Raw genomic sequence first — 125793 nt, forward strand, 5'->3', positions numbered from 1 at the left:
GACAACTTGCGCCATGTCAGTTTGTAATGATGCTGAAGTTACCTGCGGTGTCAACCCCCCTCCTTCCTGCAACCAATCAACGCGCCCCTCATTTGCATTATTATAATGACCGTCCACGACAGCCAAAACATCGCATCAGATCTCGCGAGACAATAATGCCTTTAGAAATAAGGGTCTGAGGGGCTCTGTGTTGATTTTTTTTTCCACTTTTCTTTTTTAGAAGTGCCTGAAAGACTATAATAGAGCATTGGGTACCAAAGTTAAAACATTATGACTCCTTTAAAAAAATTACAAAAATGGAAATAATTATTTTGAATATGTTTCAATATGCAAAAATAATTTGAACTTCATAAATAAATCTTTAAAATAAACAGATATACTGAAAAAAGGGGTAAAAACAATGTAAACAACAAGACACTAAGTAATCTGGCAAGTATGTATGTTTTGGGAATCATATTTACTCAACTAAAGACAGAGTAGTGCTTTAAGATTTTCCTCTTTTTTTATGAATATGACAGTGGTCAATTAGATATAGTGCAGCATAGTTTGAAATGGCTGCATCCAATAATTGTCTCTGCCTATTACTAATAACAGAAAGACAAACACTATAATACTTCATCCGGTAACACTTTAGAATAATGGTCTGTCATTAATAAGTAACTGCAGGAAGTAATGCAGGACAAATACTGCATGAACACTTACCATTGATACTACCATTAACTAATATGGAAACAAGTAATAGCACATTTAGTACTGAGATAGTTCCTTAATAGGTCATCAATAATTACTGAATGAGATTAGACTCATTAAGAACTACTATGACAAATTATAAAGAATCACTAATTAATTACTAATTAACGCGTTGAACAATCGTCTTTTTTACTCTGAACATGGTCATAACGTTCATCACAAATTCCTCAAGTATTACCAAGCCACTCTGCAGGAAGTAGCCTAATAGTTATTAGAACTTGACCATTATTTTAAAGTGCGCTCTCAGCTCTGTCGCTTTCGACACTTTATGGACAAACAGACAAATATAGGTCAATATATATCAGCCTCAGCGATACATCAGTCGACCACTAAATAATATGACCAAGAAACTTTTAAATGCTGCTTTGGTTTAAACAAAAATTAGGCTACACAATAACATCTCTCATATAGTCAATGAAAGTCAATTAACTACTCAAGCACATCTCACAGCTGATTAGATTCTCAATAGGAAGAACACCTAAGTATCAACTAATTATCTGTCCGGTTTTACAATTCTGTACAGTTGCTTTGAGAATATGAGTGAAGGCCGATGTGGTTTCACATCAGTAATTCAACAAAGATCAAAGTTTTAGCTCAAGGAGGGTGAAGATCAAGATTCTCTTTCTCTGAATAATGAAGGGAGACATGTGGAGAGAAAAACACCCTAAAAGACCTGCTCTTCTCCTCCTCCATCCTGCAGTGTCATACTAATGAGACTATAGCAATAAAAAGATGAGTAGACAATAAAAAAAAGAAAAATAGGGAGAGAGCAAGGGTGAAAAACACAAGCAATATCATGACACCTTTGATTACAAGTGCAGTTTTACTTTTCTACAGTTTGATAACTCTAATACAATACTTGTTTCCATTAATATGGAAATGGAAGAAAGCGAGGGTTTTCTGCGATCAGACGAGCAGAATGACAAACAGCTAAAGATAATAGATGCTGGCGTTCAAGATAATAGATGCTGGCAGAGTTATCTACAGGAAGGGTGACTTTGAGTTATTAATAATACTCAACTCAAGTGGACCTGTTGACCTCAAGTTGGCCATCAACTCACACTGTTTGTGTATGCGTGTTGTTGTTTTGTCTCGTTCTTGTAAAAATTAGAGTCATGTCAACTTCTAAACAATATTTTATGGTAATGTGCTGCATTTAATTACGTTTTTAATGTTTTTAATTATAATCCATTATCTGTGATCTAGATAGTGTTCCTGAAGTAATGGTACATCAGTATGTAAATTGTGATTTTTTCAATTAAAAATTAATTTGTTTAAAATGATACACTCACATGAAATGAAAATAAGCATCCATAATCCGTGGTCATAAAAAGATAAAGGTCCAAACCTCACGGCGGCCCCTTGTTGAAATATTGTTATATAAATACGTTTAAAAATAATTATTTTAAGTTGTGTCCCATGGTGTGCTAAAACATAAATTAATAAATAAATAAATGCATTAGGTGTAAAATGCAGATAATAATTACATTAATTATAAGCAATTGTAACTTCTCTCCCATGGTGTGCTAAATAAAATAAAAACATGTTTTAATTAATGTTAAAAATGCACTGATAATTATTATACTTAAAATGTTAATATTTATTAAACTTATATTTTGTTATTAATTTAATCTTTGTGTGCTAAATCAAAATGACACCACTATATTGCTGAAAAAAGATAAAGAAAAAAAAAGGTGCATGGCCTGGATGTGCCTGTGTCAGTGATATTTGAAGTATCAGTGGCAGGAAAGTCACAAAATGATGACAGTCATTGCACATACAGTATCGACTAAAAACACACACAACATGCAATTTACACCCAGCAAGAGACAAGCAACACTTGCAACAACAGTCATTACTGCAATCTCTCAGTGTTTGGACACATTTTTGTGAATGGAAGTGTTTGAGTGTTCAGATGATACTGAGATGAAATGGATCGAAGTCAAAGACTGACCCTCTATCAATCCAATACACACACAACAGTGGCATGCAGGCCAGCACAAAGAAACACATTCTATCAGGCAATACAAACATATTCAGAACTGCAATATGTCTTTAAAATAAATGTAAAGACACTATATACGTGCACACACACACACATAAATGCATAAAAAATTCCTTCCCATTGCACATTATACAACATAAAGATTCAACACAAAGCGTGCACATTTGACAGGCAAAAAAGCTCAAAGAGGGAGCTCGTCCACAAAAAGAGATGTCATGTCGATGGCCAATGGCTGAAAGTTGTGGATTACCCTTTGAAACTTCCCAAGAGTGTGTATGAGTGAGTGTGGCTTACAACTGTGGTTTAAGTCTTAAAAGATCTACTGAAAGAGTAGGGAGTTTGCTATGGGATATAGCTAATGCTATTTCATGCTTCTTTATTCGGTTTCCTAATAACCTCTCGGTGGGTCTGTCAGGCTTTGAGGGGGGAACCGAGGTCATCGCTCCTGTTCACTCACCTGTACCTGAACCAAAACAATAAAACACTACTTTTTTTTTTTCTTTTTTTTAAAGAAAATAGGATTTCAGGGCGATGCTATGCAGTTGCTATGGTGGCTGCTACATGGCAAGTCAAAAAGTATAGTCTCAAAGACAAAGTCCTTCCTACAATGTAAGTCAATGGGATTTATAATACAAAAACTGTATGAAAAGATATAAAAGATCATATTTTCAAAGAAAGAATCAGTTAATTGCATGGTTATTTTACAGAAAAAAACATCTGTGAGGTTTACATTAAAAACAAGAAAAAACTACTTGCCAAAGGGACAGGAAAAAAAAGAATATTTAATACAAACAAAACCCTCCTATCTCCTGCAGTTTTCTTCTCAAATAAATTTAGCGTTTTAAAGATTTTAAGATATATTTAATGGAAAAACAAAAACACTGACTGAATTAAATATATACATTATTTTCAGTAATGATACATGGTAATGTCATTTACCTAGGAGTAGCATGTACACACCACAATTCTGCTATAATCAAGTACAAATCTGGTATTACTATCTGATACAACCACTGTGCTATAATACATCCACTCTGGTTTAAGAGCATTTGTAAAGTCTGTGAGGGTCAGGTAAGTTTGTGGTGACTGATAGTTCTTGTGGTCTCAGCTCAGGGCAGATTACCCTCTGTGTATGATTGGTCTCATTACGGGCTGCTGATTCATGAGAACATTTTCCTCTTCATACTATTCAGCAGACATGCACTATAACTTTGACTTAGAATGTTCAATAAACATGATAGAAGGTGAAAATACCCAGCAGAGAAAATGGATGTTTGGAACTGAATCCCATCCAGAAAGCTAATGAAGCTGTCTGTACAAGCAGATGGTACGTTTAATTTGGGTGATGATGTTGGACAAGAAGTAACATCTGGAGGTGAGTCGTAGTTTGGACTTTATACACACTTTCCAATTTGCCACCCAAGAAGGAGCTAAAGGGGTAAAAGTGGTCAAACTGCCGGCCGTTCAGACACAGCTTGTCAGTTTGCTTCAGGCAGAGTGAAGAGGGTCAGAAAACAAGCTTTTATAGCATACAAAATTATTCAAAGACAGCACAGAAGTCGGCTCTACCCTGAAAGGGTATATTCAGTCTGAAAGATAATTTATTATGGTGAATAGAAAAAAAGTATCACATTTTGGGCCATTGGGCTGCATGGTTTTTCTGATAAAACTTGAGATTGCTATTAGAGCTGCACGATTCAAACACCCATATCTTATTGCCCACAACTTTACAGTCTTTCAACCATGCCAGAAGTACTGGGATAAAAGGTTATAGTTCGGAAGCACTGTAGCGATCAAAATAGAGCAGATCACCTTTCAAAATAATGATTGTATCGATTACATCCTTACACCACTAGGTGGTGGCAAGTGACCATTAACAAAATATTTGCCATTGAATCATTCATTCAAAAGATAAGTTCAAAACGCTGATTTGTCAAGTAATGAAGTTTTTATGAATCATTGAATTCATTCAAATCTTTTTTTTTTTTTTATAATTCATTCAAATTAATCAGACATTTTTAAATAGACTGTAGCAATAAACATTTTGTTAGAACTTCAAGTAAATTACATGTTGTTTTGTTTCGTTGTCTGTTCAGAATATTGGGAGAATCGTGATCTCCATCTGAAAAGCAGTAGTAGTATATGAAATGCATGAAGATGAAGAATTAGATGCAAACAGTCTTTAACAGTCCACAGGTAAAATAAACTCAAGGCAGGCAAGGTAAACGAGACCGGACAAAACACAAGGACTGAGGATACGTTTACACGACAACGATATGCTTAAAACGGAGAAGTTTTTCCTTTGAGAAGTCTTACCATTGTCAATACGATCCCCATTCACACAGATCCGCGAAAACAACTAAAAACCCTGTATTCTGCTGCCAGGCCATTAGATGACGATGAAACACTATAGACTGAACAAGTAATACGCACATGCATGATGTCATTAGCCGCTTTCCGACCGGAGGAACCTTTTCACAGTTCCTAGAACTATTGGCTAAAGTACCCGGATGTCGGCGTGTTCGCACCGCAGGAACTAGAAACGATTTTAGTTCTAGGAACTCCATTTGGAGGAACTAATTTAGGTCCTACTTCAGAGTAGGGTCTAAACCAGCACTGTAGGAACTACCCGTGACATTAGTGTACGCTGATTGACCGAACGCACGCGGAAGACCAGCACCCGCCATTTTTAAAACAGCTAGAATGTAAACACACAGATTATAACCTATATATTTACTCCATAAACTAACTATACAAACATGGAAAACAGTGATAGATGGGTCTCTTAAACCTTTATGCTGAAGAGAAAATCCAACGCAACTTTGAGGGGACCAAGCCAAACATGATGTTTATCTGCCCAGCTAGCAACACTGGACATCAACCACACGGCATAGGCTAATAACCTTTTTTCATATACTGTCTACTTTCTATAACAGTTCTATCAAATAAGATATTAAACAGTACTGCTAGACAGATCGCTAACTAATAAACACAGAGAATGCGAGCATTGTTTGCTCTGGCGTTCTCAGCGCCGCCAAAATAAAGGTCCGTCGCGCCGTCAAAATAAAAGTCACCGTGCTTGCGTCACTCCCTTACCCCTCCTACCAGTTCCTATGGCCACTTGGCCAGTGCGAACGCAAACAGCAAAACCGAGTTTGGGGGAGAGTAGTTCTTAGAACTGTTAAGAAGTGGACAGTTCCTAGAACTAAGTTCCTAGAACTACTTGGTCGGAAAGCGGCTATTGTCTTCAGAGATTCGCGTTTTTCTTGTTTACACGGAGACCGCTTTCAAAAACTTGCACTTTGAAACTCAGGAACTTTTCAGGCACCCAAAACGCTGTTGTCGTGTAAATGAACGGCCAAAACGCATAAAAAGTTTTATGTTTTTAGTTGAAAACGGTGTCTATAAACAGCCCCTTAAATACACAGATCAAACAGCTGAACAGAATGATGAAATCAAATCAGTAACTATGGTGACAAACTAAGGCGGAAAAATGGCAAACAAATTCCAAACATACAGTAATAATCATGCCAAATGTATATACAATAATAATAATACTTCATTATTATTATTGAATTATTGAATTAGTTAAAAAATTACCATTTTTTAAATAAAGTATTCAAGAAAAAAAATAGATCATTATAATAAATTAATAATAATAATCATCATCATAATTGTATTTTACAGCATAACTGTAAAATTGCAATACTGATATTTATGGCCGTTTTAATCTGTTTTGATTTTGAAGAAGTTAACCATCAAACTTTTATTTTTGTCTAAAAACCACAGGGAGGCCTTAAATCTTCTTTTGTTTTTTTAAGAGCTATTCATTACAAGTTTGGGAAAACGGCTGGCCCATGTTATGTTCCCAAATGCACGTTATTAACGACTCGCGTGCAGCACATGCAGAGATGAGTTTGTGTGGAGCCACATTTACTGCAAACTCTGGCACAGAAAATACCAGATCATGGGCTGCCTGTGTGTAAAAGAAACACACTGCACATATTTAATTAAATTGAAGCCTCTGCGATTTGATGATCACACTAAGGCATATCGCGATTTGGTTTTTTTTATTTTTTTATTAATCGTGCAGCCCTAATTTGACTTTTAATGTTTTGCTTTGCAATCACTGTAATTATATTTGTTGGAAGCAAAGAGAAGTACACTAAATAAGCACACTTGATCCTGAGTGATTCAAGTGACTCAAGCATAACCACACACAACCTTGCATATAAGAATGCATGGTCTCTCTCTCTCGTGGACACACACACACACACACACACACATATTAATCCCAGCACTGCTGCACACCACAGTCAGATCTATAAAATTATCCAAGCTAAGCAGGAAGAACTGAAGTTAGCTGAAATAGCTCTCAACCCAAATGACTCTTTAAACATTAACAAGAGTGTGCTGTTGGGCTTTGTTGCATAACCCCGCTCTGAGCGCCAGAACCAGCCAATTACAACCAGAGATTAGACTAATGGATCTACGCCACAATATGTAGTGCTCATAGCACTGTGGGGAAAATCACGTCACTCTCCCAAAACAAATAATATCAGTAAGGGCCTGAAGCGTAGCTGCATGGAATCGTGTACTTGCATATAATCATACAACAACGGGATTCATTAAAGATAGAATTTCAGGTAGGCCTACAATTAAATTGATGGAATACTGCTTGACTTTATTAACTATAAATTCTGGTTATAGAAATACTGATCCCCCATGATGCATTGCTTAATTAGTTTGGTTTCAGTGACTTTTAAGCAGTCAATCTAATAATCAGCTAAAACTACTAACCAACAGCGATGCAGTCCAGGCAGGTTTCTGCGGTTATCCTAATGACACCATCAAGAGGCCTGCCGTCAAGTTTGCCAAGAGCTATAGACTGTAACGAAGAACTCGTTATTTTTGATCACATAATTTATTTATCCAAAATAAAGATGGAGTCACAAATGCACACAATTATAAAATAAAAATTCATGTTCAAATGACCAAATGATATCTGGGACATTTCTAGCAATACCGATGACCAACAAACTTCCCTAGACTAAATTTAGCGGTAACACTTAAGAATACTGTTTAGTGGTTTTTTTGATGGCCGGTGCCGATATCTTAGAGAGCAGGGTGGCCAATGGGCGATATAAAGCCGATATATATATATATATATACACACACACACACTTTATATTTATTTTAATCAATATTTAATAAATTAGAAATAAATTACAAAACAAATCCTTAAAATAAACTTGCTTATACTAGATGGCAACTTCTTGAATCTGCAATCCTATTACAGTATTTTTCACAAATAAAGTAATTGTTTAAAAATATATAAATGTGTGAATAAAAAGGAAGTAACCACTGTAACAGGGCACTCATTAATCTGGTAATTTCATGCGCACTGGTAATCATATATTTTAAAATAAAGACAAGGTAAAGCTAATTTTACATACAGCACACAGTGAAAACGATATGAATATGACACAGTGGGCAACTGACACACCTGAACAGGGGCACGTTCAAGTTCAAAACGGTGCAAAACGTTTTGCTACGGTTTCCGGGTTGAACGTCATGTTTCCTGGAAACGGCGTGCACCGGTGTGCAACGGGGTTTGAGATACGTTTTCTCTTGTTTGGTGGGTGTGTCAGAACTGCAGTCCAATCAGCAGCAACATGTACTGTATATAAAGCTCGCGGAATTAAAGTGAACTCACACAATGGGTTCAAGGAAAGTAATTTACAAATGTGTTCGATGCATCTCGGTATACGCAACAACTGAGGATATTAGAAGACATGTTTGTCGTAAGTTTTATTGTAAAAATATAGTATATCCACATAATGATTTAGTTGTTTATATTTTTAGCTTAATTGCAAGTGTATGACATTTGGTATAGAAATAAACAATGGTAATTAAGTGCTTTTCCTAAAAATGAGAAAGAAAATACAGGGTATTAAAACAGTATGAACTACAAATAAAGTCCGTATGTGAGGCTAAATAGATGTGTTTTAGTCTGAATTAGGTAAGATATATGTTTCCATTTCAGTTTCCACAAATCCCTTCACTCGATTGGGATGTTCTCTTTTGTTCTGGGCGGCAAGTGCAGTAACTGTAACATCGGGCGTATTTTGTAGTATTAAACACATATTTATACCGGCTTCATCAGGCTCAGAAAATTCTTCACAAAGAACACAAAGAATGGCCTTCTCAGCTGCCATAGTTGCAACTCTTGCGTCATCAGAACAGTGTGTTCAACGCATCACCGTTTCTGTTTAAAAAACGTTGTGCAACGTTTTGTCAGGGCTGAACGCAGCCCAGAACTAACTCAATCACTTAGTAACCATAGAAACAAACAGGTGGGGGATGAGGAAGATAGAACCAATTAACAAATTAGAAGAACAACAAAGAAACTTAAATATGAACAGAACAGACACACACACTCTGGTATAAAATAAATGAGTCATTATTATAGTAATTCATTTAGTGGGTTAATGTTTAAATGTTTTTGCAATAAGTCTCTTATGCTCACTAAAGCTGCATTAATTTGATCAAATATACATTAAAAGGGTAATTTTATGAAATATCATTACAATTTAAAATAACTGCTTTCTGAGTTAATATATTGTCAAATGTAATATATTCCTGTGATGCAAAGCTGAATTTTCAGCATCATTACTCCAGTCTTCAGTGTCACATGATCCTTCAAAAAAAAAATTCTAATATGTTGATTTGCTGCTCTAGAAACATTTCTTATTACCAATGCTGAAACCGGTTGTTGCTGCTTAATATTTTTGTGGAAACCGAGATTTTTTTTTTTTTTGCTAAATAAAAAGTTCAAAAGGACAAAATTCATTTGAAAATAAAAAATGTTGACATTATAAATGTCTTTACTGCCAATCAATTTAACGTGTCCTTGCTGAAGTACTAATTTCTTTATAAAAAAAGAAAGAAAAAAGTACAAACCCCAAACTTCTGACCACTCCCCGTCTTCCACTGGTCAAAGAAACCGACACAAGCGCACACCATTAGTTGAGCTAATTGAGCTAATGTCAGGATATATTGATAGCAGCACAGTCACTTTTGGGCAAATGGCTTACTCAGTTTTCTCTGCATTTTAAATAATATATGATAATATGATAAGGATATGATAATATATTTTAAATTACATCACCCAGTCAAGTTTTGCATTAACTACCATATTTATCATTTAAATGTTTAATCATCATCCAGCCAATAGAGACGTCCAACAGAATTTTGAGAATGAACCACAAACCTTGTACAGTGAACTCACCAATGCTCGATGATCGAGACCGAATTTCTTTCCTCAATCTCCCTTCTCTATTTTTAATCTGTTGGTGATAAAGTCTGTCCCTTCTATTCCTCAGAGAAGCAATGAATGTCAGATACAGAGAGAGACATAGAGAGTGTTTAGGGCTTATCACACTTTTCCTTCAAAAATAAGTGTTTTCTCTGGCATTTTGGTGGAGAAAGAACTATTTCCTGATGTTCTCAGAGAGCGAGATTGGGTTCTGTGATGTAAACCCATCTGTTACAATGCCACGCGAGGATTGCAGACAGGAAGTTCATTTTTCTGCATACCACCACACCCTCTCGTATAAGTGAAGGAAGGAGCAACAGAGAGAATGTGTGCATGTGTGAGCCTCAAAGGACAAATCTAGACAGATTGGTCTTTTCCCTTGGACACACACCCCCAACTGAGAAACGTGAGTCAAGCAAGACTAAACTGTGATAACATGGAAAACTCCTCTCTCTCTCTCTCTCTCACACACTCACACACTCAGCATTCCCTAATGAAACATAATTAACACGGCAATGCACAGAAAAAGTGTTGTTGGGCAAATCTCGCTTTTCATGATGATAGGTGTTCTAAAAACAGTAAGCAGGGCATGTGCTAAGGTGTTCTGGGTGCTTGCTATAGATACAGTTGTAATCGAAATGATTCAAACCCAATTGCAAATCATGCTTATTGGCAAAATTCACAGACTTTCAGCTGTTTGCAAGGAACAAATCAAACAAAAGTAATTGAAATAGCTCAACACAACAAATGTTTCAAGAGGTTTCCCCAAATACAACTTAAAATGCAACGTTTAATGAGTTCGATTTGTTGTTGGATTTGTTCATTGCAAACAACTGAAAGACTTACCTGATTTGCACAACTGTACTTGCTTACTGGCCCAAGTCAAAAAGTGTCAACAGCCAAGACTCAGCTTTATTTATATTGCTAGGAAAATGTGATTTTTTTTTAGACTGACTGTTTAAATTGTACGTTAAATATGGTCTGATTTTTTTCTGTTCAGACTGCACTTACCGGTATTTTTGCTTGCACGTCTCCACTGGTTTTCATAGTGACAATGCAGATTAGCATAGATTCACCATGCATGATACTTTAGTGATGGATGTTTCACCACTGATTATGTTTTTTTCATGAGGCCATCTGAACACATTTATCACACACAACATAAAAAATAAAGAAAAGGGTAGCATATGCAATATTTGTTGCTGCAATCACTGAGGAAATGTTTCAAAGTATTTTTTAAATATTTATAACCTTTTTTAATATTTAACTGTGTAATTTTTGTACCTTTTTACATAAATGTTGTTATATGCAAAGTAACATACATGCACAGTTATGCATATAAATAAAAAAACTGAATCATACACCATTATCAAAAAATAAATAAATAAATAAATAAATATATCTATATATGTGTGTGTGTGTGTGTGTGTGTGTGTGTGTAGCCTACATATAAGATTATACAAAATTAATGATTTATTATTATTATATTACAATGTAACAATGTATTTGTTTTAAATATGAACATATCAAGAATTAATTAATTTTAAGGTCATACCATTTTAAATGAAGTATTCTTCACCTAACCAATTAATTTCAAAGATCGACATTGTCTTGTCACAAAACCTGACATAACCTGTTGCACGAGTAAAAAACACATTAACTCCAATCTGGTCACTGAGACTAAGATGTTTTATATTCTCTTTTCATATTCTACTAGTCTCTATGGCTCAGGTCCCTCCTTCATTAAATCTATAGAATGTAAAAAAGTTAAAATTGCTTAGAAAAGTAATTGCAAACTTCTTAAGAATCTGCATGATTAGGCATCATAATTTTATGCAGCACATACAATAATAATCACCTCTAAAAATAGGCCTATTATAAATGTGTGTGCCCACAGACAAGGACACAGGCACAAACTAAAATGTTCCATCAAAGTACAGACCTACTGCTCAGCACAAACCACTTAATATAACAGGCCCAAGTACAGAGCCTTGGGGGTTACCCGCTGAAGTACTACAGTAATAACACACACTGACCTTGAAGTCTGTCTGCTTTTTTATTAATCAGTTATGACTTTATTTCCCATGTCTGCAGGAGTCACACGCACCCACCCAAACTGCAATATCAGATGGAGCCCAAGTGTAATTGAAACGGACTAATTGCTAATATTTAAAGACATTTATTTAAATAAGTTCACCATCGGAGCGATTGGTATTCCCTACGTTAGTATGTTCAGCACTGATTCCTGTCAAAGTCTTGATATCTACATCTTTAAAAGGTCAGAGTTGTCATTTTTGTCACATGGCCCTAAGAGTACCGCCTAGGCTATTCTTCACCCCTATCATACCTGCTGCAGACCCTGTTCAGAGATTTCCTCTCTCTTGCTCTCGTCTCAGAGCTGGTGTGACATTTTATCACTGCTGTGTCAATGTGCCACTTCACGTCTTGCACATAGCATTTTTGTCCCCCCTCCAAATCGCATGCTGACATTTCGTCATTTCTGGGTCACCCCGAGCGTCACTCCAGTATCAAAGGAGTGCTGTTTGCTTGTTCATGTAGCAGAGTAACAGGCTCAAACAGTGTCCAACAATAAACCACCCCAATCATGTGTCACTCTAACTGAGGTGAGAGAATTAGCATGTGGTTGGTACGCAGCCACGTTTCTGTAGGCCAGCTTGTCACTCCATGTGTACATTTCATTTAGTGTGCACCTTAGAGGGTGTCTCCCCTGTCAGCTTTAAATATCATGTGTTTGATGTGTCATTGAAGGCTATGAGACTCAAGCAGTCCTGTGCGGTTCAAATTAATCTTGACTGGCATGAAATGAGGGACTATAATGGTGAGATGCAGTTTCTCAAATTAATTGGCAAATGAAATTGGACATAATGCTGTACAAACGGTGGACATTTCCACTAAGGTTTGGAGGTTAAATATGAGTTATTCCACCTTCATTTCACCATCGTCTGTCCCTCCCATCCCGTATCAGCTGATTAATGGTTAGATATACTAAATGTGACCCTGGATCACAAAACCAGTCATGAGTCGCATGGGTATATTTGTGGCAATAGCCAAAAATAAATTGTATGGGGCAAAAAACATTTCTTTTTGTGAGTGAATGCAGCACAATGGTGAACATAAGTGAACAACTTTAAAAGCGATTTTTCTCAATGTTTACATTTTTTTGCACCCTCAGATTCCAGATTTTCAAATAGTTGTATCTCGGTCAAATATTGTCCTATCCTAACAAACCATATATCAATGGAAAGCTTATTTTTTCTGCTTTCAGATTATGTATAAATCTCAATTTCAAAAAATTGACCCATGTGACTGGTTTTGTGGTCCAGGGTCACAAATATGGTTTAGAGGGGCGTGGTTACAGAGAACTACTAGAGTGTGATGATGTGCACCTGAATTTAATAGTACTTTGTCAACACTGCCATAAAAGTAATTACTTAGACTTGCTAATGTAATTTTTACTGATTGCTATTTGATCCTGAAAAAGCCAAGTGCCTGAGATGCATTTGAGATGGATAGCATTTAAACCACCACAGGTATTAGCATCATCACAGACAAGGAAGTAGACTATGTTTGCATAGCACCAAAATAGTACATCAGTTTCGCAGAAACCTAGCCTAGAAATCTAGACGCACCCTAGCGGCAGCAAAATTTATTTTACAGGCAGGGTAGTCTAGCAACTCTCCGTTGACTTTCAAGCTGGAAAAACCAAAATTAGGTCAGGCCAATCACGTCGTGTATAGAGTAGGCGGGGCGGGCTTAACATAATGACGACAGAGTTGCGACGGTTCCCTGCTACTTGAAAACAAAGAATGGCGGCTGCTGCTGGAGAACAGTCTTTCGAAACGTTTGATATGTTTGTTTAATCAACTTTGCTGTTGATCGTTGAGCTGACACAACCGTTAAAACAGTACAACCCATTAAACAAAGTGTAGTGATCTCTCTTACAGCCTCGTTTTCATTTGTAAAAAAAAAGCCTAAGATGGTGTTTATAATAGATACAAGTACTAAATACATAAAAACAATAACAAATACCATAAAAATTTGATACAGTGTTACTTTTTTCTTTGAATAGAAAGTTATTAAAAGCATCTATTTGAAATCGAAACCATTTGTAACATTATAAATGTTTCAATTTTGATAAATTTAATGCATCCTTGCTGAATAAAACTATTTTATGTTTAAAAAAGCTAAACAGCATAAATAGGGAGTCCTACAACGAGCATTATAATGGGAGTAGGCCTAATCCATTTATGTTGTTCATTTTACGCAACTGTAAACTGCACTGCGAACTGGTCATTTGCGACCCTTGCTTTAAACCCTTCAAATTTGGATTTGATACATTTAAAGGCTTGAGACGTCAACCACCAATCTTCACTATATCTGACAAATCTCTGATACTCCACAACAATTTCTTTTCACCCTCTAACCATCTCATTTTCAATATTTAGGTCACATTTCCTCTGTAAAACAATACACTTATGATATCACAGCAGGATTGTATCTCTCTTTCTGCACACTGCCTTCCTTGCTCTCAAGCACTTGTTCTCTCCACATGCCTCAGCCATTCCAAAGAGCAGCTAACAGCCAGACACAGCCGAAAGGAGGCACTCAATACGTCCTGAATTATTCAACAGCTTTATCTGCTGTCCCACAACAGACAGACAGACACAGAGAGAGAGCGAGAGCGAGAGAGAGAGAGAGAGAGAGAGGGAGGGAGAGAGAGAGAGAGAGAGAGAGAGAGAGAGAGAGAGAGAGAGAGAGAGAGAGAGAGAGAGAGAGAGAGAGAGAGAGAGAGAGAGAAAGAGAGAGAGAGAGAAAGAGAGAGAAAGAGAGAGAAAGAGAGAGAGAGAGGGGGGGCGGGGGTGGATTCTCCCTCTCTCTCTCTCTCTCTCTCTCTCTCTCTCTCTTTATATTTCTTTCTCCCTTGCGTCATTGTTCAAATATTTATGGACAGTTAAATGAGCTTAACACTAGTTTTTTGATAAATGGTGATTGATAGATTTCTATGTTACACAAACAACACACTGTATACTTTTGTTATATTGCTATTTGGTTTGGCCAGTTTTCAGTTCTTTTGGCAAAGTCAATTGATTAGGAGTGATAAAGGTGGACGTACCGTGTCCTGACTGGCAAACTCAGCAATCCACTCAGTGTGACTGAAGCCCTGAATATACTCACCTGTCTCTCTGTACACATCTCTCTCTCGAGGCTGCGTTTACACTTGGCATTAACATGCAACCTGTATCCGGATGCTGTCCACAAACACATGGAAAAGACAAGTGTAAAGGCGCTTCTGATCGGAATGTTATCAGTGTATAATAATTAATACAGTGTAAACTTTTTTTCTTGATATACCCCGAAAGAATGGAAGTGAAATGTGACAACATGCCCCATAGGTGGGGTGCATTGTAACATGACCATATGAAATATTAACTATAATATCAACTAAAATATTTTCTCAATAAAATATAATTATTCACTTTTTCATATAAAATAATAGCAATTTTTAATAATTAAAAATCAAATTATTTTTGAGTTTGACAACGAACACACCGGAAAACACAGCTATACAATATAGTTCAAAACATAATAATATGTTATTGATATTGACCAAAAAAATATTGCACCATTGACCAACTGAAACCTATGGGATGAATATAGTATCAAAATGATTAACACCTGCAAACACTATAATCCATGAACTTGATAAATGTTGCAGATATGTTTTACAATCTACAACCAAATGCCATTCAACTTGCGTGTGCAAAATTCCAAATTGAATGAATGTGTAGCAATTTGTACAAATAGAGAAATTTTTGTTAATACAAATGTTTTCTTTTGTATTAGTGTATAATTTGCGCATGTAACAAAGAAGATGTGCGTTTGTGGATCAGGTGACACGCGTGCATTCATTTACGTCTTTTCTGAGTCAATCTCATTTGATTCATTTGGATTTTTAGACTTTCTTTTCGTGATTTTTAAGCATTTCACAACCCACACACAAACAACTACAAATTAATAGGCCTGGTGCTAATTATTAATGTGTGCACAACTACCCAATTATTTGACAAATTCACAAATGTGCATCACTATATTTAAACTAATACAATACAACTTGTGTGTGCAAAATCCAGAAATGCATGAATGTGTAGCATTTTGTACAAATAGAGACATAGTTGTTAATACAAAACCTCGATTTTGTATTAATGTAGGTCAGAATATGTGCATGCAACAAGTAAGATGTGTGTTTGTGGATCAGGTGACGCGTGCATTCATTGAATCGTTTTTGAGTCAATACTAGATCGTTAAAATAGGGCCCTTAGTCTTTATTCACCTTTTTCTAATGTTTTCTCAATAGAATTCATAAAAGTATAGAATAGAATAGCATAGTTCTAAAAGGGGCTCATTGTAATGCAGTGTTATAACGTGCCCCACCTGCACAACTGGGATTTAAACCCTGCTAGTGTCTTCTGCTAGTTAGTTAGCAAAGCATTAATTGACCCTATCAACTGTTAAATAACATTGAAGATTCAAATAATATCAGATTTGTCTAATTTAAAATAAATACCAAAAATAGAGATGAAAAAAAATAATAAGAAATTTACTTTTGCTATGGTTAAATAAATGTTCAGTGATATTTTCCAAAGATTTCAGAATTTTGGTGCAATTTTTTCTCTATATAGTGTTGATATGGCAACTTGAAAATTACACTAAGTTTCGTCATGTGTGGAAGTATTTAAAACAAGGGTGTTACAACTAGCCCCGCGTTAGGTTGTACCCCGCTCTCCCCTACATCGCAAATATAGGCTACTGAAATGTTTGCCTTCGCACCCAAAAGTTGCAGAACCATTCATTTTCTGTAAAGAATGCGCATTTTCCCCACCACAGCTGGCAACGTTCTCGGACCCATACGTTTCTATGTACCGTTTCCATTAGCCTACGGCATCTATCCACATTATTAGTACTTGCAGCCTCTTCATCCTCCTCATTTTGCGAGATTTGTAAAATGCCCCCCGACTGAAAACTTCAGGTCGACTTTTTTTTTTTTTTGCGGGAATGCGAGATCCGATCTGTTATCCAGATACAGAAGCCACTTAATGTGGACAGGTGTAAACGCACCGTGTCCTGACTGTCTTATGATCCGAACTGCTTGATCGCATGTTAATGCCAAGTGTAAACACAGCCTTTACAGATCATATAAGTGAATCTATATATCTATATCTATATCTATTGCTCTCGCTCTCTCTCTCTCCCTCCTGTTTAAAAAAAATACATTAATAAATATATAGATTTGTTTATTAAAAACGCACATGAAGGCCTGGTTTCGAAGACAAGGCTTAGATTAAGACAGAATTAGGTCATTTAGCTTTTGTGCCTTTTATAAATAAAAATATTTCTGGTGTGCATCTTGAGACAAAACAATGGCACTGACATTTTTAAAGATATTAAAATTCAGTTTTCAGTATTCAGTTAAAACAGCTCAAACATGCATTTTAGTCTGTGATTAGGCTTAAGTCTTGTCTGTGAAACCTGGGGTTAAAGTATTAGATATCAATTAAATACATTATTATTTATATATTATTATAAATGTCAGGAATCTTTGATATCATTGTTCTTCAGAGACCTTTTCTTTTAAAGATTATAAAATGGGACCATAAAATGAGAATGAGGGTGCCCAGAGACATTATTTGATGCTACAGAACTGCTTATTTCTTGAAATGGGCTCCCGCTGCCAACATCATAAAGATTGTAATTTGAACATAATAAACATAGATCACTGTCTTTATTTAAGTTACAACAGATCGGTTTCAGGATTCATTTCTTTGAGTGCTTCTGCTTTGGTTCCACAAATAGATATAGGCTATACTAGTGTTGTAGTCAAGACCACCTAAACTGAGACCAAGTCAAGACCAGCGTGTGTTGAGACCACGAGGGGTTGAAACCAAGACAAGACCAAGACCAGACCAGCACTCATCAAATTCATCTAAAAGATCCACATTTACTGCCTTAGAAATGTCTTATATTTAATCAATAAATTAAATTAGAACAATAATATAGAGCTGTTACCAGTCGAACGAAAAACCAAAAAAAAGTATTCTTTGCAATGCAGAGGTGGCACAGAAGCTGCATCTGATTTGGTACACTTAATATTAAGTTGTTGTTAAAATTGTATTGAACGGTTGTATAATATCAATATCACGTTAGCAATAGTGCTCATATTCATGAAAACAGCTCTCTTGCTCTTATGACATTGCTTAAAGGGGAACTATGCAGTTTTTTTTAGCTTAATTTACCTTAACTGAACAGCTTCGGAGTCATTGGAATGGTTATATGACTTTTTTCGGGTTGAATGGTGGCCGTCTCGCTTTCCCCTACCGCCTGTGAGCAGAAAAAACACCCTTGCAACTTTGGGCCGGTGGGCCGGAAGTATCGCGTGATATCAGGTCTCGCAATGTAACGAATTGCTTTACGGCACTACACACATACATTTACATGCTAGCCTTCCGTGTATCATACATACCTCAGTGGACATGGCTCTGTGCGTTCGCCGGCTTCTTTGAAAACAAATGCACATGACCAGAGGGAGAAGATGGGAGGGGGGAGAGTCGCCAATGAGTTTTTACGACAGTGTTGTTAAATATCTATTCCGAAGCTGTAGGGGGAGCTCTATAGAGAAACCCACGAGCAAAAAGGGAGAAACAGCGAAGAAATTGCCAAAACTGCATAGAACGCTTTAATTATATGTTATAATATAAAAAACAAAGTACTTGAATGAGATCTTTTGCAAGTATATTTTGCATTTTGTGGGCATATGTATTCATTTTGGGCAACTGAATTGACACAATCCGGCACTGTTTTATGAACTGGCACAGCAGTAACAAAAGAAATACCAATGTGACAAATGTAACAATAAAGGTGATTTGATTTGAAAAAAGATATTGATGTATTTGAAGCAAGAAGTTTTACATCCAATCACAGTAATGATCAATCATACAATGCGTGCACTAGCAATTTAGTGATATCCCGCAGTTGTGGTCTTGACCCATCTTAAAATACAAAACATAGGCTAGTCCTCTTAGTCTGAGACAGAGAAAAGACTGAATACAAATGCATTTAAGACTGAGACAAGACCTTGACCTTTAAAAAATGGTCTTTAGACCAGTATAATGACCAATATCCCGGTCAAGTACTACAACACTAACGATTACAGAATATGCCATTCATAACTCAGAGCTCTGAGAGAATAAACAGCATATCAAAGACAGAGAACTGAAACAAAGCATAAAAACTCAAGCAGACATACTCACTAATGAGCATCTGTAGTAAGTCTCAGCACGCCCACAGACGTCTGATGCACACAATAATGCTAAGAGCGATTTAAAACTGCAAGCTTCAAACTGATTGGCTGGGTCTGGGTATACATATTTTAAAAACTGACTAGTTGGTGGTTGCCTGAATGACTACTAATAGGTCTAAAGGTATTCCAGTATAATTAGGCTGTTATGGTTCATCTCTTACTAATTTGATGCGTTAACATAGGGCACAACTGTTTTAAACGTCGATAATAAGAAATGTTTCTTGAGCAACAAATCAGCATATTAGAATGATTTTTGAAGGATCATGTGACACTGAAGACTGGAGTGTGGAGTGATGCTGCTGAAAATTCAGCTTTGCATCACAGGAATGTATTAGCCTATATTTTAAAATGTATTCAAATAGAAGACAAAAAAAAAAAGGTTAAAATAACAGAAAGCTGTTATTTTAAATTGTAATATTTTGAAATATTAAGCTAACATTTTTACTGTATTTTGGTCAAATAAATGCAGCCTTGGTTATACTTCTAAACTTCTTAATAATATTAATGTTTTAAAAATCTTAATTAAAAAAAGAAATTCAAAACTTTTGACCGTCAGTGTACATAGACACTTAAAAAAATAAAGATCCTTTGTTGGCATTGATGGTTCCATAAAGAAACCTTTAACATCCATAGAACCTTTCCACTTCACAAAAGATTCATTATTGCCTTCACACGAATAAAAAATGGTTGTTTAAAGAACTGTTCAATTAAAGGTTCTTTGTGATAGCAACGAAAACCTTTGGATTTGGATTTTCTAAAGTCTCCCTGTAGTCAATAATTGTATCCCTTAAAACTCATCTTTGATCACCAAATCATGTGAAAATAGCTTGAATGTAACTCTACACCCTTGCTTCATTTAGGATGCAGATCAATGAATATGCAAATTAGCCCCACCTCCACTCATTCACACCAGCTCAGAGATCCACTCGGTCAACTTTACTATTCTGCCGTGCAAAGGCAAAAGACCGTAACTTCGTTTTTGGTCGAAAATTAGTTATTTAGGCTATATTTTTGGCACATTCAAGACCTCCTTTATCATGTGGATGAGTATCTTGAATCAATTCCGTTGTTTTTTCGAGAAAATAATGAGTTGTCTTAACAGTAACTTCCAAAAGCCCACGAGAAACCAAGGCAGAACACCGTAACACCAGTTACCGCTCTTTGGCTTTGTTTTGGAACGCTCAAATTGAGTTACGGTACTCTGCCTTTGTTTAGCCGCGCGTCAATATGAAGTTACTATGCCGGTGTTCTATCAAATAATGCTACCTACCAGATTCTACGGTTATCTGCCTTTGTTTTAATGTCCATTAAAATTAAAATGACAGTGTAGCCTGTGTACTTTGTACAGCTGCCATCAGTCCCTCTAACTTCTGATGTCCTCAGAGCTTTGTCCTGCACAAACGCGGTCAGAACATTTAGTATGGTCTGAACCCGCCCCATCGACAAACGTGCGATATCGATCGCGAAGGATTATGCAGAGTTGACAGAAAAACGTTACACATTGCCGTATCAGATGAATACAACCAAGAATTAAAGCCCCGCCTCACTCAGTTCGGGTACTGGACCTGGTTGAAACACTCATGCATCTAGCTGGCAGAGTGCCAAAACTTCACCAGCACCTTCAGCCCCGCCCTAAACGCGGTCGAGCCAACGCTGGACTAATATATCTATGGAGGTATTTTGTCATGTCAAATGTATTAATAATGCCATCAGAATGCAACCAAAGCACAGGATAGCAATAAGTAGATGGCTATAAATAATTGTAAATCATACAAAATAAATGCCATGATCACTAGATTTTATACAGATGTGTTACTATAATGATTTTGTTAATGGTGATCAGCAACCAAATATTGATAATGTGGAAGTTACTGCCTTTTGCCTTGGCATGACTTCTCACTTTTTGCTGACAATACAAAGGCAGAGTACAGTAACTTTAAAATAGTGGTCAAAAGTCAAGTTTGAGCTCAAGATTTTTTTATGTATATAATTTTCATTACTAAAACATCTATTTGCCATCGATTTACAGTGTCCTACCTATAATTAATTTGGCGGGACAACTAAAAATCTTTAAAGTCATTTTTCTCAGTTCCACACTCTCTAGCGACTGTTTAACTCTGGGGGAGTTGTAAAATGAGCTTATTTCCGAAAAAAGTGGAGTATCCCTTTAAGGTCTTTTGCCTTTGTAGGGCAGTATTGTAAACGCTGCACAATGGCAAGTGGAACTGGTTTAATTCAGATATACATGTTTGAACCAACTGATTCAGAAGAAGTGGAAGAGTGAATTATACAGGCTCGTCTACAAAGTCGATGTATCAGAATGGTAATGCTTGTTATGTATAGCTCTCTACAACATCGGACACATAACAGTATTTAAAATAAAATGATTAGCATTTTGCTTGACTATGTTATCAGCTAATAATCTGTTGCTAATGTTACACAAACCATGTTCTCATTCGCCAACTCAGACACACAGCTGCCTTCTAAAAATCAGTATCCTTAGAAACGCTTTGAACAAATTAGAACATCAGGGGAGAAAGGCATTTAGTTCATCATAACATAATAATCCTATACATAAATCACCTGCTATATTGCTAAATGTATATGATTTTTCATATCTACAGAAAAATATACCTGGCTTCTCGAGACTCCCCTGCTTCGCAGAATAGTTAATGATATGCTAAAGCCCACCCGCACGTTGACGTGATTGGTTAGTTTGTGATGCAAGGAACACCGGCGATTTCAAACCGCGTTTTTGAGACTATCTTTGGTTCACTGTAGTTTTAAGGAGAAAATACTCAGCAATGGTGTTGACTTATGTATTTACACATGGTTTGTCTTAAAGCATATTAAAAACACCACATAGACATAAACAACATTAAAAGCTTGATTTTCACCACAAGGGGTCTTTAAGAGACACACAATCTTTTGCAGACACTACTGAGCTATTATTTACATAATGTGCTGCATGACGGTCTATTATTGTGGTATCATCAATTTCAAGTATGCTTGCCCCAAAATGTCACATTTAAAGGAACCGTATGTAAGATTGTGGCCAAAACTGGTACTGCAATCACTTTCAAATTACTGTAGAGCGGTGTATCCCCTCCCCCTCCCCCCGACTCGAGGTTGCCAGATAGGCTGCAGGATCCAGCAGGAACGTAGGCTGACACGTTTGTAGCTGCAGCTGTGGTAAGAGCATAGATGGCAACCCGGATGCCGAAACACTACTGACTTCGTGATTGGTAGATAGGTGGAGGGTGGAGCTTCAGGCCAAAACACAACATGACAACATCAACAACTTCAACTTCACTTTTAAATGACAATATCCTGGCCGGACTACTGTTGTCAGTGATATAAGTATTTGAAATGAACATGATTTCTTAATGTCTAGTGACATATCAGGGCCATTTTATGATTAATTGAAATACATTTCTTACATACATCTGCTTTAAAAAAAATATATATACATATATATTTGTGGTTGGTAATTATATATGCCAGTCAGATTCTTATTAAGTGGGTGCTTTTTGGCCAGACTAAAGCTGCAAAGTGCACCAGATGTTATGCTGATAGTCAACGTGTGACTCTGCGAGACTAATGAGTATCGGTCTGCAGGATAATCTCAAAAGCACTGCTTGTTTCAATCGTCCACATACAACGCAAATGGCTGCTGAAGTACCAGACACGGTCTCATTACAGAAAATTACCATCAGCTGATCTTTGATCTTCACTCTTTACTTCCTGCATTGGTGAAATGTGAAGACTTTTTTTGCAATGGCATATTTATAATACTTGAGGCATCTGAAAGGTCAGATTTGCTCTGCTCACAATTACTTAATGAACTCGTTTACATGAAATCCGAGATCAAACGACGACCTGGAGGGAAAAAAAAGTCAAGTGTCCAAGGTTTGGTTGTGTAATAGGCTATGGTGAGATGAGATAGCATCCTCTCCCTCAGCTGTTCAAGCTGACTTCTACACTGAGGCCAGGGTTTAACACTCCCAAGAATCAATGCAGCATGCCAAATGTATCGGTGGCGACGCAGGTGTGATGTAAGGGCCTGCTCTTCCTCCACCTCCACCTTCGCCAGCAGGAACGCAGCCAGACTCAGTTAAAGTCATCTAACATGTCTGCTGGTCACTGGGGCAAAGATAATTGTCTTTTTGATAAACAAAACCAAAAAAAAAACTGCTTGGGGTGGAAGCAAACAGGCGTGCAAAGGAGAGTATGTGGTTGTGGAGAAGGAGAAAGAAAGAGAGAGAGTGAAAGAAAGAAAGTATTTCAACAAAGGGCAAGAGAGACATTTAGAGCATCTCATGGTTTCAATTCCTCCCCCCCTTCCTTCTCATTCGCTAGCTCTCCACCTGCCTTCATTAATCTAAAACCACACACACTCATGTTGAGCTGAATGTAGGTCATCTCTAGACGGGCATGTAAAATTTAATGGTAAATGAAAACAATCTATCAACGTGCAGATCCCTGTAACATTACAACACAGCCGACCAGGAGGGAAGCGTCAGATAACACACCCCTTAATGCATAAATACTCAAATCATATGTAGTTTTTTATATTTAACAAAAATGTGAGAAGCGCTTGACTGTGCAAAACTCGCTGAGGATTTGAGTAGTTGCCAGGCCATTGCTATATTGCTAAACACAGCTGGGAACATGGCCGTAGCCAGCTATAAGATCACTGGGGTCCGGACCTCTGTATTTTTCCAAGGTGTAGGCCTATATGATAAAGGTTGTGAAATAATTTCCTAATAGAGTTAACCAGGGCCGCGGGAAGAGGTTTTTGGTTGGGGGTGCTGATTTTTTTTTTGTGTGTGTGTGGGGGTGGGGGTGGGGTCGTCACCACTTTTGAATAAGAAACAATCAAGAATAATAAAACTCGTCAAAAAATGTGCACACACTCAAACCACCTGACTGCACATCACATTTTTGACTTTATTGATTCTGCTTTTATTCGTAATGCAATGGACCGGTCAACGGGACATAAATTAATCCTTAAAGGATGGGACTTTATGGGACATTTGCACAAAAAGAATAAATAACTTACCGTAGCCTATTTTATAAGTCGCTCCGGAGTCGCATATCAGTCAAAAAATGCGCCACGAGGAAGAAAAAAACATATAGGCCTATAGCCTAATTCGCACTGGACTAAGTCGCATTTTTTTTTAAAATTTATTTCACAAAAAATGTTACAGACAGTTCTCCGCTACGGATGTGAGCGCTCTAAAGCGGCACTAAAAGAATGTTTTAAAACTTTCACAGAGACCTCAAACTGAAAGCACAAAGCCTGTCTTTAAATTTAATTTCGTTTTGTATTAATTGTATCTTAATTTTAATCGATGTTTCATCAACCAATTGTCTGGATTTAATAAATAAGAAGTAAATATAGGCTATTAGAAAATAGATAATCAGGACACGGAGGCGCTGGCGAACCTGGAGCTCGTCTCATAAATGAACCGAAACTCAGCGTAGGCCTATAAGGTAGCCTATTACCTCACAGACCGAAGACATATAGATAGCTTGAAATGTCTACTTTTAAGCAAAACAATTCAAAACGAAAGAAAACAGACTGCGCTGCTTATGTAATTCGTATGAAATGTGCATTTCTCTCTGGCGCTGCGAAGATCGCGAGTCGTCAACTTCATCTGTCTAGCCGACACTGACATAAAAAATAACTGTTTTATTAGTAAACAATTAAAATGTCTCCTGCTATATTTTACATATTTGCCTGTTCCTTACAAAACACTGACAGTGGGGTTTTTGACTGGGTTTTTTTTTTTTTTTTTGAGCAGCTGCGGACAAATTCTTTCGACACACACACACACAATATTACATAACACTCTAAGCTTATGTTTTAAAAAGATAATTTAACATATAAATAACAATTTTTAAATAGCCCACTTAAAGTGTTTATTACAAATAAATGACTAAATGCTAAAAATTAATACATTTTAATGAACACACATATGCGTTGCATTTACAATTCTGTGAAAACAGGGGGTGCTGCACCACCCCCAGCACCCCCACTTCCCGCGGCCCTGGAGTTAACTCTACTTTAGCACTGCAAGGATATTTTACTGCACCAAGATCTTTTCGTCTGAGCTGCCTCTGTGGTCTATCACCGCTCGTCAATGTCAAAATATTTGAGATGACCAATGAAATCAAAGTAGGCGGGATTTGTTCACAGAAGCTGCTGAGTGCCGCGAATTCCAGCGCAACGCTTCAGTTAAAGGAGCTGTATGTAAGATTGTGGCCAAAACTGGTACTGCAATCACTTTCAAATTACTGTAGAGCGGTGTATCCCCTCCCCCTCCCCCTGACTCGAGGTTGCCAGATAGGCTGCAGGATCCAGCAGGAACGTAGGCTGCTATGTAGCTGTGGTAACTAGAGCAGAGCTGGCAACCCAAATGCTGAAACACTACTGACTTCATGATTGGTAGATAGGTGGAGGGTGGAGCATCAGGCCAAAACACAAGATAACAACATCAACATCAGTTGAGGGCTGCAACTTAACTTTTTAAATGACAATATCCTGGCCGGACTACTGTTGTCAGTGATATAAGTATTTGAAATGAACATGATTTCTTAATGTCTAGTGACATATCAGGGCCATTTTATGATTAATTGAAATACATTTCTTACATACAGCTCCTTTAAAGGTGAACTAAGTAACTTTTTTTACCTTAACTGAACAGCTTCGGAGTCATTGGAATGGTTATATTACTTATTTCGGGTTGAATGGTGGTCGTTTTGCACCCCCCTGGTGCCCGTTAGGGCTGAACGATATATCGTTATCGTATCTATATCTAGATATGAACTTTCAAGATATTACTATCGAAAAAAGCAACGATATAGACGATATAGATTTCCCCTCTCCGCGCTCGCCCTGCATACAACTCTGGCAGTCACAACAAACATCAGTTTTACGAGTGCCCTTGAATGCACCGCTAAAGCCAGCGCGCACACACTACCAGGGACGTGGGAACTATATTGTGAGAGGGGGGGCGGCGTTTCCATGGTGACGCGTCATTGCTTGTCACGTGACACACCGCAGCCGCAACAGCGCTGAATGAATGATGATCTGCTTTTATGTCATTTTTCCTTTTTTATTCAGAATATTCACAAATGTGTTAGCTATGGCATGAAATATCTGATATTCCGATTGTCAAATATATGCAAGTGGAAGTATATTGTTGTTTAAACACCTTTATAACGATCGCGTTAGTTGAGCTGTATGCGCGATGGGCGCCGCCGTGTTAGTTTGTGCCGCAGGCGCAGTTCAGAGAATCGGATCTGTTGGATTTACAACCTCTATGTTTACAACACGTGAATTCATCCACTTCTCCCGAAATACTTAAAAGTAAGTGGCTGGTGAACTGGGAATAGAATAGAGTAAACATTGAAGTTACTTACACAATGTGTATCTGATGAATAAAATGTGTCGAATTATAATGGAAAGGATTATTATTACCTCTTCCATAGACATCAGTGTGTATTTTACAAACTCTAAATGTATTGTTTTTTTAGTACTTACGTAGTCATATCGTATCATATCGTGAGCGGAAAATACGCACTTGCAACTTTGGGGCGGGGGGCCACCGGCCGCCGCGTCAGGAAGTCTCGCGTGATATCAGGTCTCGCGATGTAAACAATTGCTTTACGGCCAAAAGAAATCTGCTAAAATGCTGTCATTATTGCGCTCCCTCACACTGTTCGAACCCGAATGAAGAAGACGTTTTAAAGAATATCCCATCTGCTTTGATGTCGTTGATCTGCTAGCCTCTGGTGTCTGAGAATCACCAACGAGTTTTTACAGTGTTGTCAAATATCTATTCCGAAGCTGTGGGGGGAGCTCTAGAGAGAAACCTGCGAGCAAAAAGCGAGAATACAGCGAAGAAATCCCGAAGTTACTGAGCCCCGCTTTAACAGTTATAAAGTGCGAGATAAGATGTAAGTAGCTAGCTAAACTAAACATTTCATCTTTGACAGCTATTTTAGGATAGAAATGTTAAATGACCGACAAAATTAATCAGGGAAACTAATCAACTTTCGTCTAATTTTGCCATTTTTAATTGAAAATAGGCCTATAATTTATGTGATTCATGTAATGTAATAAACTGTAAATGTGAGGGGACTGGCAACATTAACAAAGCCGTGTTCATCATATTAGGCATAAGATTAATAATGAATGTGTAAATATTGTGAATGAATTTAATCAAATGCTTTCCTGGAAGCCTTCTGTAAATTAACTTGTCTAAGAAAATGATTCATAAAACATATAGCCTAAATATCAGTTGACCCCATGTTTACTTTCTTCACTGACACAGATGAAAATGAAGAGACTATCAGTCAAAGCTTAGCTTTAGGAGGGGAAGAGAGGGGAAGAAAAGGAGACTGAGAGAAAAAGAAAGAGTGATGGAGATGAGGAGAGAGCAGATATTGATAAATAATCTACTGCCCACTGACAAATTGTTATCCAAATGTGTTGGCCTTTTGGCCAAAAGTCTTGAAATGCACGTAGATCAGGGAAAATACTTTTTCTCGGAGGAACCCCCGAACACCCCTAAATAGATCAAATTTGGAACCTCTGTGATTACAAAACCCTGCCTACTGTACGTCCCTGGCTATGTCCGTGGCTGGGCATAATTCAGAACTGAGTGTGGCTTTCTTTCAGTTCAGTTCAGGTCAGTTCTTCTTTCAGAAAGGCTTTCTTTCAGTTCATGAGTGTGAATTTGAATTTTGGTCACACCTCACAGGAAGCTGAATAGGAATTTGAATTGCAATATAATGCAATTGAAAGAAATTTAACACAGGCAATGCATTGTGTTCTGTGTTCTTCCACCCTGGTCCAAAAAAAGTTAATCTATTAAATGATTAAGAAATATACTCTACTGTTCAAAAGTTTGAGGTCAGCAAGACTTATTTTTTCACGAAATTCATAATTTTATTTAGCAAGGATGCATTAAATTGAGACATTTAAAACATTATATTACAAAAGAGATAAATGCTTCTTTTTTTTTTTTTTTTTACTTTCTATTCACCAAAGAATTATGGGTGGGAGGGAAAAATGTTTTCATCATTGACAATAATAAGAAATGTTTCTTGAGCAGCAAATCAACAGAATGATTTCTGATGGGTCATGTGACACTGAGGACTGAAGTAATTATGCTGAAAATTCAGCTTAAAACAGAAAATATATATATATATTTTTTTTTTTTTATCAAACAAATGCACTTTTGTGAGCATAGGAGACTTTTCTTCAAAAACATTCAACATTAAAACATGCTCTGTCAAGTCGAAATTCTAAGTTCATCTTTTTTCTTGGCCATCTTTTTTTTTTTCTAGTTAAATATTACAGGCATATGAATTCATTTAAATTCTACATCCAATTACAATTTATGCTCATCAAAATACAATTCTGCATCCTGTCTGCTACCTCAAATTAAAATCCAGGAACTGCTATCCTGTTCCCAAGATATTCACAGAGTTTTTAGCACATTGCTAAGTAGTAAGGTACTGGCTAAAATCTAAAGTGCCCAACCAGGTCTTTAGATATTCTGGTCTCTAGATATGGCTCAAGTTCTCCTTCAATGTAAATCTAAGGAGTTTTTCACTTGCTTTATGGTGCACAAGCAAAAAGAAAAAAAGAAGTCTGAAGAATAAAAAAAAAGAAACAGCACACCTCCCAACAAGTCACACGGTATCATTCACGTATAGCAAAAACACCAAAGTTATTAGTTTTATACTAAGAATTGTTAACAACTAGACAACTAGGCTTAGATGCCAGTTGAGTTTCTCATGTACAATCAGTGAAAAGATCCTTCAGATGATATAATTTGATTCAGTTTTAATAATGAAGTGCTTCTCAACCTTTCTGACTCAAAGCCCTTAAAGTCCAACACAATATTCAAAGGCCCTCCCCACCAAAAAAACAAACAATATATGATATATTAAATGAATGAATCATGATTCATTTTGTGATTCTAGAAGTTCTTCAATAAAATCATGAGTTATTGAGGGTGGGGACATAATTTAGGGAGAGCGGAGACCATTATGTTAATTAATTTCACAAGTCCACGCATTTTGGGCATTTCCTAATTTAAGCGCATTGATTTTGTAATGTCTGTAATGTCTCCTGTTGAAGTCTGGCGCTCGAGGTAAAGGTGTCTAACACCCACCTCTCGCTTCTGTGTGTGTGTGAACTGTGAAAGCAGAGCAATTCAAATGCAGAGCGTGATAGATTTCCCTCTCTCCCTGAAAATCGTCACTGACTTTCACCTCCTCCAGCTAGTGGAGCAATCTATTTCATCCCCCGTTCATTTAATTGACTGATTGTCACGTTGTATCACAAGCAAAGCAAGCGCAGGGCGATGTAAAGGACAGCGGCTGGACACTGCACCCCTGCTCTCACTGCCTCTAATGAGATATTAATGATCGAACCTATCAATCGCCACAGCTTTAGTGCACCTACTAGACTACAGTGAGCTCCACTCCAGCGCTTATGAAACAGCTACCCACAGTGGCAGAGGGCTGAACTGCAACCTGATGTCCATTTCTAGTCACATACAGATAGAGCGCTGTTTTGTGCTCAAAATACAAAGTTTAGGAGTCACATATGCATCTACACAACAGGAGCATCACTTGCTGACAATGAAAATGTGTTTTAAACAGTGCAGTTAGCTCAACACCACCTGTAAGCTAAATGAAGACGGAGATGATTATGACATGATTATCACCTGCATTTGGTGGGTATGATTTAACATTTAATTTAATAAACTTAATTTATTTCAAAAATATATAGAATTAAAAATTACTAAATTCTTCCGAATATTCAAATTTCTTTTTGCACTCTGAAAAACAAATAAAAAAAGTGCAAGTGTATGCAGAGGGATCAAATACACTAAGACCGTAAATCCATATGATTAACATAAATAAGTGTGTGTGTGTGTGTGTGTGTGTGTGTGTGTGTCGCAAGAAAATCTAAAAGGTCAGATTTTCACAAAAGATGTTCTTTGAAACATTCTCAAATATTGCTGGATGTATTTATGAAATTGCATTCATGTAATTTTGAGTGTGGCTGTCACAAATGCAAAATGGAGACATTGGGCCTACCAAAAATGAAGAAGACATCTTGAAATTAGAATTTACATTTATTTTTCACTCAAACTGTTAGTATGATTAATAATAATAAAAAACTGTAATGACACAATTTGTAGTAAATAAGGCATAGTAAATGTTGCTAAATAAATGCATTTCACTATGTGGTCTCAAACCTTTGGATCCCAATGCATTTCTCAAAACATAAAAAAAAAAAAATGCTGAAACAGTGCGATTTCTCTGATACAGTGAAATAATAGGAATGAGCATACCGTTCTTAATAATTCCATTTGATAAACACGTGATTTTTCTCACTGGTAAAAGCCTTTATTTGCATAAAATTGCCTAATTTTATTAGTTATTTAGATTGTGTTACTGTTTTTTGTAATGCTAATGTTTCTTTCCTCATTAAATTGCATTAAACTGAGGCATAGCTCGGACAAAAAAATGGAAATAATGTTAATATTTACTCACCCTCATGCTGCTGCAGACGCCGCTCATTTTCAGAGATGTTTTAAGAAAGTTGTCGATGTTATTGGTTATGTAGGCCATAAGAAAGTAAACTTTGATATATTCCGATATAAAGTTCGATGGAAAAAAATAAATAAATACCACGTAAACATAAAAAATAACCATAACGTTAATCCATTCCACACGAAACAACCATTCACTGAAAACTTCATGTTGCACTACACCTATCTTTCTGGCTAAAAAACGACATATCCCATCAGCCCCTTCTCACCGGATCACGTGTCAGTGATCATATGACTCACAATGAAAAAACCTGAGAGACTTCCACGAGAAGTGAATAGCAGCGATAAAGCTGCGAAGAAAGGACCCTAAGCTAATAACAAAGCGGGAATTGTCATGATACTTAACGTTTTATAAGTGTATGAATTATAACGCTTTTGTAAGCTGCGTTACAGATGATGGATTTGACGTGTATAATCGCGTTGCTTGCTTTGATCACAGCTCAGTGTGTTCGCGCATCACCGCCGAATTTTGTGCTGCTTTTCGCCGATGATTTGGGTTACGGTGATCTGGGGTGTTTTGGACACCCAAGCTCTCTCACCCCGAATCTAGACAGACTAGCGGCGAAAGGGCTGCGTTTTACCGACTTCTACGTCACGAGTCCCGTGTGCAGCCCCTCCAGGTAAAGCCAAATCCACCTGTTATCCAGCCGATTATCCATATGCTAATACTTTCGTGCGTTCACTTGAACACGAGCTTTTGGCGATTTTTTAATCACCTTCCAGGTATCTGTATATGTATTATAATTATAAAATAAGAAATTATGAATATTAATTATAAATAATTATTGTAAAATTATTAATTGTATTTAGTTTATTAGCCTGCGCAGTTATTTCAGAATGATCTGAACTGGATTCGTTTTTTACTTTCATGCTATAAAAAAAAAACTCTTGATTTATTGTAGAATTGATTAGATATCTTACATGATCGACTTTACATAATCTATAATTGATCGTTCAGTGTCTCGCACAGAAGATGGCGCCAGAATACAGGCTAAAATTCACAGACTTTGGTTAAAAAAAAATCATGACCACACTACCAGTAGGCCTACTCTTTCTGCAGTATTCATGCACAGTATGTGAATTTTTTGTGTGCAAGAAAACCCATGATCTAAATTTGTCAAAATGTATACGCTGCACACACTGCATGATATATGCAGTGTGCTCAACTTGACCTTTAATTTCCCTTATGAAGAATGAATCAATATCAACCTGATTACAATTTATCCTCATTCTGACAACAATTGTGCAGCATATATGCAATAATGTGCAGCATTTTGTCTTACATACTATTTTTTGGCCCAGGGCAGCCTTGCTGACGGGTCGATTCCAGACTCGTTCCGGGATCTATCCGGGTGTGCTCTATCCGGGCTCAAGAGGGGGTCTCCCACTCAACGAGACCACTATCGCAGAGGTCCTGAAGGCTCAGGGTTACACAACAGCCATGATCGGAAAATGGCACCTGGGCGTTGGACTTAATGGCACTTTCCTACCCACCAGACAGGGCTTTGACAATTATCTTGGAATCCCATACTCGCATGACCAGGTAATTCTGTTTTCTTGTATTATTTCCAGTCTCATCTGGAAATTGCATTGCATTATTATAATATATATTTTAATACAAGTGTGTCATGTAATGTTCATTTTGTTGATCTCTCTCATCATGGCATAATGATATTTAAGGTAAATCCCTTTATCTCTGTATCAAAGGGTCCCTGTCAGAATCTCACCTGCTTTCCTCCAGATGTGAAGTGCTATGGCCTCTGTGATCAGGGTGTGGTAACTGTGCCTCTCATGTTTAATGAGAATATCAAGCAGCAGCCCGCAGATTTCTTGCAGCTTGAGAAGGCTTACAGCGAATTTGCGTCTCAGTTCATTAATGATGCCGTCCAAAATAAGAGCCCCTTCTTCTTGTACTATCCTTCACATGTAAGTCAAGAATCTTAATCAAATCATCTTTGTAATGTTTTATGCTCATTGCTTGTATGTCTCTAGAGTCAAGAAACTGTTTACTGAAATTTTTAAATTATCCAATGAAGGCATCCCATGATACCACATTGTTTGTAATTTAATATAAAACTGCAATATAAAACTATTGACTTGAAGTCATCAATTATATAAAATTAAATAAAATACAAATTATTTTGAAGTTTCCTGCAAATTATTAAAATGTATACAAGTTGTTTGGGTTGTAGGGCGACTTGCTTGATTCTGTCTTGCAAAGCTTCATGGGAGTGGCCAGTCACTGATTACCTCTTGGCACATTTCTCTTTTCCATGGTAACAGTGACTTTTCTGATTGGATGGTACAAAGAGATGGAAAGCATTGTGGGTAGTGTAGTTTTTCATTAAGAATTCAGCAATTAAAATGAGATAAATAAATAAATAAAATAGTGGATGTCACACTGATTTTCTAAAGGTTTCCACAGAAGTGTTAACCATCATTTAACAATCTCAGAGCTTATAGCAAGCATTTCTTGAAGGTTTGACACAATATATTTCAAAATAAATGGGATTTTTACTATCTCAACCTTTTCTGCATGGTCTCTTTCTAGCACACACACTACCCTCAGTATGCAGGTGCAGACTATGCAGGTAAGTCACCCCGTGGGCCGTTCGGTGATGCTTTGATGGAGTTTGACGGCACAGTGGGGAAGATTCTGCGAACTCTGGAGAAGACAGGTGTGATCAACAATACTCTCATTTTCTTCACTGGCGACAACGGGTAGGCGTGGTATAAGTGTTTCTTCTTTTATGAGTGTTTCCATGTCCCATGACATCTATATATGTGTGCGCTCCCAGGCCAGAGCTAATGCGGAAGTCGCGTGGGGGAAACGCAGGACTGATGAAATGTGGCAAAGGCACGACTTACGAAGGAGGAATGAGAGAGCCGGCCATCGCATATTGGCCTGGATTGATCCAACCAGGTGCTGAGAGATAAACGGCCCAGCGTATGCATTCAGCTGCAAGAAATATACCACACTTTTTTTAAATGGAGGACATTTATTTGACATATTTTCCCATCATTCAAAGGTGTCACCCGTGCTCTGGCCAGCTCTTTGGACATTCTGCCCACCTTTGCCAAACTGGCTGGGGCTCCATTACCCGAGGTGCAGCTGGACGGGGTGGACATGACAGACATCCTGTTCAATAAAGGACCGGTAAGAGACAAAATTATCAAAATGAAGTTATATACTGTATATATTTTTAACTACTGTTCAAAAGTTTGGGATTGGTACGATTTTTTTGGGTCACGCTTTAGTTTAGGGTCCAATTCTCACTATTAACTACGACTTTTGCCTCAGCAAACTCCTAATTACTGATTATTAATAGTTAGTAAGGTAGTTGTTATGTTTAGGTACTGGGTAGGATTAATGTATGTAGAATATGGTCATGCAGAATAAGGCATAAATATGTGCTTTATAAGTACTAATAAACAGCCAATATCCTAGTAATATATTCATGCTAATAAGCAACTAGTTAATAGGGAGAATTGGACCATAAACTTAAGTGTTACCAATTTAATGCATTTATTTTAACATAAATACAGTAAAACGTACTCGGTTACTAACGTAACCTCGGTTCTCTCTAGAAGAGGGAACGAGTACTGCGTAAGATATCTTACGCTAGGGGAAAATCCTTTTTCCGCGAGATATTGAAGCCAAAAATTATCCTTAATTTTGTAATAATGCAAAACGCGTTGCGGCAGCATGCAGACATAGGCGAGACAGCTCGCGCGCCTATTGGCTGCTCTGCGGCAACTGCAGCAGCCTATCGAGCGAGGCCTGGCGTGACGTCAGACCCAATCAGGGCACTTCGCGCCCGCTGCGTCACGTCCCGCCGAAATGGGCGTGGTCTAGGCCTATAAATACCGCTCGCAGGCAGCTATTATCTGGTTTTTCATCATCGAAGCAACCAGAGCGTGTGCATGCACGGCAAGATACGCAGTACTCGTTCCCTCTTCTAGAGAGAACCGAGGTTACGTTAGTAACCGAGTACGTTCTCTTACGAGAGGTCTCTCGTACTGCGTAAGATATCTTACGCTAGGGGACCCAATGCAAAACGCCGTGCATGCTGAGATCTGACACCAAAGACCCAAGGGCGAAAGCCCGGGGTACATATAGTGCACAATCACTCAGGGAACTCACAGGGAGTCCAGGAAGAGGGAGGGGCGAAGCCGCACTCTTCCACATATGGTAGCGTCGCTGAGACGCGAATTTCATCATACAGACAGGGCGGGGTACGGCCTGAACTGATGGGGGAATGTGGGTCTTACACAGTTTGCCCAGGCACATCTCGTGCTGCTACTTTTTTACTGTCGAACATTGAGCTGTGCTCAGTAGACGCAGCATTCTGAGCTGACGCATCAGGTCAGATAATACTGGTAAACTTAGACCGACAGCAGCCTGGCCTGCAGGGCGGGAACCTCTAGGTTATAAAACCTTATAAATGTAGACGGGGAGGCCCAGCCTGCCGCCATACAAATATCTTGCAAGGCAATCCCACTTGACCAGGCCCACGAAGAGGCCATGCCTCTCGTGGAGTGCGCTCTGACACCCAACGGGCACTGCATGCCCTTGGAGGCGTATGCCAGCGCTATAGCATCAACTATCCATCTGGATAGGCTCTGTTTTGACGCGGCTAGTCCCTTAGAACGTCCGCTAAACGAAACAAAGAGCTGCTCCGTCTGTCTGAAACCCGACGAGCGAGACACATAAGCTCGTAATGCCCTGACTGGGCAGAGGAGGCTCGCGTCTCTTTCCTCATCAGGGACCGGTAGGGCTGACAGGGAAATAACCTGCGCCCTAAACGGTGTGTTGAGGGATTTCGGAACATAACCGTGCTTAGGTTTGAGTATAACTTTTGAGTCATTAGGCCCAAACTCCATGCACGCCGCGCTCACAGAGAGCGCGTGCAGATCCCCTATGCGCTTCACCGAAGCGAGAGCCAGCAAAAACACCGTCTTGAAAGACAGGTGTTTCAAATCGATTGACTGTAAAGGCTCAAATGGCGCACCTTTCATGGCTTCCAGAACCGTAGAAAGGTCCCATACGGGGACTGAGGGAGGTCTGGGAGGATTCAGTCTCTTAGCCCCTCTAAGGAAGCGGATGACTAAATCGTTCCTTCCTATTGACTGACCAAGCGTTGTTTCTGAGAACGCTGCTATAGCCGCCACATAAACTTTGAGCGTGGAGGGGGCCCTGCCCCCATCCAACAGCTCTTGTAGGAAGGAAAGCACCTCCGCCACACCACAGTCTGTGGGTGACACACCACGGGCTGTGCACCAGCCCGAAAACACTGACCATTTCGAGGAATAGAGTCGTCTCGTAGACGGAGCTCTAGCCTGCGTGATCGTGTTTAATACTCCTTCAGGGAGTCCAACATGTACCCGTTGATGGCCCAGACATGAAGGGACCACAGTTCCGGGTGAGGATGCCAGATCGAACCGTGGGCCTGTGAGAGGAGGTCTCTCCTCACTGGTACTGGCCACGGGGCAGTACTTGCTAACTGCATCACGACTGGGAACCAAGGTTGGTTTTTCCAGAACGGTGCCACCAGCAGTACTGAGCATCCTTCTTCCCTGATCCGTTCTATCACCTGAGGCAGGAGAGAGACGGGGGGAAAAGCGTAGAGCGGGCGGCGGGGCCACACATGGGCCAGCGTGCTCCTGCTCTTTGAGAAAAATTCCTGACAGTGAGCGTTTTCTTGAGACGCAAACAGGTCTACTTCCGCTCTGCCGAATTTCTTCCACAGCAGTTGGACTGTCTGTGGGTGTAGAGACCACTCGCCTGCCGGAACATTGTTCCTGGACAGTCTGTCCGGTCCTATGTTCAGGAGCCCTGGCACGTGCACTGCTCTGAGCGAGCGCAGGTTGCACTGAGCCCATACCAGGAGGCTTTCTGCCAGCCTGTACAGGTTCTTGGAACTGAGGCCGCCCTGGCGATTTATGTAGGACACCACAGACATGTTGTCCGAACGGACCAAGACGTGGCGTCCTTTTATCTGGGGACAAAAACGCGTCAGCGCGTTGTCTACTGCCAGCATTTCGAGGCAGTTTATGTGCAGGAGCTTCTCCCGTTCCGACCACTGGCCGAAGAACGGTCTGCCCTCGAGCAGCGCTCCCCATCCCGAGGTGGACGCGTCCGTGGACACCACTTTCACCCTCGAGGAAGTCCCCAGGCTTACACCTAATTGGTACCAGTCGTTCGCTCTCCAAGGTTTCAGAGCTGTGACGCACTTCTGATTGACCCTGAGGCGAAGCGAACCGGATGCCCACGCTCTGCGTGGGACTCGCGCTTTCAGCCAAAACTGCAGCGGGCGCATGCGGAGCAGGCCCAGCTGGAGCACTGACGATGCTGAGGCCATGAGACCTAGCATCTTCTGAAATTTCTTGAGCGGGACAGACGCGCCGCAGCGAAACGCGTTCGCTGTGCGCTGAATGTCTACCGCGCGCTGTGGTGATAGTCGCGCTATCATGGACAGCGAGTCCAATTCTGTGCCCAGGAAAGATATCTTCTGACTGGGTAACAGAGAGCTCTTCGCCCAATTGACACTGAGACCTAAATCCTCGAGGTGATCGAGTAAAATGGTCGTGTTCTATGAGCACTGCGCGAGATTGCGCTAGAATCAGCCAATCGTCCAAATAGTTCAGCACTCGTATGCCTCTCATTCTGAGGGGTGCGAGCGCCGCGTCCATGCACTTCGTAAATGTACGGGGTGCCAGGGACAAACCGAATGGCAGGACTGTGTACTGATATGCCTGGCCCTCGAAGGCGAATCTCAAATATCGCCTGTGACGTGACGCTATCTGTATTTGAAAATACGCGTCTTTCAGATCTATTGACACAAACCAATCTCCTTGGCGAATCTGCACAAGGATTTGTCTGGTCGTGAGCATCCTGAACTGTCGCTTCACAAGCACTTTGTTCAGTTGCCTTAGATCTAGTATGGGTCTGAGACCCCCGTCTTTTTTCGGTACCAGGAAGTATCTGCTGTATAGCCCTCCTTCGCTCTGAACTTGAGAGAGAGGCTCTATGGCCCCTTTGCTCAGTAGTTTCGTCACTTCGGCTCGAAGTAAATGTGCTACTAAATGTGTTTTTACCGTGGTCTCGACGCGCGCCACATAGCGGCGAGGGCGTCGGCGAAACTGCAGCGAATAGCCTCTTTTTATAATGTTCAGCACCCACTTCGAAACCCCGGGCAGCTTTGCCCATGCGTCTGCATGGATAGCTAGGGGTTGAATACGAAGCGCGCTCCGCTCGCTCAGCGATGGAGAGGCTTCGGCGTGCTGCAACACAAGCATCGCGCTCGTGACATTTGAGGCATGGGGCGCGCTGATAACAGCGGGCAGATTGCCCGCGCTCGACTCCTCTGCGGTGGTCAGCCGCGAGGGGGAGGGCTGGGCGGTTCCCGTGGGAACTGTCATGTCTATGTGTGGATGTGGGCGCGGGACAGCGGGCACATCTATCACACCGAAAACATCGTTCGCTTGCGTGAAGCGAGTGCACGTTGGTTTCGTTTTTACAGAAACCATGAGACATGCACAACGCGGTGTTAGTGGGCACTGGGTAGTGGGCACTTTCACCATGTTTGAAGCGCAACCGATCTGAGTCGGTTTTATGTGCGCGAGCCCTGTGTGACAGGCTGTGCTTGTGTGTAGGGATGGGCACTGGGCAGTGGGCATTCTTACTACACATGAAACACCATCGGCCGTGGCCGGGACACCAGAAAATACACTCTTTTGGGGATTTATCTGGGTAGCCGTGAAAACGGCATTTGTGTGCAGGCAAGCGGGTGACAGAACCGACTTGTTGGCTGCAGAAAACACTGGAACAGTCACATTTGCTGGAACTGGACGAGCGAATAGCTTTGGTGTGAGTCTGGCCGCAGCGGGACTTAAACACCGTCGTTTTCCTAGCTGTGCTAGGACGACTTCGGGGCCTCGGGCTTCACCATAATCCTAGGTCGCGGGCCACGTACAGCGGGGCGGCGACCGGATGAGCGGGAGCGCGGTCTCGCGCTTCGGGCCTGGCGGCGCTGTGAAGTGGAGGCAGTGGACGGTGGCTGTGGCTGTGAGCTCTGAGCAGACGGTTTCGCACAGCCTGCTGCAGAGCTGGAGCGCTTCGGGAGGAAGTGCTTCATAGCCTGTGACGCTTTCTGTACCTCTGCGAATCTCTCCGCGAAATCCTTGACGGAGGATCCAAAGAGGCCTGTGGCGGAAAGCGGGGCGTCGAGGAACGCGGTGCGCTCAGACTCGGCCATTTCCGAGAGCGTCAGCCAAAGATGTCTCTCAGTCACGGTGAGAGAGGCCATATTCCGTCCAATGGCTTGCGCTGCAGACTTAGTAGCACGGAGAGCGAGGTCCGTTGCACTCCTTAAGTCCGGCACGCAGATTGCGTCAGGCCCTTCCTCATCCAGCTTACGGAGGAGATCGGCCTGGAAGATCTGAAGCGTTGCCATGGTGTGCAGCGCTGACGCAGCTTGCCCGGCAGCGGAGAAAGCGCGGCGGAGCAGGCTTGACGTCGTGCGGCAAGCTTTAGAGGGTAGGGCCGACTTAGCACGCCGTCCAGCAGAGGGCGGGCATAAGTGGGCTGCTATCGCCTCTTCGACCGGCGGCAGCGAAAGGTATCCTTTGTTCTTGGCATCGTCAACAGCGGAGAATGCCAAAGAAACAGCAGGACGCACTCTAGCCGAATAGGGGGCGTTCCAGGACTTGGCGACTTCTTCGTGTAACTCAGGAAGAAAAGGCGCCAGTCTGGACGCAGGCGAAGCGCGCTCCCCAGGCAGGAAAAATCCATCCAGCCGGTTGTGAGCGGGCTGCTCAGGCGAAGACCACTCGAGGCCGAGGCTCGCCGCGGCCTGTGCGAGTACTCGCGTGAGCTCCGTCTCGATGGACGCTCTCTTGCCTGAAGACATGCGGGCAGGGGGCGCGGGGTCCTCAGAGCCCGCCCAATCCTCACTGCCTGACGCCAGGATAGAGCAGGAATCATCCTCTCCCAGCAGGGCTTCCTCATCCACGATGTCAACGGAAGCGGCGGCAGACGGCGGCCGCTGTCCGTCAGGAAGCGAGGGTGACGAAGCCGGGGAAGCAAGCGGGCGAACCGGCGAGCTTTGGCGGCTGAGGGAGGGTTCCGGGGCCCGCTGGGCACGGCGCTTTTTACGGCGCGACGCCGCGGCGGGCGGGGGAGCAGTCTCGGTGAAGAAGGCTAGGCGAGTCCTCAGAGTCGCCATTGCCATCAGCTCGCAGTGAGGGCAGCCGCCGTCAGCGAGCGCGAGAGCTGCATGTTCCTCACCCAGGCAGGAAACGCAAATCACGTGGCGGTCCCCGTCGCTGAGTGTGGCTCTGCACGAGCCGCAGGAAGGCATCTTTAAAAAGACGCTAGCTCTTTTAGAATGTGTGTCGCGGCGGCGACACACACACACAAAAGTACAGAGTAATAGAAAGGATATAAGCGCCGGAAAGCGCAGCAGGAAGGCAGGAAGGCGGCGCGGCCAGCGACTTCAGTGACTCGTCCCGCTGAAGGTGCTCTCTCTCAGACGGCGCGGCTTCTTCTCCGGCTCCAGCGATGCGTGTGCTTCGCTTGAAGGATGAAAAATCAGATAATAGCTGCCTGCGAGCGGTATTTATAGGCCTAGACCACGCCCATTTCGGCGGGACGTGACGCAGCGGGCGCGAAGTGCCCTGATTGGGTCTGACGTCACGCCAGGCCTCGCTCGATAGGCTGCTGCAGTTGCCGCAGAGCAGCCAATAGGCGCGCGAGCTGTCTCGCCTATGTCTGCATGCTGCCGCAACGCGTTTTGCATTATTACAAAATTAAGGATAATTTTTGGCTTCAATATCTCGCGGAAAAAGGATTTTCCCCTAGCGTAAGATATCTTACGCAGTACGAGAGACCTCTCGTAAGAGAACTGTAATATTGTGAAATATTATTACAATTTAAAATAACTGTTTTCTATTTTAATATATATATTAAAATGTATCTTATTCCTGTAATGGCAAGCCATTACTCCAGTCTTCAGTGTCACATGATCCTTCAGAAATGAATCAAATATGCTGATTTTCTGTTTAAGAAACATTTCTTATTATCATCAATGTTTAAAACAGCTGCTTACATTTTTGGGGGAAATTGTGACTTTGTTTCTCTGGATTCTTTGATTATTTTACCCTGAACGAGCTCTGGCGATGAGACTGGTCATTAAAACCAGTTCTCGAGACCCTTCTTTTATGTTGCACATCTTTTTTTTCTTTTTTTTTTCTTTTTTTTTATGCATTAATATACCCTCAAGCACATTTCACTACCTCGGTAAGGATGTATAAGTGACAAATAGATCTGAAACTGTGTGTACGCCTCCAAAATGGGCCAAAATGTATTGTTAAGCCAACGTTATTTGTGTTTCAGAGTAAAAGACAGACCATGTTTTACTACCCCACTGATCCAAGTAAGAAGTATAGCGTGTTTGCAGTGAGATGGAAACATTTCAAAGCCCATTACTATACACGGGGTACGTTCACCATCTGTTAAGACTCCCTATGTAAACCTCACTTTCTGCCTATTTATTTCTAATACGTCTTTTCCCCCATAACTCAGGCGCATCTCACAGTGAGACCACCCCAGACAACAACTGCTCATTACTGGCCTTCCTCAAGTATCATGATCCTCCTTTACTATTTAACCTGGAGGCAGACCCCTCAGAAAACTATAACCTTGATGGTACTGAATGGGATCCTGTGCTCAAGCAAATTCAGACCATCAAGGAGCAGTTTGAGGCTTCTATGGTGTTTGGTGAAAGTGAGATTGGCAAAGGGCAAGACTCTGCACTCGAGCCCTGCTGCACTCCGAATTGCACCCCTAAACCCGAATGCTGCCACTGCACTTATGCACTTTAATGGAAGCGGCAGCCAGCCGGAACACTGCCGAATCCCAGCACGACCACGAAAATATGATTTTATAATATTGTTTTTTAGGTAATATGTAATGTAATCTGATTTTATAAAATTGGTATTAAAAAAGTATTGTTCAGAAACTGGTATCGAGGTCAAGGTATCGATATCGAAAATTTTGAACGATACCCAGCCCTACTGTCATGACAGTAACTGTAAGTGACTACATGATAGTATGATAGCAGTGACTGGTGTTTTCAAAGGGAATAGGGGAGCTAAATGTTCATGCATGACAGTTATGGAACGTGTTTTTTGTTTTGTTTTTAAGCACAAATGTATGAATGTTTACTCTCCAATTTATCTCATACGGTCTTTTGAGATGAATTTGATATCAGTCTGCTTTTAACACTTAATCTTAATCATTACGTTTTAGAAATAAAAGGAATTAAAAGAACACCGGTCTTGAGATATTCATTCCTCCTTGTCACACATATCCTAACTAGCTGAATGACTTCCCATTTATTTGAATGTATAGATAGAAAAACTAATTTTAATCATTAAAATATATAAATTAAACATCTTTTAAATTACATATCATATCATATTATATTTACACTGCTGAATGGTTTAATTAAACAGTGCAAAGTTAAAGCTATTTTGATCACCTAGAGCAGTGGTTTTCAACCTTTTCATTTCAAAAGCCCTCCCCACCAAAAAACATATTGATATATATAGTAAATATGATATATTACAGATTTTCTCGATTGCTTAAACACTATAACCAGGCTTTTGAACTAAAATTTCAAAACCATAATGCCATTTATCAAAAAGCACACCCATTTCCCTAAACTATAAACACTATTCCCTGTTTAGACACATGAGTCAGATTTGCTGACAGTGAAAATGTGTTTTAAACAGTGCAGTTAGCTCAACACCACCTGTAAGCTAAATGAAGACGGAGATGATTATGACATGATTATCACCTGCATTTGGTGGGTATGATTTAACATTTAATTTAATAAACTTAATTTATTTCAAAAATACATAGAATTAAAAATTACTAAATTCTTCCGAATATTCATATTTCTTTTCACCCTGAAAAAACGAATTAAAAAAGTGCAAGTGTATGCAGAGGGATCAAATACACTAAGACCGTAAATCCATATGATTAACATAAATAAGTGTGTGTGTGTGTGTGTGTGTGTGTGTGTGTGTGTGTGTCGCAAGAAAATCTAAAAGGTCAGATTTTCACAAAAGATTCTCAAATATTGCTGGACGTATTTATGAAATTGCATTCATGTAATTTTGAGTGTGGCTGTCACAAATGCAAAATGGAGACATTGGGTCTACCAAAAATGAAGAAGACATCTTGAAATTAGAATTTACATTTATTTTTCACTCAAACTGTTAGTATGATTAATAATAATAATAAACTGTAATGACACAATCTGTAGTAAATAAGGCATAGTACATTTTGCTAACTAAATGCATTTCACTATGTGGTCTCAAACCTTTGGATCCCAATGCATTTCTCAAACATAAAAAAAAAAAAATGCTGAAACAGTGCGATTTCTCTGATACAGTGAAATAATAGGAATGAGCATACCGTTCTTAATAATTCCATTTGATAAACACGTGATTTTTCTCACTGGTAAAAGCCTTTATTTGCATAAAATTGCCAAATTTTATTAGTTATTTAGATTGTGTTACTGTTTTTTGTAATGCTAATGTTTCTTTCCTCATTAAATTGCATTAAACTGAGGCATAGCTCGGACAAAAAAATGGAAATAATGTTAATATTTACTCACCCTCATGCTGCTGCAGACACCGCTCATTTTCAGAGATATTTTAAGAAAGTTGTCGATGTTATTGGTCATGCAAGTTAGGCCATAGGAAAGTAAACTTTGATATATTCCGATATAAAGTTCGATGGAAAAAAATAAATAAATATCACGTAAACATAAAAAATAACCATAATCCATTCCACACGAAACAACCATTCACTGAAAACTTCATGATGCACTACACCTATCTTTCTGGCTAAAAAACGACATATCCCATCAGCCAGTGGCGGTTCTAGAGGGGGGCCAGGGGGGGCCAGTGCCCCTGTGACAACAAGCTTGGACCCCCTTGTGGCCCCCCTAAATGTGGAGTATGAAATAATTTATTTAAACTATTTTTTGCTATCGTTATTTTTCACATCCGTTATTAGACAGTGGCAACACGGAACACAAATGTAACCCTGGCCTAGAGGGACTGGTTCAATCGGATCTGCAGGGTTTTTTTCTATTCAGAAGTTGGTGGACGTTTTGCGCGAATATTATAGCCGCAGCGCTGCACACTGTGACTCCACGTTGCGACTCCACGTTGCTTTGAGCACATCATTCTGCACCCGCAATGCGCTCTGTTTTGAAGCGTTTCATATTATCATGTTTTTTCCTATATTTTTTATACCTAGCCTGTAGCCTACAATACATTTAAAATAAGCATAATTTAATTGTATATTATATTGTATGCACTAAAGCTGGTGAAAACTTATCTCAGGTCCACAATGTCAGATGACAGATTAAGCTATTTAGGTGTTCTAAGTATTGAGTCAAGGGCAAAGGCCTTAAATCTAGATGAATTTGCTGATCTTTTTGCAAAAAAAAAAAAAAACACAAAAATCGTAGAATACAGGTAATGTGACCGATTCTGAATATGTAATGCAAATGTAAAAAATATAATGGAAATGCAAATACATTGTTGAATGATTGTAAACATGGTATTTTGCCTGTTAATGCCTACAGTGCAGTGCAGAAAATGATATGACAACAATAAGGTCTAAATATAACTGGCCCCAGCTTGGCCCCCCCCCCCAGTTGAAATGGTCTAGAACCGCCACTGCCATCAGCCCCTTCTCACCGGATCACGTGTCAGTGATCATATGACTCACAATGAAAAAACCTGAGAGACTTCCACGAGAAGTGAATAGCAGCGATAAAGCTGCGAAGAAAGGACCCTAAGCTAATAACAAAGCGGGAATTGTCATGATACTTAACGTTTTATAAGTGTATAAATTATAACGCTTTTGTAAGCTGCGTTACAGATGATGGATTTGACGTGTATAATCGCGTTGCTTGCTTTGATCACAGCTCAGTGTGTTCGCGCATCACCGCCGAATTTTGTGCTGCTTTTCGCCGATGATTTGGGTTACGGTGATCTGGGGTGTTTTGGACACCCAAGCTCTCTCACCCCGAATCTAGACAGACTAGCGGCGAAAGGGCTGCGTTTTACCGACTTCTACGTCACGAGTCCCGTGTGCAGCCCCTCCAGGTAAAGCCAAATCCACCTGTTATCCAGCCGATTATCCATATGCTAATACTTTCGTGCGTTCACTTGAACACGAGCTTTTGGCGATTTTTGAATCACCTTCCAGGTATCTGTATATGTATTATAATTATAAAATGAGAAATTATGAATATTAATTATAAATAATTATTGTAAAATTATTAATTATATTTAGTTTATTAGCCTGCGCAGTTATTTCAGAATGATCTGAACTGGATTCGTTTTTTACTTTCATGCTATAAAAAAAAAAACTCTTGATTTATTGTAGAATTGATTAGATATCTTACATGATCGACTTTACATAATCTATAATTGATCGTTCAGTGTCTCACACAGAAGATGGCGCCAGAATACAGGCTAATATTCACAGACTTTGGTTAAAAAAAAAATCATGACCACACTACCAGTAGGCCTACTCTTTCTGCAGTATTCATGCACAGTATGTGAATTTTTTGTGTGCAAGAAAACCCATGATCTAAATTTGTCAAAATGTATACGCTGCACACACTGCATGATATATGCAGTGTGCTCAACTTGACCTTTAATTTCCCTTATGAAGAATGAATCAATATCAACCTGATTACAATTTATCCTCATTCTGACAACAATTGTGCAGCATATATGCAATAATGTGCAGCATTTTGTCTTACATACTATTTTTTGGCCCAGGGCAGCCTTGCTGACGGGTCGATTCCAGACTCGTTCCGGGATCTATCCGGGTGTGCTCTCTCCGGGCTCAAGAGGGGGTCTCCCACTCAACGAGACCACTATCGCAGAGGTCCTGAAGGCTCAGGGTTACACAACAGCCATGATCGGAAAATGGCACCTGGGCGTTGGACTTAATGGCACTTTCCTACCCACCAGACAGGGCTTTGACAATTATCTTGGAATCCCATACTCGCATGACGAGGTAATTCTGTTTTCTTGTATTATTTCCAGTCTCATCTGGAAATTGCATTGCATTATTATAATATATATTTTATTACAAGTGTGTCATCTAATGTTCATTTTGTTGATCTCTCTCATCATGGCATAATGATATTTAAGGTAAATCCCTTTATCTCTGTATCAAAGGGTCCCTGTCAGAATCTCACCTGCTTTCCTCCAGATGTGAAGTGCTATGGCCTCTGTGATCAGGGTGTGGTAACTGTGCCTCTCATGTTTAATGAGAATATCAAGCAGCAGCCCGCAGATTTCTTGCAGCTTGAGAAGGCTTACAGCGAATTTGCGTCTCAGTTCATTAATGATGCCGTCCAAAATAAGAGCCCCTTCTTCTTGTACTATCCTTCACATGTAAGTCAAGAATCTTAATCAAATCATCTTTGTAATGTTTTATGCTCATTGCTTGTATGTCTCTAAAAATACCAATACTCACACCACCAAAATTTTCGATTATTTACTAGACTAAAGGTGTGTTTGAAAAGGTCTAGCTTATTGCATACTATACAATTCATACAGTATAATGATTTTTATTTGAAAAATGTAAACATATTTATTTTTGCAGAAATATTGAATCTGTTATATGGTTATTTTTAATCAATTTAATTTCAACTTTGGGTACAAATGCTTTACGTAAAGAGTCAAGAAACTGTAAATAAAATTATCCAATGAAGGCATCCCATGATACCACATTGTTTGTAATTTAATATTAAACTGCAATATAAAACTATTGACTTGAAGTCATCAATTATATAAAATTAAATAAAATACAAATTATTTTGAAGTTTCCTGCAAATTATTAAAATGTTGTTTGGGTTGTAGGGCGACTTGCTTGATTCTGTCTTGCAAAGCTTCATGGGAGTGGCCAGTCACTGATTACCTCTTGGCACATTTCTCTTTTCCATGGTAACAGTGACTTTTCTGATTGGATGGTACAAAGAGATGGAAAGCATTGTGGGTAGTGTAGTTTTTCATTAAGAATTCAGCAATTAAAATGATATAAATAAATAAATAAAATAGTGGATGTCACACTGATTTTCTAAAGGTTTCCACAGAAGTGTTAACCATCATTTAACAATCTCAGAGATTATAGCAAGCGTTTCTTGAAGGTTTGACACAATATATTTCAAAATAAATGGGATTTTTACTATCTCAACCTTTTCTGCATGGTCTCTTTCTAGCACACACACTACCCTCAGTATGCAGGTGCAGACTATGCAGGTAAGTCACCCCGTGGGCCGTTCGGTGATGCTTTGATGGAGTTTGACGGCACAGTGGGGAAGATTCTGCGAACTCTGGAGAAGACAGGTGTGATCAACAATACTCTCATTTTCTTCACTGGCGACAACGGGTAGGTGTGGTATAAGTGTTTCTTCTTTTATGAGTGTTTCCATGTCCCATGACATCTATATATGTGTGCGCTCCCAGGCCAGAGCTAATGCGGAAGTCGCGTGGGGGAAACGCAGGACTGATGAAATGTGGCAAAGGCACGACTTACGAAGGAGGAATGAGAGAGCCGGCCATCGCATATTGGCCTGGATTGATCCAACCAGGTGCTGAGAGATAAACGGCCCGGCGTATGCATTCAGCTGCAAGAAATATACCACACTTTTTTTAAATGGAGGACATTTATTTGACATATTTTCCCATCATTCAAAGGTGTCACCCGTGCTCTGGCCAGCTCTTTGGACATTCTGCCCACCTTTGCCAAACTGGCTGGGGCTCCATTACCCGAGGTGCAGCTGGACGGGGTGGACATGACAGACATCCTGTTCAATAAAGGACCGGTAAGAGACAAAATTATCAAAATGAAGTTATATACTGTATATATTTTTAACTACTGTTCAAAAGTTTGGGATTGGTACGATTTTTTTGGGTCACGCTTTAGTTTAGGGTCCAATTCTCACTATTAACTACGACTTTTGCCTCAGCAAACTCCTAATTACTGATTATTAATAGTTAGTAAGGTAGTTGTTATGTTTAGGTACTGGGTAGGATTAATGTATGTAGAATATGGTCATGCAGAATAAGGCATAAATATGTGCTTTATAAGTACTAATAAACAGCCAATATCCTAGTAATATATTCATGCTAATAAGCAACTCGTTAATAGGGAGAATTGGACCATAAACTAAAGTGTTACCAATTTAATGCATTTATTTTAACATAAATACAGTAAAACTGTAATATTGTGAAATATTATTACAATTTAAAATAACTGTTTTCTATTTTAATATATATATTAAAATGTATCTTATTCCTGTAATGGCAAGCCATTACTCCAGTCTTCAGTGTCACATGATCCTTCAGAAATGAATCAAATATGCTGATTTTCTGTTTAAGAAACATTTCTTATTATCATCAATGTTTAAAACAGCTGCTTACATTTTTGGGGGAAATTGTGACTTTGTTTCTCTGGATTCTTTGATTATTTTACCCTGAACGAGCTCTGGTGATGAGACTGGTCATTAAAACCAGTTCTCGAGACCTTTCTTTTATGTTGCACATCTTTTTTTTTTTCTTTTTTTTTTCTTTTTTTTTATGCATTAATATACCCTCAAGCACATTTCACTACCTCGGTAAGGATGTATAAGTGACAAATAGATCTGAAACTGTGTGTACGCCTCCAAAATGGGCCAAAATGTATTGTTAAGCCAACGTTATTTGTGTTTCAGAGTAAAAGACAGACCATGTTTTACTACCCCACTGATCCAAGTAAGAAGTATAGTGTGTTTGCAGTGAGATGGAAACATTTCAAAGCCCATTACTATACACGGGGTACGTTCACCATCTGTTAAGACTCCCTATGTAAACCTCACTTTCTTCCTATTTATTTCTAATACGTCTTTTCCCCCATAACTCAGGCGCATCTCACAGTGAGACCACCCCAGACAACAACTGCTCATTACTGGCCTTCCTCAAGTATCATGATCCTCCTTTACTATTTAACCTGGAGGCAGACCCCTCAGAAAACTATAACCTTGATGGTACTGAATGGGATCCTGTGCTCAAGCAAATTCAGACCATCAAGGAGCAGTTTGAGGCTTCTATGGTGTTTGGTGAAAGTGAGATTGGCAAAGGGCAAGACCCTGCACTCGAGCCCTGCTGCACTCCGAATTGCACCCCTAAACCCGAATGCTGCCGCTGCACTTATGCATTTTAATGGAAGCGGCAGCCAGCCGGAACACTGCCGAATCCCAGCACGACCACGAAAATATGATTTTATAATATTATATTATAATTTTATAATATTTTTATTTTTATTAATATTTATTAATATTTTTAGGTAATATGTAATGTAATCTGATTTTATAAAATTGGTATTAAAAAAGTATTGTTCAGAAACTGGTATCGAGGTCAAGGTATCGATATCGAAAATTTTGAACGATACCCAGCCCTACTGTCATGACAGTAACTGTAAGTGACTACATGATAGTATGATAGCAGTGACTGGTGTTTTCAAAGGGAATAGGGGAGCTAAATGTTCATGCATGACAGTTATGGAACGTGTTTTTTGTTTTGTTTTTAAGCACAAATGTATGAATGTTTACTCTCCAATTTATCTCATACGGTCTTTTGAGATGAATTTGATATCAGTCTGCTTTTAACACTTAATCTTAATCATTACGTTTTAGAAATAAAAGGAATTAAAAGAACACCGGTCTTGAGATATTCATTCCTCCTTGTCACACATATCCTAACTAGCTGAATGACTTCCCATTTATTTGAATGTATAGATAGAAAAACTAATTTTAATCATTAAAATATATAAATTAAACATCTTTTAAATTACATATATCATATCATGTTATATTTACACTGCTGAATGGTTTAATTAAACAGTGCAAAGTTAAAACTATTTTGATCACCTAGAGCAGTGGTTTTCAACCTTTTCATTTCAAAAGCCCTCCCCACCAAAAAACATATTGATATATATAGTAAATATGATATATTACAGATTTTCTCGATTGCTTAAACACTATAACCAGGCTTTTGAACTAAAATTTCAAAACCATAATGCCATTTATCAAAAAGCACACCCATTTCCCTAAACTATAAACACTATTCCCTGTTTAGACACATGAGTCAGATTTGTTGAACTGTCACTGCAAAACTCTACACACAAATCCCTTCATTTCTCATTGCCTAGAACATGTTGTCATTTAGAAAGCACTAGCATTCAATATTGTTCGCTCAAGTCAGCACAGCTTCAGCTCAGTTAGCACACAATTACCCAGGTGGAAACACTTAGAGTCAAAATTTAACACACAACAATCACAGATTGTTGCACTGTCACACTGGGCATCCTTTCTCCTTTATAGTCTTGACTCCCAGAATGTTATCTTTCTAGGCAAATGATGGTATTTCAACCATATGTGGAACATTCTTAGACGTGTTCATCATATTGTCTCCTTGAGTGGAGGCCCTCCTGTCACGACCAACACTCTTTACCATTCCAATACAATTCCATATTAGAATAAGGTTTATGTGAGCTCTTTTACTGTCATATGATGGTCACACACATCTTACTGTAAGTAAATATAAAAAAAAAATTAGAGGAGAGAATAAAAAATAAAAAAAGTAAAACAGGGAAAATTTTTTTGTTGTTGTTGTGTGTGTTGTACTGTGTAGTACATGATTGAATAAAAATGTGCCAATGTATCCACTGGTTGTGTCTTTTGTGTTCATCATGTGAAAAGGTTTGTGAGGGGGGGAACCACAAGCAACATAACTAACCAGTTTTGGAAATGTTGTTTTGAATTTATTGCACCAGTGTCTTAGACAATGTTGTAGTGTGTGTGATTTTGAGGGCTTGTGTGTCCTGTCTGAGGGCAAAGTTTGGTTTTTCAGCAAGAGTGAATGGTTTTGAGTGTAGAGCTTAATTTTGACCTGAAAATAGGATGTTTGGGGAATTGGGTGAGACATTATGGATTTGTGTTTACTGTTTTGAGAATACGAGGCATAGTTTCAAGAAATGTGTTTAAGCAATCGAGAAAAACTGTAAATGAATTAATCATGATTGTCAGTTGTCAGCATCAGTCCCACAAGCAGCAAAGTCTCACCTTTGCCAAAAAAAAACTCGGAAACACTTGGTGACATCAAGCATATAGTATTTTATTCATAAGACCAAAACCATGACAAGGCAGTGAGATTTTTTTTGTTTGATTTTTTTTTTTACAAGTTGTCATTTTTAAAGATACAAGATACATAGTTTTGTCATACTGAAGCTGTTTCCGTTATACAGTGAAGGACTGAATTATGTAAGTTTAAGTCCAGAACTTTGCATTTCTTGTAATTGTATTTCAGCTACCCAAGCTTAAGTAGAAATATTAGATGCTCTGCCTGAATGTGTTAGGGGTTTCACAGCCAATTTGTCACTACAAATTGCTAAAGTGAAGGCTAAAATATTTAAGATATTTATTTACTGTATGAACACACAAAATGTAATGTAACAGTCATAACGGAGGATTGGGAGCTCTGACTGAAATAACTGAAATTTGCGCTCATAAATGAGACGAAACTGTTGATTTGACCCATTAAATGCAATGAATGGAGGTTTGGGGCATTTGATGAGTGGTTTTTTTTTTGTGAATGAGGATTTGAACATCTAATTGACACGGCGGATCTGTTGGAACATCAGCGATTGCATGGTGAGCACACATCCAACAACAGATGTATACCAATGTAAAGCAGATAAAGGAAAGATACAAATACTAATTAAAAGCTATTTATATCTTTTCACCCCATCACAGTTGGCTTTTGGTTGTGAGATTGTTATCATCAACATTATTATTTTTATTATTTCTTTTAAATTTACATATTTATCTCAATAACATACTCAACAGAAAGGACACAGCATGGCAACCCTGACTCTAGATTATTTACAGCAATCTAACCAAAAACAAGTCACATTGAAAACGTAAAACTCCTTATGTGACAGCGTCACCGTCACAAATGAATGGATATCCATGAAAACAGATTGCAGGCTGCTGGAAGATACAGTCATGTTTGCAGGGAATGTTGGGCTGTGCTCAAAATAGCATACTATCATACTACTCGTGCTAGTATAAAGCATGTATACTTTGTGCGTGTGCACTTTATCTGTATCAATAGAAAAAAAAATCGGATTACCTACTACATTTGCCAAAATGTGCAATATACGTACAAGACGGCACAAATGACATGATACTAAAAATCCCCCAATGCAGTGTGACAAATGAATATGAAATAGCAGCTGTGATTTTGCTCTCCTTGATTATTTTAACAGACTGATGAATCTTGACTCATCATTACCTGAATTAAACGTGCAATTTAATGAGTAGTAGTATGTTTACGTAGTATGCCAATATTCCATTCTGAACACAGCCCTCCGCTTCTTAATAATAAAACAGGAAGTTACCTGACAGGCTGTGACGGAAAAAAACTGTCTGATGTAAATGTAAATGTGCTGTCATTGCTTCATTTTGACCTATCCATGTCCCGCGCATTTTACCTTGGATCTACCAAGTCATTTTTAATGAAAACTGCACAACAAATTTTCCTGCAATATTAACTGAATGTCTTCACGTCATGATTTTGATTGTGAACTGTTGCATGGCCCTGGATTGCTTTCATCAGATTGAATGAGGTAATTATTGTATGAAGCCAGCAGGGGGATTTGCTCTGTTCAGTCTCAGCAGTGGCGGTCAAGGTCAGGACAAGGGCTTGTTAGAAGTCTGAGAGTCTGTGACTAGCTTGAAACAAAGTGGAGGATTGGTTTCTGATGTCCTGAGCTTATTACATAATCACATGGCATCTACATAAATGAGATACACTTATTCATTGCTGATATATTAGCCGTGGACCACCACTGGACAGAACTTCACCAAGGTATTTTATTCTTTTTCAATCTAATATGAAGCAATATTTGTCCTGAGATGTAAATTATCTGGTTAAACTGATTGGTAAATTATTTCTGAATTCAATGTGTTTCCTAATGAACTGGGACAGTCTTTTTACTCATTTTGCTCTGTGTCTATAAGCATTGCATCTCACGGAAATACCTACCTGCTAACGTTCAAAGCATAAGAGGTGGACTACTGTATATCAGGCTTAAAAGCTAAAAGCGTCAGCCCAACCTGACAATCATACAAGACAGCAGACAGTGGTAGCAGAGAGGCTGTCAGGTTTGAAAGCTAGAGAAATATCATTTGACTGAATGGCCAAAGGACTGTAGCATAGCCAACTAGGTGAATCGCACAAAGTCGGTCAAACATATCTGAGTCATATTTCACCCCAAAATTAAATGAGAAAAAAAAAAAAAAATTATAAAAAGAATGTATATACTGTTATTTATTTTTTGTTATGAACTAAGAAAATTAAGAATTATATTATTGTTTCGTGAAAATGATCACATTCCATAACCACACCCTCCATTACTGTAAAGCAAAAAAAGAAGAAAAATATGATATAGCAATAATTATATTAATTAATAATGTATTAACTAATATTTTAATTTTAAGTATATAATCATTGTAAATTATTTATGAATTATGGTAGTATTTGTAGCACAGTCTCAACTGCATGCTGATTTTATTTAAAAATATAGATTTTTATAACTGAGTTTCTAAGAATCATCAATGACTATAAATGAAAAAATAAAAATAAATCTGAATGCACACCAGTCATTGTGGGTAATCAATTATGATGAAAATAATGCCAAAATGGCAGTGAAAATAATGAAAATGATACACAAACTTAACACTTAAACATCTGGATGCATTCTTGTCATTGTGGATTATCAATTATGATGAAAATAATGAAAATGATAAACAAACTCAACACTAAAACATCTGGAAGCATTACAGTAATTGTAGGTGTTAAATTGTGATGAAAATAATGACACAACGGCAAATTAGTTATTGTGATTTTGGGGTCAAATATGTTGACTTCATACCATTCAACAAACCATCTATAGGTCCGTCAACACCAAACCTGCCTACCTACAATCCGTCCCACTTTTTCATTCGCAGACAAACGGAGCAGGATACTTGCTTACCGTGATGTAATGAAGCATCTGTATTCACCTACAATTGTCCCTAAATGTACAGTATCTACATTGCAATAAAATCAGAAACATACATTAAACCTTCTACTACATTGGAACAGACAATCTGTAGACCTATCAATGTTTACAGGTCACGTCCTACTGCCCTGTCCTTTTTTTAGTACAAACCCAGTACAGCAATGTATTAGAATCGGACAAATACATATATACAAACAATCCTGGTCTTCAGACTCAAACCTTTCATTGCCTTTCGATTTTAGACATTGTTAGATTTCTCCTGTGTGTTTGTGAGCATAACCCTCAAAGCCATGCATTCAAACAAGTGAAGTCATATTTCGCCTTTTCTAAACCAGGACTATATATATAAAAAAAAGAAATTGAACCAATGTTTCCACCCCGAACCATGTCCCTAATTATATAGTAGAAAAGTTAAATAAACAGGCAATCCATCTCAGTGAAGAGAATAAATGAATCGATAAACATTTAAATAAATAGACAGACCACTAAGAGCCTATGTAGAGTATTCAGCTCAGTTCATGTTGAGAGAACAAGAGAAACTGAGGAAGGGAATAAAGAGATGAGGGCCTATGTTACATTTGAGAAGGCTGCCAGGCGCCTCGTAGTGGCCAAGCCCAGGAACAGACATCTGTCAGCAGTTGCCATGGTTACCCTTTTCCTCCTCTACTCAAGGTAGATATCTTCGGTAGGACAGGCGTATTCTAAGTGCTCCTGGTAGTACTCATGGAATGCCCGTCTAAAACAAGCACACAGAGACACAAGTGATCAGAACATAGATTGAGAAATGTAAGTAGCGAAAATCCCACAGTAAGCTGTGGAATTATTGTGAAATGCTGTTGGCAAACCATTATATTTTCGTAATGTGATGTACTGTACATAGCAGGACACTTCTTTTCTAAGTGAGTTATAATTTCAACAGCACTACAGAAAACAAGAAGCTGTGAGTCTGTAGATGTGCTTCACTCTTCTTAATTTAGTTTCTGTTCTTAAACTTTTTCCTCCATTTCTCTGCTCGATGATAAGGTTAAATAATGTATATGTTCATGAGGTCATATTATGTAATGTGGCAGAGCTATCTGGGGCCCATAACTCAGGTGTCCTGTCTGCTCCAAAAGAGAGAAGCTTTAATAATTCACACAGCAGTCTGTTCTGTGCTCTGATAATGGAGCAGAGACCAATCACTCTCATTGACTTCTCTTTTCTCTTTTTTTCTTTTTGGCTCTCTATTCTCGATCTCAAAAGTTCATTGTGAATGCTATAGTGTGACGTTTAAGAGATTTAGACTCACCCCACACACTCGGCTACATGTCTCATGGAGTCCTGAGAGACGAAGACGTGACATGCAAACCTGTTCAGCATCGGGTGCTTGGTGATAAAACCAAAATAACTACAGAAAGACACATAGAGACAGGGGTGAGTGTTATTACACCTGCAATATCTTCCAAGACTTATTTGGGGCTTACTAAAAGTAGTAGAAAGTGTTACGGTGTGTGTGTGACGGAGACAAAGGATGGCAATATCCAAAATCCTTGTCCTTGTGGGGACATTTTTATGTCCCCATGAGGAAAACAGCTTATAAATCATACTAAGGGCCAGATTTACTAACAGCTTGCGCCAGCGTTAAAAAACTACTGTCAGGATTTACCAAAAATTTGCAGTGAAAAATTTGCGCTGAAAAGGCGCGGACACAATTATTTTTGCGGCTGACCTTATTGCATATGTATTTAAATCAATCACGCAAGTTGATTTACTACAGTTTGTGCCATTATTTACCGCCCAAAAAAAGCATGTCTTAAACCAGAAGCTACCTGGTAGATTGCGTTGGTCATTATGGAAATTATCTGACTGCGTCTGTGTTCTTTAATTTGCGCGATTTCAGTAGAACACACACAGAACTTTACACTCCCATCTGCGCTGTTTTGGAATTCCTGTTTAGTAAATCTAAATCTGGCCCTAAGTGATGTTTTTTGAAAATTTGCGAGTTTTCTTTGATGAGTAGTTTTAGGGGTAGGGTTAGTGTAAGGGGACAAAATATACAGTTTGTACAGTATAAAAATCATTATGTCTATGGAAAGTCCCCATAAAACATGAAAACACAACGTGTGTGTGTGTGTATATGTGTGTGTGTTTGTGTTTACCAGTTGTTTTTAGGATGACATCCACAGAAGGAGATGTTTTTCATTTGGAAGAAGTGACTACATCTGTCAAACTATGAAAAGAAAGGAGAAGAGGAATTATATTAAATGTCAAAAACAAATTAATCATAGCTGACTGCTGATTGGGTATAAAGTCCAAGACCATTGTCATATCTGGCAGAGCCACAAAAAAAAAAAAAAAAAAAAGATTGCATGCACGTTTTCTCTCTCTTTTTCTCACAGTCTCTCTCACCTCCCCTGAAAGGTCGTACTCATCATCCAAACTCATGACTAATTTCACACCCTGCATGCTTATTTCTAGCTCACAAATAGATGGGGGATGAAGATGCACCGTCCTCTTCCTTGCCATGGCGATCTGCAAGACAAACACAAACACATTTGTTCAGCTTTGCATAATATGATAAAACATTGTGCATTCATTCATTATCTCACACAAGTAACGCACAAACTGATAAATGTCCTGTTTACGGTACCTTCTGCATGGCAGCACACAGGATGCCGTTGCCTTGGTGATAAGGAACCTCCACCGAACCCAGGAACTGCACTCGGAAGCTTTCCATCCAAGCAGGGTTCCTCTTCATTGCTATGGAAACACACATATACAGACAATGCTGAATCACCAAGTGCTTTAACAAAGAGACCAGATGTGAAGGCCAAAGAAATAGAAAAGAAAAAGAAAGCAGTCACACATTACTTACTAGAAAAACACTTAATTACAAAAAGTCTTTAACATATATATATATATATATATATGTATGTACTCTTTAGAATACAATCATTTTATAAAATATAAAAAAAATAACAATAATGGAAAATAGAAAGAGTAATATTTTTATCAGACTCCTCAAGTATGAGCACAGGGAATAAAAAAATCATGTTTTAAAAACATTGTATTGTTAAAATACTTACTCATCAGGTCTTTTGTTTGGCCAACAACCTCGTGGGCGTAGTACGCTGGGAAAATCCCCCTGGCCCCTGTGCGCATATTGTACCCACGGTACCAGTAATCATCCTCCTCTTCCTCAACGAATAATGGATCATCAACATCTAACTCCAGCTCATCTGCATGTCGTGGGATGAACCTGCAGCGTGGGCATTAAAACTTGCATCTCCATCGCTTGCGATAGACATTCAGTCATAGCAGTCAATTTTAAGTGTTTTGACAGAGACTGAAAAATAAGTGTTCCTTGAGGGTTTGTGTACTTTAAACCAGCCTGGAGCTTTTTGATTAGAACTAGGTGATTTTAGGTTATAGCGTGGGCAGCATTACTCACCTGAAGACTGCTCTGTGAGTCTGATCTCTTTCTTCTCCATTTATAGTGCACGAGAAAAGCCCAAAGGACTCTGTGCCTGAAACACGCATAGTGCACATGCATTATCCCACTGTCTGTGTGTGTGTGTGTGTGTGTGTGTGGTGTATGTGTATGTGTGTGTGTATGGTCCTGGTAAACCCTACGTCATGGGGACAAAATGTCCCCACAAAGTGGCAATATCTGAAATTCTTGTCCTTGTGGGGACATTTTTTGGTCCCCATGAGGAAAACAGCTTATAAATCATACTAAATGAAGTGTTTTGAAAATGTTCTGTGATGGGTAGATTTAGGAGTAGGGTTAGTGTAGGGAGACAGAATATACAGTTTGTACAGTATAAAAAACATCCCCATAACAAGTACCTATAAAACACGAAAACCCCCCAAAAAAGTGTGTGTGTGTGTGTGTGTGTGTGTGTGTCACAGACTTTTGCAAAACCCATTTAGAACCATGTCATAGAAAACCCTTCATCTTCTGATGTCATCTCATTAGGATTATTAAATATCCTTTCTTTTCAGCAAGACAGCCTCCTAAATTATGTAAAATTATCATCTAAATCTCTACTATACTGAACTAAAAGAGCTCAGAATGGCTCTGTGAATGGGAGTGAATTTAATTTGTTAATTTATTTAGGTAATATACAAACATTTATTTAGCTTTTGCCCTTTGTACATATTAAACCATTTACATTAGCTTTGAATGTTTTTTATTGTCACATCAGTTAGCTTTGAATCCAGCAAGAGAAAAAACAATAACATTGGATGCTGCTGGATTCACTTGTTAGGTCCAGCTCTGTCTCTGAGATGGAGGAAAACATGTTACTAGCAAGTGTACCACCACACGCAAATGCAGCCTCAATTTCCCCTTCAATATCAGAGTCCAAACCAGTAGAGCTAGGGTTATCAGTGTCACTGTGACAATTTTTGGCACTAAGTAATCTTTCAAATAAATAAAAATAGGACATTTGATGCTAATTTATTTAACTAAAGGGATGGTTCATCCAAAAAACATAACTTCTGTCATTGTCTACTCACCTTAATGTCGTTCAACCTGTATGATTGACTTTCTTCTGCTTTTTGTTCATACAGTGAAAGTCAATGGGGTTCAAAAAAATCTTAAACACATTTTTCAAAACATTCCCCTTTGTTTACAGGTTTGAAACAAAATGGAGGTTAGTAAATGATGAAAGAATTTTCATTTTTAGGTGAACTATACATTAAGTACATTGTGCAGTGTTAAATTTCACTTACTGGAGGACCGTGACGTGCTGTTGACAAACACATTGAGGAACTTCTTTGAGAAAGGCAAATCTGCCTCAGGGGAGGAGTCTTCTTCAGAGGAACTTAACAGCAAATCGGATCTCATTCCTTCTACTATCTGGCTCTGCCCGTAAATGTCTTCATCTTCATCAACCCCTTCTTCATCACAGATAGTAGAGAGTCCATCACTGTCCTCACTAAGGACAGAGGTACAGCGCTTTAGACTCACCAGCTCTAGCGTTGTGTTTTCATCCACCACTAGGGTGTACTTCATCGAATCATATGCCAAGGAGTCATCAATGGGCCGGTTGGAGGTTGCATTCCTAAACTCTCGTACACTTTCATCAATAGGGGGGGAGCTGTCCAAATAAGTCTCATTTCCAAAGGGTGAAGGTGCCTTGTGAAGATCATCCAGAAAAGGGGAGGTATCTTGCTCATCTTCATTATTATCTGTTGAGTAAGTAAGACTGAAACAGTGATTGGTCTGTGCTGTTGGGAGGTCCAGCGTAAGGCTGTTTTTGACGTCTGTGATTCGCTGCAAAGTGAGCTGATCGACCCATGTCTCCCGACCCTCGTCCTTGTCACTGATTATGCTCTCGCTCAAGCTGGGAGAGTCCAGCTCTTTCATTCTCTCCATCATTAAGTCATTATTTGGCTCCTCCTCTTCCTCTTTCTGCTTGTTTTTCAATGAGTTCTGGGGTGGGAAGTCTTCCGCTTCGTAATTCTTTGTTCTTGTATCGAATCTCGCCATAAAGACAGGTGTAACGGTGCCATATGTAGGGTTGCTCATGTACAGGCAAGAGTCTGTTTTCTTCCTTTCTTTCTGTCCCTCTTCAAATACAGTGCTGGCTTCTTTCTCCTTCTCTTCCTCCACTCTCATCTCTGACCTTTCAGAGGTGACCTCTTGTGACTTTTCTGCAGATTTCTGCTTTTGCAAATTGCAGCCATCTGTCTCAATGAAATCATCTGTTTCTATGTCCGACGAGGGCGAAATGGTGTCGGAGATGGAGGCTGACCGTTTGAAGCACTCCTCTGGGCAGCTGATTGGGTATGAGCCTTCTGATATCATCCTGTTGACCAGATTGCTGAGAAGCCAAGGAGAATCCGAGTTTTCACTGAGCTCGTCCTCGGACTCTGACTCGGACTCCCCCTCGCTGTTACCATCGTAGTCGTCCACAGAGGGCATAAGTTTGGGGCCAACCGGCAAGTAGAAGGAGCGTTTGAAGCTTTCAAGACTGTGGTCAGGCTCAATCTTTAACAACAGCTGCTGAGAGCTGCTATCCTCACAGGGTACGGCAGGGGGAAGAGTCTCGTCTGGATCAGCCTGGTGCTCATAACCCTGTTCGTCATCTACGTTCTGCAGACCCATCAGAGCTTGGCCGTCATCTAGTTGCAACATGTCTGGGCTGGTATCTAGGAATGGTGAAGGGTCTTGTTTAATTGGGTCAGGTTGGCCCAAAAGAAGAGATGCTTTTAGACCTACAATACCACTGTCTTGCTCTGTGTCCAGCTCCTGGTCCAGTTCTTGGTCTGAGGTTGGGGAGCTGGCTTCTTCAATGGAATTGGTGAGGTGCGAGGAACGCCCGCTGCTGGATTCACTTGTTAGGTCCAGCTCTGTCTCTGAGATGGAGGAAATCATGTTACTAGCAAGTGGACCACCACACGCAAATGCAGCCTCAATTTCCCCTTCAATATCAGAGTCCGAACCAGGAGAGCTAAGGTCATCGCTGTGGCGGTCTGACTCAGCATAGCGTTTGGTGTTCATATCAGCAATACCTGGATCTGAAGAAGGAGAAGTTGAGTCATTTGCAGCAGCAGGATGGCCCTGATGCATGTTTCGGGGTTCATCCAAAGCGTCAAGGATGTCTGATCGACTGGACGACACATAGCTGGAAACAGAAATGGACTCTGTTGGTTCAATGCAGGGGAACTCAATGTAAGAAGAGCCCCCAGCTTCCTTGCAGGTGTGATCATAGGTCTCCTTACTCATGAAGTCAATGACAAACTCTTTGTCCAGCTCCTCGTCCGATAGTGGAGTCTCAGCATCATTACCAAGAGGTGCAGTTGAGGACAAACACCTACTGGTGCCATCGTTTTCTAACTCATCGTCAGCAGTCTCAGTGGTCACGGTGTAGGTGTCATTGGTGGGTCGAGAGCGGCAAGGTCGACGTTTGGCATGGCCATTCAGGTCGTGGTCGACCTCGGTGTCGGAGCACTGAGAAGTGCAGTCATCAACCGAGGGGACAAGCTCACTTAAAGTGGATTCCTCAACATCAGCTTTCACCTCAGTTGCCTCAGAGCCACTTGAAGAGTTATGTTGACCAAAGGAGCCTGGTTTAGAAGACAATAAAAAGAGATGGAGGGCAATTGAGATGAGTTGACAAGGACAAGAAAAAGACAAAATGAGAAATGATTTTGGAGGTTCATTTTGCTATTAGCAACAGGATTCTAACCATATTCAAGTCGCTCTCGTCTGTTGCCCTCAAAGTCGTACAGCAGCGGCCTGCCAGGTGACTGATGGAGACCACAATGTCCTGGTGGGTTTGAGGGTGTACCTTTGGCAGAGCCGTTGTTGTCTGGAGCCCCTGGGCATGAGGTGGTCACATGGGAACCGTCCTCAAGGCAAGAGTGGTTCGGAGACAAACAGCCTAAAATATTGAGTCACAATAGGATAGATTTATTGCTACAGAAATATCCAGAATAAATATTAATCGATAGAATCAGTCAGGCAGATTGTAATCCAAAAATGTCATGAATAGGTAAAGCTTTTATAGAGCATACAAACTGAATGTAAGGGACTTTGAGCTTTTGGAAAGGTGCTATATAAATAAAAATAATAATAAAATATCTAAAGAATCACAGATTAAAAAAAAAAAAAAAATCAATATTAATATTTTGCATGAAATATAATTACAAAAATGATGATTATTATTACATCTTTATACATATATTATTATTATTATTATTATTATCTGAGCAATAATCACCCTGTGAAGTCGGGTTTCGAATAGAATCCTGCCAGCTTGACTTTTGTGGTGACACATTGCTGTTGTTGTTTAGGGAGTCCTGATATTAGAACAAAAAAGAGGAGTTTAAATATTGATATACATATATTTATTGATTTATTGATTGTGTAAGGCATGATAGAGGTACCTGTGAAACTGGTGCTGTCAGGTTTAGAGTGGTTGGGCGGCTCTTGAGTGTGCCCAGAGTAGGGGAGGGGGGAGGAGATGCTGATGGTGAGGGAGGGGCATCAGGATCTGCTTCCTCTTCTTCTTCCTCTTCATCTTCATCTTCATCATCGATCATCTCAAACTCTTGGAAGTCATCTTGGAATGAGCATACTGGATGGTGATAATCATTCTTTTCCAAAATTAAGCAGTCCTTTAGAAAGGAGAAAAAAAAAGAAAAAATATATTAAATATAATTTACCTGGAAAATTCTGGTATAGGGTGACTGAATGGACTAGTGAAGACTGATTATACACAAAAAAATAAATATCCACAAATATCAGTCAGCATGAACATTCCAGCTCAGAGCAAATGCTGCTCATGTTTACCAAACACGATTCAACATGGACTTTTTCTCTACCGTTAATTTTGTGTTTCATCCATTAGTTGGCCCATATGTTCATCATGGGCTGGATGAAGACTCGACTGCTAGCCAGGCCATCATTTTTGAAACACGTGTTAAAGATGGTCAGAGGCAAAACAAACTCCATCTTGCAGATATGTTTCATGACACATGCAGCATATATTTCTGACGGTAATAATTAAACTAACAGTGAGTTTATAGGTTTATAAAACAACAAAACAAAAACAACAACTTCAGATTGATTACCACAGGCAATGATTTTGACTTATCCTTCCATTTGTAAAAAATACATTAAAAAAGTCTAATGGAACATTTATCGCTGACAATTTAAAAGCAGAAATGTAAAACTCACATTATTGATAAACCTTGAATACTCCTTTATAGATGTTCACAACCTATTTTACTAAAATGTAGGGAAGGATTAGATTTTATCGTTCAGTAATTTGATTAGTTAGTGACTAAAATGGCTAATCACTCAGTAGGACCACAAATGTGTATTAAGAAAGTAAAAAGGGTCAATTTTTTTGACAAATGTATTAATTTATTTTGTCTTTAAAAAGGGAAAGACTGTGGATGGACTGAACAAAGCTTCTTGTGGGGAAGGGCAGATGGTGATCGATGCTAAATCTCCTCAGGTTTCAGCGCCCTTCCAGGAAAACAAGTCAATGCACTTACATAAGCATAGCGTCTGATATTCACCTCAATTAAGAACACACACACTACAGCTAAAATTCTGTTTGTTGCTTGGCAAATGTGTGTGGGTGATGTCATTAAAAGTCCCACACTGCATTAGATTCACAACCAGCTGGCACTGCAGGGATCTGAATCTATACACCATCTCTATCCAAATCAATACCCCTGACCAGCAGCAGTCAAACACACTATGACCGATAACTACATTTAGGAGAGTGCTGTGTAGATGTAGTTTTAGCTGTACTGCATGAATTAGTCTATAAATGTTCTATGGAAACTCTATCGCTCTAATATTTCCAAGGACGAGGCCTCACCCCTGACCAGTACTGATTTTACATCCCTGCTTAGAGACGGAGTCAGCATTACACCAGCAAAAAGTGTTCTGCTGAGCCAGCCGAACTCACACAGAAGCCATGAATGAATGCAGTGCTCTCGACGCTGACCGCAAAGGCAGAGCGAGAGAGAGATGAAGAGAGAAAAAAATAAAAGGTACAGTGTTAGAAGGTGAAGGAAACACCATGAGAAAATAGAAGCTAAAGAAGAAAACACGCACAAAAGTACACACATCAGCTTTATACTGCAGTGGATGCAGAAAGGAGGAGGGACAGCGATGCCACTGATGTCTCAGACAAGTATCTCTATACTAATGCAGAGACATTAACTACAGCACAGCACTGCATAGTCGAGGGCTGTTGAATAATTCATAATACGACCTATTCATCAGTTCTCAGTCAGTCAGTCAGTCACTGTTGCCTGATTTAGAATAAAAAATAGAACATATGTCCAGTTAATAATATCTTATTTACAATATAAAACATAATATATATTATTTTTATATAAAAAAAAATAAAAATAAAAATTGTTTACTGCCACTGCCCAGGAAAAATAAAAAGTTAGTTCACTGAACATACCTTTTGTTACAACATATCCCAGTATTGGAAATCTACCATAAAATAGACTATTAAAGGGTAAATAATAGTCTTCAAACTTTAAATTTAAATATTGTAGAATAATTTATTAATTTTAGAAAAAGAAATTAAATTAAAATAGAAACACTACCTTTATTATGCAGTTAACTCTTGTCTGAAAACGATATAGCTTTTGAGACAACTTCCAAGTGACTAATATTATATTTAATATAACCTAATATATTGTTAACCCTAAAACTGCCAATGTGATCTGGGTGTAACAGTTTTTGTCGTCTTTTTTGGGGCGTAAGAATGATTTTTTCATCAAATCCTTTTATCATTTATCACAGCCTGGTCTGTCTTGAGTATGCTGGTCACATGATTTGTTTAAAATTTTTGGTGATTACTTAGTCAGCCTGACCTAAATCCAACATGGCTGCCAGTGGTGCAGGACATTCAGAATTTGAGATAAGTATTATATTAAACTTACTTTTCTTTTGAAAAAATAATACTAACACTGCTAACATTAATTATGAACATTGTCTTAAGGTGCTGACAAAGAACATTTATAAAAATGTTGTTCATGTTGTTATTTAGCACGTTTGGAAATATATGTTACACCTGAGTCACATTGCCACTTTTGGGTATAAAAAAGGGATTAACCCTATACTTTTGACTATCTTTGTATTCTGAGGTTGTTGTTTTTTTACAAATTATAAAATTTACAGGTTAAACTGATACAGCCTGTCTGTCTTGAGTATGCTTATATTTTATATTTAATCAAAATGAATTCTAAATGTTTATTTGTTTTTATTTCTGAGAATCTCTTGTTTATTTGTACCCTTGGAAAATGTTAGTGACAATGATTGACTAAGAACTGCTCAACTAAAAATGCAAGAAAAATGGACCAATGAAATTTTTTTTGCTGCAAATAAAAAACAACAACAATATTACAAACCTGTCATCCCCCTTTTTGAGAATATATGTAATATTGCACTATCCAAATTTAAATGGTTGTAATTCAAGAATGCTTTATGAGCTGTACCAAAAATAGCCACTGGGTGTTTTTTGTAACAAATTAATTTATTTTTAGTCTCAATACAGTCTCAGACCTTTCCGACGATATGTGTTTTGTCAAGATTAGAAAAGTTTTTTATTATAAAGTAGTTAAAATAAATTTTGTAATAAGAAACCTGACACCACCCACTAGGTAAGGAACTCGCTAAAATAATTTAAAGTACCATTTTTATGGTAACGCAAGGTCCGATTTCAAAACGGTTTTCACAGGCTGAATCTTGATATGTCAACATTATATGAGTTAAAGTATAGGATATAATTGTTTTAAACATGCAATGGCAGTTACAGTTATAGATTTGGTCCTTTTTTTATACCCTAAACAGGCAATATAATCTGGGAGTCACAACTCATAAAATCCAAAATACATAACATTTTTCATTTTTCTTTTGGATATGATTTACTTAAGTCCAGATGATATAAAAAATGACATGAAATTATTTGTTGCTTATCATTTTCTACTCTTGCCTGTTTAAGGGTTAATAGCCGAAATAAAGGTCATCGCAGTGTTAGCAGCAAACTGCCCACCTGTGCTGTTTTCTGCTCCACCCTATGAGCTGCTAACACAATTATAGTCTTTCATAGGGATTTCATACAGTACAGCTCATTTTATCAGACTGAAATGTGATGAAATGTTACCAGCTACATTAAATATCAACTGTATACATTGATGAGGTAGAAAGCGGATGTGTAACAAATGCACAAACAAATGTACGTAAAACACTGTGTATTCACACATATCCTGTTCTGCAAGAAAAACATCTCACCGTCTTGTCTTTGATCTCCTATTATGAGCAATTTGGACTGACACTAAGATGGCACATCTCATGCTGCTAAGCTAATCCCACACACACACACACACACACACACACACACACATACACACACGGAGTCATCAAACACCCTAACTGCAGATTTAACCCTTAAACATGCACTTGATTTCTACAGAGGTGGGAGACAATAGGAAATCAAAATTGACTGTATTTACTTAGTGTGAACAAATTATTAGTGCCAGTATATATTATTAGCATGCTCTTTCCATAATTATGACCGCCGCTAGCGTAGCTAGCGAAAGCGGTCATATAGGGATTGTCAAAGTTTTTTTTTTTTTTTTTTTTTGTCATCTACTGAATTTTTCGTCAACGATACCAGGGACACCGAAACACCGGGGAACATGAAATTTGGTGGGCATGTAGCCCCACTAGACTTTTACGGAAAAATTTCGTTTGGTCCCCGGGGGCCACTCCCCCCCCGCGCTGGGCCCCCCCAAACCCAAAAAATGCAGTTTTTCCTAAATAACTACCTGAACCGTGGCACCGAGGAAGAAGACATTTTTATGGTATGTTGGTCTTAAGGGCCCACATCAACCTAGCCCATAATCGACTGTCAAAGTTTTTTTTTTTTTTTTTTTTCGTCATCTACTGAATTTTTTCGTCAACGATACCAGGGACACCGAAACACCGGGGAACATGAAATTTGGTGGGCATGTAGCCCCACTAGATTTTTACGGAAAAATTTCGTTTGGTCCCCGGGGGCCACTCCCCCCCCCCAAACCCAAAAAATGCAGTTTTTCCAAAATAACTACCTGAACCGTGGCACCGAGGATGAAGAAATTTTTATGGTATGTTGCTCTTAAGGGCCCACATCAACCTAGCCCATAATCACTCATTTGTGATTTGCGCCCCTCCCATAAAAAATGAAAATGCAATATTATTCTGCTTTAATCGCCCCTATCTTCAGTTGAGATGTTCAGAACTGCACCATATTTCATGTGTATGATTAACTTGACATCCTCTGGGGGTATGCTAAGTTTCGTAGAATTTCATCCATGGGGGGGTATAAAATAAATTCATTTATATGCACATTTAGTGACTGTACACTCATCGGCCTGTAGATGGTGCTGTTGAGCGAAGGGTTGCTGGTTTAGGATGATACTGTCACACACACACATGCAGGAATACAAACAAACGCAAGCATGCACACACACTGACATCCACACGCACAGACACACACACACAAACACACACGCGCACACACATGTACGCACGCATACATACACGCACAGACACACACAGACACACACATACACAAACACACACACATACACACACACACAGACAGACATGCACATACTACTACTTTTTTTAGGTATCAGCCATATACCCGATTTACCAATACGCAATGTGTTATGCTTGGGCAGTATACTAATGAGGTGGGTGGGACATGTTTCATGCCATGTTAGATCACATTCTGAGAGTCTACGCTTTCAGAAAATATATAGTTTATATAGTTGAATCAGTTTTCTCTTCATGGTACAGACCAAAATGTATTATGTGTACACTTTCTTCACCTAAATCCATAAAATCCCATTAATTTCAATGGGACATTTACTTAAGTGTTCTACTAGGTACAGTGGGAATGAGTTTAATTTTGTTTGTTTTTTGTTTAAAAAGCTGTTTGTTGTTACCAATGTAGCATGAAAAAGACTTGCTTGAACACAATAAGTGTGTTTTTGAAACTCATTTTTATAATACATTATGTAGGGAAAACCACTGTTATGAATGTGACATTTTCACATTACGGATGTTAAGTGTCTAAACTAATGACTTTTGATATAAAACTTAAATAGTAATAGCAAATAATTACAAAACTCTAAATTATCCATGATCCACAGGAATACTCCAGACAGTCTTTTAAAATATACAACTTATATACATAAACACGCAATACAGCCAAATTGCTCCACGTCATTTATTTTTGTGGAAAGCCAGTGCAGGCCTGAGCGGCGGTCATATTTTGTACCGCCATGCGCGGTACATCTAGTTAAAATATATGAATCTCCAACTTATAACTTTTTGTTTTTTTTATAAATTTTACATAACAAAGGCCGCACAGCAGGAAACATTAGACAATAAAATTTAATATTTTTAGCATAATAATCACATTCATAATTTCATAATGTGTACTTTTAAAGTATTCACTTTTCACAATAAAATGTATGAATTGCTTTAATCAAAACTTTCTCCTACTCTTACAGCTTTTCTCGATTGCTTAAACACTATAACCAGGCTTTTGAACTAAAATTTCAAAACCATAATGCCATTTATCAAAAAGCATACCCATTTCCCTAAACTATAAACACTATTCCCTGTTTAGACACATGAGTCAGATTTGTTGAACTGTCACTGCAAAACTCTACACACAAATCCCTTCATTTCTCATTGCCTAGACCATGTTGTCATTTAGAAAGCACTAGCATTCAATATTGTTCACTCAAGTCAGCACAGCTTCAGCTCAGTTAGCACACAATTACCCAAGTGGAAACACTAAGAGTCAAAATTTAACACACATCAATCAGAACTTTCAATAGATATATAAAAGGGCCCAAATCAGTTTTGGAACAATGGATCCAGAAAGACATGAAGGAAGAGGGATAAGGAGGAGGAGGAGGAAGGGCAAGAAGACAAGCAGTCTCAGATGAAATTCAAGCCACTCTAGTTGCCCATGTCTTAGTCAATGGTGTGACTGTGAGGAAGGCTGGGCTACGAGTAAGGCCAAATTTGAGTCGCTTCACCGTCGCCTCGAGAACCTTCAAGGAGGTGTGGTGGCAAACAAAATTCTATCACTGAATAAGAGACAAACATTTCCAATAGTCTTTGATGAGGTGTATTTTCTTGCAAGAAAAGGTCAGCAGTCGTACAGTCACACAGAGTGGTTGCAGAGTGTGACAGTGAAGGAAGGGCATCCTTCTCCTTTATAGTCTTGACTCCCAGAATGTTATCTTTCTAGGCCAATGGTGGTATTTCAACCATATGTGGAACATTCTTAGACGTGTTCATCATATTGTCTCCTTGAGTGGAGGCCCTCCTGTCACGACCAACACTCTTTACCATTCCAATACAATTCCATATTATAATATGGTTTGTGTGTGCTCTTTTACTGTCATATGATGGTCACACACATCTTACTGTAAATAAATATTTTACAGTTTTTCTCGATTGTTTACACACATTTTCTGGTACTTGAGACACAATGACCACAACATGTAACTCATTCACCAACCCCCTGAACCAATTCTGCTAAACTACAAGCACAATTCCTGCTTTACACTCAAATTGTACTTCTAAAACACGCTTTTTTCAAAACACTACACACAATTCTCTGCTTTTGGCACAATTTTCATGCAGAAAATCTCTTGTTTTCACAAGGAACACATTGCCATTTAAATATGCACACTGACTCATCACATGGGCAAACACCCGTCACACAGTTTTACAATTAGCAATCAGAGCTTTAGCATAAAAGAGCAACAGGTGAGCTCTTCAATGGAAGCAATGGGTGCCAACATTGGATTTTTTGTTTTTACTGTAACTGTATACAGTCAATTCTTCTGTTGTTTTGTATGTAGACCACTGTATGTACAACTTTGTGTTGGTTGGGATGTACAATGTACATTGCTTTTGTGGGAAAAATAAAATATATTTGTTACCATGTATTTGTGTGTTCTGAGTATAAAAACAATATTCTCAAATATTTTACAACACACTTATGTATGTACTGTCTGTAGTAAGTGTAACACTGAACAAAAAAAAGGCCTAAGTCATTATGATGAATGGAGAAGAAGTGTTTTCCATTCATCATAGTGTTTTACATTGAGCACATCAGTGTTCAACTGGTTCTTATAAATGTCTATTCATATGATGGTTTGTGTGTGTCATTTGAAAACAAAATACCATTTTGAGAAGAAATAACATTGTTTTGAATGTAAAGTTTAATTTTGGAGGAGAATTGAGGGGTTTTGCCCATTGTGTGTGTCTTTTTTTATTTGTGTGTAGAGTTCTGAGAATATGAGGCATGCTTTCAGAAAATGTGTGTAAACAATCGAGAAAAACTGTACAAAATTTAGAGGAGAGAGTAAAAAAAAAAGATTTTAAAAAAAGTGTGTGTGTGTGTTGTACTGTGTAGTACATGAATAACTAAAAATGTGCCAATGTATCCACTGGTTGTGTCTTTTGTGTTCATCATGTGAAAAAGGTTTGTGATGGCGGGAACCACAAGCAACATAACTTACCAGTTTTAGAAATGTTGTTTTGAATTTATTGCACCAGTGTGTAAGACTATGTTGTAGTGTGTGTGATTTTGAGGGCTTGTGTGTCCTGTCTGAGGGCAAAGTTTGGTTTTTCAGCAAGAGTGAATGGTTTTGAGTGTAGAGCTTCATTTTGACCTGAAAATAGGATGTTTGGGGAATTGGGTGAGACATTATGGATTTGTGTTTACTGTTTTGAGAATACGAGGCATAGTTTCAAGAAATGTGTTTAAGCAATCGAGAAAACCTGTAAATCCTTTTTAGTTAACTCTGCATAGGAAGGAAGTAGTGCCCCACATCATTTTAAGCTAAAAGATTCATTAAGAAATGCCAAACTATATGAATTAAATGTGTTGTGAAATTTGCTGTTTTATGTTTTTTCCCCAATATTGCACATACTCAGCTAACATTCATCAACAACATACTGTAATATGTAAAACCCCAGAAACCCAAACCTGTTAAATGTATTCAGAGAGCCAGTGCTCTGTGTGACAGAATGAATAATCCATGAAGGAATCGAGAGCAAGGGTGAGAAAGCTGGAGCAAGAGTGAGAGTGTCTGGAAGGATGGAATTGAGTCTGATATACAGTATCTTTCCCTTGTAACTGCAGGACTTTAATCTGTTATCAGAGATGTAGAAGAACACCAGAAATCATATTTTTAGGGTCTTTAGAGGCTGTTTTAAGGTACTCACTGTGCTTTGAAATAATTACGTGGATATTGTGATCATTCACATCCTGCACATGAGCAATATCCAAAACTGACTGACCAGATCTAGCCATTTTAACAATATCCTCCTTGGTTGCAAAGGACGGCTCCTTCCATCTGGCCATTTTCACTAAAACCCACAAAATAATACATAAAAAAAATGCAATAAAATAGCTTAATATTTGATTAGTGATTTATTGACGGATTTATTAAATGGAACACCTTAACCCCTTGATCACTTGGAATTCGCTATGGAGCTGATTTATTATTTACAGCTTTATTTTCCCCCTTATGAATTGTTTCACGCAGCAGCTTGGGCTGTTGGAGAAAATATAAAAACACAAACGAAAGTGATAACAATACAATTAAGCTGTGTAAAAAACATTAAACTTAAAGCCACAATATGTAAGATTTTTTTAATAATATGTCCAAAAACCACTTATGTACTTACATTCTTCCAAATGTTTCCAACAATGTTTAAATCCAGAGAAATCTGCAAGTTCGGGAAAGTAGGTGGCGGCAACCGCCAAATGTTTTAATTAACGTAACTTTAATAAAAAAATAAAAAACGCAAGTAGCAACTGCAGCATTTAAGCATAATAAGGCTTGGTCCTCTCTTGCCCTTCACTGTCATCTATTTATTTTTTTGGCAGCATTTTTTCCCTTTTTGCCCACTATAGACTGCAGTCAGCTTGCTCTGTTTAGAGCAGAAGAAGCAAAACCTTGAGGACCACACGAGGGAATTTTTAGATCTAGGTTGCCTCACCCACTACCCAAATTACACCAGTCTCAGTGAGTGGTCCAAGCTCACGGGCACGCCTGCCCATGGATGGTCCTCGGGGAAACTTTGCAGCATTCATGGAGTGGGTTCTGGTGAATAATGGATCTCCATTCACCATCTGCCCCGCTGAGGAGGACATCACCAGAGCCTAGTCTACCACCTCCCACACCTCTCACAGACAAGACATCTCCTCCCTGGCTCCTCCCACTGTCATCATCTCCCTGGTTTCTCCCGCCATTATCTCCTCCTTCGTCCTACCCTTTGCAAGCCCCTCATCCGCCTCCAGAGACCTCACCCTCACTTCTTATTTGGACTGATTATTAGGGTATGGGTTGTTTGCTACTTAGTTCCCTTGGTTACTGATTACATTCACCTGTTGTTCAGAGTTACCTTGTTACCGTAGTCCTCAGTTTCCTGTTTATTGTTCTGTGTCGTTTTTACGTGGTTGTTATTTTCTCCCAGTGTTATCTCCTGTGAATTCCTGGATTATTATTTGGATTATTGGGTTTATTATCGAATTAAACACTGTTATTTGTTACATCCTTCTTCGTGCGATTTATGCTGCGTTCCAGGCAGGTTTTTGAGCACGTAAATCACGACTTCAAACCACGACTCACGACTTTGTAGCGTTCCAGGCCAGTCACGCCAAACTACCTGATCAATGCTGTCAAGTTCAGGTTTACGTCACCTTAACATTTCCATGCGGCAATACACTTTCACGACATACTTATTGTTTCAGACACATAACATTGTAATACATAATCGTGTGTGTATTATTATCATTATTATTATATTATTATTAATTTGACTGCAACGTTATATTGTCCTAAAGTGTATTCTCACCGTGTACCGCCTGCAGAAACACTGCATCCGTAGGGGCTGCCATTGTTGTTTTGTATGGTTTCGCGGGCTATGTGACGTCAGAGCTCGTAACTGGGAGTACATCGATCTAGTACGAGTTCACGGGTGGGAAGTCACGGGTTTGACTGCCGTTCCAGTGCACTTTCACGGGTATAAGGTTGGAAAAACACGGGTTGCAGGTTGCCTGGAACGCACCATTACTACAGCCAGAAACATGACAGACCTCAAAAACATTGTGGTCTATGGATCTGCTTGGAGTGTACATATTGGGTGCTTCTCATTTCTTATTTGTGCATCAACTTTTTCTTTTTCTTGCTTCCTTTCCTCGAGTCTCAGCTCCGCCCCCTTAGGATGCGAGGAAAAGATGCAAGAAAAGACAATTAGGACAGAGGAATCTGAGGAAAGCTTATTTGTACATTTGAATATCTTTGATCACTCAAGCATCACTTCAAAGCATCCCAAGCTGAGCTCATGTGTTAAAGTTTGGTTATTTAAGAAATTCATAATAAATGTTAAAATAGCAAGATGCCCTGTTTAAGTATTTGAGATGTATCTGTTATTTAAACTGCAAAGGTAAAACTTTACTTCAAATTATTGTGACATATGTAAAGGGGAAGTTTTTTCTTTGTAAAAGTTAAAGTTTTTTCAACGAGAAAGACTTCCTCATAGGATACACCAGCTTCCTCACACCTAGTTCCTCACCTAATTGTGGTGCAATTAGAGAATTTAGATGTTCTTCAAAATGGCTTTGAATGAAGCCCCGCCCCCCTTAGTTACTGTTGATAACCTGTCAAGCTTTCCAAGCAATTGCTAATAGTGACCAAAAAAGGCTGTGGTTTGACGTGGAAGGCTACATATGAAAAGTGCATTTTTTTTTTTTTTTGATTCATAAACAAACACTTATCACTGTTAATCTTTTTTGCATTTAAATATATATATATATATATATATATATCACATCTCAAACAATACTAATATTAAGTTATTTCAAACAATGGACATTTAATGCATATTCCCAAACCAACAGCCATCGTTCGTATATATAAACCTAGAAGGTTTCTTACGTAACCGCTCTTAGTGGCACATTGGAGGCACAGAGGATGTCTACTGTGATTTTTTAGTCTCTAGTTGCATAGACAAGGGACAGGCCCTTCAAACACAATGCAGTGTTGCTTTCACATAATCCTGCGGGACAGGCATTTGTGCATGTGTGTGTGTGTGTGTGTGTGTGTTGGATTAGAGCTGGCAACTGTGGTAAAAAAGAAAGACTGTAGCCTGATGCACTGCATAGACCAGGCATCTCCAAATAGCGAACCGAAGACTAAATAACTACAGCACCATTTTACTGTTTCTACAGTTTAAAGTGAGCAGCGTGTCAAAACAACAGAGTTATTCACACCACAAGCGCTCAGGGCCATTTATGGTTATGATCATTCGGCACCATATCATCCATTTTTTTCTAGAGCTAAACACGCTTCATTCACTCCTTTCCGCTCTATGTGCAGTGCTTATATCTCGTGCTAAAGACATAAAGCAATACGATACAAGAGCTACAGACAACGCGGTTATTTTCACAACAGTAGCAGAAACAGGGTGAGCAAAATAATAGTTATTTTTATGTCATACATACAGTATATGACTCCGACCGTTCAAACCATGTTTGTGGAAAAAACATGTGTTTTGTTTTTTTTACATTTAGCATTAGGCCTAATCAGCATGTTAAGAGCATTTAATAAACATGTTATAATTGGGAAAATGATTTGTTGATGGTAAAGAAAGACAATTAAAACCTTGACATTTCAAGTTAACTTTGTTTTATGCTCATAATGAGAGCATTTTGATTATTATGTACATTGTTTGTTTTTTAGAAGATACTTATTTTAAGCAAAATATAAAAATGGTCCAGACTTCAAGAGGAAAACCTAAATCCCCATACAGTATATTTTATCAGTCACATGGCATTCTGCCATGAATAGGTATCTAAATGTAAATCTAATAATAGCCTGATAAAATATCTGATCTTACCTTTTAATATTCATATCCAATTGGGCTCTTACCTTTTAATATTCATATCCAATTGGGCTCAACCGATAAAATATTATATATATTATTTATTTTTTAATTCTCAGACACCAATGCTTTGGCTCTGAGGACCCAATATCCTCATCTTTGATTACAATGGTGACTGTTTACAATATATAACTATTCCAAAAAAGGATTGTCCGGTCCTCAGCTGGGAAGGAAATATAGAAACCGGACCTCTTGGAACTTTAATTAAATATCCCTGGCATAGACTCTGCCGCTCACTTTTTAGATCAACCAGTCAATCAATAAAAGACCAGCCCATGGACCATCCAATCATCAGCCAGTTCCAACTAATCAATCTGCCTCCATACTGAACAATCTGAGGTCACTGCATGCTATATGATGCCCATAGACTGCAATTGTGTGGTTCAAATCATTTTGACACACCAAAGGCATGTGAAGTGTTATAATCGAAACTTTACATGCACGTTTGAACATTGAGAACACACAGGCAGAAGAAATTAGGAGCAGGGTAAGGAAGAGGAAATGGTTTTGTTGTAACAGGAATGAGGTGCAGAAAGCTGAGAAGAGAGGTCTGCATAGCAGCAAATTTCACTGGGTCACCACCAGCCCTTCTACTGCAGCCGTGGCACACCGCCACCGCAATAAAACATTTACAAGCCCTCAATTCAGCCAGCACACAAATACACACACATAGCATCAAATACAACTATGGGTATTAACACATAGGCAAAGGCAAAGGCAAAGCCTCTTCATTTGGGTGTTTTAGTCTATAGTGTAGATTCTAATGTTTCCGTTCCATTTGGATGTTAACATCCTGATTTTGAGTTAACGTAGCAAACAGGATACAGAATTATATTTAAATTCTAAGGGAATTTAAAAAATCATTAAGGAATTGAAATTCAAAGAAATTCATTTAACTGTAATTTTTTACTGAAAAAAGCAAAGTTTACCAAAACAGATTTTGAATGTTGGCTTTTAAAAAAAACTTTTAACAAGTGCTAAAGTTTGAAGGTTTTATGCGTATAGACAGAGAGATAGATAAACATATAAACATAAACATCAATCAAAATCAAATCAGCTTAGCACGAGGCAGCCATTAAATTCCACTTCACGTGAAAAATCAACATCGACACTCAGACTTACTGTCATGAGCATACGTGAATATTTATGCTTTCAAACATAGATCCTTTTAAAATGCAAATGAGCTCTTTGACATGCCAACTAGCGAGTGAAGTGATGACACTATTTCCAATGGTGTGATTAGCCACATCCATATATCTATATGTTCTAGCTGCTCTTGCTATGACCATAAAAAGCATGTTGAGCATGATAGAGCTGGATACTAAAAGTGATTCTTCAGGTTTCCTTTACTCATAGGGCAGGAAGCATCACACTTTACTGCAGAACACTAAACTCACTGCAGAAAACACAGCATACAGTGTACAAGTAAATCAGGTAAAGTGCTAATATAAGTCTTGCAGAATGCACAAAGGATCTCAGTTATTTATAAAGAGCTGTGGTTTAACACACAGCTGTGGATTATTGGGAATAGAATAGAATAGAATAGAATAGAATAGAATAGAATAGAATAGAATAGAATAGAATAGAATAGAATAGAATAGAATTGTATGTTTTCCAGAAATAGAATAGAAGAGATTATCTCCTAAAAGTAAAATCAAATAAAATCAAGTAAAGCATGCATTGTGAATGGTTCATACCTTTTCATATGGATCAGAGTCGTAGTTGAGGCCTATGCCACAATCATCTGTGATTTCAGACAAATCTTCATCATCAAACTCCTCCAGACTGATGTCATGAGCCGGCCTGCAGATAGAAACACAAAATAATGAATATGCCAGTTCTCTCACTATTCGAAAGGCTCATTAATTAAATCATGCATTTCTTGAAATCAACAGGTTTGTGTGCGGGTTAGGTTTAGGCATAGGAATTTAGAAAATATCACCTCTGTATAAAAAACTCATCTACAGTATGAGATGTGGTGGCTAATATAGGGAGACCAATGTGTGTGTGTGCAGTGTTGGGGGTAACTCATTACAAGTAACCTGAGTTACGTAATGAGATTACTTTTTCAAGTAACTAGTAAAGTAACGCATTCATTTTAAAATTTACAACAAAATATCAGAATTACTTTTTCAAATAATTAACGCAACTTACTTTCTTTTCTTTCTTTTCTTTACTTTACTAAATTACTTGTCCCCATGTTGAGACAAATCGAAGTGCAGAGCGTTGTGTGTATACATGGTGGTTATTGTATTTCTACTAGACTAAATGTGAGTGTGCATTTACTCATCTCTAAATGAATAAAATCAGTGAAATGCAGAATCAGAATCCTATGCAAACCTACAATAACTAAAATATATTAAATAAGACATACATTTTTATGCATTTAATCTCCTGACGTTCGATTATTCAGTTAAACCATAAGCAAAAATTACTATAGATTTCTTTTGTTTTTATTGTAAAAGTAAGTATGTTAAACTTTTTCTCCTTCATCTTTTTCTTCAGCTATCCAGAATAACAGCAGAGCTGAAATATTTGCTTGACCTGCAGACTGTACATGTGTGAATTTGCATTTCCTGCAGACTGAGGCTTATTATTTCACATTTGGGGTGAAAGGGTCTTCGAATTTACCCAAAAATATAACTTTTTTGTTATAAAAAAACAAGCCCAGCCCAGGTGAAAAAAAAGTAATGCAAAAGTAATGTAACCCATTACTTTTCTAAAAAAGTAACTAATGCAATTATGTGTGCGTGTGTGTGTGTGTGTGTGTGTGTGTGTGTGTGTGTGTGTGTGTGTGTGTGTGTGTGTGTGTGTGTGTGAGTCTGATCTGAAATATGAGCTGCCACGGCTACCTAAGCCTCTTAGGTCACTAGCCTAAGAAATCCACAAGGTCACTCAGACTCTACGGTATATGCACACACACACACACACACACACACACACATTCACATAAACACATACACATAAGCATAACACCAGCTAGGACATGGCTATCACACCTTATTTTCTTTCCTCCACCATCCCCGTTCATTATTTATAAGTGGGTCAGCATGGGTTAGCATGCTGCTAAATAAGGCCAGCCTCTGTTTTGCCACTGCATTGGCTCAGCAAAATGCTATAACCCGGATTCTGGTGTATGCTAGCCGCTAACGCAGGGAAGATTTCATCTTAGCTGAGCTCCACTCGGTTGATAGCAGTGCTGCAATGCAGCTTTTCTCAGTCAGAGCGTCACAATCACACAGATCTGTAATGTATGGAGGATCCAAGACAGAACAAGAAAAAGAGGAGGAGGAGAGAGGCTTGTTTACTGGGTGCACTTGTCTGAAATTTTTTATATTTTTTAAATAGAAATCTGGATTCAGAAGCAATGTTTTAATTGAATAATGCCTAATAATATATATATATATTTTTTTTTTTTACAAATTAATATTGCTACAAAATAACTAATATTGTTGAAAACTCCCAGGCCAGACAGATATGGTTAGAAATGTTTTCATATTTGAATAGATTAATACATGATTTTGATAATGTAATCTATGTAACATGTAAATTGTCATTTAAAAGAGAAGCAGTTCTCTCTAGATTCTTTTGGTATCATATCCCTTGTGTGTAAGGCTATGCTATTCTGTAAAGCAATATCATCTATTCACATCATAAAGAGCTTTATGTGGCCAAACATGAGTTATAATGTCATGAAATAATTCCTGAACGTAGCATTTGCTCAGTTGTGTTGTTTTGGTCTTTTAATGTATTCTGTGAGAATTTCTCTGACTGCTGGCACTCATATCCTTTTACTCACAAGGCTTATTGAATCACATTTGTCAATAATGAGTCATTTTGTTCTAGGTTTCTATTAATGTTCATGCTATTCCTAGCTTTTGTGTCACAGGTCAAAACTACTGAACTCATGACAAACTATGCTGACAAAAATGTTACCAACCATCTTCTAAAACCCATACATCATTTCATTAATAAAGTATACCTCCAAAAAGAATGCTAAAACCATCTGGATTAACCTGTATTTAATATATGAAGTCTTGTCAAACTCTTAATGCCAGAAGTCCTACTATTATGGCACCCAGTCCTCTTTTTTTTTTTACTTTTTGGTTATGGTGTAAAAAAGCAAGCAAAAATGGTAAAATAGTATTCAGGGTTTTGTAGTGTGATGCAGGCTATATGAGTTGCTGTCTAAACCTGCTGAGCTGTGATCATTCAGGGAGTGAAGTGGCTTTTGTAGAAGTGAACACCACCAAGTATTAGGGTCAAATGTACTGGGCTCCAGTCAGCTCTCACACCTATCGCCAAGTGAGTTGTACTTGTTTAGTTACATTTCTGTGGGCTCTCTTTCTGACTATATGATACATATGCAGACATCCCAAGTCTCCCGGAAGTTCCGGGAGTCTCCCGCATATTGATAGCGGCTCCCTGATGCCCGCAAATTAGTTAAAATCTCCCGGAATCTAGAGCGAGCGAGCAAGAGCGCGCATGGGAGACAGAGACCGTGCTCCAAACCGTGTAGTGTGCGCACGGCAGAGAGGGAGAGGGAGCGAGAGACCTTGCGTGTGTGTGCTAGTGTGCGTGTGTGCCTCATGAAGCGCATGTAAGATAGAGAGCATCCTGATTGGCCTGTTTCGGTAAATCAACCAATCAATTGTCAGTGTGGGCGGGCTTTTATCTCTTCTCCCGAACCGAATTAATCAGTTCAGTGTATCTAGAAACAGGAGCGCCATGGCAGAGGGAGAGTGCCCCAAAAAACGAAAGTATAAGACACATTTTACGCCAGACTACACGAAAGTGTACCCCTGTCTTATAAGAGTAAACATAATGACAGTCTTGTATGCTGTATAGTTTGTAACAGTGACTTCAGCACTGCCCATGGCGGGTTAAATGATTGTAAAAGACATTTTGAGGTGAGTTCAACCAGTTTCATTTCATGTGCATATTATTCAGGTCGGCTAGTTGCCAAGGCTACATGAAAACAACAAACTCCTTAGACCTGTTTAAAGGGATACTCCACTTTTTTCGGAAATAAGCTCATTTTACAACTCCCCCAGAGTTAAACAGATGAGTTTTACCGTTTTAGAATCCATTCAGCCGATCTCCGGGTCTGACGGTACCACTTTTAGCATAGCTTAGCACAGATCATTGATTCTGATGAGTCCAGTAGCATTTCTTTCAAAATGACCAAAGAGTTTCAATATTTTTCCTATTTAAAACTTGACTCTTCTGTAGTTAAACCGTGTACTAAGATCGACGGAAAATGAAAAGTTGCGATTTTCTAAGCCTATATGGCTAGGAACTACTCTCATTCCGGCGTAATAATCAAGGAACTGTGTGGCTGTACCATGGGTGCAGCAGGCGTAATGATATGACGCAGCGCCTGAAAATAGTCCCCAGCTCGGTAACTTCTTCCAACGTGACCGGGACTTAGTTTGTCTAACCTATAAGACCTATTTTCAGGCGCTGCGTCATATCATTACGCCTGCTGCACTCATGGAACAGCCGCACAGTTCCTTGATTATTACGCCGGAATGAGAGTAGTTCCTAGCCATATAGGCTTAGAAAATCGCAACTTTTCATTTTCCGTCGATCTTAGTACACGGTTTAACTACAGAAGAGTCAAGTTTTAAATAGGAAAAATATTGAAACTCTTTGGTCATTTTGAAAGAAATGCTACTGGACTCATCAGAATCAATGATCTGTGCTAAGCTATGCTAAAAGTGGTACCGTCAGACCCGGAGTTCGGCTGAATGGATTCTAAAACGGTAAAACTCAACTGTTTAACTCTGGGGGAGTTGTAAAATGAGCATATTTCCGAAAAAAGTGGAGTATCCCTTTAAAGTCCCAATAGAGAGCCTAAGTCCCGCCCCTCTGCTTCCGGCTCATGGGACCTTATTTCGGAAAAAATATGTATGGAAGTCAATGGCGAGAGACAACTTATCTTTTTATTCCGTCTGAACTCTGCCCTGAATTACACATATGATGTTTGTCAATTTAAAAGGTAATTATGAAAGTCAAGAAAGTCGCAGTTTGTCATAAAACAGAAGAGTAACGTTTAGTTTTATGTGAAAATCGCTAAATGAACTACATCTCTCGTCTCCCATTATGTACGTCACAAGATCCGGTGCTCGTATGTGTGTATTCTGGCTCAAAACACTCAGGCATGACGGTGTTACGTTACGATTATAATGTAAGACTATAGAAAAAATGTCAGGCGTTAGCTTCAGTAAAGTTAGCTTCATTCATTGAGAGAAAAGGTATGACGTCCCATGTGCGCCTTCTGGGTTTGTAGTCTTTGTAATTACGTATTTTCACAGTCTTATACCTCAGCAGTTTTACATCAAGCTGCGACTTTCTTGACTTTAAAATGCATCTTTTAAATTGACAAACATCATATGTGTAAATCAGGGCACAATTCAAACGAGATCAAAATATTTGTTGTCTCTCGCCATTGACTACCATTCAATATTTTTCCGAACTAAGGTCCCATGGTGGTCGACCGGAAGGGGAGGGACTTAGGCTCATAAAAGCAGTTTACATAAATAGTACAAGCAGCTTATATAAGTAAAAGTAATCTACATATTTTAACATAATTAACAAGTAATTGCATGGGCCTATAGCTTATAGAAATTATATATTATGCTTTTATCTTTTAGTGACCACAACTCTGTGGTGAACTGTCATGGGGGGGGGGGTATATTAAAATGTTATTCTCTAAAACAAAATTAAATATAAAAAATGTATGTCTATGTCTAATTTAGAGGTACAACATTTTGTCATCTGCACAGTAAAATATTTTGTCATGACATTTTATTTGATTAAAAAAATACATTTCATAAAACTGAATCAACATGACAACATTAAATTATGTCAATCAAGTCAGCAAGATAGACGCAGCCCTAAAAGCTAGCAAATGCACATATTTACTTTTGTGCATGGTTTGTCATAAACAAAAAATTGTATTTAAAAAAAACAACTGTGGAAATCTGTTTGTGACAGTGTCCTGCATGCTGATGCACAGCACAAGGGAAATCAAGTGTAGAATCTCATCATGTGTGCTGACCTGTGGGTCAGATTCCAGATGAACGGACAGGAGACGGGCTGGTGTAATCAGGGATGCCAGGCTATTGTTGACACTGGCACCTCCCAGCAGTAACTGGCAACCCTGACTCTAATAGAGCACAACAGAACCACAACGGAAAGGTAAACTACTACTAACTCTTCCCCACCTCTCAGATAACAAAACGTTTGCTTTTTCTGTGACATCTAGTACACAGCAAACTGCAGCCAAAGGAACTATTTTACATTTTTTTAAATAAATTATGACAGAATAGTATTTCAAGTAGTACGCTACAGTATGTAAAATAAAATAACTAAATAAATATCAATATGATTGAAAGTGGAATTAAAGGGTTTGGTTCACCCAAAAAAAATATATTTTAATGAATTACTTATCCTCAAGTCGTTCCAAACCCGTAAGACTTTCGTTTATCTTCGGAACACAAATTAAGATATTCTTGATGAAATCCAAGAGCTTTCTGAGCCCCCAAAGACTGCAACGTTTCTACCACTTTCAAGGCCCAGAAAGGTAGTAAAGACATTGTTCAAATAGTCCATATGACTACAGTGGCTCAACCTTAAAGGGATAGTTCACTTTGAAATAAAATTTTGGTATGTTTTAGCTTACCTCAAGGGCATCCAAGATGTAGGTGTCTTTTTTTCCGCAGTAGTTTCAATTTGGATATTTTTAGGTCAAACCGTTCTTGTCTGTCAGTCATATAATGCAGGTCGATGGTCACTGTCTCAAAACACAAGCACACGTCCAAATGATCTGACGGCGCGGGCGGGTATAGATATATAAATAGATGTCGCCTTGGCTACTGCAGTTCATTGGAACGAAACCGTAGCCAAGCAACATCTAGTGTATACATCTATACCCGCCCACGGGCGGGTATAGATGTATACACTAGATGTCGCCTTCGCTACTGCAGTTCATTGGAACGAAACCGTAGCCAAGGCGACATCTATGTATATATCTATACCCGCCCGCGCCGTCAGATCATTTGGACGTGTGCTGTTTTCAAGAGATAACAACGATATAAATACTGTTCGTTTTCTCACACAAACCGCTCGTTTCGTGTCTTAGGCCATCAATGTGTACTTATGATGGGGAATTGTTTAATTTGGACGATGGGGAACTGTTTTAATTTGGACTCTGTGCTTGTGTTTTGAGACAGTGACCATCGACCTGCATTATATGACTGACAGACAAGAACGGTTTGACCTAAAAATATCAAAATTGAAACTACTGCGGAAACAAAGACACCTACATCTTGGATGCCCTTGAGGTAAGCTAAAACATATCAAAAATTAATTTCAAAGTGAACTATCCCTTTAATGCAGTGAAGCGACGAAAATACTTTTAGTGCGCAAAAAACAACAACATAAATAACGACTTTATTTAACATTTTCCTTTTTGGGTGAACTATCCCTTTAACTAATTTACTGCAATTGTCAGAGTGTGAAACAAGTATTCAAAAAAATTGCGTTTTAATCTGGATTCATATACAACGTCATATGGTTCAGCATAGCAATCCCCGAGTTTGGAAAAGCTTTAAAAATGTTCAAGATTCTTAATGCTTCCAGAAAAGAAATAATATTTCTCTAACCTCTGTCAACCTGCCATCCTGATCCGAGCGCCATTTACAGGGATTTCAGCGCTGAACATATTTCTACACGAGTCTCTAATGACCTTCCCATGAGATGAAACATGGGAGTGCGGAAATAATCCCACATACACGAGAAAAAAACGTCAAGGATCCAGACAGTGGATTGTGTGCTTTGAGGAAGCGTTTTAATAAGCTTCTGTTTAATCACTGAAATATCAGAGGATTTTAAAAGAACGTCAACCAAAGCATGTGTGTATGTGTGTGTGTTTCGGGTCTAATGCTGGGGACACACTTAACGACTAGCTGAAACATTCTAAGACTGAACTGAACACACTTACAGACTGTTTCCAATGACTGGAGCAGATTTTAAACACCAACTGTGCACACAGACTGAACGCAACTGTCTCTGACTCGGCGTGTTTGGGCATGATCAGTCGTAAGTATCAAATTACATTCATAATCGGCCTTACTGTTGTTAAGTGTGTCTCTGGCTTAATGCCACTTTAATCTGGCAGGCTAAAACCAAATCATACCTTCCACATTTAAATTTGTATGTCTCCAAAAAAAAGGAAAAAAAGAGAGATCTACATCTCCATTTCTGCAGGTCTCTGTCTCTATTCACAGTGCATGCTCAGATCTAAACTGTGGCTTCACTGCAGACAGTACAGGAGCTCCTGGGAGAAGCTGTGCTCTAGATTCAGAACCACTCTGTGATATTAGTTACAGACTCACAGTGATTCATGAATTATGAATGAGTAGAAAATAAAACAGATCTAGCAACAGGGATAGTAATGGGATGCATCTACAAACACATTTAGCTTTGGAAATTAACCTACAGTATCTTTGTTGTAGGTTAATGATGTTCGTTTAAAGTCAGTTTTACCTCATTACAAGTGTTTTATACAAAAATTGTATATAGTAGTCATACTTTTGACACAAATAAGTTTAAAATAATCTATTTATTGGTGCTGAAAAACCGATGAATTGCGATTAATCGTATCTAACATAAAAGATTATATACAGTATGTGTGTGTGTATTGTATATATTATATATATACTGTATATATAACACTCACTAACAGCATAGCAAAGCCATAGCAACCACACAGAACACCCTAATAACTAAAAAAAATATATAATAAGCAAGTACATCATAAATCCATTTTCCAAACCGTGTTTTTTTTGTCTTATCCTGAATCACTAAGGTACACCATGAGTGTTTATATTCAGACTATTTTAGATCGGTCGGGTCGCCACCGCTGCGGAGTAGCCCAGAACTGCATTTCAATGCACAAAAACATTCATAATACTTTAACAACGGCATAAGACACTGAAACCAGCTCAGAGCACATTAGCAACAACATAGCAACGCCCAGGCAACCACCCACAACAACTCAGCATTGTGGCGGCAAGTTTGTATGTTGCATGACTCACATATAGTAATCTTTGCAAAGCATGTGTTCTGTGATGATAAGAAATTTTTTATTGTTAAATCAATTAAGAAGGTGCGAGTGAATAGACAAGGTCATTAACTGTAAATCACGTTGACAAAAAGACAAAAAGATTTCAAATGTTCCATCTCCAGGACCGCAGATGGGATGTTCTTCACATAATTAATCAAAGATGAAACACCTGTTTTCCCAATGAACTAACCTCTCCACAGACAGCCTTAACATTCTAAATGAAGAGATTATTTATGAAGATTCTTCATTGACGTCCATTTAAAAGCGCACGATTGCTCCCCATGATCGGCTGTCTTCCAAAGCCCCACTTTTACTCTAGTCTTCCAGGCAACCAACAGTTGGCCCTTCCAAACCCTTTTATCCTAATTACGAAAGATGGGGCATGTTTCGTGCCCTGGGGATGCACATAAGCTGCCAATCATTGGCTGTTGCCATAGTAGCTGTGCTTTGCAAGGGGTGATGTCACACCATTAACAGAACCCCCACTGAGGCACAAGGCAGGTTAAGTAGGGTGAGGTCATCTCTGCAGCTGTCACCATGACAACACATCCCATCAGAGATGAACTTAATGTGCTGAATCATGCATCTAGGCACTAGCTGATTTGTTTTCAAACAATAGTAACTTCTGGATTGTTGCATGCAATGAAAATGCAATACAATTCAAATACAATAAAGAAAAAGTCTGATTAATGTGGGAAGCTTCTCATGTGAATAAAATAATAATGATAATCAGAAACTACTTTAACAGTGATTCTCAAATTAATTTAGACCACAGATTTTAATATAGAGACTTCCCTTCAAACCGTTATTTTCTCACCTCTAAGACAAAGAGAATGAACTGAGAAATGAGGGACACTAATAAAGCAAAACCTCAGGAAACCCAGCACTTGACTGTATGTGTCTGCATTAATTATGAGGAAAGGAATTAGAGGAAAAGACAGAACAGTAAATGAGGAGAGAGAAGTGTGCAGGGAGAGAGAAGTGTGCAAGATGTAAAGGTTAGATGGGTCATGAGAGATTTTGTAAAAGACTGGATACATTTGTTGGGAAAAGGACAAAAGATAAAACTGCTGAGACATATGTCTATGTTTGGGTGTATATTTACATTTAGAACATGGATCTATAGAATACTTGATTCTGATTGCATTTTTCTATCAAATATTGTAATATACATGAACATAAGCATATACATATACAGTGTTTCTCCAATCTAACATGAATTCAACTTGTTTACTTAACGTCAGTGTATCTGGCCATGCAGTACAACACAGCAGAGTGTCAATTTAAATCCAAATCATACACCATTCAAAGATTTGTTACGCTTCACACAGTTCACAAACTATTTCTAAGGGCATCATGTGACAACAGACCAGAAATCTCTACCAACACACTTCTCTTCTCCTCCTGTAATGAAATTACGTCTCGTGACTCACAGCACTAGCTGAAATTTAGTTAAGGCGAACCTTTCACCACAATTAATATTCTGATTAGACATGCTGATTACACCACAGGCAGGTCACATAATATTCAAAATAATGTGAGAAAGTCATGTGACCATACCTCTTATTAGCATTCTAATCCTGTTTCAAATTCTTTTCTATTCATCAAAGAATCGTGATTTTTTTGATGCAGTACTAAGTGCTGCACTTATAACAGTGACATCATTACTGCCTTTTGTTTTTACCTACTAGATCAGACTTCTCACAACCAACAGTTATATTCTAACTGAAACCAAGCAGATGTTGACAGCAAAACACAGAACATTCATTTCCAAAAGCTGCTACGACGTGCACGCACACAAACATTTTCATAGTATTTCTGTATTCCAAAGGGAGCAGCTGTAGACTTACATAAACAGCTTAAGGAGAGGTTGGTTTTATTGGTGTATACTTCACAGCATTAGTATATTTGTGTTATGTGTGTCTCTTTATGTCCCTATATGCAGTGTCTATCTGAGAAAGCTTAAACCTACCCATCACAGAAAACGTATCACATTTTTAGATTTTCAAAAAACATAATTCTGTATTATTTACGCTATACAGCTGTATATAAGCTGTTATATAAACTGTTTTCCTCAGGGGGACCAAAAAAGGTCACCACAAGGACAAAGATTTCAGATATTGCCATCTTTGTGGCATAACGTAAGGTTTACCTGAAATACACAAACACACAGAGACACAGACAAATAGTATAAGTACACAGAGCTACACGTTCCCTGAGAAATGGGAAATCCTTTCACCTGTGTACTTATGTTCCACATTTTTTCTTTTTTAGTCTATTGTTTAGTCTAATCTGTAAATACTTTGATTCTGTAAATTCTGTTAAAAAAGGTTAGATAATTTTAGATTTTGTTTGGTAATTTAAAAAATATATACATATGCTGCATGTGGTAACATCTAAATTAACTGGTTTTATTCAAGTGAAATACATTTAATATTACTAAAAATCCACTGGACTACATTAGGTTACACCAACAACAAAAGTCATTTTAAGGACAAGATCAAGCAAAAAATCTGCACATGTCCACTGTTGCGTACACTGTGGTATTAAGTAAATGCATGACACAGAAAATCCAACTGAGATACTTTAATAATCAAGGAGAATACACACAACACTTGCACAAATACCAAATAACATAAGACGAGAACTGACAAGGAACTGAACAGAACAGGTAGTATATTTAATCATAGTTAACAAGGGAACTAAATGAACAACAGGTGAATATAATCAGTAAACTAAGGGAACCAACAGCGAAGACTAAACTGAAAGGGTAAACATGAAACCAAGGCTACGTTTACACGTGGCCGGTTATTTTCATAAACGGACATTTCACCCTCTCCGTTTTCAGAAAAGTGTTCATTTACACAAACCCGTGTATATGCCGTCAAGAGCATGCCAAACCTGTAGGTGGCAGTGTAACGAGAAGCTCAAGCCCATGTTAGCCAATCAGATTCTCAAAAATATAGGTCGCACCTTTGACGCAGTGCAAGTTCTGTCGCATACTGTTACGTCGACTGCCTAAAACTCAGTTTTTCTCAGTTTACATGCAAACGTGCAAACAGAGTTTTCCAAAATCTCCACTCTGGCCAGAGTTTTTAGAAAGAATCGGTTTCAGAGGCGAATTCTCCGTTTGCGTGTAAACGAGGGGCACAACCGAAGGGAAATGTCTCCGTTTTTCAAAATAACCATGTACGTGTAAACGGGGCCCAAGACACATGAACAAAACCCGGACATAACTCCCCCCTCCCACAAGGCGTGTAGTCAAGTAATGTCCAACTGTGGAGGGAGGGGGCCTTGGAGGAGGGGCTGGCGAAGAACAGGACACAGAAGCTGGCAGAGAGGAACACCATGGCGGAGTCGAAGGAGGGAGGATCCAGGGTGGAGCCTTGATGGGTCTCATGGATGGGACCTGGTGATCGATTAACTGAGGCAGAGCTGGTGACCTAGGAGACCCCCGCGAAGCCATGAAAACGATGGCCCATGGAAAGTCCACAGCAGAGTCAGAGGGAAATAGGAACCCGGTGGAGCTGAAGGGTGGAGGGCTGAGCCACAGCCAGAGGCCCAGAACTCTGCTGTGGAACCAGGATGACGAGTGACCAAGGTGGAGTCGGAGAGAAGAGGGAGCCCTGTGGAGCCCGAGCGATGTCCAGGGCAAAACTGAGGGAGCGCAGAGCCAAGGTGGAGCCGATGGGCCTGCGCTGAAACCAGGGGATCCGTCTCGCAGAGCTTGGCTGGTGGAGAGGAGACCCGAGGCGGAGCTGGAGAGTTGGTGAGAGACTGTGGTGGAGGTGGAGCCAAGGAGCTGCACACCAACAGCGAAGCAGGTAAGTCCTGGGGTCTGAATGAAGGCATTGCAGGAGACAACGGGGTGGATCTGAACAGCCACAAGTGTGTTCAAGTGTGTATATTTACTCATTGTTAACAAAGGAACTAAATGAACAACAGGTGAATATAATCAGTAACTACATTTACATTTACATTTACATTTAGCTGACGCTTTTATCCAAGGCGACTTACAATTGCTATATATGTCAGAGGTCGCACGCCTCTGGAGCAACTAGGGGTTAAGTGTCTTGCTCAGGGACACATTGGTGTCTCACAGTGGATTCAAACCCGGGTCTCTCACACCAAAGGCATGTGTCTTATCCATTGCGCCACACCACCCCTATGTGGTCCCTTATAACTAAGGGAGCTAACTATGGCACAATAAAGACTGAAAGGGTAGACATGAAACCAAGACACATGAACAAAAACACAACTAAGGATATAACCCTGACACCCACTTTCTACAGTATGTTGTCATTTAAATACTTTTCGCACTATTTTTTGTATGCATCTATAGTCCTACTTCAAATGCTTTAGCTATACAAAGCATTTGTGACGCCAATCATGCACATTAAACCTGACACTGATAACCGAGGAACAGAGGCAGAAAGTGTGCAATGTAAACCTTTTTTTTTTTATCATGCTAGTAAATCTACTTCAATCTTAGAAGAGAGGGACTGTGTTTTTCCTCTTCATTAAAATATCATCCTGATGCATTAGAGAACGCAAACTGCAGCCCTTTATCTCTCCTCAAATGACAGGTTTATGGGAGGACAAGGAGAGGATTCAAATCCATTGTAAAGTAAACGATGAGAGAATAAGGGTAAAAGTAGACTAAGAAAAGAACAGCTGGAAAATAAGCAAAGAGGTACATCAGTTTGAACTGACAACAAAACCATCATGTTCAAAACCTCACTTCCCTGGCCTCAAGAGGCGCATTAGCGACATACGCTAGAGGCTGAGATCTTTGCCGTCCTTATTAGTGTGCCTGCCTCCCCTGCCAGAAACATCTGTTTCGGAGCAGTGCGATTAGAACCGCAGGGGTTACATTGGTGCCGTGACCCGGATGGGAGTGAGGCCTTAGGGGGTTGAGAGTAACTGAGGCCGGCTAGTAAAGAGCTGTGCAGGTAAATCTCACTGCCCTGGCCTCAAGAGGCACACTAGCGGCTAACGCTAGGGTCTGCGGTCTTCTCTTTAGCGTCCTTGTTAGCGCACCCGTAAATGCTGATTCGAATTCCGCTCGGAGCAGTGCGAGTAGAACCGGAGGGCTTACATTTACAGCTCATGCAGTTGATATCACCTGCCCTTTTCCAGCACATGACCCTTTTGATTTATTCTGCTGGATGCTGAAGGACAATTTGAATGTTTTTTTCTGCTCACATATGATGCTGTGCAGGAGGTAAATTTAGTTTAGTATGAAGGTGGAAGGATTACTCTCTATGTCTGTCTTTGTGTGTTTGTTGTGACTAAATATTCCCTGTGAGCAAAAATCACCTTTATTTCAGGAATAAAATGTGATACATATTACATACCCTTACACTAATACACTAGATGACAGAGTGACAAGAAGTAACTCAATTAAATATTTACATTTAGCAGTTTAATCAAAAGATAACCACATATTTTGTTAAAAAAAAAAATTTCAAGTAATAATCCAACAAGCCAGCAAAAGTGAATTAAAATTATTTTAATAGTTTAAAATTATTATATGTTTTAATGCACCAACAGTAGCTGAAAGCAATTTGCGTGTTAAACATATTTGATAAAATAACCTAAAATGCACTTAATGCAGTAACATCTAAATTAACTTATTTTGTTCAAGTGAAACACATTATTTAATAAAACTGAATTGACCTGACTATTGTGTTACACCAATGAAAGTCATTTTAAGTGTCAGGTCAGGTAGAAATGGCTCCTTATAGAAGCAACTGCAATTTTTATATTGAAATAGAACTGAGAATATATTGTTTTCAGAATGTGAAGTGGCTCCATTTATCCATTTAAATGACTAATACTTGGTACATTGTACTAGGGACATTCACATGTCAAGAATTATACTAGCCAAGTTAATGCAATATGCACTGCACATCAAACTTTTAATGAACATCTACCCTCTTACCCAATAAAAAAAAAAAAAAGTGTATTTAAAAACAATCCATTATATGCTGCTCATGGATGGTAATAAATTATTGCATAAAGTGACAGAAGAAACTTACATTACACATAAATGCCCATACTAGACAATAATTATCAAAGCATAATACCAATAACAATGTGCAATTACAAGCAGCTCCACAACATGTACTGTTCATTAGTATTACTCACCACTATATAATTACACAATTGTGGGAACACTGTAATGTGTCATCAAACATTAAAATGCAGTATTGAGCATCACAACAGGGCGTGGGCCTTTCCAGTATGCCAACTATCTCAGAGAGGATGCGTCAGGCAATGACATGCCAGGGGGGGGGGAGAAAAAAAATCAATTGTCTGTCCTTTGCTCAATATCATGCACATGAGTGCATTATTTTACATACACGCATACGTGCAAAAATATTAAATAAATAATTTTTTTTTAAAACAACAACAACAAGGGCGTTAGTGTTAATCCTCATTAACAGCACAAGGATGCTGAGCATCACTACTTGCGGATGCTGATGCTGAATTCTGGATGTGTTAGAGGACATTACAGATACATAAACAGAGCTTATATAAATAAAAATGCCAGAATAAGAGGAAACCCCGCGCATACTTGAGAGAAATACTGCGCGTCTTACCTGCATCCCGGAGGAGAGAGGGAGTGGAAGGTGGAGAGAGAAAACATCTCTGCCCTGTCCGCCATCTTCTTAGTGACTCAAAAACAGAGACTGCAGATGCAGATGTCCGCAGCCCATCCACAGACACTGGAGATGCGGATATTAAATATGATCTCGCTTTATTCTCTCTCCTTTTCGGCCACACTGACTGCTAACGCCCGCTGGGAATCAAACCATCAAAGCGGTCCAATCGGTGATCCAAAGAAATGAGAGTCAGATATAAAGAACGCACATAGGTGGCTATGTATTGATATCGATTATCTTCTGTTTCAGTCACACACCTGCTGATAAACCAGTGCGCTGTTTGGCGTGATCTGCGCGCATCTGATGATGCTGATGCTGATGAGGGAGGGAGGCGCGTGCATGCGATCCCATAGAAATAGAACGAATGGATAGAATGCCAATGAACACGAAACGGGACCTATAAGTGGGTGTGGCTTAGAGTTCCAGAAGCTGTCTCTGATTGGTCAGGCTAATGGGTTATTAACTTTAAGATAGAGACTAAATTGCAGAAGTTACGTTTCATGTGTTTAGAGCAACAATTAAACAAACAGTTAGTTAAAATAATTCAAAAAGCCTATATAAAATAAAAACATATCAAAGAATAGTAATTACAAATAATTATAAACTTAATATGAAAATCACAAAAATATTTCTTTCTTTCATTTATTTATGTATTTATTTATTTATTATTGGCTAATACAAAGGTTTTGGGATAAATTCCTTTTTACAAAATTAACAAAGGCAATCCTGATATCACGTGGTATCAGTTACTTTTCTTTCAAGATACATGGTCGAGATGGACTAATCATATTCGTTTGCGATTAAGAAATACTGATTTCTTTGTAATTATTTAATAAAGCTTGCTAGGTGCACGTGCATTTGTATGTCAGAAATTAGGCTAATTATTAAAATGGATATATTTAAACGATTAAGCTTTTTAGTGTACAAATGTCTCAAGACAAAATGTCGTGAGATTAAAATGCGGCTCAGTGTAGGATTTGTTTTCTGAGCCGCCGAGCGCCATCTAGAGGATTAAGGGTTTTAAAACAGTTCGCAGTTAACTGCTCTATAATTGGCCTCCGTATCCCGTTCGAGAGCTACGTTTGCAGCACGATGTTTCGTGTGGGCAAATAGGCTACTGTAGCTTGACAATGTTATGGTTTTATGGGCATACAGGCCTATTCTACTAATTCAGTATCCATTAAGTAGGCTAATGGATATATAGAATAGGCCCTATTCAAAGTAAGCTACGGTATGATAGGCAGGCATATCGTCATTTCAGATCACCAATGTTGTAAATGTAGTTGTAAATTAAATAATATTTAAGCGGAAAAAAAAGCAAGAGTATGCACAGATTGTACAATTGTGCAAAGACATCTCCGGGACACCTCCGACATTTTGGGCAGTAGGCTGCAGGTTAACCTCCTCAGTCCCTGTGTCCACATACGTGGACACCACATTTTTGGCTGTGTGCAGCTTAATACTTAATTCTGTGTAACTGGAACTGGTTTTTCACAAACATGGACACTTATACTGCCATCTGGTGGTGTCAGGAGAAAAAAAAATGTAACATAAATAATTTCAAGATGGCGGAGAACAGAGGCGAAATGTCACGCAGCCACATCAGACCAAAACGCCCACAAGGTAAAAAATGTAATAACATTTCATCGTTGATTCTTGTTAAGTTATGCATAATAGTGTTGTATGATTAAAATGGCATGCACATTTGACAAACTTTTGTAACAGGAAAGATTTACTAGGCTGCTAAACTTGATGTCCACATATGTGGACATTGGGACTTAACTTCGATGAAACTGTATAAGAATTTTAGCAAAAAAAATGACAATTTGTAGTTGCACAACTTGCGAGCTTCGTGGCGCGCGTGCACACACACACACACACACACACACACACACACACACACACACTCTCTCTCTCTCTTGATCACTCGCGATCGCACACACAGACACTCTCTCTTGCCCATTCACGATCGCGTGCGCGAACATACACACACTCTCTTGATCACTCGCGATCGCACACACAAACACTCTCTCTTGCCCATTCACGATCGCGTGCGCGCGCACACACACACACACACACACACACACACACACACACACACACACACACACACACACACACACACTCTCTCTTGATCACTCGCGATCGCACACACAGACACTCTCTCTTGCCCATTCACGGTCGCGTGCGCGCACACACACACACATACACACACACACTCTCTTGATCACTCGCGATCGCACACACAGACACTCTCTCTTGCTCATTCACGATCGCGTGCGCGCGCACACACACACACACACACACATTCTTGCTCACTGCGATCGAGCGTGCACACACACACAAATAAAAATAACATTCCTAGTTTGGAGAAGTTGAAGTTTTGGAGTGTTACAAAAAAGAAAGCAAATTTTCAAAAAAAAATTTTTTTGGATATGTTTTTTATTTGGATATAAATTTTGTTTTTCCATATCAATGTTCAGAAGTGGTGATCAGTTGACAGCTCCGCCCCTCTCTTCACCGAGTGTCCAAGATATACAGCCAGAGGCCAGATGAAACGTCCACAAAGTCACAAAGTCGATCATCGACCTCCGGCCTAGGGTGTCCTGGTGCCACGTGCACTGATGGACACCCTTATGCTTGAACATGGTGTTCCTTATGGACAAACTGTGACTAGCCCGCTCGGGTTCAGATCAGGGGGGCCATTCCTCCCAATCACGCCCCTCCAGGTGTCACTGTCGCTGCCCACGTGGGCGTTGAAGTCCCCAAGTAGAACGATGGAGTCCCCAGTCAGAGCGCTATCCAGCACCCCTCCAGGGTCCAGGGATCAGGTCGTCGAAGCCCCCGCCTTCGACTGCCGCCCGATCCTCTAAGCACCGGCCCCTTACAGTCCCACCTACGGGTGGTGAGCCCACGGGAGGGCAGCCCCACGTCGCTTCTTCGGGCTGAGCCCGGCCGGACACCATGGGGGAGGCCTGGCCACCAGGCGCTCTCATACGAGCCCCACCCCGGGCCTGGCTCCAGGGTGGGGCCCCGGATAAATTTTCCAACTCACCTGGGCTGAGCTGTGGGTCATGACCGAAAAGACAAGATCCCGGATACAAGTGGCCGAAATGAGCTTTCTCTGCAGGGTGGCTGGGCGATCCCATAGAGATAGGGTGAGAAGCTCGGTCACTCCGGAGGAGCTCAGAGTAGAGCCGCTGCTCCTCCACATCGAGAGGGGCCAGCTGAGGTGGCTCGGGCATCTTTTCCGGATGCCTCCTGGACGCCTTCCTGGGGAGGTGTTCCGGGCACGTCCCACCGGGAGGAGACCCTGGGGAAGACCTAGGACACGCTGGAGAGACTATGTCTCCCGGCTGGCCTGGGAACGCCTCGGTGTCCCCCTGGAAGAGCCGGACGAAGTGTCTAGAGAGAGGGAAGTCTGGGCATCTCTGCTTAGACTGCTGCCCCCGTGACCCGGCCCCAGATAAGCGGAAGATGTATGTATGTATGTTCAGAAGTTATACAAGAGTAACAACGAAAAATGTTCAGGCACAGGCTGTAAATAAAAGAGATTTGCACTTTGTTACACAATGGTGTATTGATTTTTTTCTGTGAATTCAGACCCAGTGTCCACATATGTGGACATCATTTTTTTCAAAAAGTGCTTCATGTTCAAAGATAAATTCTGGTTATTATATATATTGGTCCCCTCCTAACCCCAAAAAGCTAGAAGAAATCTAAAATGCACGCCAAACCAAAGCTCGGGTCTGAGGAGGTTAATTATCAAGCACATCATATTTGCTCATATCGATAAACAGGTGTCTAAAAATGTAAAGCATAGATAGATCATTAACTTGGATCATTAACCCTCGTTCTGCCGCAGAGGAGCTGTTCAGTGATTGGTGCTGAAAAGTAAGAGTGGCCACAGTGTGGTGCCCGTGGGTAATGCAGGGAACATGTTGTGCTGTAATGAAGTCTCTTTTAGGTCGTGGGGTTTCCTAGAGCCTATAGACGAAATATTTGCTGACAACGTGATTTTAAGGTCTCTCTCTCTCTCTCATTGAACAACATTCAACCACTTCCTCAAAGGCTAATATAAAAGAAACTGATGTTAAATTTAAAATGAAAAGACGACCGCATCGAAAACTCTGTCAGTGATTTTTATTACGGCCGCAGCCAGAAAATGTCTGCTTCCTGTTTTATCCACTGTTGCCATGGTGAATCACAGTATCGGAGCTCCATTTATGATGGCTTTTTACTAGTCGTCACGAGCTCAGCTCAGAGTTAACATACTCAGAATCGACTTACCTAACTCAGATCAGCTGTGCTGGAACTGAAAACTAGAGTTTCACTTCACAGGGTGAGTCAACTTCAGCTGAACAGAGTTCAGGGTTAGGCTCAGAGTTTGTTAAACCTCCTTTCTGGAATACCTCCCAGGACCTGTTTATGAAGTTTACTTGAGTTGTTATTCTGTAGAAATTACATAAATGAAAAAGTAAGTATAAAGCATTCCATTAAACAAACAGAGTGTGAAACTAACATAAGATATAAGCCTATGTAAAGAAAATAGTTTAAACATGTGGCTTATTTGCAGTCTAAGTGTAAAGTGCTAAGTGACAGTAATGTCTAGAGTCTAGACATCATTAGCATGATTTGTATCCTTGAGCGGCTGAACTCATTCTTGTATTATTTGTGTTTTATAGTCAACAGATGGTCCAGACCTCACTGACACTCCGATGGCTCTCCTGACAGTCGTCACGGATGACACTATTGATGCGGCCCTCTTCAGCCCTGAGAGCATCTGTATTGTCGTGGAGGATGAAATACTTGTGAGTTGTCCCACAAATCTGACTGACTCATTTCTCCTGCTCTTTGGGTACGTCTATGCACTAGACCTACAGTACCCAAAGAATCTCGAGCCTACATTCACATTTATCCAAAAGGTTGTGATGTGTCTTGAGGACAACAAACCACTGAAAGAGCGTCTACTGACGCTGAAGAATGATTTGGTCAATGAGTGAATCACTCAGAATGGATTATTTGTTGAGCTGAGTATTGAGGAAGTTTTTGTTTTGTTTTTGTCATCATTTGCCTCTTCTACCTCATATTTAAGATGTGACACTGTTTGCCTCTTCTACCTCAGATTTAATACATTGATTGTTAATAGATAAATATCACAACATTGACGTATTGCCCAGGCCAAGTTTTTGTACTGAATAACTTTCAGTTCAATTCATGCACTATACATGTTTAATGTTCTGTTGCCTAATGCCTACCTTGATGTTGCCAGTTGAAGTATGGCACAGTAGAAACCAGTACTTTATTTGAATGTTTTATTTTTTAAAAGTGAGTTGCAGCCTTAAAGGTACAGTACACTCAAAAAATGAATTTTTGCCTCTTGTTCAATTTAATGAATTAAAATAAGCTAAAGTAACACGATTGTTTAATATTTTGTTAACTTAATTTAATTGTGTTCAATCAACCTAATATATTTAAAACTGAAGTTTACTTAATTAATTTGTGTGAAAACTACATGAATCATTTTTGTTGACAACTAACTGGGCAGTGAATCTGTAGTTCCCAGCATGCTTTGCAAGGGACTGCATTAGGAGGGTACATTAAGGGATTAAAGTGTTATTTTATCTGTTTTTTTTTTTTTTTGTAAATGGAAAGATGTTGTTAGTTAATGTTAGTGTTTAATATTCAGTTATGTTAGAAACTTAGAGGACTTTCTGTAATGTTTTAGAATTTTGTGGTTACCATTATGCAGAAGAGTGGCGACTGTGTTTAGTTTAGGGCTGTGGGAATTCAGTATACACTGTGAATTTAACCTCTTTCGCAGACCTGCATAAGTAATATTCAAATATTACTCTGTAAAAAGTGGTTTTAATTATATTGAACACTAGTAGCTTCTATCATTGGAAATAACTGTAAAGTCAAATTAGCTAAAACTATAATAATGTTGGCGATTTTAGGCATGGCAAAAATTAAATGTAGTCAACCTGACAAAACTTGATTCTAGCAGGAATGACTAAATTAATTTAAGTTAATACAACAAGATTACAATAAATCATTTCAAACAAATTAGATTTTCGTGGAAAAGTTTTCCTTAATTCAATCAAGTTCGTTCAACAGCTTATTTTTTTGAGTGTATGTGCCAAAACAGTGTTTTCCACATTCTAATAGTTGTCGTTGCTGTTGAGGGTGGATTATACTTAGAATCTTATTGAATTTTATAATGAATCCTTTGTGAGTTTTTATCATAATGTTTACTGAATAATGTGAGATGAAGACCCAAAATACTGAATCTACCCTCTGTAGCAATGACCACTATCAGAATATGGAACTATTAACACTTAATAAACACATTTTGTTTTTATGGAGTCATTTCCTTTTCCTTTTGTTTTAATTTATGACAAGCACTTTGTTTTGACTGAGCTCCTTCTGATTCGTGCCTTTTAAAAAGCACATTGTGTTGAATAAAAAATGTATCATACAAATAAATAGTTAAAAAATCATACATTGTGATTTCTGGATTTTTTTTTTAGATTATGTCTCTCACAGTGGACATGCACCTACGATGACAATTTCAGATCCCTCCATGATTTCTAAGTGGGAGAACTTGCAAAATAGCAGGGTGTTCAAATACTTATTTTCCTCACTGTATTTTCTACCGGGTGTCCAAAATATGTAGTTTTGTGTTTTATATTGTGTAGTTCTCCGGCTAACTCGCGTTAATGTTACATTAGTCATTCGGCTAACATATTTTATACATTAATGATTCGTCTCTCATCCACCCTCAATTAACTGAAATAACTAGATGACAAACTTTAAAGACTAATCTAAGCAGTAAATGTAGCCAGCCACAGAGATATGAACTTAAATGTAATCTCAAAAAGTTACACTTCTGGCCATAATTGAGATCAGTCTTTTTTTTCTATAAAAACAAATAACTTACTCTGTGTTCTTGCCTGGTGGGTACTTGAGGGTCTCGGTTCAGAGATTGTGTCCTCTAATGGATTATACAGAAAACTTTACATTTCCTAGTGTTAGGCTGTTATTCATTGGCAGTGTTTGTGTTTCCTGCATGTGCTAGCGAATGTTCTGTTTCCTTGAATGTTAGGTGAATGACAGAGCCGGACAGTAACGGAGTACATGTAATTGAGTACAGTACTTGAGTACAATTTTGAGGGATCTGTACTTTACTCGAGTATCATTTTTGGGGAGTACTCATGACTTTACTCAAGTACATTTGAGAGGCAAATATTGTACTCTTTACTCCGCTACATTTCTATCCATAACCCTGAGTACCCGTTACTACTTCTAAAAAAAAAAAAAGAAATAAAAAAGGAAAAAGAAAAATCTCAGAAACCCTCAATTTGTTGTTTACCTCTCAAACGTGATTGGATTGTGCAGGCGCCACTGATTGGGACAGCCTATCAGCAATCACCTTCAGCTTTCCGCCAAAGTCAACTCCATGGTCAGATTTAGATAAGAGAAACCATGGACGAAACAATGGATGAAGACGCAGCAGGTCCATCCCGGGAATGTGCCAACCCGTGGCCCCACCTCGCCAGACTATTTCAATTTTAAATAGGTAAAAATTCTCCTCAAGATAGTAATTAGTCTTCCCGCGATAATCACGATAAAGCCTTTGATGTATTTCTGTTTGAGACCCATTCGCAGCTCATGTGCAGCGTGAAAACAACTGATCAACTCTTCCGTCGAGTTTTTTTATAGCATTAAAAATAACATGAATGATCATAAGGAGTGTTGTTTTAACCCCAGAAAGACGTCAGTACACTCTGTTTTTCAAGTTCAAATCCGTCAACGTTAATCTACTAACTCTTCTGACTGCTTTGTCGGACAAAAATGGTGGATTATGATTGGTCAGATCGCCTGTCAATCAAACTCCCTGTGAAGAGTCAATTGTAAACAATATTCTTTGTTTTATTAATGCTTTTTTTTACCTTGAATGTTAGGTGAGTGATCACTCCAAGCATCTTGGGGCTCATCTGCCTGGGACAAGCTCACTGGAGCTGAGAAAGGTGAAGTTGGTAAGTTGCATTTGCTAACATGACAGTGCATGAAACTGGTACACATGGCTCTTAAGTAGGCCTAATACCTCAATAATGACTGAAATTGACTAAAAAAAAATATATAAATATATATATATATATATATATATATATATATTTACTCTGCATTCTTCCCTGATGTGTAGATGGTCTTGGGTGTTGATTGGGTCTCAGGACAGAGAATGTGTCTAATCTAATTAATTAGATTAATTAATAATCTAATTAATTATACAAATGTGACCCCTAGGGGGTGCTCCGACTTCGACACAATTTGAATATCTAAACTAGAAAACCCAAACAGCGCTCCCCTTTAAACTATTTAGGCAGGTTGTATCCAATGAAGGCACAGAAATGGGACTGATGTAATCAAATATAATTTTATTAAACACTAGACAATATTATACTGATTGGCAATCAGAGCAGACAAATGTTCCCCGCAGGTAAAGGTGAACAATTCTACAATAAAATCACAGTGAATAAAAGTCTCATAATAAATGAGTAAAGGTGAACAATACCAAGACTACAGTGAATAAAGTCAAATAAATAGACACTGTTCACATACACACACTCCAACACTGCAAGAGTAACTTCAAACCAAATCGGCCGTGCATACACACACTAACACAGCATTTCACACTTCACACTAGTGAACATTGCAAAATAGACACTGTCCCCAAAGGAGATATTGCACAATGCCCATAGGCCGAATATTGGAGTATAATGAATGCCAAACAGGAAAAAAACAGAAAAAAAAAACATTTAGATTAACAAGCTACCACTAGCAGGACTCCATCCTAGGCCCACCTAGGTCCAGGTCATCACAGAACGGTGGTAGCAGATCCCCAAGACACACACACAAACACACACACATCCAAAGAAATAAAAAGTAGAACAGAATGATTAAACCCAGGAAAAACAGTGGCTAGTGACAGACGAAGGCAATCCTCATTTTTCTTTGGACACCAGCCTAGATGAATAAGAGCTATATGCCCCGTTACAATAAAGTTAAACGGTGTGAATGACTAATAGCTGTGCACTCTATATAGTGTTGCTTGTTGCTGCAAACCCATGTAGAATCACTACTCGCTATTATGTGAGCAAGTTTCTGTAGACTCGTAACTGCTGGTACCATTTACTGGTCACCATAACACGCAGACGCCAAACCGAAGTTCTCCCGTTTACCCAGCCGATACACCAAGAGGCTCACTCTTCAACTCACACCGCATAGTTTTTCTGTTCATGTCTCACGACACATTTAAAGGGACGCGTCACTTACGCCACCTGATCCAAATAATCAGTGCCAGTGAGCAGGCCTTAAAGGTACACTTCCCATCTCAACCACCCTACCAGCTACACAGAAAAAAAATGTTGTATTACTTTGTGTTAGGCTGTGACTCGTTTGCAATGAATGTGTTTTTGATTTCCTACATATACCAATTGATGCTCTTTTACCTTGAATGGCAGGTGGGTGTTCATGCCAAGGCTCGTCTGCCTAGGAGAAGCTCACTGGTACATCTGGAGCTGAGAAAGGTGAAGTTGGTAAATTTTGTATGTTATTAAAATATTTACATGACAAAAATAACAGTTTTAAAAATGTAAACTCACAATTGCTGAAGGATTTTTCTGCTCTAGTTGGTGTGAGCAGGGGTCTTACAACAGGACCTGAAGAAAAAAAAATAGCACTCAGCAGTTACACACACCTACGTCTAGCAACCATTTAACTGGTTTCATTGTATTTTTACTAATACAAGATGAGTGTATTATACCCCTAGTGTAGACTACCCCTAAGATGATCTCAAGCCCCCCTTGTGGTGATCTGAATGATGATTATCTGAATGATGATTATCTGAATGATGATTATGTGACTGAGCGTTCGTGCAGGGTTCGCCTAAACACTTTATGAATAAGATAACAATAAACGAGAACTGTCTGAACTGTTCTTGACTTTAGGCTATTAAACGTCTCACACACATGTGAGAGGAAAACCCGAAGACCGTGACACCCCAAGTACGCAATGCATGACCTTATTGCCTATCTACGGCAAGCCCCGAGGGGAAAATGCATTGCACACACACATAGAACGAGCGCCAGCACATCCAGAATTAATGCATCATAACACAATCAAACATAAGTTCTGTTACAATTATTATTATGAGGCTACTTTTATTATCAAATCAATATTACAATTAATTAGCCCCGCAATAATTTCATAGCGCATCACTGCAGCGATGAAGATGTTATATTAGTCCTCATTTAAAAAACAACGTGTTTCACACGAAATAATTCTCATTTTTTTTCACCATGAGCCACAAGAGAAAAATTAAGAAAATAAATTAAGGTTAGACCTATATACGTTATCAGAACATGTTGAGTATTCAGCTCTCATCGGTCAGTTTTTACTTTCATTTTCTATAGTGAATAATTGAATGGGATTTGATTACTTCTTCACCGACATAACTCTCGCTCAAAGTGCTCGCCTTCATCGTTTAAAAAGCAAATATTTCAAATGTTGCGACGTGACGGTTTTCTTTTTCAACAATTGCACAGAGTGATGGACAACAATCACATTTCGCGCACGTCTTATCTCTCTCACTAAAACTAAACTAAACTAGCAAACCCACTTTAAAAACTAATTAAAACTAAACTGAATTTGAAAACAAAAAGTCAAAACGAAATAAAAATAAAAACTAATGAAAAATGCAAAACTATAATAACCCTGGTTTGCAAGCGGGGCTTTGGGTGCAGGCAGAACTTTTTCTCTATTAATAATTTTCTTTTTTTAGTGGGGGGTATCATAAGGCTCATCATCTGTGTATATTTTTTTTCTAAGGGCAAAATCATGGTATTAGATTATTTTACCAAGCAGGATTAGATTAGAAATTATAACACTGCCCTGTTTGTCAACTAAAAGAAAAAATTGACCCCCCAAAAAAATAATTACAATGTAATTTCTAGGGATGCACCGATACCATTTTTTCAGAATCGATCCGATACCAAAAATTCTGAGTATCGACCGATACCGATCCGATAACGATCCGATACCAGCCCAGTTTTTTTTTTTTATCAAGTAGAATTTCTATAACTCTGGTTTAAACTTATAATCACTATTTTGTGTGTTAAACACAATCTACTTAATACAGACAACTTCATTATAAAGAAAAACAACAACAACAACAAAATATATGATCATAATCTGACATAAATGCTATTATAAACTAGATTAGTGGATAATTCAGTAGTCAAATTTAGTCACGAGTGCACAATAATTGTATAAAATCTGAACATTTTGTGAAAAAAAAAACGTTTAATTGGGGAACAAATTAGAGACAATAAGTGTAACACTAAATCTGGTAAAACTTTACACATTGCTCTTTGTATTGTTGTAAAATACATTCATGAAAAACAAGATATCAAAAATATCAATTATTTTATATATAGCCTACTATAAAATTTAGACATTTTTTAAATGTATAGAACAGCTGTTTAATGAGGTAGCAACATAAGACAGATAGGACCGAACAAGAACGGCTATTACTCTTTTATTGCGTCACTGTATTATAATATGAAAGGCTCCAGTGCGGCACAAAACGCTTATGCACATCCCGAGCGCAGAATGATGCGCTTGAAGCAACATCAGTCAAAGCGCGGCGAGTCCGCATTGAAAAGTTTAAAGCACAAAGAAAATACATATTGATGCGTAGTCTATTATACAGTATCTATCTATGCAATAGTCTATTCAGCATTTCCTTTTAACAGTTTTAAATTTCAGTTACTGTGCGCGTGAAGAACAAATAGTGCTCTGACTTTACTCCAGTGCTGTGATCTAACAGACACCCGGGAGAAAGTAACATTATTAAGGTAACGTTACAGCAATAAAGTCCAGCAAGATAAAGTTGTTTTATGCGAAACCATAGACCTTTATCTACAGATCAAGAATAATAATAGTAACATTGAATCATCTTGGAGAGAGTTTCATCGTGTTAACTGTCGTAACCGAACGCGGCGCGCTGTTTGAAAGCTGAATGAAGAATGATTGACAGCCGCAGCTGAGGGAAACATTTACGTGAGCTTGAATTTAACAACTTAAATATTCATTTCTATCTCACATTATACTATATAATGGCTTCAGAACACTTTTCTTTAATATTGTGCACGAAAACTTATTGTGCTTTATAATGTTTGTGTGCCTTTTGTGGGGATTAACAATAACACTGAATAGTATATGCACAATATCGGATTTGGATCGGCCTTGTCTGATCAATACCCGATCCAGCAAATACTGATACTGAGTATCCGATCGGTGCTTCTCTATTAATTTCCTTCCCCAAACGTTGCTCCAAGCCATTACATTATTACATTTAAGTGTATCTATTCTTAAAGTAAAATATGCTTTGACAACTTACTTGTGAATTTTTTCCAGGCATCTCCGTTTCTGAGATGTCAGAAGTGTAGCATGCCTTTGTCCATTTTTTTGCAATGTTGTCAAAAGATGCTGAAAGAAACGAAGTACGTGGATTTAATTCATGCAAGCATTAAGCCATGGGATGTCATGCATTTTACCATCTTTTTGATAATGTTCATTTACAGTGTAGTTTAACCTGCTTACCTGATTCGTGCAGAATTCTGACCTGATGTTTGGTCCACCCTTTGTCTGGCTGTGGTGCCTCCATCATCCTAACACTCTTCAGCAACCGGTCCAAGTCTCTAAATGGAGGCCACCAGGAGTGGCCATCTGAGTACCAGGACTTTGCTATAGTTCCAGTTGACCCTTGTCCCACAAACTCCACTCTCAGGTACATGTTTTTTTTTGTTTTTTTTTACTGCAACAACCATCATTCAACATGATGTTGAAAGACACTTCTTAAATTTCAGGTGTTCATTTGCATGAACATTTTCAAGTAAAATTTTTCATGATTCAAATGTACAAAATATCTGTGACAAAACAAAAGCACATATGTGTAAAAATAAATAAATAAATAAAATAATTATTGTGTGTGTAAAAGAGGCACTGAAACAAAACAACGGTCATAAGGAACTAAGAAAGCTTTCCCCTAGATGAACTAGATGAATACCAAGTCCCGAAGATGGAAGGGGATAGTCAAAAAAAAGTTCATGATTGTTGAAGATTTCAGTAGGCTACATAAATTTCATCCCTCACTGAAATTATATTATGGCAATTATAATATTAATTATTATTAATATAATTATATTATATTATGTGAGGAAAGGAAAAAAAACATACTGTCTATGAGAAAAAACAACAGGAGGGTGGTCTTGAATGTTGTTGCCCAGGGCACAGGAAATTGTTAATCTGGCCCTGGATCGGAGGTGTAAGCGCTCACTCCACAGACCAGGTAGGAGAAAATATCAGGGAAACTGAGGCTTGGTAAACTTTCATCAAACTCATAGGGATCGATTCCGCCTATAATCTCTCTTTTTCTTTTTTTAAGTAGCGTTGTTTGGCTTCCTTATTAAGTTTGTCAGTATACTATATATATATATATATATATTATATTATATTATAGTATATATAGCCAACTTTTTTTTGTCACGCTCCATAACTCTTTCTCTTTCTTTCTCGGTGCTGGTGGAGGGCCGGCTACGCTATTACCTTATTCCAAACCGGCTTTTGCGTTGCCTCTAAAATGGCCTCCGTTACCCACAATGCACCATTCCATAACGTCTACGCCTGAGCTCAATGACGACAAACTACAAACAAACTTAAAGCCGCTAATAATGAATGAATAAAACAACAGTAGTAAAAACACGTATAACGAATGAACAGATACAAAATATATTTTATAAGTATATAATTATACAGTTAATTGCTAATTACAGGTTATTATTGTGGGAAAATTTATGAAAATGTTGAGGGTAGTGTAGACTGATGAAATAAGGTCATCTGATGCAAATTATAACGGTCATCGTGTGTGTGTGTGTATGTGTGTGTGTATATATACAGTGAGGAATGTATTTGAACACCCTGCTATTTTGCAAGTTCTCCCACTTAGAAATCATGGAGGGGTCTGAAATTGTCATCGTAGGTGCATGTCCACTGTGAGAGACATACTCAAAACAAAAAAAATCCAGAAATCACAATGTATGATTTTTTCACTATTTATTTGTATGATACAGCTGCAAATAAGTATTTGAACACCTGAGAAAATCAATGTTAATATTTGGTACAGTAGCCTTTGTTTGCAATTACAGAGGTCAAACGTTTCCTGTAGTTTTTCACCAGGTTTGCACACACTGCAGGAGGGATTTTGGCCCACTCCTCCACACAGATCTTCTCTAGATCAGTCAGGTTTCTGGGCTGTCGCTGAGAAACACGGAGTTTGAGCTCCCTCCAAAGATTCTCTATTGGGTTTAGGTCTGGAGACTGGCTAGGCCACGCCAGAACCTTGATATGCTTCTTACAGAGCCACTCCTTGGTTATCCTGGCTGTGTGCTTCGGGTCATTGTCATGTTGGAAGACCCAGCCTCGACCCATCTTCAATGCTCTAACTGAGGGAAGGAGGTTGTTCCCCAAAATCTCGCAATACATGGCCCCGGTCATCCTCCCAACTCCTCCCGTGTAGTTCTTTCTTAGGATCATTGAGACCCCACGAGGTGAGATCTTGCATGGAGCCCCAGTCCGAGGGAGATTGACAGTCATGTTTAGCTTCTTCCATTTTCTAATGATTGCTTCAACAGTGGACCTTTTTTCACCAAGCTGCTTGGCAATTTCCCCGTAGCCCTTTCCAGCCTTGTGGAGGTGTACAATTTTGTCTCTAGTGTCTTTGGACAGCTCTTTGGTCTTGGCCATGTTAGTAGTTGGATTCTTACTGATTGTATGGGGTGGACAGGTGTCTTTATGCAGCTAACGACCTCAAACAGGTGCATCTAATTTAGGATAATAAATGGAGTGGAGGTGGACATTTTAAAGGCAGACTAACAGGTCTTTGAGGGTCAGAATTCTAGCTGATAGACAGGTGTTCAAATACTTATTTGCAGCTGTATCATACAAATAAATAGTAAAAAAATCATATATTGTGATTTCTGGATTTTTTTTTTTTTAGATTATGTCTCTCACAGTGGACATGCACCTACGATGACAATTTCAGACCCCTCCATGATTTCTAAGTGGGAGAACTTGCAAAATAGCAGGGTGTTCAAATACTTATTTTCCTCACTGTATATATATATATAGCCTAAGGTCACGTGACATTCATTCAGTTTATTTTATTTATTTATTTATTCTGAGCTAGATACAGGAAATCCAATGTGCTCATGATTAGAGCGTTTATTAATTTTGCTTAATTTTAATATATTGCTTAGTAAAGAATTAAATTAAATTGTTTTATTTTTGTCCTTGCTTATAGATGAGGTTGACAGAAGTTAGCCACTTTTGTTTCAACAGAGGATGAAATGTGTCGTTATCTTTTAGTGTTGAGTGACGTAATATCCCTTTCAAGTGGAAGCGACGTGAGATTGAATGCATTGAAAAGCCTTTTCAACCTCATAGTACCATTATTTCTGTGATACAATAGTTCAAATTATCATAGAAGTACTGGGATAAAAGTTAAATATAAACACTGATCATAGGCGGAGTTTGACATTCGAGCCGGGGGGGGCAAAAAAAAACAAAACTCATTGTAGCAGCTGGGACCTGCATGGCCTATCAATTGGGGAACTCAGCACTAGCACATATGGACAAAACAAACATGTTAAATAAACACATAATTCTTTTTTACCCAAGAAAAAGTACAACAATACAATCATATTTGTAAACAGGTAGAACTTCGCATAAACAGCCACTTGACTTCGCATCGGATCTTCGTTCGGACACAATTAGGATCAATGAAATGTGGACCACTTTTGCACTGATAAAATATTATCTTCAACCAAAACGAAAAGATTTTTAAAGTTTTTCTTTCCTTTTTTCAAAACACATTGTGGCAATGAGAGTGATTAAAAAACAAGTTATATTTCGCATTTTGTTGTACTTCATGAAACATTTAAAACATTTTGAGACACGGGAAAAATGACCAGTCACACAATACTCTCCACTTTTGAAACATATTGAACAGCATATTGAAAGCAGTGTGTTGAGTTTCTCCAGCTTAAGCAGTTATTTGGCAGAGAAATAAAACTTACAGACCTAGACATTGTCCAGACTAGTGCAACAGTCATTTTCGTTTTTTGCGTCCTGCATATGTGTCGATAATGGTCTCAGGTGAGAGCTTGGCCGTAAAGTCGCTTTCGATGTGAAGGATCACAAGAGAAGAAAACCTGGCTGCTCCCATCGTCAACCGCAGCCAGTTCCTTATCCTCCTCATCGCAGAGAAGCTCCTCTCAGAGGTAGATGATCCAATCGGCAGAGTGAGCAATAACTGTAAAAGTTTATAGAGATTTGGGTAGGTTGTTTTTTTTACAGCTTTTTTAAGATGCTCAATTGAAATTGGTGCGTTAGCAGAGGCTTTGACAAGCTTCATCTCGGCTGCAACAAGAAGGGGGTTCACTTTTAGTGCCAGAGGAGTGTATTTTTGTAATAGTGGATCAATTCCATTTTCGTCGCATGTCAAAACTGCGGCGCACGCGCGTGCAAGCTCCATGGACTCTCCGGAGAACCTCCTTTCCAGCTCATTGATGAGAGTGTCCAGCACGGGGAAATATAGTTTCTGCTGATAGCCAGGACTCTCTGCTGTTTCTTCGTGGGTTGTTTCCCTTTGCCCTAAAGTACTGGTAATCAAGAAACCATCAAGGGAGGTGGGCGGATTTTCATTTTGGGTGCGGCGGGGCCTGCGGAGACGTGAATCTGACGATCAGTGTTTTCTTCGGGCACGGCAATGTTGTTGTCCAGGCAGAACTGTTTGACTGACTTCCACACATCGCTCCAGGAGTCTGCCTGCCTTTTAGACACGAAGTGTGCTTTCAGGCTGTCAGTAAGGGCTGCAGCCTCGGACAGTGTGCAGTTGGATGACTGTAGTGCCTTGTGCGTAACGTGGATCACACGCAGTAGCTCCTCAAACACAACAAGGCTTGTAATGAATGACATTTTCGACATGAAGTCATGGATACCACTGGCTTGCGCTGACCACTTCTCTCCCTCCTCACTAATTTCTCTCAAACACTCCATAATCGCAGAGTAGTGACTTTTCACTGATTTCACACATCTCCACTTGCATGCCCATCTCGTGTCACTGGGCTGAACTACTTCAGTTACTTTCACGTTCAAGGATTTTTGGAGTTCAATAAATCTCTGGTGGTTTGATGGTTCCGAAAACAGTGAATACACATTGTCAGTAATGCTCAGGAATGATTTCACACATCGGTTCACGGAACAGCACTCCACAAGCACTACATTTAATTTGTGCGCTAAGCAGTGTATGTAGGCTGCGTATGGGTGAGTCTCTTTGATGCGCTGCTGCACACCAGACACATGACCTGACATGACAGACGCACCGTCATAACTCTGTGCCACAATCGGGATGTTTTTAACACCACACATATCAAGCCCTTTGTAGATGGCTTCCACAATCCCAGCCGCGTTGCGAGATGCAGAACAGTCCATGAAACACAAAAAACGCTCCTTGATTTCCAATTCCTCGGCATATCGTATGCACACTGACAAACTGCTCAGTTTTGGAGGACCTAGCCTCGTCCGCAATTATGGAGAAAAATCCAGTTTCCTGCACCTTTTCAGCAATGTTGTCGTAAAGCATGTGTGCACAGATGTCAATTATTTCGTTTTGAAAATCTGGGCTTGTGGCATTAAAATAATTGGATTGCATGTTTTCAAAATCAGCATCATATTTTGATAAAAAACGGCAAACCTCGAGGAAATTGCCACGCGATTCTGACTCTTCTCCCTCCTTGTGTCCACGAAAGGGCAATCCAAGTTTAGACAGTAGCCTCACAACATCATCTACTTTGCATAGATAACCTCTGTTCTTTTCTACTGTAGTTTTATGGCTTTCAGAAAGTTCAGCTGCAATAGATCCATTTGAGGATGAGCTGGCTGCTTGGAAGTTATTCCACTTAATCATACAGTTCAGATGGGCCTGGCTTTTCCCATGTTTCTCTAGTTTACTGCTCAGTTTTTTCCAGTCACTCATGCCCTTTCTAAATGTGTCCTCAATGCAGCTTTCAGTCTGGAAATGGCGACAAGCAAAACAGTAGACTGAATCACTTCTAACAGAATACTCAAGCCAAGAGTAATTCTTGTAGAAGTAAGTGGAAAACGATCGTTTTGTACTTCCAAAACATTTTGAGGGGAATTGGGGCAGAGCAGGTTGCTTGGGACAGCCGTGTTTTTCTCCAAGATCATCTTTGTTGGTGTTACCTGCAGCTAGCGCATCTGTGGCCGTGGAGTGAACGTCAGGACTGCTAACGGTTGCTGCTGCTGCTGATCCAGAGCTGCTCGGTGTTCCCTCCAATTTCACAGCAGTGTCTGTTTGCATATCGTCATCATCGGTTACTGTTGTTTGTGTTGTATCCTTAGATCCCGATGACTGACTATTTGTGTCATTTGGAGCTCGACGTTTTAAATATCTCCTTATGTCCATATTTTGGTGTAACGAGTCCGACCAGATAACTACAACGCTATTACATGCTAGCTGAGAATCGCTGGACTTACGTTAGCCTGTCACTTGTCACATGACCCAGAGCCCTGAATTCTTTTTTCTTTTTTTTACTAAAGCAGTATATGAAATCAGATGTATTACCTTCCACCATTTAGTTGTTTTGTGTTATTTAAAATATTTATAATATATCTTTTTTTTAAACGATGCAATTTTTTGTTGTTGAAAAAATGCAATTACCCGTTTCAGCCAACAGGGGGGGCAATGCTCCTGGTCTTTGTATGGAGCCACCGTGAGAGGCCATCATGTATGCTATAGATCTTGTCTCTTCTCCCACAAACTTCACTATCAGGTACTTTATTTTTTTATTTTTATTTTTGCTGCATGTATTTAATCTACAGATTAAAGAATCTTGCAGTTCAGAAACGCTTCCGCTACGTCATACATGGATGTGCTTTTGTTGGTTTCAACCATGTAAGCATTAAAGGTGCATTAAGCAACTTTTCATGTTAAAAATACCCGTTTTTCTAACCCATACATGCTTAAACAATTGCCTGATGGGCTGAATGAGCCCTTCTATGATCACTGCGATTGCCTCTATAATCCTGTACAGTAAAATAAATAAGAGGGATTCGGGATGGAATCGACTGGGCGTGACGTCATGCGCGTTCACGCTCACCTGGCTATGTCTGGCAGGTTTGTGTATTTGCCGCCATTATCCGCATCAGCGAAGACAACTCAAGCGACTTTTGCAAAAGTAGATGGATTCAAAGAGACCGGCTTCTAGTTCATCCCAAACCCCAACGCAAACTCGACGTAACCGCGTGCACAACTCTGGTTGCAGTTTCGCGTGTCGCCAGAAGGGGGCATAGTTCTGCAAAAACTCAGTGACTTGCGCAATGCACCTTTAAGATGATAATTTAATTATGATCCAACACTAGCCTTGAGTACCTTACTGCTTTTATAAAACAGTTACCACACAATACATTTATTAACGCCGAAAAATATGTATCTGTGCAACTTTCATGAAGTAAAATCACTAAAAGCCGCTGGAAATAATAGTCCCTGACCGCAAACAGCAACAGAAGTTACATACATTATTTTAGCAAAAACTATCTTTTATGAGTGAGTCAGTCAGTAAAGAAAACGTATACATTGAAATAGGGCTGGGCGATACGGCTGAAAGCTGTATCACGATATAAGTGTTTCATATCGGTCGATATCGATAATTATTCATATTTTTATGACCTATTTAAAATAAGGACCAGGAGACACACATATTACATTTAAACATTTTTTATTTTAAATTTAACCTTCCTCTGATTATAATCCCCTCAGTTATAAAGGCAGAAATGTCAACACAACCATGGAAAACACTCAAATAATTAAAATGTAAACATAAGTCTAAAATCACAATGAACACTTAACAATTATCTCTTTACATTAAGGTGCAAAATAAAAGAATACGTAAGAAATGCTTAATAAAGTAAAGTGTAATAAAATAGTGCAAAGTGTTAAATATAAACATAGAAAAACCGACGACGGTCTTGCATAATTTGCAGACGACATTGGTCTGACTTTACCTGTTTTATCAACAATCGCTGCAGCGCTCACTTTCCACTGATCACTCCACGGCGGTTGTTAAGGTCCTTTCACACTGGACGCGATTTTGACGCACGAATAATTCGGCCGATGGTTTTATCTTTTGATCAGCTGTTTGTGTAATGAGTGCTTGTGAACGCAAATGTGCTGCGGCGGAAAAACGACTTTTATTTTTTCCGCTTCAATGTCGATTTATTTGTACTTTTGCGGCGGCGGGAAAGGCTTCAGCCAATCACATACTACAAGGACAACGATTGTGTGGCGTAGCATTGCCAACCAACTCGGTTCTCACGACTGTGAGAATGTTGTGTGATAGTTTTAGTCGTTGTATAGTCCTGTGCTGTGTAGGCTAGCAGGCTAAACTACATCTGGGATAGAAAGCTAACACTATTATCGTCAAAGATAGAGACAAGAGACCGTGTTACTTTGAAAATGTAACAAAATGTAGTGAGACTATTAAAGGCTGCTTTTAGTATGCTATATATTCTTTGTGTGATATCTACAGTTTCTAGTCGAATGATTTTAATTTGTTACTTCGTGTGTTACATGTAATGTGTATTGACATTACAAAACGCACTGTGTTTAGTTGAAGACGCAAAAAAACTGGAAAAACCTCAGGGACACCAGTGTGAGAAAAAAGGAGAGTGGACATTAGCATATACTCCCCTTCAGACTCTCTGTTCTTTAAATTGGGTGCACCCAAAACCTTCTTTTCTGTCTTTTAAAGAAAATGAAAAGTCTTCAAAAAAAGTCTCGTCTTCACTGGATGATGATGATGATGATGAAGTGTCCATGTTTTCTCAGCTGTCGGCGCGAAAGTTTTGGAATGTTGAAGCTCTGAACGTCACAGACGTCGCAAATTCGCGACGCAGATAGATGTGAATGGTTTTGACGCGAACTATTCGCACACAAACTATTAGCTTTTTCGTTTCGCATTTTCGTTACGCGTCCAGTGTGAAAGGGCCTTTACTGAAGAAGTTTTGGAGCTCAATCATGTGGAAGATTGCCTATGTTAAGCATTATTGTGATATGCAAGTAATAATTAAAGTTGCTGCAAATGAACTACATTTTATTGAAATCAGAGCAACACTGACATGACAACAATGACAACAATCTCAAAAAAAGCACAAAGTTTTCACCAATCCCTCATTTCTGATGCTCAGCAGCCAGTGTTGACTTTGTGCAGTCTGGATAGATCCGTCGGTGATCTTCCACCACATGAAGGAGAAACTGCAATTGTTCTTCAGAGTGTGTGAGATAGCCATTGCATTCTTGAATCAGAGCCACTCCTCTCTCGGCGTGATCATTCCGGTTAAGACGAACAAAAAATATTCATGTTGACTCAATTTTAAAAAATTACATTTAATGAAATTAAGCTGGAATCATTTCTATGAAGGGTTGTGTCGTATATGCTCATTTTAATTAATGAAATTGAACAAAGAGCTAAAATCATTTTTTTGAGTGTACTTTCATTGCATGGTTGCCTGTGCCTCCTGATAATCTGCTTGATTCGGCCAAAGTTCCGGGTCAGTTTCAAGGAACGTAATGTAATTTTTTGAACCAAAAAATGTGCTCTAAACCCAAACAATAACCAAGGTGATCATCAATAGAAATATGTATTGATTCCACCTGGAAAGGTAAATCTGCTAAACCGGGTCATGGATGGATTAATATGGATTTAGTTTCTACAATAAGTAAACTGAGATATGCATCTAAAATACATATTTAGGAATATATGGTGCATTAGATGCTTTTATGGAGATTTTTTTTGGAGTTTTACTAGCCAGGTACAATACCAATTCAAATGATCTGTTTTTACGAAAATCATCAAAATCTCAGAAAGTTTAAAGCTATTGAGCTCCCAGTAATTATTATGTTACTGCCATAAAATTGGCATGCTGTATTTTCTTATATAAAGGAACAATTTGAAGGGTTAAGAGCATGACAATTGGATACTTTAAAAATAAGGACCACCCTATTGTACATATATATTATTAAAATTGAAAATGTAAATTGTTTTTATTAATCTGATCGGGTGGGCCACCGGTCAAACCTATAAATCCGTGCCTGCTTGAGACGTGTTTCTCCAGTGTATAACTTACATTTGATGGTTGTGTGTTGATGGGAGTGCAGTAATTCGGACTAAAACATAAGTTTTGCTAAAATATTTATTTGAAATGTAGGTTTAATATTCTACATGTATTTGATCTGTAACTGTAAAGGGGGTATACATGTAATTACCATGATTGTTACATGTAATACAATGACTAAGTTAATTTACTTCTTTCAGATGAGTGAATGTGTAACGCCGTGTCCTAACCAGACTATCACTGCGATGTCGCCACTGGAACAACCGAAAGTATGATCATTTCAGGTATAGTAACTGTATATGTGCTTTATTTAATGTTAAAAGCGTCTGTGTGAGTTGTGCTCCGGTTTAGTGTGTGTGTGTGTGTGTGTGTGTGTGTGTGTGTGTGTGTGTGTGTGTGTGTGTGTGTGTGTGTGTGTGTGTGTGTGTGTGTGTGTGTGTGTGTGTGTGTGTGTGTGTGTGTGTGTGTGTGTGTGTGTGTGTGTGTGTGTGTGTGTGTGTGTGTGTGTGTGTGTGTGTGTGTGTGTGTGTGTGTGTTTGTGTGTGTGTGTGTGTGTGTGTGTTAGGTGACAAAAAAGAAACCAAACAAGAGGCCCTCAAAACGGAGTGAACTCTGCGGCACTACGATTCAAGTCCACGTGAACCGGAAGTTGCAAACAACTTTTCTCCAGTGTTGTGCCGTATTTCCCAGTGAAAGGGAATATTGAACAGAGGCCAGGGCTTTACTCTAGCGCTCCTCCTCTCCATCTCTCACTCATAGCAGACTAACGGTTTGAGGGAATAGCGTTTCCCAACCCAAGCCGTCAAACCTACATCATCAGAGAAGGAACGCCATTCCAGACCAGAAGTAACTTTTCAGACTTTGATTAAAGATTACGACGGCAAACAATTTTTTTTCTGTGTATTAACTTGCACAGATTAATTTTTCACCACAAGACTAGTAATATGCGCTAACAAAGTAAATAGGGTCAATTTTGATTTCAGTTGGACTTTAAGTACAGCAGCTCTAGGAGTTCGCTAAGATCCCGCCTTCATAAACTGCATGCAGCCGTGTTGCTGGGAGGAAGTCTGTCGCCTTCAAAACCTGCACTCGCTGCTGTGGTGGGAAGGCGAGTATGTGACCACAGGAAAGCGGAGGGCGTTACTCAGAGGATTTGCAGCATTATCGAAAAAGATATGATGCCAGTTAGCACCACTGATGGTGAGGGGATTATAAGTGCTGCTGCTAATGTTTCAAGTTTTTCATACAAGTAGTTTACCAGATAGATTATTATATGTAGGCTTAATATAGTCTAGGCTAAGCCTACCCATATAGATTTTTATTTAAAATGTATTTTATGTTGCTTAATGTTTCACATGCAACAGGTGAGCCAGTGCACAATTATTTAATGTAGCCTATTTTAATTTTCTGTACATAATTAATTTTGTTAATCTACATAAATGCCATTATCTGTACCGTATCCCAACTGTTAAACAATAAAACATAAATTGAGCAATATAACATGCATTTGTTTTTCAGTATATGAGCAATATTTTGCTTTTTATGTTAAAGACACTATTGATACCGTGAGAAATGTACATTCTCAGGAAAATAGCCGCTTATCAGTTAATCGTTAATCGATTGATAATGATTCATGAATTAATCGATAATTTGCATCCCTAGTCCTGAATGAACAAAAAGACGGAGTACACACACACACGCACACACACATTCCAGCATTGCAATCTTGACATCGCAGCCTGTTCATGCCACGGAGCTTCAGAGCTAAAGCGGAGCTACAGATCAGGTGTCCCTAAAGAACCCGCGTATCTAACAGCAGTTCCACATTTCATTCATTCATTTGCACGCGAGTTTTATTTATTTTTATACCGTGTATTCTCAGTGTATATTCATGCACCAAACTGTGATGCCCGTACCGTTTCGGTTCAGTACGAATACATGTACCGTTCCACCCCTACTCTGTATGTATTTTTAATAATGTTAAAACATTTTTTGTAATATTCATGAATTTGATTGTGTAATTATCCATTTCATAGAGAGTGCTTGGAGCTTGCAGAGCGTTTGTGGAGCCTGGGCTGTCTACAGAGACCGTGCTTCTTACAGTGTGTTCAGGGGACAGGCAGCTAGCAGATAGTGAGGAGATGTTTGCTGTATGTGACGTGTTTTGGCTTTAAAAACGCGTGACATCGCTTAGAGCACCTTTAATTTTTAAATTAAATACTGTGAGAATCATGTTCAATCTGATTTCAATGCCACAGCTGTTTAGTATCTATTGAGGTGGTTGTTGACAGTATTGTGTTCATGTTTCTACATTTTACATGGTGTTCACTTTCTAATATTGTTTGTGAGAAATAAGTATTTTAAAGGTATAGTGGAGGATCTTTCTGAATTTTAGATAAGACTAAAATTCACCTCTCCACTTTTTGAATAAGTTTGATTGATTCACCAGAATGATTGACAATTAGGAGGACCAATAGTATAGGTGATCCACCCGGAAGTAAAAAATCCTCCGCTATACCTTTAACCCACAGTAACTTTCCTTATAGAATGCTCTAACATCTTTTTCATTTTCTTTTCTCTACCAAACAGCTTAGGAGATAGTTGATCCTCAGATGCACAGATCTACCTCTAGTCCACCTTCATTCCCACACCCAGCTGGCCATCAATGTTTCATGAAATAATAAATATGCAATAAAATAATAAATATGCATTCCAGACCACTGTCTGCCATGCATGATCTGTTCCTTGTTCATTGCAAATGTTTTAGATTGTTCTATTAAAGCTCATTATAATCTTTTAGACCCGGTATTATGGTAGCTACAACACTTCCTAGGGAAGGGAAGTTTCGTGTAGGTGTTCTGACAGAACTCGTCCAGCAGGAGTAAATTGTGGGTCATATTGCTCCAAGATCCTCCAATCAGCACCAGGTCATCAGCGAAAGCCAGTCGTTACTGGACCTTATTTGTGACTTTATTCACCTTTATGCTCTCAGCAGTTACTACATTAAATTGTGTCCTTAATTTTTTTTTAAATATATTTAAAGATGGTTTTAAAGTTGGAAAGTAAATGGCATTAAATCTGTGAGGTAATATGAATCAAATGAACATTTGTATATTGTTTCCTCCTAAGGCTTCTTCCTCATACATCTACAAGGGTTTTCTTTACCAGTGCTTTAATCAGCAGGTAGGTAGACTTTCCAGTTGACTTGCAAGGAGGTTTACCTCAAATGTACAACTTGTCTGGCATTTTTTGCCTGTATTTCTTTTTCTACTGAGGAATCAATCAAGCAAACAAACAAATGTAAAGCCTGCATGATGGGTTCCAGAAAGTGTTTTTTTTTTTACATTATTTGTATTTATATATTCAGACATTTGTATCCAGTAAGAGTAAAATCATTGAAAGCATTATTTAAATAAATCTATGTAGTAAGACAAAATGGATCAGTGAAACTGCATTAACCAATGCAAAATCTCTTAAAGGTAAACCTACTGTTTTTGTTTTCACATGTACTGGTAAGGGGAAAAATGCAACAATGGTTTTAATGCTTGTCAAATTGCATGCAGATCAACTACGAACAATGAGTCATCAGTGTATGTATTTGATATTATTATTAAAAAATATATATATTCCGTGTTTACACTGGATGCGGAAGCCACTTGATGAGACACCCGCGAGTCTGCAGATCTGCTCGATCCGCGTGGCAATTTCACAGTCCAATTTCACATATATCAAAGATATATATTTTCTGTCAAAACAACAGCGGTTATTCTTTGAAAAAGAGCTATAGAGAGTATTTTGCTAATTATGTGTAGACCTACTATATTACATAATTATTATATTTTTTACTTATATCATTAAACACAGTTGTTATTATGATAAAAAAAATGCATTATATTTAATTCAAATTTTGTTTTTTATTACATTTTTACTGTCAACGGTGGGCCTCCCTTCCAAGCAATTTACTAGCGTTGCCATAGGAACACTTCAGCTTTTGCCACCCGGAAGAACGTCTATTACTGTTGTGACGTCATGGTGAATTGTCATATTCTTTGCAAGTTTCTGCGCTGACAAAAACATTCAAAAAATAACCTTGCCGAACGCGCGTCACTACTTGTGACGTCACAGACAGAGTCGCCCATGGCTTGGCTTCACTACTTTGACGTCACAGACTCTTCTCGGGTTTTAGAGTAGATCAGTTGTTTTCTAGCAGTACAAGCGATCTGACTATCGTTTCTGTTACATGTGTGGTGAAAAATTGCTCAAATTGTTTTATATCTCTCGATCTGTGTTTTATCTCGTGATTTTTTGTATTTCATTCGTTCGATCCGTGCTATTTAAGTTCAGTGGACTTGTGATAAGTTAGTGACAGAACATCAGAGAAACATCTGGAGCAACATGGGTCAGTGCAAATCTGGCAGTTACATTGTAAAGGAAGATGCTGCTGCATCTGTGTCGCCAAGGCCAGTCCCAGAGACAGTAGAGAAGAAGAAGAAAGGGAAGTGCTTTAGATGGGGTTTCTCTCGGAAATCCAAGAAAACTTCCACTGAAGCCCAACAGAGTCAGTGCAGCAGCCAACAGCCTGAGAGATGCTGTGATGGGGAAGCTGAACAGAACAGCAACACTGAACACAATTCAGTGTACAGCAAGCACAGCTGTGTGCCTTCTCTGACCAGTGTGCCAGATGATGATCAAGACATTTCCAGGCAAGAGCAAAGGGACATCAGCACACATAACAGTGGTCCTTCTCTGACTGTGCCATCTGTGACAGAAGAGAACATCAACTCAGTTCACAGCAAGCACAGCTGTGTGTCGTCTCTCACCAGAGTGCCAGATGATGATAAAGACATTGAGCAAACCCAGCAAACATTGGTCCGACGGCAACGTCGTGTCCCTGGCCAAAAATAGTCGCGGTATGACCGCATAAATCGGTAAAAATATGTAACACAGAACATTTCCTAAAAATGCATTCAGATACATTTGTGCATGTCTAAAGTTATCTGGGGTTGCATGTATAATTGTTATTTTGACTTTTAGCTACGTGTAGTTCAATGTGTTTCGGGTGAGAGAGGACGTCACCATGGCGACGTCTTTTACACGTGCATTTATAGTCCATCAAGACCCTCTATGAAATCAATTAGGTGCATCAGCGCACACAATAGCAATCCCAGGGTTCTCAAGTTTTATCAAAAGCTTGGAGTGAGATCACATGCGGTTAGGGGAGGAGCCCTAATGGAGCCCCGCCCCCGCCCGTCCGTCCTCGCCCCCCAATTTTACCCATTGTTCATAATTAACCACCACAAATTGAAATTATAACAATTGGTAAATCTGATAAATGACAGAGCAATTAATCACATCAAATATACTCTTAAATGTTATATTTCAAAATTACAAATATACAAAAATATAACAAATTGCTCCAAACAGTTTGGAAAAACAAATCTTTTTGCATTTTGAATGTGTCTAGTCGTAATGGTATAATGATTTATTGTGTGGTGGGACATTGTGAACAAATGACATAGTATTAAGGTGTGTGTGTAAGTATGGCCTGGTAAACCTTACATTATGGGGACAAAATGTCCCCACAAGGATGGCAATATCCGAAATCCTTGTTCGTGTGGGGAAATTTTTTGGTCCCCATGAGGAAAACGGCTTATAAATCAAAAATGTTATGTTTTTTTGAAAATGTGAAATTGCAGTAAGTTTTCTGTGATGGGTAGGTTTAGGGGTAGGGTTAGTGTAAGGGAATAGAATATACAGTTTGTACAGTATAAAAATCATTATGTCTATGGAAAGTCCCCATAAAAAATTAAAACACTACATGTGTGTGTGTGTGTGTATGTGTGTACACAAGAGTACACACTGCAGCTTATGAAATGTGTTTTGTGTTGTAAGTGTTTGTTGCACATTTTGACGCCTTGATAACATTGATATATTTAATGTTCTGGCCTAAAAATGTTAGACGAGCTTTCTTAATTCCAACTTACCTTCTCCATCAAGACGTGTGTTCGCGTGATGTTGTTGGTTACTTAGTAACGAACGTACGGCGGCCGAGAATTTTCCGTCAACTTCCGTGTGTTTGCGCCTATGGTTCGCGCATCTATGTAACGAACGCAATCTGGCCGAGGTACGTGCTGGCGGCAGGAAACTTCACTTTGTGTGCCTGCGCTCGTATACAACGTTATATATAAAGCTTGCAGGACAACTTGGTTGGCATTGCCTTTTCAGCGTGAGAAATACACGGTGTGGCGTGTGAGCGTGTGAACTGGTTGAATTGCGTGTGTCTCACGGCCAATGCGTGAGACTTGAGAACCCTGAGCAATCCTTCTCTGGCTGAGGAGAACAACAACTCAGCTTCGACATCGGATGACAATTCTTGGAAGAATGAGGATGAAATTATCCATATAAGTTCAAAGGGAAAGACAGGTCAGTTTATATAACAAGCCCCAACATGACTCATAAAATGTGCAAAAAGTACCTCTGTTTTAACATCTTTTTCTGGACATTTGTCTTTATTATCCAAATGAAAATGTGAACTGAGGATGGATTTTGGTTGTGTGAGGCGCCACAATAATGTGTCCATTCTACAGCTATCTTTAGTCTGCATTTTTGTGTGTGTGTGGTTTATACTGTAAATGTAGTATGTCCCTCTTTTTTTTAACAGGGGACATCTCGCAGCACTATGAAACTATGAAAAAACTGGGTAGAGGATCATATGGATGTGTCTACGAAGGGATCCGTTTGTCTGATTCACAAAAGGTTATTTTTTTTTGCACTCTTGGAAGTTGGAATTTAAATTCATTAAAAGTTACATCAAGGTTAATTACTGGAATCATGTGACCTCTGCACATATAGTTAATTAATTGTAAAACAAAAAATCTTATTTTTTCTTTCCCTTGGAGAACAGGTGGCAATCAAATATGCGCCGAAGACAGAAGCCATGGAAAATGTCCGTATTGTAAGTAAGCAATTCCTCTCTTCGTTTTATTACTCTTAGAGTACACAGTCACATTAATAATAGGACATTTAAACAAAACACTCTGTCAGCTTCACTGGTTACTTCTGAATATTACAGTTTGGTTCCAAAACGTGATAAATCCATTTTGATTAATTTGAGTAAAAATGTCTTTTCTTTACCAAGAAACCAACAATTACTAAAAACACACACAAAAACGTATTTTTGCACGGGCATTTTGCACTAGTTCCCATTAAAATAACAAAATTCGACAGTAAATGTGACCGAAACTTTAGTAACTATTTCCAGTACTTCAATGACTTAACTCTTCAAACCTATACTTACCCAAATGCAGGACATATTTTTTTAGTAATTCATTTAAATTTAACCATGTCCCCTAATTATCTCACATTTGTATAACTTTTATCTCTCCTGTAGGGTCTATTTGGCAAATCCCTTCCAAATGAGGTCGCTATGATGGCTCTTATGAACAAAGGTCCCAGTGTTCCTCAAATTATAAAGCTGCTGGACTGGTACGAGACACCAGAGGAATATATCCTGGTCTTAGAGCGGCCCATGCCATGTGAAGATATGAGGCAGTTTTTACTGCAAAATGGTGGCATACTCAAGGAATCGACGGCACGAGCTGTGATGCGTCAGGTTGTCACTGCTGCAAGAATATGCAGTGAGAGGGGCGTCTTCCACAGCGACATCAAGATGGAAAACCTGCTCATAAACCCAAACACCTTGCAGGTCAAATTGATAGACTTCGGTTGTAGCGAACGCTTGAAGAAGTCTCCTTATTCGAAATTCAGTGGTACGTATTATTCCACAAATCTATGGTGAATAAATGGAAAAAAACCTATGGAAATACAAATTCATTGCAATGGACGAAATCTTGTTCTTTCTTCCAGGCACGAGAGTTTATGCTCCCCCTGAGTGGGTCGACCATCAAAACTTTCATGGCAAGCCTGCAACGGTGTATTCTTTAGGCGTACTGATGTTCAAGATGCTGTCTGGGAAGTATCCTCGTGGGAACCTCCCTCAGATGTTTGGTGAGCCCTGGTACACAGAAGACATTTCCAAAGGTGAGAGCATGTGGACGGGTCATACAGGAACTTTTATTACTGCTTAAAATAATATGATCAGTTACACAAAGTATAACACTTACAATAATAACTGGACATCTCTCCCCTCTTCACAGAATGCAGGGATCTGATGTCTTCATGCATGGAAAGGGATCCAGCCAAGCGGATTAATATGGAAAAGATCCTCCTCCACGACTGGTTCCAGGTATCGATCCTCACCTAAAAATGTTTGGAAATAAGATACCGTCATGAGAGGAAGAACGAGAAACAAAAGAAACCCAGAGAGTAGGTAAAAAAAAAACGTATGTGCCTAAAAGAAAAAAGGTAAGGAAAGGAAGTATCTATGTGTATATATCCATAGATGCAATTACAGGTTAAAGCACAGCTTACATGCACATGCAAATGAAGAAAAAAATATTTATCTAAAAATATTTATTTTTATTTATAATTACCTGTTATATAATTCAAAGCAGCTTTTACATGTTGCATGCTTCTTTTAAAAGTATTTATAATTATATTTGAGCAATATGTAAGGCTCAAGAAAGGAGGAGGCAGGAACCGGGCAAACGTTCAACAAACTTTAATCCAAAAGTAAACTGACAACAAAACGTAAGTAACCCCCCAAACCCCACCCTCAAATACTTCTTGCCAGTTATGTGGCTTTCATGGCAAGCCTGCAACGGTGTATTCTTCAGGCGTACTGATGTTCAAGATGCTGTCTGGGAAGTATCCTGGCAGGAACCTCCCTCAGATGTTTGGTGAGCCCTGGTACACAGAAGACATTTCCAAAGGTGAGAGCATGTGGACGGGTCATACAGAAACTTTTATTACTGCTTAAAATAATATGATCAGTTACACAAAGTATAACACTTACAATAATAACTGGACATCTCTCCCCTCTTCACAGAATGCAGGGATCTGATCTCTTCATGCATGGAAAGGGATCCAGCCAAGCGGATTAATATGGAAAAGATCCTCCTCCACGACAGGAAAGGAAGTATATATGTGTATATGTATACAGGACTACACTGCAATGCGTTCTGGGTAAAATAAGACATTTTCCAAACAAAAAACATGGCGGATCGAGTAAGCGCATTCAACCGCTCAGTGCAGTTTACCCCAGCGGAACATATGTGTTTGTTGGAGGAGTATAACAGTTACAAGGACATTTTACTAGGAAAATTTAGCGGAGAATGTAGTAACAAGAAGAAATGTTTAATTTGGAAAAAGATTGCTTCGACAGTTAACAGCGTTAATCCGATCGTTGAGCGGAGCGTTAAAGACGTACGGAAAAGATACAAAAACATGGTAAAAGATACCCTGTATACCACCCGTGACACAGAAGCTTTGCTGAGACCCACTGTGTCACCAACAGCATTCAGAAAAGTTCCTGTTGCATAAAATCTCAACGCAGTGCAAACCTGCGCGCGCCATTCGCCGTCTGTCAGCGGCGCCCATCAACGGCTCAGGACCTTGTTCAAAGTCCTGCCGCGCCACAGAGCGCCATTTACATTTTTGTCCCATATTTGTCTCAAATCGTCGTTAATGTATACTGACTTCACAATCATAACATAGTACAGACATTATCTTAATTCCATAATGTCTTTAAAGGGATAGTTCACCCAAAAATGAAAATTCTATCATCGTTTACTCACCCTCAAACCTGTATGAGTTTCTTTGTTCTGCTGAACACAAAGGAAGATATTTGGAAGAATGTTTGTAACCAAACAGATCTCGGTCCCCATTGACTACTATAGTATATATTTTTTCCTACTATGGAAGTCAATGGGGACCGAGATCTGTTTGATTAAAACATTCTTCCAAATATCTTCCTTTGTGTTCAGCAGAACAAAGAAACTCATATAGGTTTGGAACAACTTGAGGGTGAGTAAATGATGACAGAATTTTCATTTTTGGGTGAACTATCCCTTTAAACATAACAATATTGTTGGCCATAAACTGAGAAAATGCGCGTCCGGTGTGCGATACCTCGAGTTGTCCTAGACACGGCGTGGCGCTTCTCGTCCGGTGGGCGACCCCCTTTAGACCTAAGTTAGCCTGGGGGTAAGGTGTCACATTTTTTTGGTCTAAATTAAGTCAGTCTTTATTTTTGTGAAACAGTCTAACTTGCATTAGACTAGTCTATGAGCAAATTTTAGACTCGTCTAACACTATAGACCGGTCTAAAATAGCTTTGTGAAACCGGCCCCTGGGGCTCAGGTCAGGAAGCAGACAGACTGGCTTAACCGACCGTCTGCTAGCTGTCTCACGTCACCAAGGTCAGATAAATCCCATCACATAGACACTCTTTCACATAGCTGTCATCACATAGAGACTGTGTCTGTTCCCCGAATTTAGAAATCCAAAAAAAACGTTTCAACCCATCTTAGGTTAAATTTTTTATTGATGTTCAACAAATAAAAAACAGATATAATACGGATGAACAAATGATAAAGCTTGGGGTTGCTGAATATTCGATCCCTTACTTCAAAAGCACTCATTGTTAATGATATGATTACAGACTATAATCTAGATGTGCTGTGTTTGACAGAAACCTGGCTAAAACCAGACAATTATATTACTTTAAAGTCCCTGTAAAGTCAAAATTAAGTATGTGTTCTGAGTTTGTCATACCACCGAAAAATGTGTTATTAGCCACCCAGCCCAATTTCAATGATTAAAAAAGCCGCCAAGTAAATAAAATAAGCTATCAAAATCTCGAAAAAATGAGCAGTAGTCTCTGCTCTCAAACGCTGGGGGCGTGTCCGCTGGCTGCGCTGAAACCACGCCCACTCGCGGGAAATATGACTCGCGCACAGCTCGTGGATGTCGGCGCGACGGGAGGATGAAGGCCGAAGCGGATAGCGGGTTATAGTCGGTTCGGCCCCATTCACCAGTAACAGCGGATTATCAGTGAATTCCAGTTGTCTCCAACGAAAGTAAACTATCCTGATCTCTACAGAGGCGGGTGTGTGGTGATCATCAGCTCTCCATCAAGGTAACGTTAGCTCTTCACAAGATAAATCCACCTCTTCTTGATATGATCATTTTTCGGAAATTTAAATAAGGACACCGATCTGTTTTCTAAGTGATTGCATCCAGGGAATACGCATTTACATGACGAAGGCATAGCCAGAGCCGTGGCCATAGTAGCTAGCAAACTGTAGGCTGTCTGATAGTAACTCGCGATTGAGCGATAGGCTTAGTGACTCCGTGCGTCATCAAGTAGGGGCCCAATCAAGCTCAGGGGGTCGCAGTGCGTCATCGAGCCCCCGTTTTAGCCCCGCCCAAAAAATCCGGCTCACAGCAAGGGTGAAAAACTGTTAAACGGTCTAACTCCACTTCACAGTTCTCAGTCTTTGTAACATGTTTTAGCAATACATTTCTAGCACTTATAATGTGTTTAGAATTTTTTTGTAGAATTGCCTTTACAGGGACTTTAAATGAGTCCACCCCGCAAGATTACTGTTATAAACATGAACCTCGTCTGAAAGGCAAAGGGGGAGGTGTTGCTGTAATTTATAGTAATATCTTCAGAATTACTGAGAAGTCTTGTTTTAAATATAATTCTTTTGAAGTGTTGTTGCTAAATGTAACACTTTCTAGTGTAAATGATAAATCAGGTTTAACATCTGTGCTGGCTACTGTATACAGGCCACCAGGGCACCATAAAGACTTTATCAAAGAATTTGCTGATTTTCTATCAGATTGGCTGCAGATAAAGTACTAATTGTTGGTGATTTTAATATACATGTAGATAACGAAAAAGATGCATTGGGATTGGCATTTAAAGACATTCTGAACTTGGAGTTAGACAACACATGTCAGGA

At 39.0% G+C, this 125793-nt stretch overlaps 4 protein-coding genes across 4 annotated transcripts; 3 read left to right on the forward strand and 1 right to left on the reverse strand.

Annotated features, from left to right (window-relative positions):
* Positions 1–31301: 31301 nt before the first annotated feature.
* Positions 31302–42419, forward strand: arsa (arylsulfatase A). The gene is made up of 8 exons (XM_084408970.1): positions 31302–31714; positions 32397–32637; positions 32802–33020; positions 33646–33815; positions 33893–34017; positions 34124–34251; positions 41491–41593; positions 41680–42419. Exons 1-8 carry the CDS (start codon positions 31488–31490, stop codon positions 41976–41978), a joined length of 1512 nt encoding a protein of 503 aa, XP_084265096.1. The 5' UTR covers positions 31302–31487; the 3' UTR covers positions 41979–42419.
* A 905-nt stretch (positions 42420–43324) lies between these two features.
* On the forward strand, positions 43325–51105 carry LOC311290190 (arylsulfatase A-like). The gene is made up of 8 exons (XM_084408537.1): positions 43325–45287; positions 45972–46212; positions 46377–46595; positions 47423–47592; positions 47670–47794; positions 47901–48028; positions 48917–49019; positions 49106–51105. The coding sequence occupies exons 1-8, from the start codon at positions 45061–45063 to the stop codon at positions 49402–49404; spliced, it is 1512 nt and encodes a 503-aa protein (XP_084264663.1). The 5' UTR covers positions 43325–45060; the 3' UTR covers positions 49405–51105.
* Positions 51106–51335: 230 nt separating this feature from the next.
* On the reverse strand, positions 51336–91946 carry mapk8ip2 (mitogen-activated protein kinase 8 interacting protein 2). Its single transcript, XM_084408536.1, has 13 exons — positions 91544–91946; positions 76504–76609; positions 62185–62415; positions 62019–62097; positions 61485–61679; positions 59023–61362; positions 57737–57812; positions 57372–57544; positions 56936–57045; positions 56695–56817; positions 56445–56515; positions 55595–55693; positions 51336–55042 (listed from the first exon to the last, which is right to left on the reverse strand). The coding sequence occupies exons 1-13, from the start codon at positions 91606–91608 to the stop codon at positions 54970–54972; spliced, it is 3741 nt and encodes a 1246-aa protein (XP_084264662.1). The 5' UTR covers positions 91609–91946; the 3' UTR covers positions 51336–54969.
* A 2437-nt stretch (positions 91947–94383) lies between these two features.
* Positions 94384–104508, forward strand: LOC311291122 (uncharacterized protein; the record flags this gene model as incomplete). Its single annotated transcript, XM_084409995.1, has 5 exons — positions 94384–94395; positions 96292–96417; positions 99571–99645; positions 101131–101196; positions 104286–104508. 5 exons carry the CDS (start codon positions 94384–94386, stop codon positions 104400–104402), a joined length of 396 nt encoding a protein of 131 aa, XP_084266121.1. The 3' UTR covers positions 104403–104508.
* Between the last annotated feature and the right edge of the window lie 21285 nt (positions 104509–125793).

This window comes from Rutilus rutilus (genome assembly GCF_951802725.1).
Source record: "Rutilus rutilus genome assembly, chromosome: 5".
NCBI lineage: Eukaryota > Metazoa > Chordata > Actinopteri > Cypriniformes > Leuciscidae > Rutilus > Rutilus rutilus.

Coding starts and splice junctions, on each gene's coding strand:
- mapk8ip2 (XM_084408536.1), bottom strand. CDS start 91,608: ATGGCGGACAGGGCAGAGATGTTTTCTCTCTCCACCTTCCACTCCCTC. Junction 62,416..76,503: donor ACTCTGATCCATATGAAAAG/GTATGAACCATT, acceptor TCCTTTCTAAAG/GACTGCTTAATTTTGGAAAA. Junction 57,813..59,022: donor CAGCACGTCACGGTCCTCCA/GTAAGTGAAATT, acceptor TGCGTGTTTCAG/GCACAGAGTCCTTTGGGCTT.
- arsa (XM_084408970.1), top strand. CDS start 31,488: ATGATGGATTTGACGTGTATAATCGCGTTGCTTGCTTTGATCACAGCT. Junction 32,638..32,801: donor TCCCATACTCGCATGACCAG/GTAATTCTGTTT, acceptor TCTGTATCAAAG/GGTCCCTGTCAGAATCTCAC. Junction 41,594..41,679: donor AGCCCATTACTATACACGGG/GTACGTTCACCA, acceptor CCCATAACTCAG/GCGCATCTCACAGTGAGACC.
- LOC311290190 (XM_084408537.1), top strand. CDS start 45,061: ATGATGGATTTGACGTGTATAATCGCGTTGCTTGCTTTGATCACAGCT. Junction 46,213..46,376: donor TCCCATACTCGCATGACGAG/GTAATTCTGTTT, acceptor TCTGTATCAAAG/GGTCCCTGTCAGAATCTCAC. Junction 49,020..49,105: donor AGCCCATTACTATACACGGG/GTACGTTCACCA, acceptor CCCATAACTCAG/GCGCATCTCACAGTGAGACC.